General features: G+C 37.7%; 2 protein-coding genes across 2 annotated transcripts; one reads left to right on the forward strand and one right to left on the reverse strand.

The window, feature by feature from the left end:
* Positions 1–22,993: 22,993 nt before the first annotated feature.
* LOC150080115 (PIH1 domain-containing protein 2-like) lies at positions 22,994–57,123 on the forward strand. The gene is made up of 4 exons (XM_090381679.1): positions 22,994–23,205; positions 38,990–39,128; positions 47,214–47,719; positions 56,989–57,123. The coding sequence occupies exons 1-4, from the start codon at positions 23,038–23,040 to the stop codon at positions 57,121–57,123; spliced, it is 948 nt and encodes a 315-aa protein (XP_090237805.1). The 5' UTR covers positions 22,994–23,037.
* A 22-nt stretch (positions 57,124–57,145) lies between these two features.
* Etfb (Electron transfer flavoprotein beta subunit) lies at positions 57,146–115,623 on the reverse strand. The gene is made up of 7 exons (XM_090382124.1): positions 115,505–115,623; positions 103,048–103,206; positions 87,909–88,067; positions 73,591–73,653; positions 71,078–71,236; positions 67,282–67,457; positions 57,146–57,268 (listed from the first exon to the last, which is right to left on the reverse strand). The coding sequence occupies exons 1-6, from the start codon at positions 115,556–115,558 to the stop codon at positions 67,287–67,289; spliced, it is 765 nt and encodes a 254-aa protein (XP_090238250.1). The 5' UTR covers positions 115,559–115,623; the 3' UTR covers positions 57,146–57,268; positions 67,282–67,286.
* Positions 115,624–144,179: the final 28,556 nt, after the last annotated feature.

Genomic DNA, 144,179 nt, shown 5'->3' on the forward strand with positions numbered 1-144,179 from the left:
TTCGGGAGTGAAAATTCCCCTTTGCATGTTGAAATAAACATATCCGTCCGTGATCAGTAAAGGTGGCAAAGTGCAGATTCCACATGTATTTGCAGCATTAGCAGTTCAATTCCACATTCTCTCATCATCGGCAGCAAGTAACAGGTTCATTGAGGCTTTCGTTGAGGCAGCAAAGGATGCCATCATCTCCAGAGTAGCAGATTCCCACGCACATGTATTTGCAGCAGTAGCAGCAGCAGTTCAATTGCACATTCTCTCATCAAATGCAGCAAGTAACAAGTTCATTGAGGCGATTTTTTCAGGTAGTAAAGGATGCCATAATATCCAAAGTAGCAGAATCCCACGGACATGTATTTGCAGCAATAGCAGTAGCAGTTGAATTCCACATTCTCTCATCATATGCAGCAAGTAACAGGTTCATTGAGGCGTTCGTTGAGGTAGCAAAGGATATCATCATCTCCAAAGTAGCAGATTCCCACACACATGTATTTGCAGCAGTAGCAGTTCAATTGCACATTCTCTCATCAAATGCAGCAAGTAAGAGGTTCATTGAGCCTTTCGCTGAGGTAGCAAAGGATGCTATCATCTCCAGAGTAGCAGATTCCCACGCACATATATTTGCAGCAGTAGCAGTTGAATTCCACATTCTCTCATTATATGCAGGAAGTAACAGGTTCATTGAGGCGTTCGTTGAGGTAGCAAAGGATATCATCATCTCCAAAGTAGCAGATTCCCACGCACATATATTTGCAGCAGTAGCAGTTCAAAAACACATTCGCTCATCAAATGCAGCAAGTAATAGGTTCATTGAGGCTTTCGTTGGGATAGCAAAGAATGCCATCATCTCCAGAGTAGCAGATTTCCACGCACATGTATTTGCAGCAGTAGCAGTAGCAGTTCAAATGCATGTTCTGTCATCATCTACCGCAAGTAACAGGTTCATTGAGGCAATCCTTGAGGTAGCAAAGGATGCCATCATCTCCAGAGTAGCAGATTCCCATGCACATGTATTTGCAGCAGTAGCAGAAGCAGTTAAATAGCACATACTCTCATTATCTTCAGCAAGTAACAAGTTCATTGAGGCGTTCTTTGAGGTAGCAAAGAATGCCATCATCTCCAGAGTAGCAGATTCCCAAGCACATATATTTGCAGCAGTATCAGTTCAAACTGCACATTCTCTCATCATCTTCAGCAAGTAACAAGTTCATTGAGGCGATCCTTGAGGTAGCAAAGGATGCCATGAACTCCAGAGTAGCAGATTCCCACGCACATGTATTTGCAGCAGTAGCAGAAGCAGTTAAATAGCACATTCTCTCATCATCTTCAGCAAGTAACAAGTTCCTTGAGGCGTTCGTTGAGGTAGCAAGTAATAGATTGAGGTATTTGTGAAGGTAAATATATTTGATTAGATATGATATAAATAAAAATAAGAACAATAGTCCATTGAATGATTGTTTATCTTGAGAATTTTGAAACAGATATATAGCTCTGCATAAAGAGAATAAAGTTCAGAGCACGCAGGAAAGATGCTCCATTGTATAAACACAATTTTGAGTAGCGTGCTCACAGCCGAAATCCCGAATCTCAAACTACACTAATTGAATATCTTCAGAATTCTCTGAGACATAAATCTTAGCCAGAATTTGGCACCACACTTTTTCTTTTTTTCCTTTATTTTAAGCTGTTGAGTGAAACGTTCTGCAGCTTTATACAGAGTTCGTACAACCCGATGATCCTCGGCTATTTCTTCAAGAAATGTGATGTTTTTATTATCGTATCTGTAATGGAAATTAGCACGATTAAGTTCTTTGAATTTAATAAACAAAAACAAGAAAATACATTAGGGACAGGCACTTAATAATTTATAGTGAAATGCCTCGTCACAAATAGCAAAGGTGGTGCGAACAGCTACTATGTAAGATTTAAAAATCTTACAAGAAAAATATTTTACACACAGGAGAGATTAATTAAAAATAAAGCTTCTGGTATAACAAAATGTGGCGGCGAAACCTTACCAGTCACAAATATTATTTAACATAATGGGTCACTCGCTAGGTATTAAATTAGACAAGGTTACAAGAAGGGAGGAAGGGGTAAAAAACTCTATGAGAGAGGATGGAGTTGAACAAGTAGAGCAGAGGATCAAGGATATATGGACTGAGGCACTTTACGATGAAATGCGGGACTTCTGTCCCGCATTTCATCGACTGTAATCAATTGTGTGATGTTGTCTTGGAATCTGGCTACATAGTTGATCCATTCAACTGGATTGAAGTTGGAAACTGGTTCAGAGTTACGGATATATGGCACTTTCCTTTGTATAGTAAACTTGATAGTCCACACGAAGGACTCTTCGTGGACTAATGTTATTAGTGGAGTCCCACAGGGTTCGGTGTTAGGTCCACTGTTGTTTTGTATATTTATCAATGAATTGATGAAGGTATATCAGGCTTAATGTCGAAATTTTTGCAGATGATACAAAGGTTGGCAAGGTTGTTAATGACAGTAATGGCAGTGTGCTACTACAACAGGATCCATATAATTTGGGCAGATGGGCTAAGATGTGGCAACTGAAGTTTAACCTTGACAAATGCAAAGTACCGCATATGGGTAGAAGTAACCTCAGAGAAATGTACCAACTGTGTGGTACTACACTTAAGGTGGTAGAAAATGAAAAAGACCTGGGAGTAATTGTGCAGTCAGATATGAAGTTCTCTGAGCAATGCAGACAGGCTGCCAGGGCAGGTCATGGGGTTTTGTCAATGATATATAGGAATTTTGCTAGCAGGGAAAAGGAGGTGATTGTCCCTCTGTATAAGGCAATGGTCAGGCCACGCCTTGAGTACTGCGTACAGGTCTGGAGGCCTCATTTTAGGAAGGATGTGGATTTACTTGAGCGTGTACAGAGAAGGGCAACAAGATTGGTGAGGGGAATGAAGGGATCTCTTACCAAGAGAGGCTTAAGTTCTGCCAATTGCAGTGGCTGGAGACTAGGCACCTGCGCGGTGATCTGATTGAGGTATATAAGGCCTTGAATGGGTTGAGCACGCTGAATTGAGATGGGATCCTTCCACTTGTTCAGATTACGAACCTAAGGGGGCATAAATTCAAATTAAGAAAAGACAGATGTAGAATAGATGTGCAGGAATTTGCCTTTAGCCAGCGGGTGGTTAATTGCTGGAACAAACTTCCATCTGTCGTTGTGGAAGTTTATAGGTTGAATAAATTTAAGGAGGAACTGGACAGGCATTTGGAGGGAATGGTGTGTTTTTTTTTTTTTTTTTTGGCTGATACTGCATAAGCTCATACATTTGCTTTCTTGCATCACATGCCACTACTACTACTACTTTATCGATGCCAGCGGTGCATGACGGACGCAGCGAGTTGATGGCTTGAAGGAGCTGCTGTTGATCGATTTGAATGGAAAACAGCTCATCATCTGGACCAGAAATGGGGTCTGGTTGGTAATCAGTTGTGTGATGTTGTCTTTGGAATCTGGCTACATAGTTGATCCATTCAACTGGATTAAAGTTGGAACCTCGTTCAGAGTTACGGGTATATAGCACTTTTCCTTTGTATAGTAAACTTGATAGAAGGTGGGGAGTTCCTTCTTTTGGGATCTGCATACATTGTAGGCTGTGCATGCGGGATATTGGCGAAGTCTTCTATTTGATTTGATATAGTGGAGACACTGCGATGGTTGGACTTATCCTTCGCGTCCGTTAAGTTAGAGAAGCAAGAGTCTTCATCATCATGGTCAACCAAACAGGTTGAGATGTTAGTGATATCACAATGGGAAATAAGCTGTTCCACGGATCAGGCACTTATATCTGGGAAGCATTCATTTGGATAAAATGTATCAGCAGCTGAGGTGATGGAAGTGGTTGATGTATCATTATCATCTGTTAATGGAAATGCGATCGCTTCACCAAGTCAGTAAGTTAAGAAGGGTTAGATGAGTTTCATGATGAAAGAGAACAGTCGAGTAGTTGGTCATATGGTTGGTGATAGAAGAAATATAGTAGAGACAAATAAGCCTAGTCCATCGTTGGAAGGCAGCGGTAGTGGCCGTGTGCAAACGAGTGAAATGTAAGGAGAAATAAGTCTAGTCCGTCATCAGAAGGTAGTGAAAGTGGCCAGCTTGCAAATAAGTGTTGTGTAAGGAGAGAAATAACACTAATCCATCATCTGGAGGCAGTGATAAAGGCCAATGTGCAGATAAGTGAGCTGAGAAGGTAAAGTTGTAATCCCGAGCCTGCCAGAATAGCTGAACCGTAGGCTAAGTGGCAGTATCGAAGACCAGCCCATAAATTCCTAAGAGACTCAGTGATGCTGTGGGAGGGAGAAAAAAGATACAGAGAAAAGTCTTTACTTTTATTATTATTTTTTAATTTATTATTAAATATCTTTGTTTTGTTGTTCCCTATTATTTATATATAGATATATAGACCTCTTTTCTTATACCCCCACTTACACATGTGACTTTGGATTCACAGGAGAATTCCAGATTCAAGGGAACTTCTCAGTTATGTATAATTCCCTTCGGGAAGGCTGAGTGTTCAAGAATGACAAAAACACACATTAGTTTATAACTTAACATATATATATATATATATATATATATATATATATATATATATATATAACTATACAACATGATAAAATGATCAAAACTCAGGCACATACTAATATTATTTAAATTTGCCGATGTAGTATCAGATATATATGCAATTAAGTACATTGGTTTTACACTAGAAGGGTTATTTCTTTCAACACTACATAATCAATAAACTTCACAGGGCATCTCTTTTCTCACCAACTCCAACAAATATCTCAACTTTGTCACTTTCTAACTCATATTAAAAAACACCTACAAAAACCTAAACTCTGTCTTGTTTTCCTAACTCATCTTTACAAAAACACTAGCAAAACTCAACTATGTGTCCTTCCTAACTCATTTTTTCTAACACAGCAAAAAACCTCAAATTCGTGTGTTACTAACTCATTTTCTCACTAACACCATCAAAAACTCAACTCTGTGTTTACTAACTGATATTTTTTCATTAATACCGTCAAAAAGTCAACTCTGTGTCCTCCAAACTCATATTTCCTAACAAGACAAAAACCTCAACTTCGTGTGTTGCTAACTCATATTTTTTAACACGACAAGAACCTCAACTTCGTGTGTCTCCCAACTCTTTCACTCTCTTTTTTCATCTAAATTACGTACTATATTGAGACCTGCCCTTGAAGTTTGCCGCCATTTCCGCCACTCTTGTTTATTTTTAACAGCTTTACTTTAAAAGATCCACAAAACTTGCCAGACGCCAGTCTTAATTCTAATCGGAGCATTTGTCAAGTATTTACTACCCGTCTCGTTTCCAGGTGTTACCGATCAAAGGAATGCCCTGACAAACTCAGTCCTCTGCCGTATTATTCTTTCAGAGCCATAATTATTCACACGTACTCACAAACAGCCCCTGCTACCTGTTCCCGTTGTTTTTCTTTACTCCCGTGTGCTCGGAGCTGAAGTGCACCCCATCTACTGCTAGTCTTTCTTTGTTTACCCCTCCCTTCTTGTAACCTTGTCTAATTTAATTCATAGTGAGTGACCGATTATCTTAAATAATATTTGTGACTGGTAAGGTTTCGCTGCCCCATATGTTATACCAGAAGCTTTACTTTTAATTAATCTCTCTTTTGTATAAAATATTTTACTTGTAAGATTTTATATCTTACAACGCCCTATCCAGTCGTAGGCTACAGCCTCTTGAGAAACGAAAAGCCCTAAGATGAATGCCCTTGGCAAAAGATGATGACAGTCCCAAACAAGGAGGGGAAGGCCCCAAGACAGAGAAGTTCGGTTCGTAAAAATTAAGTTAGTGACTGGTTATATAATATTCTACCCCCCCCCCCACAAGTAAAGGACTGTAGGAAACCTAGCATCCAATTAAGTAGAATGTTTAGAAAGATACTGTGAGAAATATATATATATATATATATACAAAATATATACTTAACGCATAGATAATTTAGATAATAGTAGTTTGACTGATGTATAACTACATAAATTGAGAAAGGAACTAAAGGAGAGGAAACGGGTGGTTAATGATAGTTATGGTTTTGATTAATGTATAATTAGACATATGTAGAAAGGTAGAGGAGTGAAATTGGCTATTTGTTATCAGTTATTGTCTAACTTATATGTATGATATATTTTGGAAGGGATATTTAGTCCAGAAATTGATGTTAAATGTACGATTTATCTTGTTTAGAGAAAGTTAGTGAAATTATATTCCCTAAGGCAAAAAGGGACTCTAAATAAATCAGAAGTTAAGAGTGAAATTCATAAATCAATTTTTAAAGTAAGAATTTGACTTACATAGGAGAAATGGTGTTAACTAAACCTCTTAAGTATTTATTGATCATGTGTGAAGAAAGAGGAAATTATAGCAGTTTTGTGTAAGGATATTTATTGATTATGTTGTGTAGAAATAAATAACCCTTCTAGTGTAAAACCAATGCACTTAATTGCATGTATATATCTACATAGGCAAAAGATGCTACATAGGCAAATTTGAATAATATTAGTATGTGCCTGAGTTTTGATCACTTTATCATGTTGTATATATATATATGTAAATAAACTATGTTATTTATTAATTACTGAGTTTGATATTCTTGAACACTCAGCCTTTTTGAAGAGAATTTATACATAATTGAGAAGTTCCCTTGAATGTGGAATTCTCCTGTGACTCCAAGGTCAGATGTGTAAGTGGGGGGGGGGAGTATAAGACAAGAGGTCTATATATCTATTAGGGAACAAAATAAAGAATATCTAATATTAATATTAAATAAATTCACAAAAAAGAAGTAAAGACTTCCATTTCCTCCTCCCCACAACCAACACCAATTCTATTCCTTCTTTCTTTTCATTTCTGTTATCTTCTCCCTGTATATGTAATGCCCATGTGTGCTGACTTGTTTGATACGTCTTTGAGCACAGGCGAATCTTAATGTAATTTGCACACAGTATCTTGAATTGAGAAATATTTTTAATCTCGAATTAAAAAAATAAATGCAAAGCATTGTTTTTTTTTTTTTTTTTGAAAAGATTCGCCCATATGCACGATGTGCAATATTCGCCATAATATTTTTTTGGGAATTCTTTTTCCATCTAAAGGTAGAATAATGGATGGTTCTTCGCTAATTTCCTGATACATAAGGCTTTATGACGTTATCCAACTTATTAATGCAGACTATCTCTTCAGTACTATCTACATACTACGCTAATAAAGAGAACCCCCAGTTAAAAGTTCTCTTCTGACGGTCCACCGCGTCTGAATCATGCAGTGTATTTTTTAAGGATTCATTCCTGTACGTGAGTGCAGTTGTGAGGGCAAGGAACAAAATTTATTCTGAAATCTTTAAGCAAGATCCTTAGCAATGCAAATCGCACAGGGCAAACCTCCTGATTTTAGTTGGCAGTGGAAATAAACGCAAACGTACCACGAAGTTATTTGATTCTGAAATTCGTACAGCAGTTGCTTTCAGTGAAATACTGCAGTTGTTAGAGCGGCAGCCTAATTACTACTGCAGCTGAACAACTCTTGCTCTTATCCCCCCCTCTAAAAACCGCACTACACATTTCATTCCATTTCCGTTTATTTGTACACACAATTATTTAAAAATTATATCTTATTTAATCTTATTTTATCTTAAATATCTTATTTATACAATTTTATAAAAATTAGCATTCTCATTATACATATATAAAATACTAAATTATATATGAACACTGTGTGTGTGTGTGTGTGTGTGTGTGTGTGTGTGTGTGTGTGTGTGTGTGTGTGTGTGTGTGTGTGTGTGTGTGTGTGTGTGTGTGTCAATGGTGGATCCTGGTGTAAGGAGATTTATTTAAAGTAAAGCTTATGAAATAGCAATATGGGACAGCAAAACATTACCAATCACTAATATTACTAAGGCACTCGCTAGGGATTAAAATTAGACAAGGTTAAATTATAGAAAGGGGAGCGGTAGGCTTGACAAAGCCAATAAATTGTGAGCTCCCAGGGTAACACCAAAACAGCGGGAACGGTAGCAGAGACTACTGGCGAGTATGTGCGAATAATTAAGGCTCTGAAAGAACAAAGGGCAGTAGGCTGAATATTGTGGGACATTTCTTTGATCGTGATACCTGGAGATGGGACAGGTAGTAAATACAGGTCAAATGCACGGATTAGAACTAAGACTGGCATGGCGTCTGGCTGTCAGCGATGGCAAGTTTGGTAGATTGTGTGAAATCCACTAAGTTTAACCAGGGGTGGCGAAGATGACGGCGCACTTCAAAGGTACAGACGACCTGGGAAAATTACGATTTATTATAATAAGAGGTTGAATCGTACATTGTAGATACAGCTTGAGAAAAGTTAAGGGACGAATAGGACAGAATGAAAGTTTGGTAAAAAGGAGAAGATTGGGTAAACTCGGAACAGAGGCGCGCCTGAATTATGAGGGGCGTTGCTGAATTTAGAGAAACAAAAAGAGAGTGCGCGCAGTCAAGAGGACACACAGTTGAGAATTTGGGAGTGTTTTGCGAAGATGAGTTAGTAACATGGACAGTTGAGGGTTCTGTTGTGGTAGGAAATATGTGTCAGTTAACAGTTGAGTGTTTGGTCGTGGTGGGAAAAGAGAAGGGTACCGCCCTGGGAAGTTTTCTTCTTGAAAGAGTTCTTAATAAGTGGAGCGGGAAAGCGAGGGTAGCACCCTATGAGTTTTTCCTTGTGAAAGGTTTTAATAAGGTGGAGAGAAAGGGAGCGAAATCCGCAGAATCAGTAGCTCGAGAGAAAGGAGTGAAAACTCGGAATTAGTAGCTCGATAAAGTGGCGAATGGAAGTAGCCCGTGTAAGTTAGAGAAAGGCCGCAAAAGGAAGATAGCAGTCCCCGAAACGACAGAATATGATCGTACCGCTAAGTGCCAGTCCAGTCCAGATAGAACAGTAAGTTCAGCAGAATACCAGAATTGTGGCCAGCACGAAAATTCCGCTAGAAGTCCGGAGATGAATGCCCTTGACATATGATGATGCCAGTCCCAACAAGGAGCTGAAGCCCCCTAAACAGAGGAGCTCGATTCGAAGAATTAAGTAAGTGACTAGCATATAGTATTCGCATTTACCCTTAAAGGACTGTAGGAACCCTAACAGTAGATTAGTGGAAGTTTAGAAAGATACTGTGAGGTGTATACATATATATATGTACAACTTATACACATAAGGTAAAGATAAGTTAGATAATAATTGTAATTTGACAGATATAACTAAGTAAATTGAGAAAATACGGGTGTTTAATGATAGTAATGACTTTGATTATTGTATAATTAGACATATGTAGGAAGGCAAAGAAGAGAAAATTGGATATTTGGTATTAAGTTATTGTCTGAAATATATGTATGATATATTTTGGAAGGGAAGGGTAAAGAGACACAGAGTAAGAGATAGCCTTCTAAATGTAGCTGGGACAAGCATTAGTCCAGAAATTTATATCAAATGTATGATTTATCCTAATTAGAGAAGTTTGTGATATTATAATCCCCGAAACAAAAAGGGGCACTAAAGAAGTCAGAAGAGCGAAATTCCTAAATCAATTACAGGGTAAGAATTTGATTTACATAGGTTGTATAAAAGAGATGTTAACTAAACCTCTTAAGTATTTATGGATCATGTGTAAAGAAGAAAAAACTGTAGCAATTTTCTGTAATGATATTGATTGTATTGTATAAAAGGAGATAACCTTGCTAAAGTAAACCAATGTACGTAATTGCATATATATAACTGATACTACATAGGAAAAATTGAATAATAATAGTATGTGCCTGAGAGTTGATAATTTTCATGTTGTATATATAAGTGTAAATAAACTATGTTATGTTATATATTAATGTGTGTGTTGTTTGTCATTCTTGAACACTCAGCCTTTCCGAAGGGAATTATAAATAATTGAGAAGTTCCCTTGATTCTGGAATTCTCCTGTGAAGAAATGTCAGATGCGTAAGTGGGGAAAATAAGATAAAGTGGACAAACACACTTAAGGGAACAAAACAAAATAAAAACAAGAAAGAAACAAACAAGAATATAATATTAAAAAAAATAAAAAAATCAACCCCCCACACTGGGCCTTAGCCCCTCTCCACCTTGCACATCTGTGTTGGTGCGGAAACTCTGCAAAGCTTTTTATTGATTGTGTACGTCCACCTTGCCACCAGGGCACAGCCAACACCTAGGCAGCCGCTGCCAGCACCCAGGCACAAGCAGCGAAGGATGGGTCTACTATTACCTTTAGTGCCTTGTGCACAAATCCCGGACCCACTGGAGATAGTGCAATACTGGTGGTTGCCACCGTACTACACAGGTAGTCAGGTGTCATGACTGCTGTTGACATCATCCGTTGCTGTGTGCAAATTTGACACTAGAGAAGACAAAGGTCTTTACCTCAGCGAGGTGGAGTAATCTAGAAAGTTTTACGAAGATTTAGAAAGCTATGGATGTTTAGAAGATGTGTAATACACACTCCTTGCTATTTTTAATCTCTATGAAGTAATAATTATAACAGATTCGAAAGAGGTGTTCCTTTTTTTAGTTTTATTCTCTTTGGATTATGATTAAAATATAACTTCTTTAAAGTCTTCTTGCATTTATTTCCTGAATTTGATTTTAAAAGCTCAAAGTAAACGAATTTAGTCAATACTTACCCAATGAGATGCGACCGATCGATGTCATCTCTATTCAGCCTTATAAGTCTGAACTCTGAATCGACAGAAAGAACTTCATCTTGTTCTATCCCAAAGTCCCCGTTGTTAAAATAAATTTCTTCAATAATGCTTGAACTTTCTGTGATTGCAGACTGAGTTTCATAGTCATCTCGGTTGTAACCAGAGGTTCCTGGAATTTCATCCCAAGCTACATCCCCAAAAACAGCTTTATCAGATAACTGAGTCGGATCCTCATCTGACAGAGTGTATGACCCTCCAATACGATGGAAATCGGCATTAACGACGAAAGTAGTTTCAGGTTTAACTGGAAACGTAACGGAGTACTCCACTTTGTCGAACCTACATACACAGTCTTTCCCTTTGCTGTCTCCGTGTTCGTCGAACTCAAACTCTGATTTTTGTAAATCTGCATCTAAGCAGCCACAAGTCCCTGTATAAAACAATGAAGAAATATGTTTGGTAAAGAACAGTTTTGGTAAAGTCGGGCAATTAAAGAACAAACATCGATTATTAAGAAGGGTTAATCAGTAAAACTCCTTGCAATTTAACTGCTAAAAAGTATTCTTGTTAATGAAAGGAAATTCGAGTAAATAAAGTGACAAATCAATTCTGACAAACAGGATTCAATATGAATAGTTACTTTGTACCAAATACTTACTCTGAAATAATTTTCTCGTGATCCCATTTTTCACCGTTTTTTGTTGATCCTCTTGTCTTTGACAAATTTGATTCCTAATTTTTAATTGCTGAAAACTATTCCGTTTTAAACCGCTTCAAATTAAATGTATAAGATTTAATTCGAAGCACACTTCCTCGCAGTGTCTGAGTGACAATCTCAATTTGTCGGCAAAGTAAATAAATGAAAGAATTATTATTATTTAAACCAGAAGGAACGATTCAGTTTATTTTTATTTTCTTTAAAAAAGTAATTTTTGTTTCTTTATTAGAATGAGCCAATCATCTTTGCGTCATAAGAAATTATTGAAGAGAAATATAAGTAAAACGAAAACCATTCAAGGAGTTTCCGCGTAACCCACCTTTTGGGGTTATTCGTTTGTTGTGGAGAGAGAGTGGAGGACAGTATCGAGGACCTTCATCTTGTATCATAATAAGAAGGATTTTGATATGCTCGCGCTAGTCAGAGTTGCTGTAATCTCGGTCCTGCTCCTCCCACCTAAAGTTTGAACCACTTAAATGACGCTAGGAATTCGATTGGTTCTTTTTAGCATTGTAGAAGAGTTCGTTTCTCTCAGGCGATGGTAACATTGGTTTCTTTCTCGAGAAATATCGGGTCCTTCGTTCAGAAAAATACAGTCCACCACAGAACACACGCCATGTGCAGACATATTATATTCGGCGCAATATGGCTCTAAATTGCTTATGCGCGTAGACCCTTCGAAAAATAACCGACAGTAAATTAAATTAATTTTTAAATAAATTAATTATTAAATTCATCAATTATATCATTAACAGACTCAGGTTCGCAATAGTTGGAGGACGATGATTACAAACTTTTGATACACTCAAGGGCGTCAGGATAAAGCGTTGTGTAGTTTGAAATGGGACGATTCCTCCACAAGAAGCGTATAATCCGACTAAGGAAAGATTCAAATGTAAGCTGGGAAAACCGTTTAAGGCACATTTGCAGAAATCCATTCCTAAACTACAGGTTTAATTGGACAGCGAAACACTAAACGCGGATTATTCGGAAGAGTGAATGTGAGAACCCTCTCGCAATTCAACTGCTAAAAAGTATTATTTTAAACGAAAGAAAGAAGATTAACTAAATCAACAATTCATTTTCGGCCACTGAATTGAATATCAATATTTATTCAGAGAAAATACTCACTTTGAAGAAATGCTTTAATTTTACCCATTATCTCCTCTTGTTCTAAAACAGATTTTATTATTTCTGGCACCTTTCACTTCCTAATATTTAATTCTGAAAACTATTCGATCTTCTTCCCGTTTAACTTAAAGTAGTCTTAACACGTTCAGTTTTGCTGTGAGAGTGAGAAAGAGCGATTGTTGGCTGAGATGAACAGATGAATGGATTGAGGAATTGTTGTTATGAAACCCTAAGCAACACTTGTATTCATTTGGTCTGTAGTCGTAATAGTAGGTTACGTCATCATTATTGGAATGGGCCAATCATGTTTGTTTCAGCAGGAGAAAAATAAATAAATAAATAAAAAAAAAAAAGTCAGAGATTTTATGGCTTAAAAATACCTGAAAATAAAATCATTGAGTGATATTCTGCTTAAAACCCCCTGTGGCGTTGATTCCGTTTGTGGGGAAAGGGTTTCCATCGATAGACTTGCTCTTAAATCGCCAATTCACACGATGTGCTAACAGAAACAACAAACGTTTACTGCCCCCTTCATCCATCTCGAGGTGTGTGCAGTTTTCTAAGCTTATTTAATTTTGTATGGGGAGATCCAACGTCCTGATGTCAGCTGCATAAGCGATAATTCGGACCAAACAGGGTGTGGTGTACGGCTATTTTTGAATTTCCCTCTCTCATGAATTCTGTTAAAACGACACCCGTCTTCATTTGTGCATATGGGCAGCTTTCGCTTTACGAGTTCCCGGGTTTACCAGTTTTTTTCCCCCAAGTATCAAGAAAATCGAAAATATGAACGTTAATTGCAAAAAAATGAATGTTAAACATTCATAAATACCGAATTTCAACCCACGTGCGTAGGTACCCATCTTTACGATATTAATCCGTTCCAGAGACACCATCGCATCGTTAAAATATCGGAATGTGAACCCAACAACGCATTGTTTTTTGGTAATTTGTTTCAAGATCTCGGAAGTTGAAATTTTCGCTGTATAACTAAGCTATTTATCTCTCTAAAATGTCATTTTTAAGGTCGTGAGCGTGGTTTCTACATTGTATGTTACCAATTGAAATCATTAAAGTGCACTTTACTTTCGTCATTATCCTATGTTCTGTTATAAGAATCAGTTTTAAAATGCCTTTGTGATATTTTTCAAAAGCACATTTCTGGTGGTCACGACCATAAAACAATAAAAACAATTTGCACTTTCCGGTTTATTAGGCTTTTTCTGTTACTGTAAGCCATTATAAACGAGTAATGAACTCGATCTTCTTGCATTTGAGAAAATACCAATAACTGAAATTATCTGGTTTTTTACGTTATTATGGTGAAATGTGTTTCCCCTTTACTGAAATCTGCAATCATATGATAACATAAATACATTTTCATAATCTTCTCTTTATTCCTTATTTTAATTTTCGTAAACTTGTTACTCCGCGCAATCGTGTTAGTTGCAATTTGTGTGTGTCGTTAAAAAAAGACATGCATTAAATCGTGAAATTTATAATTAAAAGAAAAGATTATCTTAGAAACAAAGGGCTCTCGAAACATTTCTGAAGATGACGACTCCTTGTGCAATAAACCAACGATTGCCGAGCCAATAATGAGTAATCAACCTTTGTGCATTTAGTCGATGATGATGGTGAAGAATAAACATAGCCCGGGGTGCCAAGCGTTATAGTTATCGAGCGATTCCCTGAGTGATTTCTACAGCGTTTTTATCAAAGCTACAGTTATATTCATTTGTAAAAGTTTTCTTACGTTCTCATTAATTATTTGTTAACTTAGTATTACGAATTGTAACTAAGTTACAGGAAGGAAAGCCCCCTTTATATTTTTCTATTACACTAACTTACTAACCTTTACACCGCTTGGTCGCTCTAGCAGTACTGCTCCTGCCTCCCCGTGGCTGGGACGGTAACCTGAGAGAAGAAATCCATTCTTCCCTGGGTTGAAAGGAGCAAAGATGGAAAACAGTTCTTTTCCACCTTTTGAGCCATCGAACTCAAGAGTAGAAAATGACACCGAAAATGACTATTCTCAACCAAAGAGGTTGAAAACAACCCCACAAGAGGAAATACCAGCATTCCTCATACTGCATTCCCTATCAGAGCTGCCTCTGAGTAAACTATCCCCATTCCTTGTCCAAAAATGCATCGAGTCTGCTGCAGGTTCACCAAAAACAGTAAAGCGGCTCCAGTCTGGGGATCTTCTGGTAGGGACCACGAAATCCCGGCATTCCGAAATATTATTAAACCTGCCTACTTTTGGCGGACAACCAATAAAAGTTACTCCCTATGCCACCCTAAACTCCTCGAAGGGAGTAATCGCAGAATGGGACTTGTTAACTGTATCAGAGGAGAAGATAGTTCAAGAATTACGTAAACAAAAACCATACAAGCAAGGAGAATTTTTACACGGAAAGATGTTCCCACTAGGAGCATAATTCTCAATTTCAGTTCTCCCATCCTACCATCATATGTTAAAGCAGGCTATCTCCATTGCCGTGTCCGTCCTTACATCCCGAACCCAATCAGGTGCTACAAGTGGAAAAAATACGGACACTCCCAAACTACATGTCGAGGTGAGTCAGTATGTCCAATTTGTGGATCGAAGGAGCACAGTCAAACTGAATGCATTGCTACGACTTCTGTTTGCCCAAACTTTAAGAGTGATCACCCAGCTTTTTCGAAAAGTTGCCAACTTTGGAAGCAAGGAAAAAAAATCCAGAAATATAAAGTTGAGAATAAAGTGACATATTCAGAGGGGAGAAGGCAAATACTAAAAACAGATCCAAAACGTACATATGCAACGGCTGCTAAACAATTTCAGTCAAGAAGTACACAAACAGATGTTGCCGTTCCCCCAAATATGTCTATCGCTAATTGGGCACGTTCCATGCTCTCTGCGCCCCCAAACAGTATCCTTCGTAACAAAAAACTGAACAAGCCTGTAATACCCCAATTACCATTCCAGCTAATGTAAACCCAACAACAAAACAAAAAGTGACAGAAACCATGGTACTGAAACCACCAAATTCAACCAGAATGGATATTGACCAGCACAATGACTCAGAAGATGCCATATTAGAACTTCATGCAACTGATGAGATGGACGTAACGCGTTTCTACTTTCCAAATAAAGACAAAGGAAAATCGGATCGATGCAAACAAGTCACAACTAAAAAGCAGTCAGAAACAAAAACGACCACCAAAACCGCTTAATGGAAAGACTCCTTCAATGGAATTGTAGAGTGTTTCGCAGTATAAAAATGATTTACGTGATCTCATCCACCGTTATGATCCAGCAGGCATATCCCTACAGGAAACTTATTTAAATTCACAAGTGTGTCCTACTATTAAAGATTACTCTATCTTTAGAAGAGATAGAAATATCGACTCGCCAGGCCGTGGAGGAGTGGCGGTTCTTATAAGAAACAACGTACCATCCAAACATATTGCTCTTCAGACTCCTTTTGAAGTAGTGGCAAATATATATATATATATATTCCTCCTAATTTCTCATTTTCTTCAGATGACCTATAAAATCTAATAGAACAGCTACCGTCTCCTTTCTGCTTACTTGGAGACTTTAATGCTCATCATCCGATGTGGGGATCTCCAACAATTGACAAGAGAGGCAAGTTAATAGAATCCCTTCTGGACTCTTATCAACTTACCCTTTTGAACACTGGTGAATCTACCTATATTCATTTTTCGACAAGATCCATGAGCGCAATATACCTGTCAGTCTGTTCTCCCTCCGTATATAGTATTATGGAGTGGTCTGTTCCTGAAAATCCACTAAACAGTGATCACTTTCCGATTCTCTGCAAGCTGCAAACACGGGTAAACTCTCCTTCACTACGTCGCTCCACTTGGAAATTTTGTAGGGCACACTGGTATGAATATGCATCTCATGTGCAGTTAGACAATAAAATAATCCAATCTCAAACCATAGACAATGTCACAGAACATATAACTAATCAAATATTACAAGCTACTACCTCTGCAATACCAAAATCTTTCCCGGAGAAACAGAAACAGTAATTACTGGTGGAATCCAGATTGCACACACGCCAAACAGTACAAAAATAGAACTTGGAATTTATTTCGTAAATTTCCCACAACTACCAATCTAATTAACTTCAAAAGACTGAAAGCCAAGTTCCTCAAATAAGACAAAAAGCAAAGAAAGATGCCTGAATTAGCTTTTCCTCGAGTATAAACAAGGATACAGACAGCAGTTTCACATCCATGTAACCAGCCATTCACATTAACAGAACTTTTTGGAGCGCTCAATAAAACATGAATTAGCGCTGCTGGTCCAGATGGGATCTACTATATAATGTTAAAACAACTGAACAATAGAGCGAAAAGATCATTATTAAACTATTACAATCGAATATTCTTAGAAAAAATTGCTTACCCAATCTCCTGGTGTCACTCAATAATTTTAGCCTTCCCAAAGCACGGAAAGGATCATACCTTTCCACTATAGGCCAATTTCACTGACCGATTGTTAAGGCAAAGTCCTGGAAAAAATGATTCACAGGCAGTTAATGTGGTTCCTGGAAACTAACAACTTGCTAAATAGTAATCAGTACGGGTTTCGAAAAAACGTTCCACCTTAGACGTAATGATAAAAGCAGAGGCAAGTATACGTAATGCCTTCATAAGGGACGGCATCTGGTCATGATTAATCTCGATATTGAGAAAGCCTTCGATACCACCTGGCGATATGGTGTTCTTCAAGATCTTCATTCTTTCAGCTTGAAAGGTCATCTACCCCAATTTATACAAAGCTTCCTACGCCATAGAACTTTTCAGGTCAGATACATGAATAATTTATCCAAAACATTTGAACAAGAGGAAGGGGTAAGGCAGGGTTCTATTCTCAGTCCAACATTATTTGCAATAAGAATCACCAACATGACAAGGGATGTACCAAATACAGTATAATCGCACATGTTTGCCGATGACCTCATTATCTCTACTCAATACCAGACTATGAACACCATTGAAAGACAACTTCAAATTGCTATAGCTAGAATAGAATCATGGACATTGCGAAATGGTTATTCCATAGCTGAAAAAATTTTTACTGCTATTCATTTCTATAAAAAACGGAAACTACATCCGGATCCAGTTCCTTAGTTACTGCATCGTAGTATCCAATCATTTAAAATTTAAAAAACAGCCTGATTCTTGTCACTAACAATTTCCGTCTGTTGAGGTAACATTTAGATAATAAACTTAATTTTGCTTCCCATATAGCGCACCTCCGGAATACTTGTCTTAAAAAACTGAATATCCGAAATGCTGTCTCTGCTATGTCCTGGGGTGCTGACAGAAACTCTCTCCTACATCTTTATAGAGCTTTAATAAGATCGCGCTTGGATTATGGAGCATCTGTCTACGACTCCGACAGAAAAAGTTCTCTATTACATCTGAACACCATCCAGCATAGTGCCCTCAGAATAGCTGTGGGAACCTTCAGAACATCTCCGGTTCACAGCCTGTATATTGAGGCAAACGAACCTCCTCTGCATCTCAGGAGAAAAATTTTATTGTTTAATTATGCAGCAAAGATTGGAAGTACTCCAGCCCACCCCAGCTGGCAGTATGTGTTTGATCCTCAACACACCCTGCTATATCACAATAAACCTAATGAAAACCGCCCCACAGGGTTTCGACTGCAAGAACTCATGATCTGTTGGAAAATTAACTTTAAGAATATATTCCAAGACCTTGCTACTCCTGAACCTCCCTGAACTGAATTCACATATCTCTGTGACAATTTCCTTTCAAGATGGCAAGATGGAGAAAACCCTCTATGGCAAATACTATAACTTTCAACAGTTACATAAATTGCATTCTTTGAAAAACTCAGAGAAAGTTCACATCTATACCGACGGCTCCAAAACAGATACGGCTGTTGGTGCAGCAGCAGTTTCCGCCACTTTCTTAACAGCTGCCTCTCTTCCCACTGAATTCAGTATCTATAGTGCAGAATTATTTGCAATAAAACTGGCTCTAGATAACATAAACAAATATCATATCAAACAATCTCTGATATATACAGACTCTTTAAATGCAATCAGTGCCTTTCAATCTACCTTTCCTCCCTCTCATCCCGTTCTTAAAGAAATCCGGTCTAAATTATTTTACCATCGAACAGCCAACCACAAGGTTACCTTCTGCTTGATTCCTGGTCATGTCGGCATCCAAGGTAATGATCTTGCGGATGAGGCTGCTAAACATCCCGACTCTGGATCTTACAGTCAACTGAAAGTTCCATACACTGACTACAAATCCATTATTAAAAAAACATGTTGGTAACAATGGTCTCACCTGTGGCAATCTCAAACCAATAATAAACTGTTCCAGATAAAAAAAGAGCCTCAACTGTGGACATCTAGTTTTAGAAGAAACAGGCGACAAGAAGTAATTCTGGCAAGGCTTCGCATCGGTCATTTACATTCAACTCATCTGCATTTGCTTTTGGGAGAGACTCCTTCTCAGTGCTCCTTTTGCCAGTCGCACCTAACAATAAAACATATTCTCATTGAATGTCCCCACCTTTCATCTGTCCGAAATTCCAGCTTAAGCTCCCTCTCCAACTTGTAGGAATCCTTAACCTTATCAAATATTCGTGGTAATGAAGCAAATTTCGAGGAGCTGTTTAAGTATTTAAAACGCATAAATTTATATAATAGCATCTAATCATAACGTGAAATCAGTGATACCTAAACCATCAACAGGCGCAATATGGCCCAAGAGGCCCTTGTGCCAAAAACCTTAAATACAATAACAACAATAACAAGAATAAACATTCTTTAACATTTGTAAGTCGTAAATAATTTCTCTATTATTATAATTTGCTTCATTTTACAGCCTATATTTTCATTTCTTAGGATAAATCAATCAATTTTAAACATAAATTAATTAGCTAACTAATTTAATTGTTGAGAACGTAACCCCCAATTTTAACCTTATGTCTATGGGAAATATATTCCCGCTTTACGAGTGCGCGTTAGGAACGAATTAACTCGTAAAGTCGAGAACTACCTGTACATAAAAACAGAAAGGTAAACATAACATAAAACGTTAGGAGTGGAATAAATTGAATAAGCAGTGGGTGTTCAGATTGCTGGGAGAGCGCGCACATGAAGAGAGTGTTCAATTTTCCTGCTATATCAGATCAGGTGATTGTTGTGGGTACTCTGCGCGAGCTACAGAGAAATAACATAAATCCAGACTCATGCAAGAACCAAGAGGTTTGATCTCTCCGTTAGCATTTTCAAACCTGATTCACACCCTTTGTTGCTAGGCCAACCATGAATTTGACCCTTGCCACTCTCGCCAGCAACGTAAGTTTCTTAGTCTAGTCAGGGAGACTCGCTCTTCAAGAAGGTATTTGCATCCTGCAGACAACGCTAAATTTGTCCTAAATCTTTGCAGCAAACAATTGTCTACTGAGCAGATCGATCTTTTCACCTCCGGTATGAAGTTTCCAGCATTCCCGTCAAGACCGCCCAGCACACAAATTGCCATTGGGGTGTAGGCATCCTTAGCCCACCTTCCTGAAGAGACTGCTAATGACATCCGCTTCAGGACAGCTTCTTTTCTTTAACATGTGCGGCCTGCTAACTCCAAACTCAACCGAGGCCAACACGCTGCTTTTAACTCCATCAGGAAAGACAACAACATTGTCGTCCTTCCTGCTGACAAGGGACACCGCATGGTTGTACTGGATTGTTCAAAATATCTAGGCAACGCTCTGCTTGATCGTAATGTCTACGAAGGTGTACAGAACCCCCCCCCCCCCACCACACCAGGGTCTTTGGACGACTAGAATCAAAAGTGAACAAGTTGGTTTACAATTGGTTCAAATCGGCGAAGATTTCCAGGTCTACAGGTTGACAATTACATGCTACAGGCTGCCAGCTCTCTCAATTTTATGGGTTACCAAAGGTGCATAAACCAGGCGTCCCTCTCAGGCCCATTGTCTCCCGTTACAATTCACCAACTTACGAGCTATCAAAACACGTCGCCCGTCTCCTAACACCACTAGTGGGAATTACGGTCCACACAGTCTCCAACAATATCTGTTGCTATGTTTAACCTGTCTGATTCTCCCCTCTGTAACTGTGGCAGCCCAAAAGGCTGGCAGCATGTTCTTTTCACCTGTCCATATTACTTGGATCTTCGTCAGCCTCTGTCTGCTGTGTGTTAACCATTTTCTCCAGGCAATGAGTCGCTTCTCTTTGACTCCAAAGAAAAATTTCATCTCCTGCAAGATTTTGCACATAAAGCCTTTGCCAGACGTGGACAACACATCAATCGTGCCCCAATTTCAGGAACTACTCCTATTCCAGCTCTACCTCTAGTCCAGACCAGCATCTCCATTGTCGTCATCTCGTGATACCACCACCATCGTCACTACCACTATTTTTTAGCTCAACCATCTTCACCACCACCTTCGGCTTGGATAGTTAGTAATCAAACCTGCACGATGCGGAATGAGATCAAAGTGTCTTCTTGACTTCTATCTCCTGCTGGCCTCAACCCATTCCTAAGACTGGATCATCTGCTGACACAACCTTGCACTGGTGTGGGATTTTTATTCATTTTATTAACTTATTTTTATCTTTATTTTTTCTGAATTTTATTTTATTTACTTATATAGACGGCACAAACATAACACTACACACATTTCTGGCCTTTCTGCAGAGTTTTTGTAACATCGCAATATACCACAGCGGAGTTGAACTAGCGTTTGGGAACCGCCTTACATAAGATATACATAAAAAAAATACATCTCTGATGTGACCGTTTTGGTAATTCTTATATAACCTCTATAAATGTCTCTTATAACTGTCCGAAATTTCACCACCACCACCACCACCACCATACCAAAATTTGTTCCACTTCATTGCAAGCTGCACTAGTTACCTACAAAGGTTGGCAGGGTTGTTAAGGACACTACTGATGCTATGCTGCTGCGACAGAATCTGAAAAGGTAGAGCAGATGGGCTGAGAGATGGCAAGTGAAGTTTAACATTGACAAATGTAAAGTACTACATATGGGAAACAGCAACCCCAGAGTGACATGTAGACTCTGTGGTACTACAATGACAGTGGTAGAGAACGAAAAGGGCCTTGGGGTAATTGTGCAGGCAGATATGAAATTTGCTCAGCAGTGCAGACGGTCTGCAAGAATAGCTCGTGTTGTCTTGTCAATGATATACAGGAATTTTTCTAGCAGGGATAAGGAGTTGATTATTCCCTTGTATAAGGCAATGGTCGGGCCACACCTTGAGTACTGTATACAGGTCTGGAGGCCTCATTTCAAGAAGGATGTAGAGCTACTGGAATGAATACAGAGAAGGGCAACAAGATTATTGAATGGAACAAAGGGTTGCACTTACAAAAAAAGGCTTAAGAATTGCAAATTACAGTGTCTGGAGTCTAGGCACTGGCAAGGTGATCTGATAGAGATGTATTAAGCCTTGAATGGTTTGAGCATGCTCCATGCCGATGGGATTCTTTTTCTTGCTCAGAATCACCTGAGAGGGCATAAATTCAAATTGAGGAAAGATAGATGTGCGGAAATTTGCCTTTAGCCATCGGGTAGTTGGTTGGTGGAACAGACTTCCATCCCTTGTCGTGGAAGTTGATAGCCTAAATAAATTTAAGGCTCAGCTGGACAGGTATTTCGAACGAACGGTGGGATGAAATGGGAGTGATTTTTTTTTTTTTTTTTTTTTGTTTAGCCGATGCTGCATAAGCTTGCTTTCTTGCATCACATGCCTCTACTAATGGTAATGTTTTATGCGTGTTCTATTAATTTTGTCCATCAGTGTACTTCTACTACTACTACTATTACTGCTAATGTTAACAAATAGCTTCTTTTCTGCTCTTCTTTCAACTGATGCATTTTGGTATACCGTTCTTATTTGGGGTTTTCATTAAAAATATTATTTTTATTTTATTTTATTTCACTTTGCTTAAGGTTTTAGTTAATTTTTTTCCCCGAATTTTGTCACTTATACTATTTTATCCCACATTGATAATCATGAAAAGATGTCTGTAAAATTTTGTTCGTCAGTAAATTTTTTTTACATATTGTCGATAAATATTATTTTCAGGGTTTAGAAACCCTTTTACCGCAGAGTAGTAAGATATACTATATTACTATTCTATGTCCTCTCCCCTTGCTAAATTTAATCGAATAATGACTGCCAACGTCTAGATTTAATTTTAAATAAGCTTTAAACTAGCCACGTCCGAGAGAGGGCGAAGTGTTCGTCATATAGTAAGCTGTATTGACAGCGTTTTGCATTCCTGTCTGGTGTTTTTTTTATTCGGTTGTTTATAACTACCTTAGATAAAGTAATAGAGCTCGGTAGAGTAATGCATCATGGATGCAGAAAAGATGAAACTAGCGCAACAGATATGGAATTCTTTAGATGACATTGCAGAAAATAATCCGTCCGAGTATAAAGCTTTTATCGAAAAGCAACTAAAGGAGGGGAACGAGATCTTTACTCCGATTCTCCCCAAATTCGCATTCCGGACGCGGTTTGATGTAAGCAACATTAAACTATATTTCAGTTAGAGTAGTGTTTCCCATTTGCTTTAGGTGATTGATTACTTTTGAATAAATAAAACTGCAGCCGTTTTGTGACCTCAATAATCATAGCAAGCCCAGCGTTTGTTTCTATAAAAAATACTTCGTTTTTAAAATTTTAACTGGTACGTTACGCGATAATCCTACGTGACACTAAAGTGCAGGATTATCTAAATAGGAAACACGGGATCAGCATATAGTTTCTAAATGCTAGGCTGATCTTTAGAGTAGGGTCACGCCTCTAGTCTTAGGGTGTTTATTCTCCCCTTCCTGCTGTTTTAAAATTAGGAAAACGAGTTCCCGATTTATCCCGGTATCAATCGCTGCCCTTTTCCTCTTCTCGCCGCTATTTTGGAAGGGGTACTCTGTTCTAAAATTTTACCGTTGTTCTTCATATTAAAAAAAAAAAAAAAGTAAAAAAGCTTCACAAGCAAAGACACAAATATGAGGTAAATGCGTTCAAAACATTTTGCTACTGGGGTTCGATTCCCGCCTCGGGCTTGGATCAAAGTACTGCAAAACCCCTTGGGAGGTGCATTATGGCCACAGAAGCCTATGCGCCAACAACTACAAAAAAAAAAAAAAAAAAAAAAAAAAAAGCTACTGGGGTATTAAAAAAAAAGTGGTTTTCAGTTATGTTTTTCCATATAAAGTCCTTGCACATCATGGCATGTGTGCCATTTTTTCCTGCATTTTTTTCTAATATAGTTTAAATAAAATTCTGAAGCTTGCTTCTCCAAGTAGTCATTAAAAGTTGACAACACCATCTGAAAATGTTTTTTTTTTTTTTTTTTTTTCATGAAGGTTAGATATAAAATTTCTGAAGAAATGATAGTGATTATGGGGCTAAATCTTTTCTCTGTGACAGTATAGTAGTTTTGCCACTTAATAAATAATAAATTTTCTGCTTATACTCCGGGACGACCAAACGGTCAGAGGAGTTCACAAGATATAATACAAGAAACAGCACCGTATTCAGTAGTCACGGGCTTGAACCCCGGTCACTCAAGGCACGTGTACTTATGTACCCGCGCGCCTGACCACTAGGCTACGGCAGCCTTTCACTTGTCACTCATTTGAAGAGGTTTGGATTCAAGTCCTGTTGATGATGAGGAATTTTTAAAGGCTTGTTACATGGAAGCTGTAGTTAGCCAATCTCAGACAGAGGGAGGTAGATTTCCCCTCACTAGTTATTCTGGGATTTCCAGCCCACACAACATGCAGATTGACTTGAGTGCACACTTGTGCAAACATAACACACAATGTGGGCTAAGACACTGATGTGCCTAAACACAACAAGAGACTAACATAAGACTGCAGAGTGAATGGTTTAGCTATTCATAATCATATTCTTTAATGTGCATGAACTATAAATGTTTCTAAATTGTTGTGAATGGGCAAAATACCTTTTTATTAGTTAAGTCTAGATTTGACATAATTTCACGATGCAAATATTAATTTAGCATAGCAAGGAGTGCTCATTGTGGTATCTTTTAGTAAACAATCATAATAATATTCTTTCACCATCCCAAAAGACCATGTCTGTAATTTTACCTGCTGATGATTCACTACAGGAATTTTTAAGAGGAATCTTTGATTAGATTTGTGGCTCAAGGTACCAGTTATGAATTTGAGTTTTATTGTTACCAGTAACAATGCTAGAAATAATCCGGATTGATGTTGAAAACAGACAGAAGTTCAGTGGATGACCCAGTTCAGTGTTGCTTGTATAGTTGTTTTATGGGACCCATCTTTCAACCGCTTTAGACAGATATGGAAACTTGTGGATGATTTTTTTTAATACTACCAGTGAACATATGTGTGCACCTCTGTCATTTTTCGATGAAGTGCCTCAACAATATGATATCAATGCACTTAATAGCAAAATTTGTTTACTTACTGCTATGTGTTATAGACCAAAGTTTTGACTCACTTGTATAATTCTAGTTGGTAGATGACTCTCACTAACTGTTGGAATACCACCACTTTGCTTATTGTAGGCTTGTGACCTATGTTTAGTCTCCAGAGCTAAATTCTGGTGAACCCTTACCCATCTCTTCCATCATGCAGTATGACTGATGTCTTTTGAGGTTATGATGGACATTATGGTGAGATCCAAACTTCCTTACATTTCTAGGGTATAGCTCTAAAACAGTGTTCACAGGCTGGTTGCTAGTTAGTACACCAGACCGAACCTATTTGTAACTCTCTAGGAGGCTTCCGGATCAGCTAGTGTATAATCTTGCTACCTCTATTCTGCCAGATAGTGAATGGAGGGAGTCAGAGTAGTGTATTCAGGGAGCATTGTCAAGGATCTGGGTATATTCTTAACATGTGTACGTCCTATCCAAAAATTTCATTACTTCATACAGCATGTATGAAGTAATGAAATGTCCCCAGAACTTTTTCTTACTATTGAATACATCATGAATTACCAAAGTAATAGAACAAGCTTATCTGCAAAAAGATCTAAACCTCCCAAACACTTCCTAGTTCATTTCAAAATATACGTGGTCTCAGTTCTAATCTTAGTGATGTCCATTTCCACTTGCAGTCTGCCAAACCCCATGTACTTTTTCTGACAGAATCTCAGTTATCGTTTGATTCAACTACTAATCTTAGTTGCCCAAATTATTTCTGTATGATTCCTTTCACTTCAGAGGTGGTACTTGTGCATATATCGATTCCGATATTCAATGTCAGAGGCATGGTAATTTGGAATCTCCTCTTTTCAATCTTCTCTGGCTTAAAATCTTTTTACCTTATTTTGGCGGCGTCTCCGTAGCCAGGTGGGCAGGAGCAGCAGTGCATAGCACATGCTTCTTGATTAGACTAGGGCTCGAGCCCGTGACCACCAAATACGGAGGATGCTAAAAGGTCGGAATGACCACCACATATCCCTGGTGCAATATGGCCTTAGTTGCTAATGCTCCTAAAAACCAAACAACAACAACAACCTTATTCTGTCAAATCCATCTGTTGGTTTCTACCATGCTCCCAATTCCACTAATCACTGGGAGCTCTTTGACTTCCTCTCTTTGCAACTGTACTTTCTTCAATCCAACTTTCCTAACAGTGAGGTAATTTTCATTGGCAATTTTAATGTACACAACTTAGGCTGGCTTCCATTCTCTAGTCACACAGACCCAGCTGGTTGAGATGCTGAAGCTTTCGCAGTTACTAATGACCTTGCAAGGATTGTTCATTTACCTACCAAAATACTGGACAATCCTAACCATACAGCCAACACAATTGATCTTTTTCTCATAAACCAACCTAAGTACATTGTCAAATTGAGTGGTCCTTTAGTCACCTTAGATCACAACTTGGTGATTGTCTCTTCTCCAAAGAAGCCTTTATCTCACAGCTAGTCCCAACCTAGTGTTGTTTGGCATTACAAGAATGCAAAATGGGTGACCTGCGAGATTTCTTTTCCTTGGTTGGATTACTGTTTCAAAACTTCTGATGTCAACATTTGCTCAGATCTTGTCAGTGAAGTTATTCTTGTAGGAATGGAACCTTTTATTCCACACTTCACTTTAAAACCTTGTCCTTTATCTAAACCTTGGTTTTCCAATAAATGTGCTAAGGCTGTTCAAGAGAAGAATGTTGCATATCCTAATTGACTTGTTTCCAATTCTTCAGTTTCATTTTCTGCCTACACCAATGCTTCCAACAATTGTAAAGCAGTTATTAATCAGTCCAAACTAGATTTTGAACAGACAAAGAATAGAAAACTTGCTGGTCAGAAGGATTTTGACGAAACTTGGATGCCAAGAAAGCTGCCGTTCCTGATGGTATTTCTTCACTTGTTCTCAAAACCTGGCCTCCTGAACTTACTCCTTTTCTTTGCTCCCTTTTTTCACTTTTTTATTTTTTATATTTCATATTTTATATGCCAACGAGAAATCTTTGGCAAGGGATGCAAAGAAAAACAGCAAAGAGTTCTTTACTTATGTAAACTAGAAGGAAGGGGATGAATCAGATTGGTCCACTTGATATCGATGGTTCAACTGTTGATGCTCCTGCTCAGATAGCTAACGAACTAAATGAATATTTTGCATCGACATTCACACATGAGGAGTTATTCAGGAAGAGGAATGTCAGAGGTGAACTAAACTCTGGCAGTGAGCTGGATGATTTTGTAATAACTGAGAGGAAAGTGGACGAGAAATTGTTGAGGATAAACATAAAAAGGCACCCAGGGTGAATGGGATCTATCCAGTTATATAAAAGGAGGCAGCAAAGAAAGTAAGCAAACCCTTAGCCATAATTATGAGAGCTTCCTTGGGCTCAGGGGAGGTACCCATAGACTGGAGATGTGCAAATGTGACCCTAATTCACAAAGGAGGATCAAAGTCTGACACAAGTAATTATAGACCTGTGAGTTTAACTTCTGTTCCAGAAAAATTAATGGAGGCACTGGTTAAAGAAGCACTGCAGGATCATCTATACAAGACTTCAGTTATAGCTCAGACACAGCATGGTTTTGTTAAGGAAAGGTCTTGCCTGACCAATTTGAGTGGATACTATGATGCAGTCACAAAAGAACTGGATGCAGGGAATAACTTTGATATTATATATTTGGATCTTAGAAAGGCTTTTGATACTGTTGCACATGGAAGACTGCTGCACAAATTAGAGCAGTGTAGCACTGGACGCAAATTGCTGCTATGGATAAAGGGATGGTTGAGTGGGAGAAGACAGAGAGTGGAAATCAATGGACACTGCTCTTCGTGGACTAATGTTATTAGTGGAGTCCCTCAGGGTTCAGTGTTGGATCCATTATTGTTTTCTGTATTTATAAATGATATTGATGATGGTATATCAAGCTTAATGTCCAAGTTTGCAGATGATACAAAGGTTGGCAGGGTTGTTAAGGACATTACTGACGCTATGCTGCTGCAACAGGATCTGGAAAGGTTGAGCTGATGGGCTGAGAGGTGGCAAATGAAGTTTAACATTGACAAATGTAAAATACCACAAATGGGAAACAGTAACCCCAGAGCAACGTATCAACTCTGTGGTACTACACTAACAGTGGTAGAGAATGAAAACAACCTGGGGGTAATTGTGCAGGCAGATATGAAGTTCTCTGAGTAGTGCAGATGGGCTGCAAGAGTAGCTCATGGTGTCTTGTCAATGATATACAGGAATTTTTCTAGCAGGGATAAAGAGGTGATTATTCCCTTGTATAAGGCAATGGTCGGGCTGCACCTTGAGTACTGTATACAGGTCTGGAGGCCTCATTTCAAGAAGGATGTAGAGCTGCTGGAACGAGTACAGAGAAGGGCAACGAGGTTAGTGAACGGAACGAAGGGGTGCGCTTACGAAGAAAGGCTTAAGTTTTGCAAATTACAGTGTCTGGAGACACGGTACCGGCGAGGTGATCTGATAGAGGTGTATAAAGCCTTGAATGGTTTGTGCATGCCCAATGCTGATGGGATTCTTCCTCTTGCTCAGAACAATCACCGGAGATGGCATAAATTCAAATTGAAGAAAGACAGTTGTAGGATAGATGTGCGGAAATTTGCCTTTAGCCAGCAGGTAGTTGGTTGGTGGAACAGACTTCCAACCCTTGTTGTGGAAGTTGATAGCCTAAATAAATTTAAGGCTCAGCTGGACAGGTATTTTGAACAAACGGAGGGGTGAAATGGGAGGTTTTTTTTTTTTTTTTGGCTGATGCTGCATAAGCTTGCTTTCTTGCATCATATGCCTCTAATAATGCTAATGACTCTCTCTCAGGGTAACATGGGAAATTTTTTTTTTTTTTGGCTGGTGCAGCATAAGCCTCAGGCTTCCTTGCACCATATGGCTAATAATAATTATTATTAAGGTGACACTGTACTAGTTCATAATATAAACAAGTTTTTATAATATATATATATATATTTTTTTTTTCTCTCGTAAAAAACAGTTATTTTCACAGTGAGTTACTTTTATTCCCAGGTTGGGAATAATCTGCTGTGTGTGCAAGGGGTTCAGGATATTGTATACTATTACAGTACGTGTTATATAGATCAATTTAGTTGGCACCTCCGTAGCCAAGTTGGCAGGAGCAGCAGTGCGTAGCACACGCTTCTTGATTAGACTGGAGTTCGAGCCTGTGACCACCAAATATGAAGGATGTGGAAAGTTCACGGAATGACCACCACATATCCCTGGAGCAATTTGGCCTTAGTTGCTAATGCTCCTAAAAACCAAAATGACAACAATAATTTAGTTCACCCTCCTCAGAAAAAGGTTGCTATAATGAACATAGCAGTAAAATAAAAGCTATTTCTCATTAAGAACACTTGTTACCATTTCTTTGTAGTAACATGTTTACTAAGATAATTACAGTTTACTGAGATTATTCTTTCAGAGCTGTAATAATAAGTATAATAACAATGGTATTTTTCTAAAATTTTAACTAGTTGTATAGAATAAGTACACACTGGCTGAGTAGTGCCACTGGTAGTAATGTCATTTCATCAGTGATACCATTTCTTGTATTTTTATCCCATACTATAAGTACAAAAGATCCATGAAAGTCTGTAAACAAAATATGAGAGTTGTGTTTTCCTGATATACAGTTGTTTGTAAATGTGTATAGTAAAAATCTGCTTTTTTGTCCTTACAGTATAGTGATTATGATCATACTCTTCCACACTGTCTGGTTAAGGCCTGGGCTTGATTCCAACAAATTTTTTTTTTTTTTTTCTTTCCTTCCACACTATGACCACATTTCACAGGTGAATTTATAATACTTTCAGTCTACTGTTTTTTAATATATTTGTATGTATACTTTTCCTAGCCATATAGTTTTAAAGGCTTACCAGTATTTCCTAGCATCTATTCCAAAACCACAATTCAGGGTAGTGGTGAACAAAAAAGACCCTCTAAAAACTGCAATTAGCCATTTTTTTTTTTTTTTTTTTTTTTTTTTTGATTTGGTAGTTGTTGGCGCATCGGCTTCTGTGGCCATATTGCACCTCCCAAGGTTTTTGCAGTACTTTGATCCAAGCCCGAGGCGGGAATCGAACCCGCGACCTTTGGGTTGCCGGGCAGGTACTTTACCCACTCGGCTAGCCCGGTCGGCCAATTAGCCATGAAGTTCTCTGAGCAGTGCAGACAAGCTGCTGGAACAGTTCATCAGGTTTTGTCAGTGATATACAAGAATTTTGCCAGAAGGGATAAGAATGCAATAGTTAGGCTCAATCTTAAGTACTGCATACAGGTCTGGAAGCCTCCTATTAGGAAGGATGTGGATATGTTGGAACAGGTGCAGGGAAGATCAACAAGATCAGTGAGGGGAACAGTAAGATACACATTCATTTCTGCAAATTGCAGTGTCTGGAATTTAGTTACCTATAAGATTTGATTGAAGTGTTTAAGGCTTTAATGTAATGAATAGTCTAAGTGCAGATGACATCCTTTACTCTTGCTGAGAAATTGCACAAGGGGGCATAAATTTAAAATGAGGAAGAATGGTTGCAGGATAGATGTGCAAAAATTTATTTTCAACCAGTGGGTAATTGATTGTTGGAACAAACTTCTGTATGATCTGGCATTGTGGAAATGAGTAGTGTGAATACATTTAGCATTAGAAGAGGCACATGATGCAAGAAAGTAAGCTTACACAGCACCAGCCAAAAACAAAAAACTTCCAATTTCACTGATCCATTCATTCTAAATGTTTGTCTAGTTCTACCTTGAATTTATTTAAACTATCAACTTAGCATTAGCATTAGTAGAGGCATATGATGCAAGAAAGCAAGCTTATTCAACATCAGCCAAAAAAAAAAAAAACCCTCTCCCATTTCACCTCTCCGTTCGTTCGAAATACCTGTCCAGTTGAGCTTTAAATTTGTTTAGGCTATCAACTTCAACAACAAGTGATGGAAGTCGGTTCCACCAACCAACCACCCGCTGGCCAAAGGCAAATTTCCGCACATCTATCCGACATCCGTCCTTCCTCAATTTGAATTTATGCCCTCTGAGGTGATTATTCTGAGAAAGATGAAGAATCCCATTGGCATTGAGCATGCTCAAACCATTCAAAGCCTTATACACCTCGCCGGTGCCTAGTCTCCAGACTCTGTAATTTGCAAAACTTAAGCCTTTCTTCGTAAGAGCAACCCTTTGTTCCATTTACTAATCTTGTTGCCCTTCTCTGTACCCGTTCCAGCAGCTCTACATCCTTCTTGAAATGAGGCCTCCAGACCTGTATACAGTACTCAAGATGTGGCCTAACCATTGCCTTATACAAGGGAATAATCACCTCCTTATCCCTGCTAGAAAAATTCCTGTATATCATTGACAAGACACCATGAGCTACTCTTGCAGCTCGTCTGCACTGCTCAGAGAACTTCATATCTGCCTGCACAATTACCCCCAGGTCCTTTTCATTCTCCACCACTGTCAGTGTAGTACCGCAGAGTTGATACATTGCTCTGGAGTTACTGTTACCCATATGTAGTACTTTACATTTGTCAATGTTAAACTTCATTTGCCACCTCTCAGCCCATCTGTTCAACCTTTCCAGATCCTGTTGCAGCAGCATAGCGTCAGTAGTGTCCTTAACGACCCTGCCAACCTTTGTATCATCTGCAAACTTAGACATTAAACTTGATATCCCATCATCAATATCATTCATAAACACTGAAAACAACAATGGACCCAACACTGAACCTTGAGGAACTCCACTAATAACATTAGTCCACGTTGTGCAGTGTCCATTGATTACCACTCTCTGTCTTCTGCCACTCAACCATCCCCTTATCCATAGCAGCAATTTGCCTCCAATGCCACACTGCTCCAATTTGTGCAGCAGTCTTCCATGTGCAACAGTATCAAAAGCCTTTCTAAGATCCAAATATATAATATCAAAGTTATTCCCTGCATCCAGTTCTTTTGTGACTACATCATAGTATCCAATCAAATTGTTCAGGCAAGACCTGCCCTTAACAAAACCATGCTGCGTCTGAGCTATAAGTGAATTCTTGTCTAGATGATCCTGCAGTGCTTCTTTAACCAGTGCCTCCATTAACTTACCTGGAACAGAAGTTAAACTAACAGGTCTATAATTACTTGTGTCAGCCTTTGATCCTCCTTTGTGAATTGGGGTTACATTTGCACATCTCCAGTCTATGGGTACCTCCCCTGAGTCCAAAGAAGCTCTCATAATTATGGCTAGGGGTTTGCTTACCTCCTTTGCTGCCTCCTTTAATATAACTGGATAGATCCCATCCACCCCAGGTGCCTTTTTTATGTTTATCCTCAACAAACTCTCCTCCACTTTCCTCTCAGTTATTACAAAATCATCCAGCTCACTGCCAATGTTTATTTTACCTACATCATTCTCCTTCCTGAATAACTCCTCATGTGTGAATGTAGATGCAAAATACTCGTTTAGATTGTTAGCCACCTGAGCAGGATCCTCAACTGTTGAACCATCAATATCCAGTGGACCAATCTGATTCATCCCTTTCCTTCTCGAATTTAAATATGTAAAGAACTCTTTTCTGTTTTTCTTTGCATCCTTTGCCAAGGATTTTTCGTAGTCTGCCTTTGCCTGCCTTTGTCTGCCTTTTTTTGATATAAGTTGGTCTGACTTGGTTACAGACCAACTTATATCTATCATAGGCTTCCATGTCACCCATTAATTTGTATGTATCCCATGCATTTTTCTTCTCTGCCACATGTCTCATTAGTCCATCTGACAACCATTTAGGCCTAAACCTTGAACAATATTTCTTAGTTGGTATGTAAAGCCTGGTAGCCACCAAGATTAGTTCCTTGAATGCTTCCCATTTTGAGTTTGCTGTTGGTAACATCATCAGTTGGTCCCACTGTATAGAATTTAAATACTGTCTCAGACCATCATAGTCGCCTTTACGAAAACAAAAACCCTTCCCTTTACCTCTGATGGTAGTTACCTCCTTGAGTAAATCCCACTTCAACACACTGTGATCACTGCCACCTAGTGGTTCATTTATCTGCAGGTTCTTAATGCATGAAGAATCACTACTGATAATCAGATCAAGAATATTGCTCCCTCTTGTTGCCTCACGAACATGCTGATGTAGAAAACAATCATCCAATAAATCCACAAAAGCCTTGCTAGTGTGCGAGTGACCAACCCACAAATTCCAGTCAATATCTGGGAAATTAAAATCCCCCATTATAAGACTCTCTGATTTACTGGCCCACTCTATTTCCCTGTACAATATATTATTATACTCATCAGAGTCATTAGGTCTATAGCACACTCCTACTCTCAATTTTGATTTCCCTATGCTTATGTCACACCAAACTGACTCGACACTGCCCTGTCCATCGATGTCAACTGGCTTCACTTCCTTTGACTTTATGTGTTTCTTAATTAATAGCATAACCCCTCCTCCCCTCCTGTCCTGTCTATCCTTTCTATATACATTGTATTCCCCAAATTCCAGTTCCGCATTACTTATATCTGTGTGACACAACGTCTCTGATATCCCAACAATATCTGCCTTTGATGTTTTGAGCAATACCTCAAATTCATCAAATTTATTTACCAAACTCCTAGCATTGGTGTACACGCAGGTATACATGCACCTGTTTCTATTCTTAGCTACCCTAACACAACCCATGTGTTTACTTGTAACGCAATGACTACCAGCAGTCTCTGAAATATCCTGCATCTTGTTTTTCAGACTTCTGCTCATTTGAATAGAAGCAGTGCAAGAATCACTTCCACCTCTGCCAGTGGCTACTGTTAATCTATTAGTCCTTGTATCCCCCCCAACTAGCAGTTTTCCGACCCACCTAACACTGCCTCGACAGCATCAGCAAAAATTCTTGCACCCTTTCTATTTAAGTGTATCCCATCCCTGTAGAAGCAATCTCTCCTGTTAACACAACAACAGATGGAAGTTTGTTCCAGCAATCAACTACCCACTGGCTAAAGGCCAAGTTCTGCACATCTATTCTACAACTGTCTTTCTTCAGTTTGAATCTATGCCCCCTCAGGTTTGTAATCTGAGCAAGAGGAAGAATCCCATCAGCATTAAGCCTGCTCAACCCATTATACATCTCAATCAGCTCGTCTCGCAGGTGCCGTCTCCAGAAGCTGCAATTTCCAGAACTTAAGCCTTTCTTCATAAGAGCATACCTTTATTCCCTTCACCAGTCTTTTTGCCCTTCACTGTACTCATTCTAGCAACTCTACATCCTTCCTAAAATGAGGCTTCCAGACCTGTACGCAGTACTCAAGGTGTGGCCTGACCATTGCCTTATACAAGGGGATAATCACCTCTTTATCCCTGTTTGCAAAATTCCTGTATATCATTGACAAGACCCCATGTCTTCTGATCAGTGCAGACAGGCTGCACTGATCAGAAAACTTCATATCAGACTGCACAATTACCCCAAGGTCTCTTTCATTCTGCACTACCCTGAGTATAACACCACATAGTTGGTACATTTCTCTGGGGTTATTGCTACCTATATGCACTACTTTGCATTTGTCAATGTTAAACTTCAGTTGCCACTTCTCAGCCCATCTACCCAACTTTTCCAGATCCTGTTGCAGCAGCATACTGTCATTATTGTTATTAACAGTCCTGCCAACCTTTGTATCATCTGCAAACCTAGACATTAAGCTTGATATGCCTTCATCAATATCATTGATAAATATACAAAACAACAATGGGTCCAACACCGACCCCTGAGGGACACCACTAATAACATTACTCCACATAGAGCAGTACCCATTGACCACCACTCTCTATCTTCTCCAACTCAACCATCCTTTTATCCATTGTAGCAACTTGCCCTTAATGCCATACTGCTCCAATTTGTACAGTAGTCTTCCATGTGCAACAGTATCAAAAGCTTTCCTGAAATTCAAATATATGATATCAAAATTATTTTTTGCATCCAGTTCCTTTGTGACCACATCATACTATCCAATCAAATTGGTCAGACAAGACTTCCCCTTGACAAACCCATGCAATGTCTGAATTATTGCTGCAATCTTGTCTAAATGATCTTGCAATGCTTCTTTAACCAGTGACTCCATTAGTTTCTCTGGAACAGAAGTCAAACTAACAGGTCTGTAATTACTTGTCACCCTTTGATCCCCTTTGTAAATTGGAGATACATTTGCACATCTCCAGTCCGTGGGGACTTCCTCCGAGTTCAAGGATGCTCTCATAATTATGGTTAAGGGTTTGCTTACTTAGTTATATTAAAGGAGGCAACCTTTTCTGCCTCCTTTATTATAACTGGATAGATCCCATCCATCCCAGGTGCCTTTCTTATGTTTAACTTCAACAATTTCTCCTCCACTTTGCTCTCAGTTATTACAAAATCATTTAACTCCCTGTTAAATTTTGATAAACATCTGGCCCTCCCCTTGAATACCTCCTCATGTGGGAATGTAGATACAAAATACTCATTTAGTTCAGCAGCTGTCTGAGAAAGATCATCTACAGTCAAAACATTGATATCAAGTGGACCAATGTGATCCATCCTCTTCCTTTTAGAGTTTATATATGTAAAGAAGTCTTTGCTGTTTTTCTTTGCATCCTTGCCAAAGATTTTTCATTTTCTGCCTTCGCTTGCCTAACCTCCTTTGTGACTTGATTACAGACTAGCTTGTATCTACCATGGGCTCCTGTGTTGCCTGACAATTTGTGCATCCCATGCATATTTCTTCTCTTCTATGAGTCTCATTAGTTCATCTGACATCCATTTGGGCCTGAACCTAGAGCAGTATTTCTTAGTTGGAACAAAAAGCCTAGTAGTTTCCAAGATTACTTCCTTGAATGCTTCCCATTTAGAATTTGCTGTTGGTAACATCATCAGTTGGTCCCACTGTATAGAACCTAAAAAATCTGAGACCACTGTAGCCACTTTTACGAAAGCAAAAACCCTTCCCTTTACCCCTGATGGTAGTGACATCTTTAAGTAAATCCCACATCGGCACACTGTGATCACTGCCACCTAGTGGCTCCTTTATCTGTAGATTCTTAATGCATGAAGAATCAGTAATGATAATCAGATTAAGAGTATTACTCCCTCTGGTTGCCTCTTGAACATGCTGCTGTAGAAAACAATTATCCAATAAATCCACAAAAGCCTTGCTAATGTGCGAGTGACCAAACCACAAGTTCCAGTCTATATCTGGAAAGTTAAAACCCCCCATTATAAGACACTCTGATTTACTGGCCCACTATTTCTTTGTATAATTGTTCATTGTACTCAGAGTCATTAGGCCTATAACAAATTCCTACCCTCGTTTTTGCTTTCCAAGTGCTTATGTCACCCCAAACTGACTCAGCATTGCACTGTCCATCTATGTCAATTGGGTGCATTTCCTTAGATTTTGTGTGTTTCTTAACTAACAACATAAACCCTTCTCCCTTCCTATCCTGTCTATCCTTTCTGTACACATTGTACTCCCCAAATTCCAATTCTGCATCCCTTATATCCCAACAATATCCACCTTGGATGTCTTAACTAGCACTTCAAATTCATCAAATTTGTTTATTGTACATCTAGCATTGGTGTACATGCAAGTATACATGCACCTGTTCTTACTCTTAGTTACTCTAACACAGCCCATGTATTTATTTGTTTCATGACCCCTAGCAACTGGCTTTCTGGGCTGCTGCTCATTCCAATTGAAGCAGTGCAAGAATCATTTCCATCTCTGCCTGTGGCTACTTTTAGGCTATTGGTTTGCGAATCCCCCCAAGCTAGCAGCTTTCCGACCCACCTAACATTGCCTCGATAGCATCAGCAAATATTCTTTCACCCTTTCTATTTAAGTGTATCCCATCCCTGCAGAAGCAGTCTCTCCTGTTAACAAGCACAGACCACACTGAGAAAAATTCTACCCCATGAGCCCTGCACATTCTCTCCAGGGCTGAATTGATTGATAAAAAAGAACTGAACAAATTTATGAAAGGGATGGATAGCTAATGTGGGAAGTGGGATTTTTTTTTTTGCTGATGCTGTATATGCTTATTTCCTTGCATTTGTTTGCTACTAATAAAACTTGGTGTTAAAATAAGTGTGGGAGGATTAAATATGGACGGCTCTAGGATGAGATGTATAATTCTGATTGTATCTGATTGATCAGATGAATTGCATAGTCCTGATAAACTGTCAAAATTATTAGAGTTGATTGACTAATCTGATTTTTTCCATTTAAATTCTTTTAATCCAGTACCAATTTAAAGAGGGATCTTGAATTATTAATATAGAAATCAAGGAAAAACTTTACTTTAAAATGAAACAGAGTTACAAGTGGATGAATAGATTGATTTTAGTAACAGGATCTTAATAGTCACCATGTTGCATCTGGCCCAGTAATTTTGAAACCACTTTATCATAACTTTCTTTCAATGAAAAAAAAAAAAAAAAGTTAGGTATACATGGCGATATAATTATGAAATATGATATATATAATCAACTTAAACATTTTATTGCTTTGATGAAGTTTCGAGAACTAATTGAACAGCCAGTGTTTGCCTTGTATATTTAGTTATAGCAAGTTGCTTAGGTAATAATTAGAATATTTATTGAGTGAACAATGGTATCTAATAGTGGGCAGTTAACTTTATAGCATTTTTTGAAATTTAAAAAGGAAAAAAAAAAAAATCAGTAGCATATTTTCCAAAACTAGTTCTTTCGTCCTGATTTTTTCTTAGTCATGACCAGATCAGTTGCTTTCAAAAGCATATTTGTGAATTCCAGGGATTGTTTGTCCAGGCTGTGGTTGCTATAGGGTCCAGATTGCTCATTTTATACTGGTTCTGCAGATCTGCTGCTGCTGCTGTAGATTCTGCAAAAGTTTGCCGTCTTTATATTATATCTGTTGATGTCCATGGGGGATTGCCGGCTTGTTTGCAATTGTGTATTTAGGCTAAAGGTAATAGCTCGGTGATCTGCTTTAAAACTTCATCAAAGCAATTAAAAGTTCATTTTGCCTATTTGTATTATTGACTTATATATATCCTTAAATATTATGTCATTGAATAGGGTTTCAAAGTAAAAAAAAAAAAATTCCACTGTGTTCCCTTTAATAAATAAACCTATTTTGTATATTTCCACAAGACTACCTTCTTTATATTTCCTATGATCATGTCATATAATACATGAGTAGATGAAGTTGGATTAATGTGTCTGTATTTAAAGGTGAAGAGAGAAACTGCCCGAAAATTTGTCCTACAACCCAAGTACTAATTTAGGATTTGGGAACAGGATTGTGAAGTTAATGTTAATTAAATCAAAATATACAGAATAGAATGTCTTGTTTGTTTCTCATGAGGACAACTGATACAGAAGCCATTTATAATTTCTGTGTAAGGGGTTAGAAGCAGTTGTTTGCACGTAATTGGTGACTATAATGCATTGTAAAAATAGTTCAGAAATGTGCTTTTAGGTTCTGAAAACAGAAAATGTATCTTACATGAAGATATAGCTTAGGTATGTAGATAAACTTAAAAGACTGAGGATTAAGACTAGATTTCTTATCCTGTTTGGTTCATAGGTGTTCAACAGCAAATGTGATATGATATTGAAAATATACGAGAGCAGCTGTACTCTTAATTATGCTTACATTAAAAGGTGAAGTAATGATACTGATTAAATTTTAAAAATTTCAACTGTGTTTAAAATTTAATTTAATTTAAAATAGTAAGAGAAATGCACATTTCTCTTACTATAAAAATAAAATGGTAATGTTTAATTAGTTTCTACATTTTAGGATGAGCATATTGTCAGTCTTCATAAAGATTTTCCAATATATATTAATGTGTTTGAGTGGGGATATGTTCCACCTCCAAAAGAAGATCAAGACAGAATTCCAGTCATTGGGACTAAGCTGATGAAGTTTAAAAGTTCGGGTAAGTATATACTAATTTAATTTAATATTGAATTTGAAATCTTCCTAATGAAAAAAAAAAAAATTAAATGAGAAAATTTTAAACTACATTTTCCTTAAGTTGAGGCCTATATTGTTGTACAGCATCTGGCATCTCTCATATTGTGAAGTTATACTTCATAACTGGGTTGTCACTATTGCAACACCCAGGGTGCCTGCCTACCTACCTACCCACCCACCTACCGATGAGAGGCAAAACAGCCTTGAAACGGCCATCTGGATGGTGGTATCCATTGAGAATAAGTAAGTCTTCTTTACTGGCAATATCAGGCAACTTGTAAAGGTATTCACAATGAGATATGATAAAAATGATGCCATTTTACCATTTTCGGTAATTCACTACATACAAAATGATGCTAATGCACTACCCTGTTACTTCTAGTGAATTTCCCATACGTTGAGGCTTTAGCCTTAAATGTATTCGGTTTTAAAAAATATATAAATCCTTTTTGAAATGAAAACAAATGTGAAGTATAATCAAAATGTTTGGGGACTGCCCTGAAAGTGAGGCGTCGTAACTCATTACGATGCCTCACTTTGTTACACGTTTACTGCTTCATCTAGACATAGTAATGCATAAATTTTCCATTCATCTGCAGTTAGTCTGAATTAATTCACATAGAATAGGTATTATTTCATATGTTTCACTGCATTTTAAAGTGTGACTTTACTAAGCAGTGAATTTTCAGCAAATTTTGTTTCAAATTAAAAAAAAGTACAACAGAAACTCACAATGTTAAAAACAGCTTTTGGAGGAGGTGCTATTTGTCATACAATGCCTTTTCAGTGGGTCACAAAGTTTAAAGAGGGTTGCTTGTCCACTGACAGTCCTCACTCTGGCCAGCATTCAACTTCAAAAACTAATGATTTGGTTGCTTGTGATGTGATCACAAATGAACAACATTTAACAATCCACAAAATTGCTAGTGAAATTACTATTTCTTATAGTATAGAAGGGTGGCATGCCATTTCCAATGAGAATAGGACCTGTACTTAGTGGAAACAGCAGAATCATATATAATTCAGCGGACATTACTTGTAGGCTGAATAGGTACTTTGTATCAATTTTCACATTAGAAAGTTCCTTTCCAGATGTGGGATATTGTGATATATCCCACCTTTAGATAATGAGTTCAAAGATGAATAAGGCCCCAGATACAGATGATATTTACCATCTTATTGAAGGAGGCTCCAAAGCAATGGACTAACCTTTCAGGTTAATTACGAGGTTGTTGGATTTGGGGGGGAAATCCCCTTGGATTAGAGAAGAGTAATTGTCTTACTAGTTTACAAAGGGAGAGTTAAGGATCAAATGAATAACTATAGACCAGGTCATGGAATCTGTGGTCAAAAATGCATTACAAGAACACCTTGAAAAGTATAATATCCTAAATGGATCACGACATGAATTTGTTAAGGGGAAAATTTTGGGGTTTTTTTTTTATTTATTTTTTTAACGAAAACCCCAAACATGAAAGGTATTAGAACCTATAGTACCATGCATGGGCTGAAAGTTGAGAAGATGAAAGAAGATGCTTGTTGACATTAGACTTGAATTGCTGTAGATTGTAATTTTCAGGAAATACACGTGAAGGAAGGTTATTGCAGAAAACTGAAGTTAAATGGAGAAATGAGGAAGAAGAAAAGTTGGGTCTGTAAGTATGAAGTTGGACAGTAAAAAGATGTTGACTGGTTGTGGCACATGTTCAAACTGCTTTGGAAGAGAGATGTGGAACAGTGCCCATGGAAGAAGTATCTATAGAAAAGGTATGCAGCAGAAACAGAATAAGACAGAGTGGAGAGACTGTTAGAGATGAGTCATTAGCCTAGCTGTCCTTATTTGAATGGAATCTAGAAGCCTGAGAGAGGTTTTGGGGTCACCGCCCCACATATAGAGGTGCCTCCATAGCCAGGTGGGCAGGAGCAGCAGTGCATAGCACACGTTTCTTGATCATACCGGGGTTCGAGCCCATGACCACCAAATACGGAGGATGCAGAAAGGTCAGGGAATGACCACCACATATCCCCAGAGCAATATGGCCTTAGTTGTTAATGCTCCTAAAAACCAAATAACATTTACCCCCCCTTAAAATCTGACAATCTGTTGGTGACATCATTAATAGTTGCTCCCGGCAGACATACCCTGGTTCTACTCCACTTATCCTTATAAAAAAAAATATTCCCCGTTTTCCTGACAATGGAGTCTCCTAATAAAACAATGTCTTTTTTAACCAGAGTAGTTTGCACTTGGTTTTTCTGTTTTGAGGCCCGAATCGGGTGTGCATCACTTGGTAGATTGCTGGAGTCTTGAGTCCCGGACGAGCTCCCAGATGCGTTATTCTCCAGGGCAAGCACCCGTTTTTTCAGGTATTAAAATTGTTCCATCAATGCACCAAATTGTATTTTAAGATCGGTGGACTCCTTACATCGATCACAAAGAAAAGAATCCCCAGGTGAGCTATGATTAGTAACCAAGTCGACCTTGGAAAACATTCAACAGGTTCCGCAATGGATTAAATCATGACTCGCCCATAAATTGCCATCGGCTCTTTCCGTGTGAGTCACGATACCCTGTGACGTGTTTAAGGCAGATCTCATAACTACCATTATAAAATTAGCTAAATATCAATGAAAATTAACTTTAAAAAATTATATCTATAATATTATTAAAATCAAACTTTTACAGGAAAACCTATAACAAAATAATCCAACAATATCTAAATAAATCAAATATTTAAAAGCACTAATCAACAGTAATCCAATCCACTTAACTGAGGAGCCCTGACGAAGTGCGTCCGCTCACCTCGAATGGCGGCCTTCAGTGAGAAGGGAGGGTGTTTTTTTTTTTTTTTTTTTTGGGCTGATGCTATATATAGCATCAGACAAAAAAAAAAATGCTTGCTTTCCAAAAAAAAAAAAAACAGCTTGCTTTCTTGCATCATGTGCCCTTGCTAATGATTTTCTGATTCCTTTGCATCTAGGGAAAAGGAGTTATGGTTCCATTATACAAGTCAGTAGTGAGACCACATTTTCTGTTTTCATGTTTTCTACATTTGGGGAAAGGCTTAAGCTTCTTGAAAGAGACCAAACTCATCTAGTACAGATAGCAAAGAGGCATCTTTATGAGGAGAGATTACAAAGGTGGAGTTAGTTTGGAAACAAGGTGTCTCACAGAAGATCTAATTAAGGTGTATGACACATTGGAGGAGGAGGGGGGCACAAACTGAATGACTGAAATTTTCAACTTAAAATGGGATGCAAACACCAGGCAGCATAAACTGTGAGGGGGAGTAACTAAGCTAAGCATCAGGAAGTTCACATTTGATGTGCATTGTCATCCACTGGAATAAACTGCCTTCATAGGTGGTTTATGCTTAGTCTTATAAAGTTTAAAGGCAACTGGGTAAATACTTAAGTATTTTCTGGGAGTGGGAAGATTATGATAAAAGGGATATAGGTTATATAGATAAAAGTGGGGGGTTTTGCTGATTCAGAGAAAGCTTAGCCTTCTCTGCATCTTATAACCATTATATATAAAGTGTATTCCTCACCTGCTCTTTAGGGGGAGGGAATACATTACCAGAACTAATTTCTGCAGATATTTTTGTTCTGTTATTTCAAAGCATCCCAAAAATTCTCATCTAATACCAATAACATTATTTTTATCATTTCTTTTAGTTAATGAGTTAATTATTGGAATACATTATTCAAAGGTCAGCTGGATCAAGTGGGGAGGAAAACACAGATTATTAATTTTTATAAATTTTTTATTTAGTGTATATTTATTTTTTGTCTGGTGCATGCTGTGCAGCTTGTGGTTTTCTTGCTCTATATGGCTGATGCTAATAATCAAACTGAGGTCCCAACTCTGACTCTTCAAAGGGTCCAAGAATTTTTTTTTTTTTTTTATAAAATGCTTTAGATTTTGAATTATCATTGGAAAGACTCCATATGTCTTTTCCATTTGCTCAGAGACCAATTCCTGTAAATGTGTTCAATCATTTGCTGTTTCTTTGTTAAGAAAGTGAATTTCTGAATGTAGTTCTGGACAGAAAGTTTCAGTTATTATTGAGAATAATTATGTGGGGTCATAAAAAACATTTGGTTGATGAAGATGAACCTTGTCATCTTTGGACCCAAGTTTCCAATGATTATCAGAATACCAGGGCCAGTCCTTAGGGAGGTGCATTAGGCACAACACACCCTGACCCTTGATTGAAAAGAATCCAAATTGAAATAAAAGGGGGAGCTCCTAGAGTCCCAACCTTCTTCTTGCACCCCATCCCTCAAATTCTAGGACTGGCCCTGTAAGGAACTGCAGTAATTCATCACTGAAAAATTGCAGCAAATTAAAAACTGTACTTTTGTATAAAAAAAAAAATCTAAACAACTAGGGAAGCAAAATTGTGTAATGGCAGGAATTGTAAATTGTGTGAATTGTGCAGGAGAATGTGTGCGCACCACACTTTTTTTTTTTTCTAAATCCATCTGGAAAAAAAAAAAACAAAAAAAAGTACCAGCAAAAAAAAAAAATCCTCTCTTCTCATAGGTACTGATTGAATAGGACTTTGATTTTCCGTGAACTGTCAGTTTCAACTGCCCATGGCAAATTATTCCAATGGGCGAAGGTAAAGAAAGCCTGCACGAGAAACGTCGGATAACTTACGCGGAAAATTAGTTTGCCGATATGGCACTCTAGCGCTGCTCACTCGGTAAACAGACGGTAGGTGTTAACGGTCTGGAGCAAAGTCGAGAACGATATACTGATTGACAGGTAGGCGTGGCAAACGACGTGCTGATTGGTGCGCGAACACAACACACGATGCCGACCGGGCTAGCCGAGTGGGTAAAGTACCTGCCCGGCAACCCAAAGGTCGCGGGTTCGATTCCCGCCTCGGGCTTGGATCAAAGTACTGCAAAAACCTTGGGAGGTGCAATATGGCCACAGAAGCCGATGCGCCAACAACTACCAAATCAAAAAAAAAAAAAAAAAAAAAAAAACAACACACGATAACATCGGTTTAGTATCACTGTAGCAGCACTAATGGTAACTTGTCCTAATCGTACATGCCCTAACATTTACTGTAACGGTGAAAAAAGATCAGGTTACCTCGACTTGAATCCCATGGGAGCTTGAACCCCTCCCGAAGTGGAGGGGGTAACCTAACCTTTTTTCTTTAGAATCAGTCATATTTAGAAATACATTCATAAAAAAATAAATTTTTTTATGACCGTATTTTTATTTTCTTGTTCAATAATATGCCCTAATGGTGAAAATAGGTCAGGTTACCTCCACTTGAATCCCATGGGAGCTTGAACCTCTCCCGAAATGGAGGGGGTAACCTAACCTTTTTTCTTTAGAATCATGAGTGGACTAGCACATAAATTGTTTATTAATAAAATATTAATTTTTTTATTAATGTACTTTTATTTTCAAAGACACTCATGCGGATACACACGTATCATAACGTCAATCAGCACCTTAATAGCTATTCAGTATACTGTATATATAAAGAATCTTTCTTTCTTTTTCTATTATTTCCCAACCTAACGTTTAAGTTTAGGTCGCGAAATACAAGGAAACCTTCTCTTTTATTTCCTAACCTACCATTTAAGCTCAGGTTATGAAATACAACGAAAAACAAAGAAACCTTTTCCTTTTTTCGTAACCAAACCTAAATCAATAATACAGTAAAAGCACTCAACTCCAAAAATCTGCTTTTAATATGAGAAAAAAAAAAAAAAAAACACAATGAAGAACATAAAATGAACGGAACGAAACTTTCTCAGAAAAAAAATTCATGAGTACAAATCATACAGTTGGACCTGAATAGCTATTCGCAATTTGAGTAACAATATTGTGAAAAGTATCTTCATGATTTTTCCCATAAATTTGACGACACATATATTCATTAATGTGACCCATCAACATATGTTTACAGCTGCCATTTACTCCTTTAGTTACACTTTTTAGTTTCTTCCACTGGGCTTCGATATTATTCGTATGTGCTCCTGTATGTGGATCTACAAAATGTTCCTTGTGTTTCACCGTTAAATGTTTGTACTTCTTTTTTTCTAAGGCCGTAATACGGCTATATGCACGCCATTCATCTGTTATGATGGTAGTATTTTTCTTCACTACTTTTCTAATAATGCGCAAAAGAGTTTTTGCTTTCCGATTTTTTATCAATTTCATGAAGACGAATTTAGATTCTCTTTCGAACACACCAAACACCCATTTCTTCTTAGCAGTTAAATTTCGTCCTCTGTGATGTTTTGGTTTTACCAGTACAGTTTCGTCTGCTTCTACAATTTTCCCCGATCCACCCAACTTAATGGGTTTTTTTATTAACTGCAATCCGCAAATATCTCTTAGTTTCTTATAAAACTTAATTGCTGTCACTTTCGAAATTTCCAGATGGAATGCTGTCTTAGTTACTGGCGTGCACGTTGACCAAAAGTATATAATGTACATTATCTTTTTCAATGAAACTTTTGTATTTTCCATAAAACTATGTTTCAATAAAGAAACTCGTGAAGAACATTTTTTGCAAAACCACAACTTTCCACATGACTCTGTTCGTGATTCAATTAGTTTAAAATAATCATTGCACTTAAAACAGTACAATTTCGGTCTTATCAATTTAGTTTTCATCAAAAAATCAAGCAACGTTTCATTTTCCTTACAAATTTCTTCCATCTTTAAAAGATTCATCGCTACTATTACCTGTTCACCGTTTATTACAAAACTATTATGCACCGTTCTTTACTGGTAAATACACATCATAATGCCAACCAATGACTACACAGTAGCTTGTCGTCTGTCGCACCCACCACCAATCATTTCATTGTTTGCCACGCCTACCTGTCAATCAGTATATCGTTCTCGACTTTGCTCCAGTCCGATAACACCTACCGTCTGTTTACCGAGTGAGCAGCGCTAGAGTGCCGTATCGGCAAACTAATTTACCGCGTAAGTTATCCGACGTTTGTCGTCGTTCTCGTGCAGGCTTTCTTTACCCAAGCCTTCCAATGATTAACTTGTTAGCTCTTTCCTCTTAGTGCCCCCTGATTCTAGCATCATTCAATACTGTAAAATTTCCTTTTCATTCATTTTACTATCTCCTCTCAAAGTCTTAAACCTTAATTACATTCCCTCTAAGGTACTCAGTTACCAAGCTCTGTAACCCACATATTCAAAATTTTTCCTCTTATGGATGCCTTTTTGTTGACTACATCTGGCACAAGGAATTGTAACCTCCCCCCTGTTTCTTCAACTGTTTGATAAATCCTTGATAGGACGCTGGACCCTTCTTGTCTCCTACCTGTACTGCACAGCTTCATGTCTGTAAAGTGCAGATAAGTGTATCATACACACCAAATCCCTTTCTCCCTTTTGCATTTTGTAGAAAAAACCTTTGCATTTTGTAGAATTACAAAATGCAAAGTTTTATACTTGGAAAGTAAACCCAAAATAATAAAACAGTTGCTACTTATATGACCATTCATGATGCTTAACCAAGTGATACTGCAAGATCACATAACCCCACTTTTAATCGTAGTCTATTCTGGAACATGACCACTGATTTACAACCCCTTGCCTCCTGCTCTGTAGCCATCCTGTAATTCATCTAAGGACCTTACCTATGATCCCAATGTATTTTGGTAATTAAAAACTAATAATATAATTTTTTTACCCCTTATCAGAGTTCAATGTGGTATTTACATTCCATTGTGGTCCCAAAGGGCCAGTCGAGTTTCGAAATTTATCATAACTGCTTTACTTCAGCTGATAAACAAGCATAGCATTTAACAATGGATCATACAAGCCTGAGCTTGCAATAAGTGTATGTCACCCCAGGACCATTGTATCTGAAATTACTTTTTATAATCTATTTTCCTGTAGTAACCATTACATATTTCAATGTCGATGATATGTCATAAACAAGACATTACTTTATTTATTTTTAGCTGAAAAACTGGATAACTTTTCTGAATTAATGTTTATAATTTACTGAATTTTCATTATTATATTTTTCACTTCCAGATAAGAAAATTGAAGATGCCTATGTAACTGCAATAGCTTTCAATCCTAAGTTTTTGGCATCAATGGAAAAAACTAAATATATGAATGAAATCATCAAATTTATTTCTAGTTTCATTGAAGAAGAAAACAGTATTAAAATTTCTAACACTATTAAAAAGATAAAGAACTTTAAAGGAGATATAGAGCTTCAGAAGGTAGCTCTTCTAAATCAGATGGTTCAGAATTCTAGCATACCATCCAATAATCAAATACAGATTACAAAAAGTATGAATTCAGTTTCTGATTTAATGCATAATTTAAGTTGCTCAGAAACAGATAATGAAGTAGTGGTTCCATCAGTAACAACCACTAGCAAAAAAATGCCATTTAATAGATCCATGATTCAAGAAATCCATTCTACTGAAAATCCACATTATGAAATTAAACATTCAAGAAAACTTGGCTGTACCTTTGTAAAGGTGGCTTTACCTGAAGAAGCTGAAGCATGCAAACTAATAGTATCTCAGGTATGTATATTTAAATGAATAATATTAGTGCAATGTGGTCTATTTGTAGTGACCAATTTTATAGAAGGCAACCCAGCTAGTAGCAAACTATAAGGTGGAAAAAAAGTGCCATTATTTTCTTTTGAGATTGGTTTATATTAATTTAGACAATTACATAATTGAAACAGAGCTGAAATTATTTTCTTGATTGATATAGCTTCTATTCATCATCTGAAGTAACAAAAATATCCCTTGTTGCTGTTTGGCCATTAATGCCCCATTGTTATATAAAGGCATCACTAATGATTGTCCATCTTGTTAGAGTACATATACTTAGCTTTCTCCCTCTGTCTTGTTTTCTGCTGGCTACTGGTGTCCATTCTGAAACAAGCTTACGTCATTCTTCACTGTCAATATCCTGCCCATTTCTGCATGACTTTTAGCTCCTCCAATACATATATTCACTACTCCTATCCTCTAATTTTTGCTTTGTCCATCCTTGTGAGGGTTAATATACTTCCTTTTAATAAGACTGGCAGTTCTCCTTTCATGTAGTTGCAAACTGGTGTTCCAGGCTTATTCAGTGAAATTTCTTAAAGTTCTGCCCCTAGGCTAGCACATTTTCGTTATGTTTGAGCTTATTTCTGTCATCTTTGTAATAGTATTAGCATTTATAATGTTTTGTTTTTGATACGTATGTTTGGATCTGTTTTACTGATATTCTTCCAGGTGTGTATAATTAATTCCTCTGTATTAACTGAAAAGAGTGCAGTATCATCAGTAAAAATCAGTTGATCTGATATTCTCTGGGATTGTCTGAAGTGGGGTCTGGCCCAAAATCCTAACAGTATCTACTATATTGTACAAATATATGAATATAACTATATTTTTATTAGTAAGTAAAAAATTAACAAATACCTCTCTCAATTTGAAAATCATGTTTTTTGTTACAGAAACAATTTTAAAATATGATCAGCAAATAAAAATGACATAATTAATTTTACTTTATTATATTGTATTTAATTGGTAATTTTTCAAGTTGAATTTTGGTATTTATATAGGGCATTTGAGCAATAATTATAGGTATAGCATTGAAATGCTAAAGATAAAAAAACTTGAAATAAGAAAACTTTCAGAGTAATGTACTTTGGCAGCTGCATAACATTTGTTATAAATATCATTAGCATAACTAACACTAATTATACAGGTATTTGTCATTAGCTGTACTTTCATGAATTTATTTTACAAGTACATTAGGTACCGGCATCTAATGTACTTGTTAAAGTACATTAGATGCCAGTACTATGCCATCATAGTACTGGCATCATCATCTGCTGGCAGAATATTTTGAAAAGGGTAACGGGAAAAAATATCCCATTTTCTTATTATAATAATAATAAGAAAATGGGATTTCTTGTTAAACATTCTGCAGTGGGAGAGGAAAGAATTCTTCTATTTACAACAAAAATAAATATTCAATGCCTACCATGTGCTCAATATTGGATTATGGATGGTACATTTAAAACTGTGCCCATCAATAATGAAAACTATCGAATTCTTCCCTTAGTGGCAATTAGCATTAGTAGAGGCATACGATGCAAGAAAGCAAGCTTATGTAGCATCAGCCAAAAAAATAAAAAAAATTCTCCCTCCATTCGTTCCAAATGCTTGTCCAGCTCAGCCTTAAATTTATTTAGGCTATCAACTTCCACAACAAAAGATGGAAGTCTGTTCCACCAATCAACCACCTGCTGGCTAAAGGCAAATTTACACACATCTATTCTACAACTGTCTTTCCTCAATTTGAATCTATGCCCCCCTCAGGTTTTTAATCTGAGCAAGAATCCCATCAGCATTCAGCTTGCTCAACCCATTGGAGGCCTTATACACCTCAATCAGATCACCTTGCAGAGGCCTGGTCTCCAGGCACTGCTTTTTGCAGAACTTAAGCCGGTAAGAGCACCTTTTGTTCTCCTCACCAATCTTGTTTCCCTTCTTTGTACTCGTTCTAGCAACCCTACATCCTTCCTAAAATGAGGCTTCCAGACCTGTACACAGTACTCTAGGAGTAGCCTGACCATTACGTTGTACAATGAGATAATCACTTCTTTTTATGTCCCTGCTAGCAAAATTCCTACATATCATTGACAAGACAAGGAGTCTTGTCAATTCCACTTCCTTGAGTGCAGCACCACAGTTGGTACATTTCTCTTGGGTTATTGCTACACATATGCAGTACTTTGCATTTGCAATGTTAAACATCAGTTGCCACTTCTCAGCCCATTTACCCAACTTGTCTAGATCCAGTTGGAGTAGCATACTATCTTTACTATCGTTAATAACCCTGCCAACCTTTGTATCATCTGAAAACTTGGACATTAATCCTGATATACCTTCATCAATATCATTGATGAATACACAAAACAACAATGGGCACGGCAACAAACCCTGGGTTCGTGCATTAAGAATCTGCAGATAAAGGAATCTGCAGATTCTTGCGGTAGATTCTGCAGAATCTACCGCACCCTCAGATGTCTGAGTGGAAAGACCAAATTGACTAGTGACAACATGAAGAATGCTGATGGGACCTTCGTGCGATCACTGTCCGAACGCCTGCAACGGTGGAGTGAATTCTTCAAAGCATTGTATAATCACGACCCACCTCAGGGACCGCCAGAAGCTGCACTATCGATTGATCCCCCTGAAGTCTCCATGGTCGATGTTGAGCCTACAGTAGAAGAAGTGAAAGCAGCCATACAATCCCTAAAGAATGGCAGGGCACCAGGAGTGGACCAAGTCACCACAGAAGCGATCAAAGCCGGGGGAGATGTACTGCTTCGCCGACTACACTCACTCCTCAAAACCATCTGGTGCACTGAACAAATTCCGCTAACACGGAGGAAAGCCATTATTGTACCGATCCACAAGAAAGGAAAGGTCTTTATGAAGATCATCCAGTCAAGGCTGCAAAAACATCGCGAGCAAACCAGTCGAGAAGAACAGGCGGGATTTATACCCGGGCGAGGATGCTATGTTCAAATCTTTGCCATCCGTCAGCTGATGGAGGAGAGGATCCGGTGTGGACAGCGAACCATCATTGTTTTCATTGACTTTAAGTCTGCTTTCGACTGTGTCCATCGGCCTGCCTTATGGAAACTACTAGAGGTCGAACATGCACCTCGAAAAGTCATCACACTCCTCCAAACTGCATACAACAGTTTAACCAGCCAGGTGCGCATCCAGAACGATTTATCTGAGGAATTTACCATCCAAACTGGAGTCCGCCAAGGGGATGTAGCCTCCCTGTTGCTTTTCAACATCGTGGTCGATGCCATTATGAGGCAAGCATTCAGAAACAGACGGGGCATACAATATGACAAGGATCACTATGTGACTGACCTGATGTTTGCCGATGATAGTGCTATCTTTGCTGGTAACGACTCTGAAGCCACGGACATCCTCTGCGACATTGCCCAGCCATACGGTTTGAAGATCAATGCTGATAAGACAAAGGCCCTGACAACAGATGGGTCGCAAGCCACCATCTATCTCGAAGGCGTCCAGATCGAGCAAGTGCAGGACTTTAAATACCTTGGGTCGCTGGTCCAGGAGAAGAAAGTTGCATCCACCATGGAAATCCACAGCAGAATTGGACAGGCGGCCACTGCATTCGCCTCGCTCAAATGGTGTCTGTGGAAGAGGACCAACATTTCCTCAAAGACTAAAATCCGACTCTTCTGGACTTTGATCCTGCCCATTCTCCTTTACAGATCAGAAACATGGATTTGTCTCAGTCTAGATTTAAACAAACTTGAGGTATTCCAAATGCGATGTCTGCGCCAGATTTTGGGCATCTCACTTCGTGGCCGCATCACTAATGATACCATCCGCGCCAGATGCCAACAGCAACCAACCATTGCCGACCAAATCCAGAAGCAAAGGCTTAGATGGTTTGGCCACGTATGTAGGATGGGCACGAACAGAATACCATCCACACTCCTTTGGAGACAACGACCCACCCAATGGAGCATCCAACGGACCGCGCCTAGGAAAACGTGGGCCAAGCAAGTGGAAAATGACTTGAAGAGCCGACGTCTCGACCTTAACCAGGCCAGGACTGACGCCATGGATCGTAAAGTATGGAAGAACATCACAGAGCAAGTCTGAAACCCTGCAGCACCTACAGCAGCATACTGGTTGCGTGGCCAACTGCCTCCCCCAGCTGCCAGCTAAGGACCAAGAAGAAGATAAAGGAATCACTAGGTAGCAGTGATCACAGTGTGCTGAAGTGGGATTTACTCAAAGAGATAACTACCATCAGGGGTAAAGGAAAGGGTTATTGCTTTCGTAAAGGCGACTACGATGGTCTGAGATAGTATTTAAATTCTATAACAGTGGGACCAACTAATGATGTTACCAACGGAAAATTCAAAATGGGAAGCATTCAAAGAACTTATCTTGGAAGCTACTAGGCTTTACATACCAACTAAGAAATGTTCAAGATTTAGGCCTAAATGGATGTCAGATGAACTGATGAGACATATGGCAGAGAAGAAAAATGCATGAGATACATATAAATTAATGGGTGACATGGAAGCCCATGATAGATATAAGCTGGTCTGTAACCAAGTCACAAAGGAGATTAGGCAGGCAAAGGCAGATTATGAGAAATCCTTGGCAAAGGATGCAAAAAAAAAAAAGAAAACAGTTCTTTACCTATGTAAACTCTAGAAGGAAAGGGATGTAGTCCACTGGATATTGATGGTTCAACAGTTGAGGATCCTGCTCAAGTGGCTAAAAAACTAAACAAGTATTTTGTATCTACATTCACACATGAGGAGTTATTCAGGAAGGGGAATGCCAGAGGTGAAGTAAACTCTGTCAGTGAGCTAGATGATTTTGTAATAACTGAGAGGAAAGTGGAGGAGAAATTGTTGAGGATAAACATAAAAAAGGCTCCCGGGGTGGATGGGATCTATCCAGTTATATTAAAGGAGACAGCAAAGGAAATAAGCAAACCCTTAGCCATAATTATGAGAGCTTCTTTGGACTCAGGAGAGGTACCCATAGACTAGAGATGTGCAAATGTGACCCCAATTCACAAAGGAGGATGAAAGGCTGAAACAATAATTATTGACCTGTGAGTTTAACTTCTGTTCCAGGAAACGTAATGGAGGCACTGGTTAAAGAAACACTGCAGGATCATCTAGACAAGACTTCAGTTATAGCTCGGACACAGCATGATTTTGTTAAGGAAAATTCTTGCCTGACCAATTTGATTGGATACTATGATGCAGTCACAAAAGAACTGGATGCAGGGAATAACTTTGATATTATATATTTGGATCTTAGAAAGGCTTTTGATACTGTTGCACATGGAAGACTGCCGCACAAATTGGAGCAGTGTGGCATTGGAGGCAGATTGCTGCTATGGATAAAGGGATGGTTGAGGGGGAGAAGAGAGAGTGGTAATCAATGGACACTGCTCATCGTGGACTAATGTTATTGGTGGAGTCCCTCAGGGTTCAGTCCATTGTTATTTTCTGTATTTATAAATGATGGTATATCAAGCTTAATATTAGTCCAAGTTTGCAGACAGTACAAAGATTGGCAGGGTTGTTAAGGACACTACTGACGCTATGCTGCTGCAACAGGATCTGGAAAGGTTGAGCTGATGGGGTGAGAGGTGGCAAATGAAGTTTAACATTGACAAATGTAAAATACTACATATGGGAAACAGTAACCCCAGAGCAACGTATCAACTCTGTGGTACTATACTAACAGTGGTAGAGAATGAAAACAACCTGGGGGTAATTGTGCAGGCAGATATGAAGTTCTCTGAGTAGTGCAGATGGGCTGCAAGAGTAGCTCATGGTGTCTTGTCAATGATATACAGAAATTTTTCTAGCAGGGATAAAGAGGTGATTATTCCCTTGTATAAGGCAATGGTTGGGCCACACCTTGAGTACTGTATACAGGTCTGGAGGCCTCATTTCAAGAAGGATGTAGAGCTGCTGGAACAAGTACAGAGAAGGGCAACAAGGTTAGTGAACGGAACGAAGGGGTGCTCTTACGAAGAAAGGCTTAAGTTTTGCAAATTACAGTGTCTGGAGACTAGGCACTGGCGAGGTGATCTGATAGAGGTGTACAAAGCTTTGAATGGTTTGAGCATGCTCAATGCTGATGGGATACTGCCTCTTGCTCAGAATAATCACCTGAGATGGCATAAATTCAAATTGAGGAAAGACAGATGTAGGATAGATGTGCAGAAATTTGCCTTTAGTGAGCGGGTAGTTGGTTGGTGGAACAGACTTCCATCCCTTGTTGTGGAAGTTGATAGCCGAAATAAATTTAAGGCTCAGCTGGTCAGGTATTTTGAACGAACAGAGGGGTGAAATGGGAGTGGAGTTTTTTTTTTTTGGCTGATGCTGTATAAGCTTGCTTTCTTGCATCATATGCCTCTACTAATGCTAAAAAGAGCAGTGTCCATTGATTACCACTCTGTCTCCCACTCAACCATCCCTTTATCCAGTGTAGCAACTTACCCTTAATGCCATGGGATATAACGATATAGCAGGAGGTCTTAAAAAGGAGTAAGCTATAATATGGGATGTGTTGGTTGAGAAATAGCAAGCATAGAGAATGAATAACAAGAAGGGTTTATAACCCATAGGTTCTCAGATGAGGAATTTAGCATACTCTCAGACTAAATGATTTGTGCCTAACCTTCAGGTTACATTCCTTTTAACAGGGCATGGTTCCTTCAATGCAAAATTCATTAAACTTAGAGCAGTGGATAGGAGTACTTGGCATTGTTGGGGAAATCTAAACTTGGACCACACCCTGTAACACTACAAAGAATACACATTAGGGATGAACTGATACTGAGAGCTCAGTCTGGCTAATGTGCAGCCTCTACTATGTGGATCAAAAGATTTTTTTTTTGCATTTAGAGAATTTTCTGTGGCAGTTTTTAGAAAATGGATATTGATGGACACCTTGAATGAATAGTCTCTTTGATCTTTCTTGACAGGTGCTCTCCTCTGGACTGTTTTGCTGCAGTATGTGGTGGTCTGGTCTGCTTGAGGGAAATTTTGGGCCCCTAGCAGCATGGAACACAGCAACAGACTGCTATTGCCAGTGGTAAGTCTTTGGGATTGGGCAGGGATGGCCTTTGGCCAATCCAAAAATTTACCACTGTCCAATAAAATTTATTTTTTTGTGCAGCAAAAGCCTGAGCCTTGCACTTTTTTTTTTTTTTTTTTTTTTAAGCAGAGATAAGACTGAAAATGCATTTTTCCACAATCTGGTTTATAATAATTTTCCAGAAAACAAGTGATAAGGTATCAAAAACTTTTTCTGAAAGAAGTTTGACAAGCAGCTTAATTTTAAAGAATGAGATCCTGTAATTAAAGGTGAAATATGGACTACTAAAAACTGCTGACCTTGAATAAAAAAAAAAAAAAAAAAAAAACCAGCTTTGTTGCTTATAAATTTTGAGTTCAGTGAGTGGCAGTATGATTTTTAAGGACAAAGTTTCTTAAGTGGTGGAGTGGACATGGATGAGAGATATTCTGTGAATGTGTAGTTGTGAAGTGGTGGGTGTCCACTTCACAACTACACATTCCTATTGTTGGGTGATATATCCACTGCTGGCTTGGCTCATAGTGTCACTGCTTCAACTGCATATTTCTACATTAAATTGTGATTCTGTGTTCCCTCCCCATGGGTGTAATCTGGTATCTCTCTTCCTATTATGTATTATTGAAACAGCAGTCTCAGTACAGATTTAGTGCTTTGAGAAGCTGAACAATATTGGTCGTCCTTTTTTTTTAAATGAGAGTAAATCTTTAAATTGTAAATAAGTATCAGTATTGTTCTAAATATACTGTGGGGTTTGCCAGGACCACCTAGTACAATAAATTTAAAAAAAAAAAGTAATAAGTGCACATTAAAATGAGACTATTCTTATTGAGAGATAATCAGAGATGGAAGAGTAACAAAATGTGTTGCAATTGGTTGAAAAATTGTACCATTTATATTCCATTTTCTTTAAATATAAAGATTTCCAGATTTTTTCCCCCCTTTATCATTTGTGCCATCTTACTTAACAAGTGCCATTGTATTACATATTTAATCTTTTTCTTCCTAACATGGGTTGCGTCTCCTTTGAACATGTCTTCTCCATTGCTCTTTGTTGTCTGCCATGCAATATAGATCGTTGATTATTCAAAATCACATGATCCTGATTTTGAATGAATTGTGTGAATTGCTAAGAATGTTCATTTCAAAAAAGAGTGAATCACCCTTTTTATGCAGTGCAACATTGCAAATCATGGTTTAATAGATGTTTGTTATTTGGTTTTTAGGAGCATTAGCAACTAAGGCCATATTGCTCTGTGGATATGCGGTGGTCATTCCCTGACCTTTCCGCATTCTCTGTATTTGGTGGTCACGGGCTTGATTAATAAATGTAGATAATACACAAAATATTTCATTTAGACTGCTGCCAGATAAACAAATAAAAACATAGCATTTTTATTTACTCATCTGGGATTAAATTTGTGAATAAACCATGCATCCTTTTTGATTCAGATTTTTTAGAAAAAAAAAAGGCACTGGTTATTTGTACAAAAACAGTAATTAATATATTTAATTAGAATATAATCAGTCCAACAAATTTTCTGAAATCCAAATCTCTTATAACAAAATAAAGAAATAAATAAAATAAAAAAAAACAGGATATTCAGTTCTTAATTGATTAAAAATAATTAATGCCCATGATACTACTGGCAATTCGATTATATTTCAAAGGATACATATGAATTGTTCAGCATTTTTACATCATTTGAAGAGGTTAATGATATTGCTACTTTAGCTTTCATTTCTTATCAATGTCATGCAAAAATGTTTTTGTAAGCCAAGGAACCCTTTTGATTTCCAGCTTTATCAGATCTCTTAAAATATCACTGTTTCATTGTGATCAATAAATCCACCTTAAAAATGCCCTTATCTATTACATAGTGCAGATTTATCTAGATGCAATCACTTATTTTGGCTTCCAGAAATGCTGGGGAGCTCATTCAACACACTAATTTTTGCTATGAAAATCATGGTACATTGAGCAGGAAGTACACCTTGCAATGCACCCCCCATGGACTTGTCTGCAGAATACAGTTTTCATACTACTGCTTTATATGATATTTTTTTGTATATACACAAAATATGCCACAGCCAGCTGTTGTGTGTAATTCATATCTTTAAATTTATTTTATTTTATTTTTTTCCAGGGACAACTCATATTAAATATTGGTCTTGTGCAAGAATTACGGTTGTCAATTCCACCTTCCATCAACAAAGACAAAATTGAAGCAAAACTTTTAAAGAAATCATCAACCCTTTTATTAAGATATCCATTGCAATAAAAATAGTCACTTTTAATAAAAAGATGCTTTATTTTACAGCTTATCCAAAGGATACTCTATACAATTTGTTTACATTTATAAGTATAATCTTTCATTCCTCTCATCTTCACAAGACCATCTTCCATTTGAAGTTATGTACAACAATCTGTTTAAAAGAAATAGTCCACTAAACATGATTACATTTTTTAGCAGATAAAGAGTAATTCAAATAATTTTTTGTACTGACTCAAATGAAGGCTAGTTTCAAAATTATAAGGTTCTTTTACATATGAGGGTGTCCAGGAAGTAAGGTACACTTGGTAATAACAAAACTCAAATATGAGTGACAGAAATCCCATTACATGTGGTTAATGATCTTTGATAAGAACTACCGATATGCCTAGTTACAAGTTGATAATTGTCTTGCTATGTTCACAATGAGTGTTACACATCTTACCCAAATCTTGAATAAGTAGTGAAGATTTTTAAATGCAGAAGAACTTGATATTTATCAAGGAATTGTCTTTGACAACATGGGGCAAAAAATTCAAATAGGCATGCACTACTCTGAGCAGCAAAATACATTTTCTTTACTGACAGATGGCAATATTAATCATACTGAAAATCTTCTTTAAACAGACATGCAAATAAATTCAAGGAATGGCCAATAATTTCAGTGTTCCAAAACAAGTATCTGCAACACTGTTTACAACTAGTTTTTAGAAACTGAAGTGACACACAAGTGGTAATAAAACCATTTACTGATGTTCACAAATCCCAGCCCATAGGGAAGAGGTTTGGAAATGTAGAACTGACAGCAAGTAGTGTAAAGGTGGTTAATGGTACTCTGTGCAAAATTTTATACAGCTGTTATACAAAAGTTTTTTTCACAATGGGATGGTGTCTTAATGTTGTGATCAACATTATGATAAAATTGAGTGATAAATCCACCTTCAAAACGTCCCTCCACATTTCAGAATATACAAAAGAAATGGTTTAAGATATAGTGAATGATTCCATTAAAGTTTTATAAATTTGATAATTTCTTTTTAATCTTATGCTCAAATTTACCTTGCTTTCCATATATCCCTCACAAAATATTTATTAAAAATTTGAACTGTCAGTGATATTTAAAATGGCTGAAGCATATGCAAAAAATTAAGAGAATGGATTCACATATTATTATTATTAGCTACATGGTGCAAGGAAGCCTGAGACTTATGCTGCACCAGCCAAAAAAATTCCCAAGTTACCCTAAGAGAGAGAGAGAGAGAGAGAGAGAGAGAGAGAGAGAGAGAGAGAGAGAGAGAGAGAGAGAGACAAGGGAATCACCAAGAAAGAGAAGAATGATGATATCCAGCTGAGGACCCTGGGTGTGCCAAGCCCACACTCACCAGATGTGAGTCCCTGGGGTAAAATTTCAAACTGTTTTTTTTTTTTTAAATATAAATAAGGTGACATTACCCACTACATCAATATTTAACATATTAAAAGAAGTTCAATCATAAGAAATACACTCATGCCTAAAAGTTTGAAATCGAGTTTCATTTTTCTTAATTTTCAAAGTTTTTATTAAAATAGGACCAACTTTTCACCAATTTTTATTAAAATAAAAAAAAAAAAATTTTTTTTAAAGAAATTTCTAGAATATTCCAGAATGTGGTAGAACACTGTAGATGATTGTAGAAAGCAAGAATAATATAAATTGGAGAGTAAGAGCTGTAACTTATAAAATCAAACACTCATCATTCAGAAACTGTTTGGTGTAAGTTTCGTGATAAACATGGTAAGAAATAAGGAACTGAGCGTTAAAATAAAAGTGCTATTACAACTCTGTATAAAGCAAGTTATTCCATGAGAAGTATTGGAAAAAAAACTAGGTGTTTCATTTAAAGGAATACAAACTACCATTTGATGATTCAAAGAGACTGGCAAGGATAAACCACATTTAGGATGACCACACGTAACAACGAAGCACAAGATAGATAAGACCATAACACTGATTTCTAAACAACTGACAGATTTACTGTACTTCAATGGCACAGTAAATTGAAAGGTACAAGCAGGACTTCATGGTCATGAAACAGTCCAATCTAAAGAAACTGTTGGCTTGAGCTAAGAGTCATCAACATTTGACAATAAAAGAGGACATACTTTGGACGGGTGATTGAAATTTTTGAATCCAAGTGTAGAGTTTGTGAGAAGATTAACTGAAGAAAAAATATTTTCCTTATTTGCCACCTACAGTCAAGCGTGGTAGTGGTGGTTCCAACATGATCTGGGGTTGTTGCTTCTGTTTTTCTGGAGTGGGTGACATTATCAGAATTCAAGAGGAAGCTATAAAAAACATTCTTAAACATAATGCAATATCCTCTGGTTTTGTAGATGTTCTTGCTCAAACTATGCAAATGAAGGGGGCCTAAGTTCAAATTTAGATGTGTGGAAATTTGTCAGCCAGTGGTAGCTGATTGCTGGACCAAACTTCCATCTGATGTTGTAGAAGTAGGTGGTTTGAATAAATTCAAGGAAGAACTAGAACTGTTATAGGGGTTGGATAGGTGATATAGGAAAAGTTTTTTTTTTTTTTTTTTGTTGATGCTGTATTATAAGCTTGCATCATTGCCACTACTAATATTAGATTTTGGCTTTGTTTTATATTGCAGCAAGGCAATGTTGTACAACTCTAAGCTGTGCAGGGACTTTCTAGTAACTAAACAACAAGATATATTGGTGTGGCCACTCCAATCATCTGACTTTTTTTTTTTTTTTTTTTATGAAAACCTCAAACACAAAAGGTATCAAAACCTAATAGTACTTAGTACCGTGCATGGGTTGAAGGAGAAGTAGGGGGATGCCGGAAACTTTGCTCTAGAGACTAAATATGGGTTTCACCACTTCAAGCTTCCAATAAGCAAAGTGGTGGTATTTCACCAGTTGATGAAAGTCATAAACCCAATAGAGCTTTTATGGGATCATATAGACCAGTGGTGTCCAACCTACAGCACGCAAATAATTTTTATAAGGCCCGTGCAGAAAGTGAACTAAAACAGCATCGATCTCCACTGTGTGTACAGGCATGCAAACGTCCAGCTCGACTGTATTAAACATGTATATGTGGTTCAGTGCAGTCATATGTACACTAAATACAGTTATGTATTTTGATATAGCTCGTTCATTGCATTGAATTAATTTGTATTGAATTTAAAAAAAAATCATTCTTAAAAATGTTCCAAAAGGGGAAAATCGATGTGGAGTGTCATGTTTTTGATCCAAGGTGGACTGAAGACTATTTCTTCATTGGTTACCACGAAAAAGCAGTGTGTTTGGTGTGTCAGAAGACTGTGAATTTTTAAAGAATATAACACTGATTCCAATCACAAATCTTATGATCAACATAAATGAGTGCTGCGAAAAGAAAAGTGTTCAAAGTTACAAAATTAATTAAGAAAACAACAAAGATATACTGAAAACATCAGTCCAGAAATTCATCTGTTGTACCTGCCAGTTATCAAGTTGCACATTTGATCGCTTTTGAAAGTAAACCATTCAGTGATGGTGAATTTGTTAAGCGTTGTTTGTTAAAAGTTGTGGAAAAATGTGTACGGAGAAACGAACAATGATATAAGGCATTAGTTTTGTCTCGACAAACAAACAATTATGCGAAGAGTAGAAGATATTGGAAAGAATTTGTTTGAACAACTTTTGGAAAACATAAAACAAATGAAATATTTTAGTGTGGCACTGGATGACAATACTGATGTAAATGACACAGCCCAACTCCTCATCTACATACGTGGAATTAATGATAATTTTGTACCAGTTGAAGATTTAGCTGCTCTATGGAGTTATGCATGGAATAACTACAGGTGAAAATCTTTGCCAATCTATCGAAAAATTAGGATTAAATATTAAAAACCTAGTACGAGTTACAGCTGGCAGTGCAAAAATATGATTGATAAAAACATTGGGCTTAGGGGAAAATAACCAAGAAAATGATAGATATCGGAGCTGAAACTCTGATTGGAATTCACTGCATTGTGCATCAAGAAACTCTTTATGGGAAAGTATTGGATCTCCAGCACATTATGAATGTGGTTATTTCAATTGTAAATTTTACAAGATCACATGGCCTTAATGTGGCTGTTGAAACATCACTGAAAGTTTCAATACAGGAAAAGGAAAACCAATAAAACAACTATCAAATAGTAGTGAAGACAGAGCCATCACCTACTGTGAGCGGTCAGAGAGAAAACTGGATAACCAATTACAAAGAACAGTTGGCAACTTGTTTAGATCTTTATGCCAAACACGATCGAAAGCCTTTGAGATGTCAAGAGTAACTGCTTGTGTTTCACTGAACTTTTCCATTGAATTGGTCCATAAATTGGTAACATAGGCCAGAATATCACCACTGTGGATCGACACTAACGGAATTCATACTGACGATCGTTGATCAGATGGAAGGTTTCTAGGTAGTTTAAGAGTTGGCAGTTAATTGATTTCTCCATTACTTAAAAAAGAGTAGAAGTAATTGCAATGGGACGATAATTGGATGGGAGGGATTTGTCAGCCTTTTTAGGAACTGGCTGAATATGAGCAAATTTCCAAGCAGAAGGAAAAACACTTTTGGAATATGAAAGTGAATAAAGGTGGCATAGAACAGGAGTAAGTTCAGGAGCGCAGGTTTTGAGAACAAGTGGAGAAATACCATCAGGACATAATTTCCAGTATGTATTGAGATTGGTGTCACAAATTTGCAACCAAATTTTGAACAATTATTTAAAACTATCCAGCCTCAATCATCACATTAAATGTTAAGTTTTGTCCAGTAAATGTTATTTTGTATTGTACTTAATAAAATTTTCAAATACAGGCATACCTCGAATAACGAATAGGATGCGTTCCACGAAATTACTTCGTTAAGCGAAACTTCGTTTTCAGAGGTAAAAATACTATGGCCAGAATAGGGATACGTTCTTACGTAAAGAAAATGAAAAGCTTTTTTTTTCGGACAAAGAAAAGTTTTATTAAATAAACAGTCAACTTACATACAAAGTGAAATCACATTTTAAAATACGAGTCAAAAGTTGATTGTTTATGCTCTTTTTCTCTTTCATTTAACAATTGCCTATACGGAGTTATTGCATTTAACACTGATCGCTTAACAATAATACTTCTTCCTAAATCAGGATCATTTTCACTAAAAAAATTTAACGTTTTCAATGTCATTTAAGCACCTTTTTAAATCTTTGGTTGTTAACACTTTCTCGGCAGGAACTTCTTTAACTTCGTCTTCATTGCTAACAAGGTTTTCTAAATCTTCCACTGAAAAACCATTATCTTCTGCATTCAATAAATTTCTAACATCCTCTTCATCGACATTTTCGAAACCTATTGATTGAGCCATCTGGATAACTTCATTTCCAATTTCTTGGATGTTATTTTCTTCTTCTAGTACAACTTCTGGCCATATTTTGCGCCAAACTCCATTTAAGCATTTCTTAGTGACTTCTTTCCAAGAACTATCAATGTTTTCAACTGCGTTTTTAATGGTGTAGTTTTTCCAAAAATTTTAACTGTCATTTCCTCTTTATCCTCTAGTTCAGTTAAACTGCTTAATGTTCGAAGCAGATAATAAGCTTTAAATGATGCTTTTCCTCCCTGATCCAATGGTTGAATCAGGGAAGTTGTGTTTGCTGGAAGAAACACAACTTTGACAGGAATGCATGTGTCCAACATGTTAAGATCAGTAGGATGTCCCGGAGCATTGTCTAACAACAAAAGAGCTTTTTCTTCAAAGTTGTTTTTTTGACAATACCGTTTTACTTCAGGACAAAAGTGGTTAACAAACCAATCAGTAAATAACTCCTTGGTAACCCACGCTTTTATATTTGCTTTCCATATTACAGGTAAATTCATTTTTATGTTACCTTTTAACGCCCTCGGATTTTCTGAATGGTAAACTAATAACAATTTTAATTTATAATCGCCAGAGGCATTTGATCCAAAGAGTAACGTTAAACGGTCTTTGGCTGCTTTGAACCCAGCAGCTGATTTTTCTTCAATAGATATGAAGCTTTTTGTTGGTAGCCGTTTCCAGAACAAACCGCTTTCGTCAACATTGAACACCAAATTTGGAAAATTTTCACGTTCAATTATTTCCTTTAGTTTTTCTGGAAACTTATTTGCAGCTTCTCCTGTTAATTTTACACTATGAATCCTGGCCCGTTTTTTAAATTTCTCGAACCAACCACGAGAAGCCCCAAAGGTTTCCGTAATTTCTTCAGTTTGTTTAGATTTCAGGTGATAAAACTGGAATATATTTTTTTTATGTTAAATGGGGCTTGAAATTGCCGACTTTGTTATATCGAAGCTTCATTATCAGAGGTAACGTTAACCGAGGTATGCCTGTATTTCAATTTTAAGTTTATCATTATATTTATTTATTCACCTTAATACTGAAAAGCTGTGATCCTTTTCAGGTTGTAAATTTTCTAAAATGAGCATTTAAAAGCAAAAGTGAAGTATTTCAAACAGAAACAAAAGTAAAGTATTTAAAAAAAAAAAAAAAAAAAAAAAAAAGTCATTTTTATAATTTTAATAAAATCTAAAAATAAATCACTGACAGATTTGTTGCACATAAAAGTGCTGGGAATTTGAATTTTTTATATATAGCTTGAAAATAAAAAATGGTAACATTAAAATAGAAACTTTCTTTTACGAGTAAAAAGATATGGAAAATGTGACAATTTTTTCTTGAATCACTATGCGGCCCGCAAAAGAAATCTAATTTTGAATAGGGCCCCCGTATGGAAAAAGGTTGACACCACTGTTCTAGACCAGGGGTAGACAAACTTTTTTGGGAAAGGGCCAGATCGTAAAATTTTTAGGCTCAGCAGGCCAGGTAGCAAGCTCGACGAATTCTACTCATAGAGCAACAAAAAAAAACAGGTTCAAAATCTTTTTATTAAGAAGTCATATTTTACGTAATATTTATACACATGCTGACACTTACAAAAAAATGAATAAAATATTCCCATTTATTAATAAACGTATTATAGAACTGGTTAAATTTTGTACTAATGTGATGAATGTAATTGTTTTTTCTGAGATAATATTTCATCATACTGGTGTTCGAAGTTAGTGCTTCCTATCATTAAAGTTGTTTGCAAATGGTCATCCGTTAATGATCTGTATTGCGATTTTACATATTTCATTTTCGAAAATGTCTTTTCACATTGGTAAGTACTCCCAAATACAGATATAAATCCCTGTGCATATGATTTTAATTGACTGTATTTATCTTTCGAAAGATATTTATAGAATTGGGTTAGATCCATTTCTTTAAACCTAACCTTTAGCATATCATCATTTTGCAGATCAATCACTTCCAATTGAAGGTCTGATGGAAGCTCCTCAATTGTACAGCCAAATGGATTTTGAAATATGGAAATGTCTTTTGCACTTGCATCAAGATCCAAAAAACGCTGTTGTAACTAGTTTAAGTTCAGAAAATATATCCACTATGAATTTTTTTGGGAATGGGGTTTCGCTAATATTTGAAATTTTTTACAGCATGGAAAATGGTCAAACTCGGTTAATGTGATTTGTGTTTCAAACAATGCAAATTTTTGACGATATGACTTTACGATAGAATACATTTCATATATGAGCACTGTTTTCCCCTGTAATTTTAAGTTAAATTCGTTAAGATATCCCACGATGGCTGTATAGCAAATGCTAATTTCCATAGCCATTCTTTGTTAGATAATAGTGGTTGTGGGCAGTTTTTCTCATTTAGAAAAATTTCTATTGCTTCTCTGAGTTCAAAAAATCTCAATAAAACTTTTCCATTGCTGAACCATCGAACTGCTGTATGGTAGGGCAAATCAGGATATTCGGCTTCAATCTCTAATAAAAACATCACGAATCTGACGATGGTTAAGTCCACGAGAACGAATAAAGTTAACCGCTCACACAACTGGTTCACAATAACATATGATAGATTGAGGTGTTTCCCACAAAGAGCCTGCTGATGAATAATACAATGAATTACCAGAGGTTTGAACATTTATCTTCTTCACAAGCCTTAAAAATTTGTCCAACTAATCCTTTCCCCGTTCCACACACATTTTTACCACCATCAGTTGTGACACATTTTAACTGATTCCATTGCAAATTGTACAGTGTTAGCGTTTTCTCGACTTCCTTGAAGATATCTTCGCCTCTAGTTGTTCCATGCAGACTATTCGTAGAAGCTAATTCTTCAGTAACCTCAAACTCAGTATTGACTCCTCGAATAAAGAGCAACAATTGGGCAGTATCAGTAACGTCTGTAGACTCATCAAGAACCAACGAAAACCACTTGAAATTTTTTGCCTTATCTTTTAATTGACTCTTGATGTGGCTCCCGATGTCCTCAACTCTTCTAACAGTTGTTCTCACCAAAAGACTGACAGATCGAAACAAATCCATTTTCTCTGGACACATTTCTTCGGCTGCCACAAGTAAACATGATTTAATTAATTTAACGAATAAATTGCGTTGTTTTTTTTTTTTTTTTTTTTTTTATGAAAACCCCAAACACGAAAGGTATGAAAACCTATAGTACTTAGTACTGTGCATGGGTTGAAGGAGAAGTATGAAGGGAGGGGGATGCCGGAAACTTTGCTCTAGAGACTAAACATGGGTTTCACCACTTCAAGCCTCCAATAAGCAAAGTGGTGGTATTTCACCGGTTGATGATGCATTACATTTTAAACTTTCCAATTTTAGCTTCTGTTGATTTTCTGTGAGTTTTGAATATTGTGCTGCATGCTTACTTTGGTAATGACGACGTATATTGTATTCTTTTCACACAGCTATTGTGTCATTACATAATAAACATGATACTTTGTCATTTATTTCTATGACAAAATAATTCGCACTCCATTCAGCTTTAAAAGTATGACATTCGAAGTCCACTTTTCTCTTCATATTTGGTCTTGAGAATCACATGAAAACGGTGGGTAATAAATAAAAAGAAAAAAAAGATCGCAGAGCGCTGTGACAGACAATACCACGTGCGCCACTAAAGCAAAAGAGAGAGAAATGCTGCTGGCAACACTTGTTCTACGGTAGACAACAGAATGCAAATATGCGACACCAGTAGCACCACGTGCGGTCATTATTCTCAACTCTACTATCGGCTAATTGCAGCGCGTAATTTGATTTATTTTTAATTTTTTTCATGTAAAAAGAATATTAACCCGCGGGCCGGATTAAAAAGAGGGGGCGGGGCGGATTTAGCCCGCAGGCCGTAGTTTGCCGACCCCTGATCTAGACCAACTCTGTGAAGTCTGCCCATCTTCACAAAGTTTATGGGGTACCTCACAGATCACTTGGAAAAATCAAGACTATCATAAAATTAATCACCAGAATGCCATGTCTGCATAGACCAATAAAATCTTGGGGAGTATATTCTGATGAAAAATCAGTATAGTTGTTAATCATTTCAATATTTTTTTTTCTGTAAATTTTTCAATGCTTAATAAAAAAAATCTTAAAACACTTTGTTGTGTTTTTTTTTTTTATATTAAACCTTACATTGTCATAACTAATTTCAAAAAAAATTGACTGTTGTCACATGCTGTGATTCCAAACTTTTGTGTGTGTGTGAGGTAGGATTACCTGGTAGCTTGGCAATTGCTAAATGAAGCAGTTAGGTGAAGAATCCCTGTGTTGCAGTCTGCTATTTATACTTGTGATCAAGTGAGCTGTGTTATATTGCTATGTTACGGCAATGTACAAAGCTGTACTGCTATCCATCAATGACAAAAGTGATATTATTGCAAAACTGAAGAAAGGTGTTAATGGTACCACTCTTGAAGAAATTACTACTTTCAAAAATGGAACATCAGTTTTAAAATTGATTCCTTGTTTTTATCTAAACAAATTGATTATCCAAGCTGGTCAATTCCCAGTTAGCTCAGATAATCTATAGCTCACTAGATAAAATAGCTAGTAAATTAAAAACATTTTTGTGTCAGTTATCAAGCCAATTCCTCCTGCATTATAAAAAACATTCAGAGGTTGGCAATATGCAATTAAACTTAACTGCAACAAAAATCAAACATTTAAAAAGTGTGAACTCTAATATATTTACAAAGTACACATGAAATCTAGAGAAAAATTAATTACCATTATCAGATCCTCCCCATTTCTTTCAGTTTACTCAAAAGTTGATCTACTGATTCTACTTTAGTACCCCCTTCTCTAGTTGGTGGCTCTTCTACACTAATAATTTCAATACGAGGAGTCATTTCAACTCCTAATTCTGATGGACTTTTCTTGACTAATGGCTTCTTCTTGGCTTTCTGTAACAAAAAATTATAATTAAAACACTGAAACAGTCTTAGTTTCATGTATGACTTTTACTTTTTTTTTTGTTAGTTTATTTGGAAAATTTCAAAGTTTGATAAGCAGCTTAATTTTTAAAAAGGAGATTCTACACTGAGTATCCACTTTATTATACTCTGCGCACTCTACCTTTAATCTTGACATAAGCAAATATAAATCATCAGGTAAAGTTTTCAATGATCAGCTGCAGAAACTGACCAATGAGAGCTTTCCTGGATATTTGTTTATGTTAGGATCAGAGTTAGTGAACAGCATATAGGTATATCTACCCTTTACGAGAGATGTAACACGTTCTGTAACAGCGTCACATGTTCATACTGTGCAACAAAGCAGGTGAGCAGATACACAGTGTTGCTGTATGCACACAATTCACTACAAGAATGGGCAAGATAAAATATAAATTAAGATAAATTTAAGTGTTGTTGCATGGTAGCAATGCTAGACATGCTGGTATGGGTATCTCAGAAACTGGAACCCTGCTGGAGTATCCATGCACATTGTGTCTAAGCCGTATTGAGATTGGTCCAATAGCAAATTACATCCAGCCAACAGCAATCCACGATGCAAGAGGTAACAGGCGCTAACAAGACTCGTGCAGTGCCCACATGAAGAAATTGAGGCTACAGAGCTTGATTACTGGGCTACCTGTGTGTTTTATTTATATTTTTGGCTTGTAGCCTGAGACTTGCTTGCACTGTTTTTTTTTTTTTTTTTTTTTTTTAAGCAGAGAGGTAAGACTGAAAATGCCTTTTTCCACAGTCTGGTTTGTCTTTATCTAAAATAAGTATAAATCAGTCTGTAATAATTTTCCAGAAAACAAGTGACAAGGTATTGTTTGAAAACATTTTCTGAAATAAGTTTGACAAGCAGCTTAATTTTAAAGAATGAGATCCTGTAATTAAAGGTGAAAGATAGACTACTAAAAACTGCTGACCTTGAATTAAAAAAAAAAGGAAGAACCAGCTTTGTTGCTTATCAATCTGATTACCAAGTTCCCTAAAGTTCCTTGTAATTTAGAGCAAAAGCTACAAGTTTTAATTTCAAAAAAATGTTAAAAAAAAAAAAAAAGAGAAATACCAAATTTTTTTACAAAGGAATACCAAATTTTTTTACAGAGGAATACCAGATTTTTTAAAAGGCTGACATTTTTTCATGACCTGTTTCTTTAAGGAAAATCAGTAGTACAAACCACTCATGAGTGCTATCACCTACAAATGGGACATGATTTCTGAAAAAAGGAATGAAAATAGCAGTAAGAGGAGGAGAAAATATACTTTCATGAAGTAAACCTATTAACGTTTTAAGTTTGTTTGTTTGTTTATAGGAGCATTAGCAACTAAGGCCATATTGCTCCGAGATATGCAGCGGTCATTCCCTGACCTTTCCGCATCCTCCATATTTGGTGGTGACGGGCTCAAACCCCGGTCTAATCAAGAAGCGTGTGCACGCACTGCTGCTCCTTCCCACCTCGCTACGGAGGCACCTATTAACGTTTTAAGAGAAGTATAACTTATTGCATATGTGTAGCAAACTATGCTGAAGAATAACTTTCAAGAATAATGATCTGGAATATGAAAAAAAGTTTCAAATTAAAGACAAAGTTGAGACTATCAAATAAATTCAGTGAAGATGTATAAGAAAATCATATCTAGTTGAGAGCCAGATTACTAAATACAATAAATAAATTAAACCCAGTTTGGGAGTTACTGTGGATTCTTCTGTTGATGTTGCATGGTGGAGAGAGAGAGTAGGAGTCTGCCTGATGTTGATTTGTAGGATTACTGAGGAAACAATGCATTTTTTTACACACTTTAGAAAATTTGAGATTACTGGGATAGGAGTAAACTGAACAAGCATTTTAAAGCGAAAGTAGACTTCTTTGTAGCAATGGTGCTTAGGATTCTTCTGTCTTACCTGAAGGGAGGCATTGAATGAAATGTGTGATATGGAAGAAGATTTATCAACATTGTTAATGCAAAAGTTAGAGCAAAATGTAAAGTACTAAAAAGACAGATATATGTAAGACCCTGAAGGGAATCAGCAAAATGAACAAGGGAGGTTTATTTTCACTGGCAAAAGAGAGAAGAACCAGAGGGCTGAAATACAATATTTTGGGGAGTAATATAAGGCTGGATCTTATGAAGTTTAGTGTTGGGTAGCATGCTGTAGATAAATGTAGTGAACCATCTGCAGCAATGGTCAATGTGGGTAGTTTGGTAAAGTTCAAAGAGGAATTGGACAGGCACTTTTTGGCGGCAGGGAAGGTATAAATGATGGGGTTTTTTTGCAAATGCAGAAAAACTCCACTTCCTTGCATCATTATAATACTAATAGATATAATTAGTATTATAATCTGTTATAATAATAATACTTAAAATAAAAAACAAATGAAAGTTTTCATACATGACATCAATTTTATGATCTCACACTGTGAATCCTGTTCATGCACCTCAAATATTCACATTTATTATCAGATGAGTACCAGCATCCAGATGGCATCACAGAGATTGCTGTCTACTCATCAAGAATAATTTCAGTGACACAATCTGAGCAAATATCAAAACCAGAATATGTAAAACTATTCCAACCAAACAAAATAAGAACAAATGTCAACCCAATACTGTAATTCCAAATGGGCTGTGATGGAAAAGAGGCCATTACTAAGTTGTGATCTGAGGTACCTGAAGGATAATTACACATCATTTAGCCATTCTAATACTAAAAGGAACCATCAGATAACATGAACTTTCTTTACTATACGACCCTTTCTGGCCTGTAGCCATTCAGGGCATGTAAGTGATAATATCCTACATATGTGTTGTCCTTAGAATAGAGTTAAGTGTGTTTATATAGACTAGTCTTGTGAAAAAACTTGCCTGGATAGTTATTCTTTATGGTAATTGTCTAAGATCTGGCTAGAAGAGGCTTGAAGATGGGAAAGGCTCCTAATTGGCTAAGACTAGTCTTCAGAAGATGGAATTCTTGGGTGGCTAGTTACTTCTGCTGGGTGTTGAGGAGAATTGGCAAGTATCAGATGGTGCTAACTGATTAAAAGCTGTTCATATTTGTTGAATATTAGGTCTTTAGCCATAGTCAAAGTACTCCCTCTTTCACCTTCATCTTGTTTTTGCCTTTGATCCTATTACTATTCCTTTTGCTTCAAATATCCCCCTACCTTTCCTAGGACCTGGCAGTTCTCCCAGATGCCTAAAAAAGGAAACTAGGAACTCCATCTTCATAATAACAGTACTAGTCAATTAGATATCCCCACATCTTAGACAACTAATATACAAACCATCCAATCAAGTTAGCTCCTTCACAAGACTGCAATATATTTAAATGCGCCCAGACTAGTTAGTTCTACCATTTCACTTGTTAGCTGCAATCCAACAAATGTAAGTTTTATTTTTTATTAATTTATAAATTTTATAATTTGTCTGAATAGTGTAAAAGTCTTCAAATTTACATTCCTGCATTTAATGTGTCCTTCAGAAAATTTATTTTAAATCGTTAATCATATCAACTGCTTTACTATTCAAATAAAAATGGGGCAAATATAAAATACAGTATTTCTTACCATGATATTTGGTAGAGTTGCATAACGGGGCTCATTAAGACGAAGATCTGCACTAACTACAGCTGGCAGTTTTACAGTTATATCCTCTAATCCACCATCGACTTCTCGCTTAACTTTGAGCACTCCATCAGTTTTCTCAATTTTTGATGCAAAGGTAGCCTGTGTATAAAATTACAGAATAGTTCAAAGTAGTTCAATTATCCCAAAAATGAACAGTGTATAAATATCTTCATTACAATAAAGAAACGTTCAGCCCCCACTATGAATACAACAGGTATCAACCCATCTGGCACTACATAAACATAGTCCCACCTCCCCCCAAATTCAGAAGTCTATTAGGCTCTCTAAGAGAAGAGGAAGATGGGGAATGCTCCAGAGGTCACCAGCATTACCTTTCATACTCCAATTAGGTGCCTCAGGACATTCAAAATTCACACTTTACTGCATGCAGTACAATCAAGTGTGCCTTAATTGTCTATTTACAACGACAACTATGCTGTATTCAGGTCACATTAAAAGAAATAGGTTATTGAATGCAAAATAATTATTATGTGAATCATCCCTGTAATAAACCTAAAATTTAAATCTTGCATAGTCATTTATTGAGTGTTTCAAACATTTATTGAAGCATTCAGTAAATAGTCCTCAAATTCACAGTTCTATCTATACCTTAAAAAGTGGTTAGTGGTACTAAAAGTAATGCATTAAATTTTATCAAATTTTAATAAAAATCTATGAATCATGCAAATCTTTTAAGTGTAATTATATAGGATATCATGTAGTCTTGCAGAGCCATTTTTAATCTGCATGAGCCCTTCTAAGTTTGACTCCCCCACTTCCACCTTGAAAAGATGCAAGAAATATTAAAACTGCACGTTTCATTATACAGTAAGCCCCCGCTATTCACGGGGGTTACGTTCCTGAGAAATGCCGCGAATACTGAGTTATGGCTCCCATAGTAATAAAGGGGTTCTGTTCCAAAGTATGAAACACAGTATATAAGAAAAAGTAGTCTAAAATTGTGTCTCTGTATGTATTATTGTTATTTGTTATTTGGTTTTTAGGAGCATTAGCAACTAAGGCTATATTTCTCCGGGGATATGCGGTGGTCATTCCCTGACCTTTCCGCATCCTCTGTATTCGGTGGTCACGGGCTCGAACCCCGGTCTAATCAAGAAACGTGTGCTATGCACTGCCGCTCCTGCCCACCTGGCTACGGAGGCGCCTGTATGTATTATATGTACCTTCAAAATATGACTATGTACATAGACAGTACATAGTGAAATGCAAGCATATGGCATCGAAATGAAAATAAGAAACAATTTAATATTAAATGTAATATTTATTAGAAATTTCAAACAAATCTTTCAAACCAGCGCCTTAGCTAGCTAAAAAAACTTATCCCGCCAGAGCTATCACAAGTTTCGCTGAAGTGTTGATAAAGGAGTCTTGCCTTTTCACAAATGATGAGTGAACTTAACCGAATTTTATTTTGAGTTCGGTCTTCTATCCACAGATTTAAAGCCTTTTCCATTTTTTCTAATTTAACATCACAAGTTACAGAGCAAATTTTTGAAGCAATTAGCGTGTTTTCACAGACACTACAGTGGATTTTTTCTTCCGATTTTTTGATTGATCGTATCGTTGACTCATTGATTTTATAATGTTTTGCCACTGAGGAGACACTTTCACCATTAGAAATTTTGTCTAATAACTCAATTTTATTCACTAATGTCATCACCTTCTTTGATCTTTTCACATTTCCCTTGTTATTCATAGCCATATTTTTGTACGGGTTAGAAAGAACTTGTCCACAATAAAGTCACTTTCTTCCGTTAACACACTCGAAAAAGTCTGTTTTACACTGCAAAACGGTAGATTTATCACTTTTGTAAGCATATCAATTTATAAATTGATAAATTTATTCAATTTATAAGCATATAAATTAAAAGCAAACGACGGAACCTTCAATGACAAGCGCATAACACACACTGAACAAGGATTAGCGAGATAAATCCATGCCGGGATTTTGTCACCCCTCTCGCCCCACCCACTGAGCGCTGTTTTGACCAGGAAAGATAATTTTAGCCACGCCCATGTTTTTTTGTGGCGGAAAATGTTCACGGCGCCTTAAAATTCACATTTTTTTAGGTTTCATTTTATATTAAATCAGCAACCACGAATACAGATATCGCGAAAAGCGGGTGTTAACTGTAATCCATACATCACCATCAGTGTATATGCAATAAAAACAAAATAATAAATGTCCATTTATATTCTGGACAGCTGAGGCCAGAAGATCTTATAATTTCATTTTAACTTTTGTGGCAGCTTACAAGCTCAATCTCACAATGTGTGAATTTGTGCCCACACACAAATTATCCCAGGACCATAGTCAGCCCAACACTGATGAATCTGTGATACACCCCATTAGTTGACCTTGTGTGAAATGACCCACCCACATTCTGTCTAACTACTCAACTGCAAATTAGCAAGAAAAACTATTTATTTACCTGTGGCCAGTCTAAAATTGCTGCTGTCATTTGGGCAGTCTGATTCGCATCATCATCAATTGCCTATAAAAACAGAATGTTTAGTTACTATTAAAATTTATATTTATGTATATAATAAAACTAAATATAGCCCTACTGGTGATAATTAAAAATTCATTCATTCACTGCCACACAAAATTATATATCTTCAAGCTCTTTCAGTAATTAAATAAGAATATAAACCAAAAATTATATCTAAGTGTATAGTAGCTAGCATGTGTAAGTTATCAGCGGCATTAGTATTTTTCTTCCTTGAAGAAGCATGTTTGCTAATGACAGTCAAATTCACATGATATTCCTGCATGTTTTAATCATAATCAAACTCTGCAATGTCTCTCAGTGCTTACTCCTAATCATGACTGACAGCTACCAATCAAACATAAATACAGGTGGTCCATGATTGTGAACTCAGTATGTCCCTGAGATTTGTTCATAGGTCAAAAAGTTTATAAGTTGAATTTCACTCTTATAGGCACTGAACAAGTGTAATGTACTTTATTTTATAATTAGCATTAGTAAAAGCATATGATGCAAGAAAGCACACTTATGCAGTATCAGCAAAAAAAAAAAAAAAAAAAACCCTCTCATTCCACACCTCCATTCAATCCAAATGCCTGTCCAGCTCAGTCTTAAATTTATTTAGGCTATCAACTTCCACAACAGAAGATGAAAGTCTGTTCCACCAATCAACTACCTGCTGGTTAAAGGCAAATTTCCACATATCTATTCTACAACTGTCTTTCCTCAATTTAAATCTCTGCCACCCTCAGGTTCTTAATCTGAGCAAGAGAAAGAATCGCTTCAGCATTCAGTTTTCTCAACCCATTCAAGGCCTTATATACCTCAATCAGATCACCTCGCATGTGCCTACTCTCTCCAGGCACTGCAAATTGCAGAACTTAAGCCTTTCTTGGTAAGAGCACCCCTTTGTTCCCCTTCTTTGTACTCATTCTAGCAACTCTACATCCTTCTTAAAATGAGGCCTCCAGATCTGTACACAGTACTACTCAAGGTGTGGCCTGACCATTGCCTTGTACAGTGTGTAGAGGGTGTTTAGTGTCAAAGAGCACCAGGGGTTTCCCCAATCCGCATTGCCTTATACAACGAGATAATCACCTCCCTGTCTCTGCTAGCAAAATTCCTATATACCATTGACAAAACTCCATGACCTGCCCTGGCAGCCCATCTGCACTGCTCAGCGAACTTCATATCTGACTGAACAATTACCCTCAGGTCTTTTGTCTTTTTCACTTTCCACTTCCATGAGTGTAGTACCACACAGTTGGTACGTTTCACTTGGGTTATTGCTACCCATTACTTTGCATTTGTCAATGTTAAACTTCAGTTGCCACTTCTCAGCCCATTTACCAAACTTACGTAGATCCAGCTGGAGTAGCATACCGTCTTTACTGTCATTAACAACCCTGCCAACCTTTGCATCATCTGCAAACTTCAACATTAAGCCTGATATACCTTCATCAATATCATTAACGAATACACAAAACAACAATGGGCCCAGCACCAAACCCTGGGGAACTCCACTAATAACATTCGTCCACGAAGAGTAGTGTCCACTGATTACCATTCTCTGTCGTCTCCCACTCAATCACCATCCCTTTATCCATTGTAGCAATTTGCCCTTAATGCCATACCATTCCAATTTGTACAGCAGTTTTCCTGAAATCCAAGTATATGATATCAAAATTATTTTTTGCATAATCATAAAAATAATCAAAATTATTTTTTGCATCCAGTTCCTTTGTGACCACATCTAGTATCCAATCAAATTGGTCAGACAAGACCTCCCTTTAACAAACTCATGCTGTGTCTTAACTATTACTGCAGTCTTGTCTAGATGATCCTGCAATGCTTCTTTAACCAGTGACTCCATTATTTTCCTCAGAACAAGTTAAACTAACAGGTCTACAGTTACTTGTGTCACCTTTTGAAGCCCCTGCTTGAAAATGAGCAATTTGGAAATGGAAGGTGGAGGTAATAGTCGGATTCATCAGAGTCTGAGGAAACTGTTTCTGGCCTGCTAGTGCCAGAAACGGTTTATTGGGTTTTGTTGGCATATCAGCAACAGAAGCTCTAAAGGTGCCAAAGCTGGGTTTCTGGGAATGACTTTAAAAGTAGTAGAACCACCTGATGCAACTACTACTTTCTTGAATATGTCAAGAGATGTCTGAACAGTTATCTCCTCGTATATGATCCTGTAGTAGGCAAACATGAATAACTGCAAGAACTTTGAACAACATTCAACATTGGTGTCTTGTTTTTTAAATACAGCCAAAGCTATTTCAGAGAGACTAAAACTTTTAGCAAACTTGCCACTGAACTCTTTGGGTTATTTAGTAACCTCTTCCATCTGACTTCATCTTTTTTTGCTATTCTGACAGCAGTTCCATTAGTTTTTAGTTGGTGAACTCCTTTATGTGGTTTCAATCAATTCCTGAACAACATCTTTATTCTTCAAACAGGCCTCTGAGGTTGGGTATATTCATATTGTAGATTTAAATGTTTTTCTCCAACCTTGTGTAGAAATAAAACACAACGAAAACGAAAACTGAGATCTTGATAACTATGTGTATTTATAATAAATTATAATTGCCTGTATTTACAATAAATATATTTAACTTTACAACTCAAATATGTGAAATATACATTAAAATTTACTGGGTTAACAACAATAAAATACATTAAAATATACTAAATTAAAAGCGGTAAAACCATAGCTTTCGAAGGCTCCTGCCTTCTTCTTCAGCGGTATTTTCTTTGCTCTGCTGTGCGTCTTTAAATACCAGCAGGTTCACGGTACTCATCATGTGTTTCATTCCCACGTGTTCCGTTCTCTTGTGTTATGGAACAGGAAGTGGCTCGAGAGGGGGTCATACGGAACCCTTCATCCCTTCTGAGGATAGTGGCCTCAAAGAGGGGATGGATCCGCGTTCCTCTATCTCTATTAATGTTCACTGTGGAACAGATCCGCAAACTCTCGAGCCACTTGCGGTCCCAGAACTTATGCGCCCGATCGGTGATGATAGCATCGTCCGGGGAGATCTGGTGCTGCTTCTCCCAAAAATGCTCGGCCACGGCGGACTTACCATATTCCGCATTTCTTATTGCCTTAGTGTGCTCCCCCAGACGATCTTTGAGACGGCGTTTTGTTTCCCCTACATAACACTCCCCACAATCCGGGCATCTAATATTATATACGACCCCACTTGCATTCTCTTTTTGAATGGGGTCCTTTACTTGTGACACGATTGTGTGCAGCCTCCGCCCCGGAAGCCGCACACAACGTGTCTGATAATTTCTTAGTATTCTAGTTATATGATCGGTTAAACCCGGATAGTAGGGAATGTATGCAGTGGATACTGGCGTAAAAGATTCGCCTCTCCTCTGATTTCCTTTAACATATCTTTTTATAATCCTCTGGGGGTAGCCACATTTTGTAAGATCCATCGTGACGCGTTCATACTCTACCTTCCTATCCTCGGAGGTACTACAGTGTGATTTTGCCCTGTCAACTAATGTTCTAACCACACTGTTCCTATGATGGTTGGTCTGAGCTGAATTGTAGTGCGAATATTGACCTTTACACATCGATTTCCTATAGACCTTAGTCTTTAGCTGTTGGTCTTCTCTACAGACCAACACATCTAGGAACGGCAAGATTCCTCCTTCTTCTGCCTCCGAGGTAAATTGTATGAATGGGGAGAAGCCATTTAAAATATTCAGCACCTGATCTTCACTCCCCTTTCGAATAATTGAAAACGTATCATCTACGTATCTTTTCTAGGGGCGCATAGGGAGAACACTAGCATTAAATATTCTAGCCTCGAGCTCCTCCATAGCTAAATTAGCTATAATTGCGCTAATGGGGGAGCCCATGGCTGTACCGTTAACCTGCTTATACATAGTATTATCAAACACCATAGTGGTGCTTGAGAGGCATAATTCTATACCTTTCTCAATATCCTCTAAATTTAATTGTGTTCTAGTATTTAGGGTGGTATCTCTCCGTAAGGCCATGTGTGCACAACGCACTCCATGGTCAATCGGAATACATGTAAATAGAGATTTCACGTCGAAAGATATCATAATTTCATTCTCTTCTATGCGTTGGCTTTAATAAAATGCACAAAGTCTTTGCTGTCCTTAATACTAAATTCAGAAAGTCCTACTAATGGAGATAATAGTTTGGCTAAGAAACCAGATAGAGCATATGTCGGACTGCCTATAAATGAGACTATGGGTCTAAGTGGTACACCCATTTTATGAATTTTGGGCAAGCCATAAAATCTTGGTATTTGGCTCCCTGTAGCATGCAGTACCCAATATTGTTCTTTGGAAATTTTGCTAGACTTAAGCCAACTCTGTATCATTCTATTCACTTGTCGTTCCAAGCTAAGCAGTGGACTTTTCTGAATAACCTTATAGGTTGTTTGATCGTTCAATAAATCCAACGCTTTATTTCGATATGCTTCCTTATCAAGAACCACCGTTGCCCTACCTTTGTCTGCGGGTAAGACCACAATGCTATCATCTTGTGTGAGGCTTTTTTAGTGCTACTTTTTGCTTCACATTGAGATTAGAGGGGGCATTTTTAGCTTGACTGAGGATGGCTGCTGTTTTAACTCGAATTACATTAGCCATATCTTCGGGAAGTTTATTTATAGCTCTTTCCACGCCCATTGCTATTTCTGCAACGGGTATTCTGGATGGAATCATGGCAAATTTTGGTCCTAAATTTAGAACCTCCAACTGATCTTTAGTTAGTTGTTTACTGCTCATATTCACTATAAAATCCTTGGCAGTACTATCACTATTGCCTCTAAACCTAGTTTGTTCTATAAGTCTGTCAAACTTCCCCATTTGTCTTCGTCTATAGATGTCAGAAATTTGTTTTGTTTTAGTTGCCACCACACTAATCACTTCTGACAAGTGCACCGGAGTCATCTTGTCACTTATCTTACTAAAGCACTGTCTTTTGTCCCTCCTAATGTGGTATAAATTCCTATGTAATTTCTCAATCCATATATTTAGGATCTTCTTTTGATACCACTTGGAAACGTTAAATAGTCGTTCATCTTCAAAAGGTAGCTTTGTTTGAAAGCCTCGAGGTATGAGATTGTGTGTCTTACATCGATGGGCAAACCTCAAATGTTGCTCATGTTTATTGTAAATACAGGCAATTATAATTTATTATAAATACACATAGTTATCAAGATCTCAGTTTTCGTTTTCGTTGTGTTTTATTTCTACACAAGGTTGGAGAAAAACATTTAAATCTACAATATGAATATACCCAACCTCAGAGGCCTGTTTGAAGAATTGTTTAGATGCTATGGCCATCCAGTTGTGCGGTACGTCAGAGAATTCCAGAGGCATAGTGTTAGGGAGGCTAAACATGAGCAACATTTGAGGTTTGCCCATCGATGTAAGACACACAATCTCATACCTCGAGGCTTTCAAACAAAGCTACCTTTTGAAGATGAACGACTATTTAACGTTTCCAAGTGGTATCAAAAGAAGATCCTAAATATATGGATTGAGAAATTACATAGGAATTTATACCACATTAGGAGGGACAAAAGACAGTGCTTTAGTAAGATAAGTGACAAGATGACTCCGGTGCACTTGTCAGAAGTGATTAGTGTGGTGGCAACTAAAACAAAACAAATTTCTGACATCTATAGACGAAGACAAATGGGGAAGTTTGACAGACTTATAGAACAAACTAGGTTTAGAGGCAATAGTGATAGTACTGCCAAGGATTTTATAGTGAATATGAGCAGTAAACAACTAACTAAAGATCAGTTGGAGGTTCTAAATTTAGGACCAAAATTTGCCATGATTCCGTCCAGAATACCCGTTGCAGAAATAGCAATGGGCGTGGAAAGAGCTATAAATAAACTTCCCGAAGATATGGCTAATGTAATTCGAGTTAAAACAGCAGCCATCCTCAGTCAAGCTAAAAATGCCCCCTCTAATCTCAATGTGAAGCAAAAAGTAGCACTAAAAAAGCCTCACACAAGATGATAGCATTGTGGTCTTACCCGCAGACAAAGGTAGGGCAACGGTGGTTCTTGATAAGGAAGCATATCGAAATAAAGCGTTGGATTTATTGAACGATCAAACAACCTATAAGGTTATTCAGAAAAGTCCACTGCTTAGCTTGGAACGACAAGTGAATAGAATGATACAGAGTTGGCTTAAGTCTAGCAAAATTTCCAAAGAACAATATTGGGTACTGCATGCTACAGGGAGCCAAATACCAAGATTTTATGGCTTGCCCAAAATTCATAAAATGGGTGTACCACTTAGACCCATAGTCTCATTTATAGGCAGTCCGACATATGCTCTATCTGGTTTCTTAGCCAAACTATTATCTCCATTAGTAGGACTTTCTGAATTTAGTATTAAGGACAGCAAAGACTTTGTGCATTTTATTAAAGCCAACGCATAGAAGAGAATGAAATTATGATATCTTTCGACGTGAAATCTCTATTTACATGTATTCCGATTGACCATGGAGTGCGTTGTGCACACATGGCCTTACGGAGAGATACCACCCTAAATACTAGAACACAATTAAATTTAGAGGATATTGAGAAAGGTATAGAATTATGCCTCTCAAGCACCACTATGGTGTTTGATAATACTATGTATAAGCAGGTTAACGGTACAGCCATGGGCTCCCCCATTAGCGCAATTATAGCTAATTTAGCTATGGAGGAGCTCGAGGCTAGAATATTTAATGCTAGTGTTCTCCCTATGCGCCCCTAGAAAAGATACGTAGATGATACGTTTTCAATTATTCGAAAGGGGAGTGAAGATCAGGTGCTGAATATTTTAAATGGCTTCTCCCCATTCATACAATTTACCTCGGAGGCAGAAGAAGGAGGAATCTTGCCGTTCCTAGATGTGTTGGTCTGTAGAGAAGACCAACAGCTAAAGACTAAGGTCTATAGGAAATCGATGTGTAAAGGTCAATATTCGCACTACAATTCAGCTCAGACCAACCATCATAGGAACAGTGTGGTTAGAACATTAGTTGACAGGGCAAAATCACACTGTAGTACCTCCGAGGATAGGAAGGTAGAGTATGAACGCGTCACGATGGATCTTACAAAATGTGGCTACCCCCAGAGGATTATAAAAAGATATGTTAAAGGAAATCAGAGGAGAGGCAAATCTTTTACGCCAGTATCCACTGCATACATTCCCTACTATCCGGGTTTAACCGATCATATAACTAGAATACTAAGAAATTATCAGACACGTTGTGTGCGGCTTCCGGGGCGGAGGCTGCACACAATCGTGTCACAAGTAAAGGACCCCATTCAAAAAGAGAATGCAAGTGGGGTCGTATATAATATTAGATGCCCGGATTGTGGGGAGTGTTATGTAGGGGAAACAAAACGCCGTCTCAAAGATCGTCTGGGGGAGCACACTAAGGCAATAAGAAATGCGGAATATGGTAAGTCCGCCGTGGCCGAGCATTTTTGGGAGAAGCAGCACCAGATCTCCCCGGACGATGCTATCATCACCGATCGGGCGCATAAGTTCTGGGACCGCAAGTGGCTTGAGAGTTTGCGGATCTGTTCCACAGTGAACATTAATAGAGATAGAGGAACGCGGATCCATCCCCTCTTTGAGGCCACTATCCTCAGAAGGGATGAAGGGTTCCGTATGACCCCCTCTCGAGCCACTTCCTGTTCCATAACACAAGAGAACGGAACACGTGGGAATGAAACACATGATGAGTACCGTGAACCTGCTGGTATTTAAAGACCAGCAGGTATTTAATGATGCCCTATTGCTGGTATTTAATGATGCCCTAGTCCGTAGGCAGAGCAAAGAAAATACCGCTGAAGAAGAAGGCAGGAGCCTTCGAAAGCTATGGTTTTACCGCTTTTAATTTAGTATATTTTAATGTATTTTATTGTTGTTAACCCAGTAAATTTTAATGTATATTTCACATATTTGAGTTGTAAAGTTAAATATATTTATTGTAAATACAGGCAATTATAATTTATTATAAATACACATAGTTATCAAGATCTCAGTTTTCGTTTTCGTTGTGTTTTATTTCTACACAAGGTTGGAGAAAAACATTTAAATCTACAATAACATCTTTATTCATTTCCAAATCCAGTTTCCCACCAATCCTCAGCAGGATGCTGGTTACTATCTCCACACTTTAAATCCCTTTAATCAGTTAGGTATAAATATGGACACAATTTCTTCTTCTGAGCCAGCACACCTTAAATATTGTCAATGATGCCCTAGTCCGTAGGCTGGATAAGGGACTTTATGTTAGACAAAAAAAAAAAGTTAGGATAAAATCAACGAGGGGGGGAATGGAGGAATATGCCCAGGAGCATTACTGATCATCAACAAAACTGCTGTTACAGTATATATCTACCTCTGAAGCAAATTATTTGCAAAATCAGTTCTTAAAAGCTGACTGAGCTGTCCAGCTTTTAGTATTACACTTCTAACATACTGTGGAATATATCATTTCACAGATTCCAAAATCAAAGCTAATAATGAGTGGATTAAAGTTTATAAATTATCAGAATTCTACCTCACCCCAGATAATAGTATTAAAATATTAAGATTAAAGATCAAGGATTAAAATAAAAGCTTGTTCTTACATAATTATTTTTGTATATAATTTCCAATAATAAGTTTTTAAAAAATGGTTTAAGTCTGTAGTCACCAGCTGCATTTCAATCTAGCAGGGGTGTCAGCTTGTCTTTAGATACCTTGAAAGCATACTCATCTCTTTGGCAATGTTGTTTCAAACATCCTTTTTCAATATAGATCCATTTCATCTATATTTAAAATTCAGTGTGAATTAAAAGCACCCTCACAAATCATCACTGCCAATGGTTCAGGAAAGTTTTGCTGCAATATCACCTGCACTGGCAGACTCATGACTCACCTTAATATTATTAAGACGAGTAGGGAGTCTGCCAGTGAAGATTAAATTATTTCTTATTATTAAGGTTATTTCTACCCTTAACCTCATTAACCAATCATAACAAGTAATAAATACTCCCTCACTAGAACTTTCACCAAGTTTAGCCTTAAAATCATAATTTATTCTTTTTCCTTAATAATTTTTAGATAGTTGAATGATTCACACCAAAACTACAAGCAACTTCCACTATTCTTTCTCCATTATCACAGCATTTCATTATATCTGGTGCCTCCGTAGCCAGGTGGGAAGGAGCAGCAGTGCGTAGCACACGCTTCTTGATTAGACCCGGGCTCGAGCCCGTCACCACCAAATACGGAGGATGCGGAAAAGGCAGGGAATGACCACCGCATATCCTCGGAGCAATATATAAAAAAAAAAACCATCATATCCATTTTTTCCACCATTTTTTTTTTTTTTTTTAGTAAGAACTTAAGAACCATATGCAACATTTTGATTTAGAGGAAATTTAGGAACAGAAAGCTACAAGTGAATGCATACACAGCAAAGATGTTGGGGAAAAAAAAAAAAAAAAAAAACTGAAAATAGCTGTAAGTCATTATTAAGAACAATCAAGAGAAGACATCCAGGAATTTGATTATGAAAAACCCAGCCTGATGTGCCAAGTGAGAGTAGTGTCTTCTTTTAACTGGAATAGATTATCCTAACATAGAAACCATATACAACAGTTTCATTACATTGTTAGTTTTGGTAAATTTAGGAACAGAAATCTCCAATTGAGAAATGAACACACAACAAAGATGCTAAAAAAAAGTAAATAAATAAAAAAAAAAAAAAAAAAAAAAAAAGAAAGAAAGTGGAGTTAATTTAATATCTATAAGATGCATAATTTGACTGACTATAGCTGTCAGTGCAGTCCAGGGGGAAAAAAAAAAAAAAAAAAAAAAATCAAGGAATCTGATTATGAACAAACCAGCCAAAAATATTACAACACGATTTTGGTCATAGCGTGATTGATACTGGCAAACACTACTTCAAGGAGAAAAATTTGTTGTCAATAACTTACATATGCTGTTCAGCAAATTAACTCTCCTTATGTTCTTCTTCCAACCTTCACATCATAAAACATGCAGAGTATTAGACCAAAAATGCAGGATCCAACGATTTTAAACATGCACAGATTTTACACATAGTACAATGCACACAAACACAATAAACCTAAATGATAAGTAAATGTGTCTCTCTATGGTTTAAAATGATTCTAAGCTTTTAATCTGAGATGTTTAAGTTAGTTAAACTTAATTTTTTTTTTTTTTTTTTTTTGGTAAATACAAAATTATCTAATACAGTAAAAGTTATACAGAATTTAAATTTAAAAAACATCAAGTTTAACCAATTATCAAGAAATATTTATCACTAATTAAGAACACTAAACTCATGAACCAATACATAAAAATGGGTGGGAGGGACTGCCATTTGTCTCCACAGGGAAAAAGAAAAAAAGTCTGTTTTTTTATTATGATAAAAGAAGGGAAAATTTGGTTGTAAGTTTTTCAATATATAATGTATCAGGATAGTATTTTTTTTTTTTCCAAAATACAGTGGCATATTTGAGCGTATATTTAAAATAATGATTTCAGCTACAGGAATATTTATTGTTAATTTATGTTAAAAATTTCAAAATATTGTTGAATAAAATGACATTTTTTTCTGGTTTGCATATTTGAAGTTAATGAAGACCCAATTACAGTGAATGCTTAATTGCATATTTTTAATTCAACAGTTGCTTATTTTCCTATCATTCAATTCTGAATAAAAGTAATAAAGTAATGATAGTGCCCATTCCCCCCCCCCCCCCCCGGCACAACAAAGCATTTCCAAAATATAAGATCAACAAGATTATTTTGTATCATATTTGTGCAGGTATCTGCCATTCTTGTATGACAGCTGCATCCAGATTTTGAAAAATATATAATGTTTTTTACTCTAATAAAAGTTATATAATCATTTTGTTAATTAGCATTAGCAGAGGCATATGATACAAGAAAGCAAGCTTATGCAATCAACTTCCACAACAACTATGGAAGTTTATTCCAGCAATCAACTACGTGCTGGCTAAAGGCAAATTTGCACACATCTATTCTACAACTGTCTTTCTTCAATTTGAGTTTCTGTCCCTCGGGTTTGTAATTTAAGCAAGAAGAAGAATCCCGTTAGCATTGAGCTTGCTCAAACCATTCAAGGCCTTATATACCTCAATTAGATCGCCTCACAGGTGCCTAGTCTCCAGACGCTGCAATTTGCAGAACTCAAGCCTTTCTTGGTAAGAGAACCCCTTCGTTCCCCTGACCAATCTTGTTGCCCATCTCTGTACTCATCCTAGCAATGCTACATACTTCCTAAAATGAGGCCTCCAGACATGTATGCAGTACTCAAGGTGTGGCCTGACCATTGCCTTATACAAAGGGATAATCACCTCTTTATCCTTACTAGCAAAATTCCTGTATATCATTGACAAGATCCATGATCTGCTCTGGCAGCCTGTCTGCACTGCTCAGAAAATTAATTCCCGATTCATGCATTATAAGTAAATGAAGATGAAATATCAGTCGTAAAAAGATCGTACCCATAAATGCACATTATGTAATAGTTATTTCTTTAACAAAATTTTAAAATACAACTCTCAAAACATTTATAAGAGGAACATGTGAGAATATTTTTCATTCTATTTTGATTTAAGAAGGGCAATATGTGGTAATACTATTAAGTTAGTTTTAAGAAACTACACTTTTCCACGTGATAAATTTTGAAAAATTTTAACCCCAATCAGTCCCAATATCTAAATTAAATTAGCAATATGCTCTGTGAAAGGCATCATAGAAAATAATAATTAAATTGCAAAAGATAAAAAAAATACAGACTCCATATATATTTGAAAATTAATAGCCTTGACTGTTTAACCAAAGGCAGACAAGATTTCCTACACAGGGGTACACAAATTAACTAAACAGAATTGCAATTGATTAACATTTTGGATCTGCTCCTAGATCCCAACAGCAGAGATTGTTACCAACAGATTAAATGAACTCTGCATGCTCAGTTAGCAGCTTCAGTTCATCAGTCAAACAGTACAAAACAAACATAGCACAGATTTTTTTGTTTGCCCAAATCGATCAGAACTGTATGAACTGTTCATTGTGAAGCTGTTCTTCCATCATTTAAACAGTTATTCAACAAGCAGACACAATCAATGTGCAAACTGTGTTGATCATTTCTGAGATTCAAAGCATTGTTGGACATCCAGTGCTCACCATCTTCCAGATCCTTGTGACCATCATAAATATTTAAACACAAGTGGGATAGAGCATCATTACCACACACTTGTTTTTCCAATTTGCAGATTTCACTTACACTTTTCTCCAACCCGAAACAAAATTTAGCGTTCACTCTTTGTTTCGTCACTTAACAATGACAATGCCTAGAACAACAAAACTGTATTAACATGACAAACTAAAAGATTTATGACATGCAAATGACCTTGTAGAAGAAAGTATTTATTCATATAGCTTAGTTGCCAGAGGTGCCTAATCGTGATCCTATGTGATTTGACATGCATGCAATGTACTCAGTTAATTATCAAACAATACATTTTATCTGCTTCTTCCAAATATTTCTCCAATCACTCTTTAAATCTACGTTCTTTGCCTCTAAGGCTAGGTGGTAACATGTTCCAATAAATGATTACACTGTGATTAAAAGCAAATTTCATTACAACTACTCTGCAATTATCTTTCTCTAATATGAATTTATGCCTCTTTATGTCATCCTAGAAGGAGAAAATATACCTCCATCAGTAAGTGTGTGCAATCTTTTTATAACCTTAACCATCTCAATGTCTCCAGACAGATGCCCAGCTCCCAAACTTTACAAACCACAGAACTGAAGTTTCTTTTGAGTATCTCTTTGCATCCATGACTAGTCTTGTTGTTCTCCTGTGTGTCCCCCATGACATATATATATATATATATATATAGTGGTTTTGCCATTTGTTACTGATATGGAGAGGGCTGGATTCAAATCTTGTCACAGATGAATAATTTCTAAAGGCTTCTTTAGTCAGGACTGTAGTTAGCTGACCTCAGGCTGAGAGAGTAAGATTCTTCCATATGAGTTATTTCGGATTTGGATTTTTTTTTTTTTTTTTAGGAGCATTAGCAACTAAGGCCATATTGCTCCGGGATATGCGGTGGTCATTCCCTGACCTTTCCGCATCCTCCGTATTTGGTGGTGACGGGCTTGAACCCCGGTCTAATCAAGAAGCGTGTGCTACGCACTGCTGCTCCTTCCCACCTGGCTACGGAGGCGCCTGAGTTATTCCGGATTTTTCTGACTGCACAATATACAAATCAATACAAATACAAATCAATCCATGAACAGACACAATCACAATGGTGCAATATAGTATGTCACTGATACACCTAAAAACACAACAGCTCCTCCACCTTTGTCCCCCCAGGCACAAAAGAGGAGTTGTTAAACTTTCAAAACATATTACTTTCAAACAAATCAATTTCTTTCCTAAAATGAAGGCCCCAAACTTGTATAAAGTATTTACGGATGACTCTGATTACAGGCAAAAATTCTATATATCCCTGACAGTACCCCATGCAACATCCTTGCAGCCTTACTATACTGCTGAGAGAACTTCATATCAGATATCTCACTTTATTTCAAGTGACATGTTTCATTGTATAAATGATCAAAGTTTTTATTTTAAAATATATATATATTTTTTAAAGTGGTACATTACTTTCTGCAAATACTAAATCTCTTGTTTATTTTAATCTGTTACTAGTAATAAACAGCTTGCATCATTTACATTTTTTAAACTGCAATCCTTGAAAAAATGGGGATTGGTTGTTTTTTAAATTTCAATTGCATGAGTCTGTTAAGCTGAAAAGGTACATGCAATATATTTATAGCATATTACAAAACTTCCTGCATACCAACATCTCCATTTTCAGAAGTGAAACCACCAAAAATATAGCAATTACAGCTTCAATGCTTTCCCAGAAACATGATCTAAGACTTGGTTAAGTTTCAAATATAACCTATATTTGAAACTTAACAGCTAATTTATACATATTGAAATGAAAAGTTTCATTTATAAATATAATATTAAGAAATGGGTTTCTGGCTAAAGTGCAATGCTAAGCATAAAAAAAAAAAAAAAAAAAAAAATGTATGGACTAAACATGAAAGAAAATTACTTTTAGAAATATGATAAATTATTTAAATATATATTTTTTTATTTAAGAACACATACCTGTTTACCTAATAGTATAAGATCAACTTTTTCTTCCTGTGCTAATTTGCCAAGAATTTTTGATATATGTATGGGTTGAACTGTCTGATAATCCTTCTCATCTATTTCTACGTGAATGGCACGATCTGCTCCCATGGCAAGTGCTGTTCTTAAGGATTCCTTTTGTATAACAGAAAATTGTATATTAATTTATTAATACCATTAATTATATCTAAATCACCTAAGAATGTTTATCTACAATTAATAAATTAATCAATTTATATATATATATATATATTATTAATTAATAAATTAATAATTGGCTCATAAAGTAATAGCCCATCCAACAATGGGCTGAATAGTCACAGTATAAAAAGCCAAACAGCTTTGTATGCTAGATAGAGCAGTGATAATTTGCATTTGGTTGTGCAAGTCAAAGTGATAAAGTAGCAGTTATGGAATGTAGTAAAAATATCACGGAGTTTCAAAAGGGCATGATCGTGAGAGCTCACGCATCAGTTGCTTCTATGCTGGAAACAGCACATCTTATCAGTTGCTCACAGCCCACTTGTGGTGTGCAAAGAATAGTGTCTATCAGGTCAAACCACCTCCCGCTGACAACCATAAAGGATTATGCAAGGTAGATATCTGTGGTGAGCGAAGGGTGTAGCACGTTGCACAGGCTCAACAGCAGCTCACTGTGCAACAGTTTACATCACAATAAAACATTGGGAATGCAAGAACAATATCCCAAATGACCATGCGCCACACACTCAGATGTATGGGGTTTCACAGCAGATGTCCAAAGAGACACCTCCTTACTGCTAATCACTGCCAATGGCAAATCTGTGGCACCAACAACACGCTGGTTGGACCTGGAGGACTGGAAACAAGTGTGGTGGTTAGATGAGTCCAAATACCTGATGCGACATGCCAACAGATGCGTGTGTGTGTGATTTGGTTTTTAGGAGCATTAGCAACTAAGGCCATATTGCTCCGGGAAATGTGGTGGTCATTCCCTGACCTTTCCACATCCTCCGTATTTGGTGGTGACGGGCTCGAACCCCAGTCTAATCAAGAAGCGTGTGCTACGCACTGCTGCTCCTTCCCACCTGGCTACGGAGGCGCCCGCCAACAGATGCCTTCATGTGTGATGCAAGCAATGTGAGTCCAAGAACCCATTGTGCATGGTGCCCACTATCCAGTCAGATGGCAGTGGTTGCTTAATGTGGGGAATGTTTTGCTGGCAAGAACTAGGAACCCTGGTGTATATGGGCTAACATTTCAATGGAAGTCTAAGCAGTTCTTAGGCAACTATGTGCACCTTACCATGTTGTGTTTTTTCCTGTACAGAAACAAGATCTTCCAAGATGATAATGTGCCATGCCATCAGCCTGCACTATGCTTGTTTGTTTGTTTGTTTGTTATTTGGTTTTTAGGAGCATTAGCAACTAAGGCCATATTGCTCCGGGATATGTGGTGGTCATTCCCTGACCTTTCCACATCCTCCGTATTTGGTGGTGACGGGCTCGAACCCCAGTCTAATCAAGAAGCGTGTGCTACGCACTGCTGCCCCTTCCCACCTGGCTACGGAGGCGCCCGCCAACAGATGCCTTCATGTGTGATGCAAGCAATGTGAGTCCACGAACCCATTGTGCCCACTATCCAGTCAGATGGCAGTGGTTGCTTAATGTGGGGAATGTTTTGCTGGCAAGAACTAGGAACCCTGGTGTATATGGGCTAACATTTCAATGGAAGTCTAAGCAGTTCTTAGGCAACTATGTGCACCTTACCATGTTGTGTTTTTTCCTGGACAGAAACAAGATCTTCCAAGATGATAATGTGCCATGCCATCCAGCCTGCACTATGCTTGTTTGTTTGTTTGTTTGTTATTTGGTTTTTAGGAGCATTAGCAACTAAGGCCATATTGCTCCGGGATATGTGGTGGTCATTCCCTGACCTTTCCGCATCCTCCGTATTTGGTGGTGACGGGCTCGAACCCCGATCTAATCAAGAAGCATGTGCTACGCACTGCTGCTCCTTCCCACCTGGCTACGGAGGCACCTCGCCTGCACTATGCACGAGTGGTTCAAGGAACACAGTGAAGATATCACCAACCTTGATTGGCATCTAATCGCCTGAACCCAATCCAATTGAACACCTGTGGGATGTTTTGGAAGGGAAATAAGGAGTTTATATATGCAACCATAATCTATTCTGATACTGTGGAAAGCCTTGCAGGCAGCATGGCTGCAGAACCCCATGGACATCTTCAGACATCTAGTGGAGTCAATGCCTAGACAAATAGCAGCTGTTATCCATGTGAACAGTGGCCCAACACAGTATTGGGTAGGTGGTTATAATTCAGTGATCATTCAGCATATGTATGTATGCTATTCTTATAATTTAAAAATAACTTAGATTTAAATAATAAGTGCTGTTTAAAAAATGCTGAAACTTGGCAGAGGCTTTATATGAACTTAATGAACTTATTTTTAAACTCTTCACAGGAACCTATTAACATGTTGACTGCCAAGGCTTATTTGGGTATACGGGTCTCTGATGCCATTTTGAGTTAGGCATGTTAAATTATTCAAAACCCAAATTATAATATATATTCATCACCAAAACTCGTAAAAAAAGCTTTGCAAATTATCTTGTAGTTGCTGTATGTAATAGAAAATTCTTCGCAGCAACCAACTATGAGTTAACTCTTAACTCAAACGTGTTGTAACTTGCAGAATTTGCTGTGCGTAAATCCTCAGTAGTGACACAGACTGTTGTGTATGTTGTATTTAGTACTTTGTTATGCGTTTTTTTTTTTTTTTTTTTTTTTAATGAACCTAAAACAAGGATAAGAAGAGACCGCTATCACTGACTGAAGAAGAGCTTGAGCCCTATGCTAATATGAGTGACTCGGAATTTGAAGAGCTTGACGAGCCATATGGTTCTGGTTCCGACAGTGACAATTATGAACCTTCTGACGATTCAAGTGAGGATAGCAAAGATAAAGCCAGCTCCCAGCCTGAAGATAATCCTAAATCTCTGCAGACAAGTAAGTCAAATAATGACAATATTTGTGAAATGAAATGGCACAAGGTCCTCCAAAATTCATTTTTGAAGAGAACATTGGTTTGTAAATGGACACAACAGAATTCAGTATACAAAAATTGGTAGACCTATATTTTTCAGAAGAGTTTCTTACAAAATTAGTCGAACAAACTAATTTATATGCTTTGTATGAAATTGAAAAATGTGGACAATCACGAAAATCCGCCAGGTCATCAAGATAGAAGGACACTGACATCTCAGAAATGAGTGTTTCTTGGACTTTTGTTACAAATGGGTCCTTGTTCTTTTCTTTCAATAGAGCATTACTGGAGTACAAGTGCATTCTACAATGTAATGTTTTGGCAATCATGAGTCAAAATAGATTCCAGTTGATATTACGATATTTTCACTTCGCAGATAATTCATTATAACATACTGCCAGGCCATACAAAGTAAGACCGATTCTGAATCAGTTCAATAATGTTATACACAATAATTACACACCGAATAAAAACATCTGTATTGATGAGTTGACATGGGAGACTGAATTTCTGCCAGTACTTAAAAATTAAAAAAGCACAAATACGGAATCAAACTTTACGAAATGTGCGAGACCAATGGCCTTGTTTTGAAAATAAAATTTACTCAGGTAAATCAGAAGAAACTGAACAAAATATAGGTCATGCTGCTGAAGTTGTGCTATATTTGCTCGAGGACTACTTAGACAAGGGATATGTATTGTATATGGACAATTTTTAGAATTCCATTGCTCTGATGAAACCGTTGTCTGCTCGAAAAACTTATGTGGAACATTTCGCACCAACAGAAAAGAGAATCCAAAAGATTTGGTGATGCAAAAATTGAAGAAAGGAGAAGGTACATGACAACATTATTATTTGTTATTTGGTTTTTTTTAGGAGCATTAGCAACTAAGGCCATATTGCTCCGGGATATGCGGTGGTCATTCCCTGACCTTTCCGCATCCTCCGTATTTGGTGGTGATGGGCTCGAACCCCGGTCTAATCAAGCGGGTGCTACGCACTGCTGCTCCTTCCCACCTGGCTACGGAGGCACCTTCATGACAACAAAATGTCCTTATTGTAGTATGCAAGTGGAGGGATAAAAGAGAAGTTCTCACTATTTTTAACAAACACATTGAAATGGTCGAGGTATGCAACCATAATGGAAAAATTTTGATAAAACCAACCATAATTCGAGATTACAATAGAGGAATGTCTGGCATAGATTGATCGGATCAAATGCTCTCATATTATTCAGCGCTAAGAAAAACCATCAGATGGCTGGGAAAAAAAAAAATTGCATTATATATTATAGAAATATATATACATAAGCCGAACAGGCTAGCCAGGTGGGTAAAGTGCCTGCCGGGCAACCCAAAGGTCGCGGGTTCGAATCCCGCCTCATTGCAACTGGAGATTTACAGCAAATCAGTGAATTTGCAGGACATTTTGCACCCCTTAAATTTTGCCGCACTGCTTGATTGCCCCTGAAGCTGGACCTGTACCTTTACATACAATTAAAATTTGAATATTTTTGCATCCAATTTTGATCATGATGCCTTGTATTCATTTCATTTTGTTAAATTTTGAATAACTTATTTCTTTTCTTTTTTGTCTCTGAGATTTGATCAGAATTGTAAATATGGAATGTATTTAGTAACAGTATTGGCAAACAATTCAAGAAAAAACTTATAAAGCATCAGCAAAAATTAAGTAATTTTTTTTTTTTTAGTTTTTTTTAGATTTTGCCTGACCTTTCTTTAAATTTATTCAACCTACCCACTTCGACACCACTAGGGCGAAAGCACATTTTCACATCTATCCTGCAACCATCCTTCAATTTAAGTTTATGTTTCCTTATACACCAATGAGCCAAAACATTATGACCACATAACTAATATGATGTTGGTCCTCCACGTGCAGCCAAAACAGCTTGTACCCAGCGAGGCATGGCCGCTACAAGGTTTATAAATGTGTCTTGTGGTATCTGGTACCAACACGTAACCAGCAGATCTTTTAACTCCTGCAAGGTCCATGGTTGAGATGCCGCAGATTGGAGTTGCTGTTCCAACACAAACCACAGATGCTCAATGGGATTAATGTCTGGGGAATTTGGAGGCTAGGGCAATACCTGGAAGTCTTCCTCATGTTCCGCAAATCAGTCTTGAACAATCTGGGTGGTGTAGCATAGTGCATTATCCTGCTGAAAAATTGCACCACCAGAGGGGAAGACTGTTGCCGTGAAGGGTTTACCTGGTCAGCAATGATGTTTAGATAGGTGGTAGACATCAGAGTGCCCAGCATATGGATGACTGGACCCAGGGTAGCCTAGCAGAACATCGCAAAAAGCATGACACTGCCGCCACCGGCTTGTTTTCATTCCATGGTGCATCCAAGCGCCATTACTTCCCCAGGTAAACGATGCACAAGTACCCAGCCGTCCACATTGTGCAACAGAAAACATGATTCATCTGACCAGACGACCTTCTTCCAATCACTCAAGGTCCAGTTTCGATGCTCGCATGCCAATTGTAGGCACTGTCGCCAGTGAACCGTGGTTAGCATGGGCACTCTGAGTGACCTGCGGCTACTCAGCTCCATTTTCAGCAGGGTTCGATGTACTGTGTGTGTTGTGACACATTACTCCCATCACCAGCAATCCAATTACCGGCAAGTTGCGCCACAGTCGCCCTTCTGTTGCCATGTACCACCTGGGAGAGCCTTCGCTCATCTCGAGCATCGATGACCATGGTAATCCAACACATTGGCTAGCGGTTCGTGGCTTTTCCCTCCTTGGACCACTTTCAGTAGGTACTAACCACAGCTGACCGTGAGCATCCCACTAGCCGTGCTGTTTTAGATATGCTCTGACCCAGTCGTCTGGCCATTACAATTTGGCCTTGTCACACTCGCTTAAGTTCGCTGTCTTTCCCATCTGAAGAAAAAGAGTAACACTGATTAACAGAGCTCAGTATCAGGCATTTTTTATATGGTGTCCCGACCCGTGCACGTGCCGTAGTTCACCTGCAGTTGCTTCAATTTGCATAAAAACTCACTGTTCATAATATTTTGGCTCATCGGTGTATGTATTTGTCTGAAAAAAAAAAGTAAGGATACCATTAGCATTTACTTTACTCAAATAATTTAAAGCCTTAAACATCTCAATCAGCTTTCCTTGCAGATTCCTAGTTTCCAAGTGCTACAATTTACAGAACTAAACTCTTTTATAGTAAAAATACTCTTCTGTGTCCTTGGATAATCTTGGTTCTCTTCTCTGCCTCCAACAAACAGTTCCCCACCCTTTTTAAAATAAGGCTTTCAGACTTGTATGCAGTACTCAAGGCACAGCCTAACCACTGCTTTATATAATTGGATAATCACCTTTTCTCTTGCGAGAAAAATTCCCATTTTCATTTGACAGAACCCCATGAACTGGCCTAGCAGCTTGTCTACACTGCTCAGAGAATTTCACATTAACTGTACAATTACCCCAAGGTCTCTTTTGTTCTCCACCACCTTGAAGTACATTAAATAATGAAATACTCCTAGCCTACATTGTAAATGGATCTCCAGTCAAGTAGGAACTAAACAAAACCTACACAAAAATACCAATAAACAGCAGATTCTTTGTGGAGCTCTTTTTTTAACTCTTGTTGATGTAATGCTCTACATACAGTATACACACACTGCTGTTGTACATTCCCAAAACTCTATTATGATCATCAGCAATTTTGGGCACAATTTTCCCAGATAACATCAACTCTTCAGAGCTCTCTGGCTGTCAAAACAGCCTCTCTTGTCAACATTCAGCTATGGCATGTCCAATTGCCTTCCACTTAACTAGTGTTCTAGACAGGTTTTCAAACGCCCCAAACTCCACTATACACTGAGACTTTATTACATCTACTCCTACCATGCTGCATACAATCACAACTTGTTTTTATACGGCATGTCAACTGTAAATGTAACTTGTCTTCTGCAGTTTCTGCACTTTTATCTGGGGTGATTTGGTAAGCTTTATAAATTGGTATAACCAACTAATTTGCATAAGATGTGTTTTTTCATTAGTGTCCCAATTCTCACAGTAAAAGTGCATATATTTCTGCTAGGATTATGAAATGAATTGTTAATTATGGAGTGTGCGTGTGCACGCGCACACGCACACACACACACAACATTCTTAACACCACACATTGTAATAACTAGTCACTATGTACTTGTAAAGTGCCTAAAAACATATACAAAGAACTTGAGATTAAAGAAAGATTGAAGCTTAAAGAATACAGCACAAAACCTGCAAACATGTTACAAAGTTTATTACAATCAATAAATGAATATTTGAAGAAGCAGAGCTAATTCTTGCTTCAGAGTATATATAAAAGACTGTGCAATGATATACAGCTGTATTCTCATAAGCTAAAAGAGCTACAAGCTGTATAAAAAAATTACCAGAAAATCTGCTAGAAATTAATATCTTTATACAACACAGAGATAAACTTTTCAATGGGCTACACTGGGAAAATCTTATCCAGCCAATGGTCACAAAAGTACTATAAAATATGGATACATACTGACCATAAAATCTATTCCTATATTAAAATTGTAAACATTGAAGACTTTTCGCACATACCTACTTTGCACAATGTAAACTCTCGTTTAACAAAAATTCTCTAAACAATCTCAAAGAGAACTTTTGTTAAAAACGCATTTCTTTTTAAGAATACTAGATATGGTTTTTTTTTTTTTTTTTTTTTTTGATTTGGTAGTTGTTGGCGCATCGGCTTCTGTGACCATATTGCACCTCCCAAAGTTTTTGCAGTACTTTGATCCAAGCCCGAGGCGGGAATCGAACCCGCGACCTTTGGGTCGCCGGGCAGGTACTTTACCCACTCGGCTAGCCCGGTCGGCTACTAGATATGGCAAACTGCAAAAGGTCAGATTGATCTTTAAAAAAAAAAATTAGGATAATTATATTATAAAATTCATGTCCTGTTTATTTAAACCAGTCTACCACACCAGCAGCTTATTTAGTACCTTAATGCAACTTCTATGAAACAGAAATCTTTGGGGCAGGAGAGCTACAATAAATTAACTAAATTTAGTGGATGGCTCATTTATTTCTACATCCCTATTTTCAGAACTGCCATTTTTATCTTTCAAAAGTTTCAAACTTGCTTTTCGTAAAAACAGTAGAAATGAAGGTTGAGTCATATGTCACTTTACTAAGAAATCATTTTTACAACTTAAATCTTGAAGTCCAATTTCATGCCCATATTACTATTAATATTATATTATACAAGGTTATGACATTTAAGCTCAAATTGTTGAAACAGTTCCCAATAATTTACTTCTCGGTAAATTGCATCACCATCACTTCTCCATAAACTTGCATATGGCTCACCTTGTGCATTCTTTGTTACATTTAGATATATCCTGTGCATTGTAACACATTGTCTGCCTGGATAAACTGCCCAGGTTGCATTCCTGCATTCACTTACTGTTTGAAACTACTTCACTGGGTATTGTTGCCATTGTTAGTCATAGCTCTTTCACAGTAAGTGGGAAGGGGAGGCAGGGGAAGATAGCAAAAAGCAAGTTCTTATAATCTGTGGTGAATTTTATGAGTTTTATAAACAGCCATTTGAAGTAAGCCTGAAAAAAATAACTAAATAACCAAGTTCAAGCTAAAATGATCAATAATGCAAATAATAACATAAGTCATGCAGAAAAATGAAAATTATCAATTCACAAGAATGCATTCAACACTAGAAGATAAACAGGAAAGTCTTGGTGAAGTACAGAACAATGTGTTTTCAGAGGTCCAAAATACAATAAATCCAAAATTAATAAGAACCTTACAGAATGTTAGAAAAATGCACAATGAAAGTTGTACAATATCTTGCAATATACTTCAAATAATGTTATACTTTCTGGAATCTGTTATGGTCTTCTTTACTTCATTTGAAGTAAAGAAGAGCATAACAGATTCCAAAATCAAAGCTAACAATGAGTGGATTAAAGTTTATACATGTGTATAAATTATCAGAATTCTACCTCGCCCTAGATAGGATTAAATTATTAAAAGGATTAAAATAAAAGCTTGTTCTTGCATAATTATTTTTTTTTGTAAATCAACAGGGATTACCTTTATTTTAGATATAGGATGCTTCTTTTCCAACTCTCCTAGTCCAACTCGCTAATAATTCTTGAGGATGGCGATATCTATTTTGTAAAGCAGGTGGGACATCCCCACTGTCAGAACTGTAGTGTTCAGATCGTTCTGACAGTGGGGAAGATGTCCCACCTGCTTTACAAAATAGATATCGCCATCCTCAAGAATTATTAGCGAGTTGGACTAGGAGAGTTGGAAAAGAAGCGTCCTATATCTAAAATAAAGGTAATCCCTGTTGATTTATAATATAATAGAATATAGGAATTATTGGGCACTTAATAGCTCTCAATTATCAAATAATTATTTTTGTATATAATTTCCAATAATAAGTTTTTAAAAAATCATATGACAATGTCATATCCCACTGCAACTTTTTGGTAAAGGGTAGGAAAGGGGGAAAAATTCAAGAACTATTTTATGATATATAATACTGATATATATATATATATATATATATATATATATATATATATATATATATATATATATATATATATTTTTTTTTTTTTTTTTTTACAACTGATACAGTAGAACCTCAAAAATTCAGAACTCTCATGGTTCTGTTGTCACATCCACTCTTAAATTATATACAGTTATAAGAACTTGGTTGTATATAATTTGGCTACTATCAAACTGCTTCCCCAAACAATGTTTCCCAATCTAAGCCTTAAATTAAAAAAGTTTCATTAAAATATTTATGTGACACAGTTTGACTGACTGACTGACATTAGCTGTTAACCACTGTTCTTGGCTGACAGATAACAGTCAGTCTTTCATGGCAACCAATGAATGACATACCCCAAAAAATTTGATTACGAACATGACACATGAGTCCTCACAGCACAAGTTTGATTGATATTGGCAAGCACACTGATATAGGAGACAAACTTAATGATAAGTTACATATGCTGTCATCATTTGGCAACTTCAATGTAAATGCATTGTGGATTGTGGGCTCATCATTTCCAAATTTCTCTAACTTGTCAATGCAATGAAATTATTGCTACACTGAGGTAAAGATAATTTGCTAAGGTATTATGGATAGATAAAATTACAGCTAGGCTGAAGAAGATACACTTACTTGCTTGGAAGTGTAATGTTCAATTAAAAAAAAAATCTGTACCAGGTACATAATGTGTCCTGCTGCTAGCATATTTAATGTGTTTTACATTTAAAAGTCACCAGCAGACATTAAAAACGTTTTAATTTTCAGATATTAATAAAATTCATGGATAATAATATAACAATGTTTATATTTTATTAATAATAATTACATATCGGTTACTGAGAGTACTGTTCTGTGATGACTAAAGTAGGATATATAATTTTTACATTAAAGAGATTTTAGTTCACGACTAAATACACCATCTATAGTTGTTGCATTACGTGTAGTATTTATCGAAAGATCTGATGACATGTCCAAGTTGAAGAATATTTTCATAAATGTGCAGAACTCTTTTCCAACCTCAGAGTTTAATTGTAAAAAAAAAAATTACATTCAATCTGAAAACACCAGGTGACATGAAACCAGATGCGTTTTCGAATTAACGCATTTCCCAGTTTCCGAAAGTTTTTTTGTATCTTAAAACCTTAATATTTGTTTCTAAATTCCTTAGCTTTCCAACGATATGCTATATGTCCACATTATCCCGTTTATCACTTGAGAAAATTTCCTTGATCACATGTTCATATTTTCCACTATCCTGGAAAAACTACTGCAATTTTCAGAGATTTGAAAGTTTTTCCTTTAGTATAGAGCTAAGATGAAGCTCCGAGAAAAATTTCATTACATTTGGTCCAGTAGAAAATAAAATTACTGTTGCCATCATAGTATGATTGCAACAATACAAGTTACAATAATTCGCTTCTGGCAAAAGCTGAAGATGACGTCACTTCCGTAATGCTTTTCGCATGACGGTTTTTCATTACAAAATTTTTGGAATGCCAGTAAAAACAAAGAACCTTATTTAGTTTGTCTTATATCTATTTTCTTTTGTGGTTGGTTTATTGTGTCATTTTAGTGATATTTCACATTTTTTTTTGGCCTCAGCATTATATTTCAAATTGGCACCGGTCTAAATTTATTTTTTATTGGCTTATAATTTTGGGTAATTTGCCCTATACTTAATATTTTTCTAAAATATATTTCGACCACATATCTTCCATTTCCACTTTTATTTTTGTTTTATTTGTTTCTTCACCCATTTTCTGCTTTATATATATATATATATATATATATATATATATATATATATATATATATATATTGGTATTAGGCGAAGGATTGTTTATGAATTTTGATGTTGTAGATTGTTTACTGAGATCAGCACCGATTAATGCCATCTAAGTGTAAGATTGTGCATCACATTGGTCTGTATTGATAAGTACTAAATATGATGGAAAAAATATCAGTTTAGTAAGGAGTTTGAATGATAGTTTGAATTAGCAGTTTGAATTATATACGGTGCAATATGTGGACGCCATGTGCATCAAGCACCCAAGTAACATGCATAGGCCAACGCTGGCACTGTGGCAAAACATAGAAATACAATATGTAATATATAATACCATATATGTAATACCATATATATAATACAATATATAATAAAAGGTGAGAGTAAAACAAAAGATAAAACGTAGAGCAGAAAGATGAAAGCAGTAATGGAAGTAATATATGATAGAGCAAACTATAAGACAGAGAAAAATATATAAAATAATGAGGCAAAATTGTATAACAATACAGAGGCAAAATTATAAAGCAATGAGGTAAATTTTAAAAAAGGGGTCAATTATGGGTATGTAGATACATTAAAAGGGACTTTGTCAAGGGCTAACCCTCTCAATGTATCAGCCCATAATTAACGTAGCTATCTGTTTTTGTAGTCAACTGCCAGAAATACTAGGTGAGAATATACGTAGGATGGTAAAAAGGTAATAATATAGCACAGGCGTAGGTCCGTTGATATATCCGCAGCTATATATATATATATATATACATATGCTATGTGTTGTTGGATTCACGGTCACTTTATAATTTTTCCTTTCCTTTTTTCTTCTTTCTCCTAACATTATTTTTACAATTTTATATATACATTTTTGTATATAATGTCTACTGAATAAAAAATTATTTCAGTCTTTTATTTTTTGTAGATTTTCTTAACCATCCAGCAAATACAGTAGACTCTCGATTTTCAGGGATAGAGGGTAAAAAACAAATCCCAGATAATCGATTTCCCGGTTAATCCAAAAATACAGACGTCCCCGACACACGTAAGAGATAGGTTCCAGGACTTCTTACTTTGCAGAGTTTTACGTAACTCGGGAATGACTAGTAACATATTGCTACTATATTATTATTGACAAATCTGAATTCAGCGTGATACTTGTTAATGTTTGACCATTTTCATACATCTTTATTATTTTAATTTTCTGATCCAAATTGATCGCTTTCCTTTTGTTGGTAGATTTACTAGTAGCACTGTCACTTATTCTCTTAGTGGGCACCATGATAACAGTCAAAATGAAACTTTCTGTAAAGAACTTCACAGGGTTAAGGCAAAAACTCACTATTATCATCCCGTGCAAGCCCACATTTTATTAATGCACATTTCTGGAGGTCAACAATTTGCACTTTCTGTTTTATTGGGCGTTTCTGTTAGTGCAATCTATTATAAACAGGTAGTAAACTCGATCTTATTGCATTTGCGATAATACCAATAGCTGGAATTCTGTGGGTTTTTACGTTACTATGGTGAAGTGTCTGTCCCCTTCACTGAAATCTTCAGTCATATAAAAAAAACTCATAAATAATTGTACGAATCTTCTCTTTATTTCCTATTTTTTTTGTTTGTTACTCCGAACTCACTTGTGCGTGTTGTGATCATTGTTATTGATTGCTTATTATTTTTTCTTTTGTTTTAAATTTTACAATCCTAAAAAAAAAATAATTTATGTAAATCCGTAGTTGCGCAAGTCAGGGACTTACTGTATTGAAAAATGTTCAGCAACCTACGTAAAAAATATGGCTATAGATAAAAAACCATGTACTACTCGTGTCTCCAATACGATGCTTCCCTTTATTTTTTACAATGTCTCGTATGGTTTGGCCACCAACAACATTATAATGGTTCATTAGAGATTTAACAGAGGTCCCGTTTTCAAACTTTTGAATAATTTCCAGTCTTTGTTTAAATGAAAGCGCAACTCTTTTGCGTTCACCCATCATTTTTGTGATTTCTAAACAAAAAAAAAATATATATATATATTATATTAAAAAAATTTTACATCCCTGACATAAATAACGAAACAAAACTTGTCCTTTTGCGGTGCGACGGAACACAACAATCAACGTAACGCACTAAAACAAACTAAACATTTGGTTGTTTTTTGTTTTTTTTTTTGAGTGGGTGTTGCAAGATAATAAGGCACATTAATCTTCCAATGATACCTTAGAATGCCACTTCTTGTCGCTTATTTACGACTTGCAAAATATCTGTTTATACATATTCTAGGTATTACTTGAATTTTATGATTTCTGGTTGTTTTTTTTTTTTTTTTTTTATTAATTTGGAGTCTTGAAGTGCCCCAGTTAATCCGCTTCCTGGTTAATCCGATCCCGGTAAATCGAGAGTTTGCTGTATGTCAAAATAAATTAAAAATGTCCATTAGAGAGATGTTAATATGAATTATATTTGTTCAGTACATGATTGCCTTTCAATCTGCATAACTGGAAAATATGACCATTAAAAATATATATATTCTGCACAGCATGCACAGAATGCATGCCCACAAGAAGATCAAAAAAATAAAAAAAAAAAAACATTTGTTTTAAAAATGCTAAATGACAAATACTCTATAATTTTTAGTGTTTCTCACCAACCATTGAAGTAAAAACGAAAACCAAAATCTTAAAAAGTTTATAATTAAGAGTTACTTTTTAAGTTACTTTTTAAGAGTTACTTTTTAAAAAAGTTTAAAAAGTAACTCTTACAAATTTTTAACACAATTTTCATTTATTCTTGCCTTTATTCAAAAAATACAGGATGTCCATAAATTATTGACCACAACACAAATTATTATATAATAGGAACTACATCAGATATCTGCAAACAGTTTTTTTTTTCAATGAAAAAAAAACTCCAAGTTAATAAGTTACCACATGGGCACCATTTGTATCATGTAGGTTGTTGCTGTTATTTGGTTTTTAGGAGCATTAGCAACTAAGGCCATATTGCTCCGGGAATATGCAGTGGTCATTCCCTGACCTTTCCGCACCTCCGTATTTGGTAGTGACGGACTCGAACCCCGGTCTAATCAAGAAGCGTGTGCTACGCGCTGCTGCTCCTTCCCACCTGGCTACGGAGGTGGCGTATCATGTAGGATTTCCAAACAGTTTACAATTTCATGCCAAGTGTTCTCCTAGCATTTCAGGTGCCATGGAGGCAATTGCATCAGTGATTCACTTACTAAGTTCATCCAGATTTGCAGCGGGCATACCCTTGCTAGCAGGAATAAGGAAGTGAAATTCCCCTTGTATAAGGCAGTGGCCACATGGGCCATTTTGACACCTACACGATGCTATAAAACACTCTCTGAGCAGCTCTTTCAATTGACATAAACAATATTCACATATCAGTTCTAATCTGCACTTAATCATTTGTAACATGGTCAATAATTTATGGACACCCTGTATATAGAGCCTCATGCTGAGTATACCACAACCTTCTTCCAAACAATGACTACAGTTTTTGTTATAATGTTAAAATAAATATCACAAGATGCACAATTTTTTTAAACTATTTATTGCCTTTAAATATGTTCCATTCAAAATAATGAATGGAGCACGAAGTACACCACATGCCTGTTCATGTGCATGCCTGCTGGCAAGTCACTGAGCACTTCACAATACTGCACTTACCTGACAAGAAGGTGGCCCACAAGAGACTGCAATTATTTCATTCACTATTTTTTTCTCTTTAAGCCGCACTGCTTCTTCAACTGCAATTTCATCAAAAGGGTTTAAACTATGCTTAACACCCTCCGTTACAACACCTGTTTTATCTGGTTTAACTCTAATCTGAAAGAAAAATCTCACATTTAATTTTTGGAATTGAAAGCAAATTACTAAATAAATGCTCAAGGATGCATATTTTATACCACATGTATAAAATATGCATTCTCAAATACTAATATACAGGGCATTCGGAAATGAGAAATTCATCAAAAGATAATAAGGTATAACAAAGCAACAATGCATAGAGTCTTTTCCTAGACCTTCATGATTTGGTATACACATGCATTGGTTGGCTGAAGTGTGATGAAACGTCACCTCTGGTGTGATGACACCAGAGGGACGTATCTAAAATGTTTGTGATCTGATAGAGGTGTATAAAGCCTTGAATGGTTTGAGCATGCTCAATGCTGATGGGATTCTGCCTCTTGCTCAGAATAATCACCTGAGAGGGCATAAATTCAAATTGAGGAAAGACAGATGTAGGATAGATGTGTGGAAATTTGCCTTTAGCCAGCGGGTAGTTGGTTGGTGGGACAGACTTTCATCCCTTGTTGTGGAAGTTGATAGCGTAAATAAATTTAAGGCTCAGCTGGACAGGTATTTCGAACGAACAGAGGGAAAAAGTGGAAGTTTTTTTTTTTTTTTTGGCTGATGCTGCATAAGCTTGCTTTCTTGCATCATATGCCTCTACTAATGCTATGCAACCAAGGAGTAATGAGTAACAGCAGAAATTTTATTGTTGTAATACTCACTAGTTGCATTACACATCAGATGTGCTGAAATATATGAAATTTTAACTGATTATCCAGACAGTAAAAATTCAGTCATATATATAAGGAATTAACTTTCTGGTAGCACATACTACTAAAATGTGTGCAACCAATTAATGGTGGGTGATAAAGTGGAAATATAATGGTTAACAAGATTCCGAAATCTACGATAACGTTGAATACATTTTAAAACATTAATTTTTCTACAGTCCTAAAAATAATTTATGTACAAAGTCAACACCTGAAAGGTCTGCAAACTGAAATTAGTATAAATAACATCACAGGAAAGTACACATTAATGTGACTATGTGACGAATGTTGATTTTTTTTTAACTAGGTTTTCAAAAATTCCATGCTGATTTAAGAGTGAAAAATTGGTTTTGAGTGGAGTCAAAAACAAAGCAAAAAAAGGGGATGAAAATTATCCCATGAGACTAATTACACATTAAGGTCATTAAACTATCCAAATCCCCCAGATCAAGCATTAAGTAACGTCTTCCAGAATATGTTAGAACAGAGAATTTTCATAATTTGGAGGAGGAAAACTGGACACTATTTTCCAACTGTAATCTGTTTTGGCCTAAGATGACGCCACTGAAAAAGGCACAGGGTCTCTGCACCCAATAAATGGTACAATGTATTAATATGAATTATCTCCGTACATAGCATATCAGCTTGATTTTGTTTTTTTTGCCAGTATAACCAAAATATAAATTTAAAATATGTATTTATATATATTCTAAAGAAAAAAAATTCCAAGTTATCACTTGGAATTTTTGATCAGTACAAAATAAAAAAAAATAAACTTAGTGATTTTAGCTGCCTTCTAAAAATTTTGTTGGTTTTAATTGGCAATGGGACTGATGCTCTCATTGGGCATTTCTCCTCCAAGTTTTGAATATGCATTCATATTTTGCCTAACTCTTCAACTACTTTTCAACAGTTTTCCAGGTCTATTTCTGAAAACAGACCTCTTAAACTGCAATGTTGACAGTGAACTGGACACACTTTATTCTGCCAAGGTAAAAATGAAATAAATGATCATGACAGTAATGTCACTTTTACATATGGATGGATATATAAGGCGCCTCAGTAGCTAGGTTGGCAGGAGCAGCAGTGCATAGCACACACTTCTTGATTAGACCGTGGTTCGAGCCCGTGACAACCAAATACAGAGGATGCGGAAAGGTCAGGGAATGACCACTGCATATCCCTGGAGCAATATGGCCTTAGTTGCTAATGCTCCTAAAAACCAAATAACAACAACATGGATATATAAATAAAATTTAGGAGGGAAAAAGCTTAATGCTAATTGTGTGAGTTCTTCCAAAAAAATGTATAGATTCAGATCTATATAACATTAAATGCTATTAATACCACTGAATTATTTTTTGTATTTATTGAATTATTTTATGTCAGAATATATTTCAAACTCCAAGAAGGAGATAAATGATCACAGAGAAATGTGGAAGAAGAATGGAAGTCAAACATAAAAAAGGCATCCGGGGTGGATGAGATCTATCCAATCATATTAACAGAGGCAGCAAAGGAAGTAAGCAAGCCTTTAGCCATAATTATGAGAGCATCCTTGGATTCAGGGGACATCCCTACAGACTGGAGATGTGCAAATGTATCCCCAACTCATAAAGGGGGATCAAAAGTGCCATGAGTAATTACAGAGCTGTTAGCTTAACATCTGTTCCCAGGAAAATAATGGACTCACTGGTTAAAGAAGTGATGCAGAACCATCTGAACAAAAATTCAATTATACTGCAGTCACAACATGGATTTGTTAAGGGGCAGTTTTGTCTAACCAATTCGACAAGTTACTATGATGCAGTGAACAAGGAGCTGGATGCAAAAAATAATACTGATATCATATACTTCGATTTCAGGAAGGCTTTTGATACTGTTACACATTAGCATTAGTAAAGGCACATGATGCAAGAAACCAAGCTTATAGAGCATCACCAAAAAAAAATCAAATTTCACCCATCCACTTGATCCAAATGTTTGTCTAATTCTGCCTTGAATTTATTTAAGCTATCAACTTCTACAACGACAGATGGAAGTTTGTTCCAGCAATCAACCACACGCTGGTTAAAGGCAAACTTCTGCACATCTATCCTACAACTGTCTTTCCTCACTTGGAATTTATGCCCTCTCAGGCAATTATTCTGAGGAAGAGGAAGAATCCCATCAGCATTGAGCATGCTCAAACCATTCAAGGTTTTGTACCCTTCAATCAGATCACCTCGCAGATGCCTAGTCTCGAGATACTGTAATTTGCAAAATTTAAGCCTTTCTTCGTAAGAGCAACCCTTTGTTCCATTCACTAATATTGTTGCCCTTCTCTGCACTTGTTCCAGCAGCTCTACATTCTTCCTAAAATGAGGCCTCCGACCTGTATACAGTACTCAAGGTGTGGTCTGACCATCACCTTATACAAGGGGATAATCACCTCGTTATCCCTGCTACAAAAATTCCTGTATATCATTGACAAGACACAATGAGCTACTCTTGCAGACTGTCTGCACTACTCAGAAAACTTCATATCTGCCTGCACAGTTACATCCCAGGTCCTTTTCATTTTCTACCACTGTAAATGTAGTACCACAGAGTTGATACATTACTCTGGGGTTACTGCTTCCCATATACAGTACTTTACATTTGTCACTGTTAAACTTCAGTTTCCACATCTCAGCCCATCTGCTCAACTTTTCTAAAAAAATTCAGGTGGTAGATGACTTTAATCAACCGGTGAAATACCACCACTTTGCTTATTGGAGGCCTGAAGTGGTGAAACCCATGTTTAGTATCTAGAGCAAAGTTTCCGGCAGCCCCCTCCCCCCCCATACTTCTCCTTCAACCCATGCACGGTACTAAGTACTATAGGTTTTGATACCTTTCGTGTTTGGGATTTTCATAAAAAAAAAAAAAAAATCCTGTTGCAGCAGTGTACTATCATTAGTGTCATTAACAACCCTTCCAACTTTCATATCGTTTGCAAACTTGGACATTAAGCCTGATATACCATCATCAATAGATACAGAAAACAACAATGGACCCAACAATGAACCCTGAGCAACTCCACTAATAACATTAGTCCACAAAGAGCAGTGTCCATTGATTACCACTCTGTCTTCTCCCACTCAACCATCCCTTTATCCATAGCAGCAATTTGCTTCCAATTCCACGATTTGTGTAGCAGTCTTCCGTGTGCAACAGTATCAAAAGCCTTTCTAAGCGCCAAACAAAACCATGCTGTGTCCAAGCTATAACTGAAGTCTTGTCTAGATGATCCTGCAGTGCTTCTTTAACCACTGCCTCCATTAATTTCCCTGGAACAGAAGTTAAACTAACAGATCTGTAATTACTTGTGTCGCCCTTTGATCCTCCTTTGTGAATTGGGGTAACATTTACACATCTCCAATCCATGGGTACCTCCCCTACTCCAAGGAAGCTCTCATAATTATGGCTAAGGGTTTGCTTACTTCCTTTGCTGCCTCCTTTAATTAATATATAAATGGACGGATCCCATCCACCCCAAGATGCTTTTCTCATGTTTATCTTCAACAATTTCTCCTCCACTTCACTCTCAATTATTACAAATCATCTAGCTCACTGCCAGAGTTTAATTCACCTCTGTCATTCCCCTCTCTGAATAACTCCTCATGTGTGAATGTAGATGCAAAATACTCATTTTAGTTTGTTAGCTACCTGAGCAGAATCATCAAAAGTTGAACCATCGATATCCAGTGGACCAATCTGATTCATCCCCTTCCTTCTAGAGTTTACATAAGTAAAGAACTCCGCTATTTTTCTTTGCATCCTTTACCAAAGATTTCTTGTAATCTGCCTTTGCCTGCCTAACCTCCTTTGTAACTTGGTTACAGACCAGCTTATCTATCATAGGCTTCCGTGTCACTCATTAATTTATATGTATCCCATGCATTTTTCTTCTCTGCCACATGTCACATTAGTTCATATGACATCCATTTAGGTCTAAATCTTGAACAATATTTCTTAGTTGGTATGAAAAGCCTAGTAGCTTCCAAGATTAATTATTTGAATGTTCCCATTTTGAATACGCTGTTGGTAACATCATCAGTTGGTCCCACCTTATAGACCTCAGTAGTCGCCTTTACGAAAGCAAAAACCCTTCCCTTTACCCCTGATGGTAGTCACCTCTTTGAGTAAATCCCACTTCGACACACTGTGATCACTGCCACCTAGTGGTTCCTTTATCTGCAAATTCTTAATGCATAAAGAATCACTACTGATAATCAGATCAAGAATATTACTCCCTTTAGTTGCCTTCCGAACATGCTGCTGTAGAAAACAATCTTCCAATAAATCCACAAAAGCCTTGCTAGAGTGTGAGTGACCAACCCACAAATTCCAGTCAATATCTCGGAAATTAAAATCCCCCATTATAAGACTGTTTTACTGGCCCACTCTCTTTCCATGTAGTGTTTATTTTACTCATCATAGTCATTAGGCCTATAACACACTGCTACTCCTACATAAAAGACTGCTGTACAAAGTGAAGCAATGTGGTATTAAGCACAAGCTACTGCTATGCATAAAGGGATGGTTAAGTGGAAGAAGACAAGAGTGGCTCTCAATGGACACTGCTCTTCCTGGAATAATGTTATTGGTAGAGTTCCCCAGGGTTCAGTGCTGGGTCCATTGTTGTTTTCAATATTTATCAATGATATTAAGCCTGATGAAAGTACAAAGGGTACTAGGAAAGTTTTGCAATACAGCTTTGTTTATTTAATTTTTTCAAAGTAATTTCCTCTACATTCAATACACCTCTCCATCCTCTGAAACCAATCTTTAAAACAGTTCTGCCAAGTTTCACTAGGGAGTAAAGCACACTCGTTGTCCCAAGCCCGTAGAAGGTCCTCATCACTGGAAAACCGCCTCCCTTTTAGCTTCATTTTCACATGCGGGAACAGTGCAAAGTCGCAGGGAGCAAGGTCTGGCCTGTAGGGAGGGTGCTCGAGAAGTTTCAGTCCTGTCGTGGTCAAATATTCGGTGCAGGCTTTGGCGCGGTGAGCTGGAGCATTATCGTGATGGAGGTACCAGGTGTCCATTCTTGACTTTAGCCGCAGGTTCTTCATAGATCCAATGACTTTAGGCAGGCATTGTTCAGTATACCACTTAGCTGTGACTGTCTTCTGCGTGTCCAAAACGACACGTTCCACAATTCCACTCGATTTGAAAAATACAGCTATCATTTTCTTCTTTACAGATCGGGATTTTCTGACAATTACGGGTGTGTCGTCATCATCAAAGACCCAAACTTTGTTTTGAGCCTTGGTCGGCAGATCGTAATAGTACAGCCAAGTCTCGTCACCTGTCACGATGTTGTTCACATACCGAGATTGTCCCTTATCAAACTTTTTTAACATCTCCCGGCACCAAGTCACACGTCGTGTCATCTGCTCTTCAGTCAGTTGATGCGGCACCCAGAGAGAACAAAGTTTCTTCACGTGCAAATGATCTTGCAGAATCGAACGAATTGCTGGTGCATTTAGGCCCAAAGTATCCTCTATCTGTTGGTAGGTCACTCGCCTGTTTTCGTCAAGCATTTTCCTCACAGCAGTAACGTTTTCCTCCGTAACTGACGTTCGTGGCCTTCCCGGCCTCTCAGAATCCTCCAGAGTGAAATTTCCCCTTTGGAATTCTCTATACCACCTGAATATCGTTGTACGATGTGGACAATCATTATCTAGTGCAAGAGTCATTTCTTCTAAGCACTGGTCTATGGTTAAACCACGCACAAAATTATACCGCAAAACTGTCCTTATCTCATTTCGTGACCACGATGCCATCGCAAGCACTTTACACTCTCACTACTAATGAATAACTGAGCCCATCGACTTGGCGTGGCGGCTACTATGCACGTATGAACATGTCTCAACATGCAGCAACAAGCAGCTTCCTGTGATTCATTGTTGCGTCATATTGCAAAACTTTCCTAGTACCCTTTGTATCTTAACCAGAGAAGCTTGCCTCGCTAGGGAAGAGTGAGGCAGAGATCTCAAAATACAAAAACTTTCTGCTTGACCTGTTCATTTTCAAGTTGTAATGCAATGAAAATAGCTTAAAACAACAAAGTTTTTTTTTTAATTTTAATTTTCTAACCATGTATTTCACAATTACAGTTTTGAAACTAGAATAACAGAAATCAGGTGGCAGTACAAAATTAGAAGGTGACTGCACAAGGTGAATCCCAAACCCAGTTTTACATCCATCCAATGCGCACAGCCAGCCTTCAGCTTATTTTTACAATGCCTAAATGATGCTGTTATTTGTTATTTTGGATTTTAGGAGCATTAGCAACTAAAGCCACATTGCTCCGGGGACATGCGATGGTCATTCCCTGACCTTTCCGCATCCTCCGTATTTGATGGATCACGGGCTCGAACCCCAGTCTAATCAAAAAGCGTGTGCTACGCACTGCTGCTCCTGCCCACGGAGGCGCCCCTAAATGATGCAAGGGGGCAGACTTTTCTGTATCAGCCAAATAATAATAATAAAATAAAACAAAATATTCATATATTCCCAATTCCCACAAAATAACCATCCAATTCTGGTTTGAATATAGCTACATTTACCATCTCTGGCACACTGGGAGGCAACTTATTCCAGTATTCAACAATCTGCTGCTCACAGGATGAACTTCACAAAATCTAGCCATCTGTTAATCGTCAAAGTTTTATTTGTGTTCCTGACCCAGTCTCTAATCTCACCTACAAGGGAGAACAGAACTTTATCATTCATTTTACTCGATATCTTTAGTGCTCTAAACACCTCAATCAGATCTCTCCCTAGATGTCTAGTTGTCAAACACCTTCTGAGCCATTCTTCATATGTGCATCAATTTGCACTCATCACTAATCTGGGGTCCTCTTCTTTGAATCCTCTCCAGTAGCTCTGTTTTTTTTTTTTTAAGGTATGGTCTGCAGATCTGAATACAATAATCCAAATACAATCTAACCATTGTCTTGTATAGAGAGATAATGACATCCTTCCCCCTACTAGCAAAGCTCCTAAAAGTCAGCATTTCCCAACCTGCAGTCAACATAACTTATGAAAGTAGGTTCTGAGGAGACTTCACAACAAAAACACTTTTTTGCAATAGGCAACAATCTTATTAACAGTGATGGGAAATACAGGTATGCCTATAACAACCAAGCATCTACTGTACTGCATATGTTATATACAAGTACATATCATTATATTTAAAAATATTCATTAATATATTTGCATGTATAATTTAATATTTTTTGTGGTCTATGGCTTCATTTCAAATATAAAAGTGGTTCATGATTTCTAATATCAAATATAAAATTGGTTGATATCTGAGAAAAAGTTGGGAAACACTGCTACAAATCATGGACAAGGACACCATATACTTTCCTAGTTACCTATTTACACACTGCATGAAAAATGTCAAACCAAACTGCCATCTGTCCTTTGTCTTCAATCACTTTTAGCTCCTTTCCCCTTAGCTTATATATTCCTAATGATCTGATGACTAACAGACACTTCTCTGTGATCACTATATCACTTATTTCACAGTAATCTGACTTATCATCACTCTTTTCTTCTGAATCAAATTGTTTCAGCAGCAAACTTGTGGCAAAGTACCTATTGAACTCCTTGCCACTTCAACTAAATTATGATTCCACCATTTTGATCTTGTAAGGGGCCTAATGATTTATTTTCTTTTTTTCTTGCATTTACATAAGTATTTTATATTTCATATTAATTATTTATATTTCACTCCTCCACTTTTAGCTCTGTCGGTGATTTGCCAGCTTTCCCTGTATTACTCCATCAATGGTAAAAAACAGGCATTAACACTTGATCTGGGGTGAAATAAATAATTTTACATACTTATATTAAAATAAACAATAAGTTAATAATTGTAAAAAATATAAAAATGCTGTTCTTTCATATAAAGTCTTGTTAGAAGTAATCCATACATTTATGCATTATCATAAACTAATTATAAGCCTCCGGGTCTCTTTTAAAACGTTGCCTTCAGATATTCAGAATAATCCTGATCGATCCATTCCTCAAAGAATAATAGAGAGCTCAAGTGATGTTTTCAGCTCACATGCCATTCTCTTATAAACTGTCCTTAAATGATCCCTGTATTTAATAGAGTTAATATCAGAACTATGCTAACCAGAGAAGAATCTTGATAATAATACATCTGAACTACCCAGGAACAAGGGTAACAATGCATAATAGGGCAATATCTTGTTCATACTGTTCACCAAGTTATAAAAAATTTTCATTCAGATTTTACCATTAAAATTGGCAAATGACAATGTCAGGGAATGTCAAAACACTTCTACAATACTTAAGATAAAAGAATAAAACATTCTTATTTATGTGACTGGTTAATTATAAAATCAAAGTTACTAAACAATTAAATGAGATAAAACAGTTTCCTTTGCACCCAAAGAATATACAGGCTACATCGAATGTACCCATTCTGTTACTCCTAATGAACTGAAATATATATTAGTATAGTATAAGCTTCAGGCTTCCTTGCTTTTTTTTTTTTTTTTTTGTTAGTTGTTGGTGCATCAGCTTCTGTGGCCATATTGCACCTCCCAAGGTTTTTGCATTTTCTACTCTGATTCAAGCCCGAGGCAGGATTCGAACCCGCAACCTTTGAGTTGCCAGGCAGGCACTTTACCCACCCGACTAGCCCGGTCGGCAGGCTTCCTTGTACCATATGGCTAATAATAATAACTGGAATAAGATAGTTGAGAGGGAGAAGACAGTGGTTATTTAATATATACTGCTTGTCATGAATAATGTTATTAGTGGAGCCACCTAAGTTCGGTGCTGGACCCATTGTTTTCTTCTATAATTATTAATGATATTAGGTAAGATAAAGATATATCAGGCTTAATGTTTAGGTTTGCAGATGTTGCAAGCTTAGACATTAAGCCCTAATTCAAGGTAACCTACTGCAACAAGATCTAGAAAAATTAGGCAGACGGGCTGAGAGATAGAGCTGAAGTTTAATATTGACAAATGCAAGGTACTGCATAATGGGTACCCTGCAAGGGGCAGTAATCCCAGAATAATGTACCATGTGATACTACACTCAAGGCAGTGGACCTGGGGGTAATTGTGTAGTCAGATATAAAGATCTCCAAGCAGTGCAGACAAGCTGCCAGGACAGCTCATGGTGTTTTGTCTATGATATATGGGAATTTTTTTTATGAAAACCCCAAACACGAAAAGTATCAAAACCTGTAGTACTTAGTAGCATGCATGGGTTGAAGGAGATGGGGAGGGAGGAAGTGTCAAAAACTTTGCTCTGGTGACTAAGAGATGGGTTTCACCAATTCAAATCTCCAATAAGCAAAGTGGTGGTATTGCACCAGTTGACAAGAGCCATCTACCCCTTTGCTAGCAGGTATACAGAGGTGATTATTCCATTGTACAAGCAATAGTTAGCCAACATCTTGAAACTTCATACAGTTCTGGTAGCCTCATTTTAGCAATGTAGATCTGCTGGAACAGGTGCAAAGAAAGGCAATGCAATCGGTGAAGGGAACAAAAGCCTTGTCATACCCAAGGAAGGTTTCAGTTCTGAAAATTGCAGTAACTAGGTACCTGTGAAGTGATCTGACTGAAGTGTTTAAGGTTCTGAATGGATTAGGCAAGCTCAATATTAAATGGCATTCTTTGTCTCACTCAGACTACACACAAGGCATCATAAATCCAAATTGAGAAACGATGGTTGCACGATTGATGTGTGGAAGTTTCCCTTCAGCCAGGTGGTAGATAACCTTTCCAGTTATCTACTTGTTGTGATGCAACATATCCTGAAATTTTGTTGAATTTCTTTTTTTTTTTTTATGTGATGCACAATCAGTTGACTATATTTATGGAATGAAAAGTTTTTTCACATAAAACACCATACTTCTTTCCATTTATTTTTTATTAGTGATTTCTCACTTTGCATTCCTTCCTTTTTATTTAAACTTACAGTTGTTCTTTCCCATTTCCATATTATAATCATTCTTTTCTTTTTTTTTAGTTCAAGTACCTGATCATTCATCTGAAGTTTGCACGGCATTATGTAATCACAGATAGTATTCTGGGCTTTTCTGCCTAAAACACAAATTAGTCAGTGAAAACAAACTTATAGACAAAATAAACACAGTAAAGAAAACAGAAAAGAACTAAAATACACTTTTCTTTGTCCTCGCCTTTTTCCCATTATATATGAGGTCAGCGTTTTTACTGTTTTCGCATGAAATTTTTTGCAGCTGATGCCCTTCCTGACACCAACCCTCACCCTTTATCCGGGCTGGGGCTATGCGGTAGTCATTCCCTGACCTTCTGCATCCTCCGTATTTGGTGGTCACAGGCTTAAACCCCAGTCTAATCAGGAAGCGTATGCTAAACACTGCTGCTCCTGCCCACCTGGCTATGGAGGTGCCATAAAGAACTAAAATACACTATGAACCAGCTATGACCAAGTAGTGGATACATCAAAAACCTTCAATATTAACAACTTCACCACCTATCAGCTTACTGTCCTGATCTGTTTTCTGCTCTACACTTCTTAAAAAAACGAAATCTTATTATTTCACTTTCAGAGTGAAGCATTTGATGCTAAATAATTGCTTTCACCATCACACACACTACTCAATATTTGACAAACAGCTTTCTTTTAAAATCTTGTGTTTGTGATACAAACCCATAAGTTTCAAAAAGTGTAATATTCACTGTATGTCCCAGTTCACATCTGCTACCACATATGGGAAGTGAATAGGTGGATGCATTGTACATGAAATCTGTACATCAAAGCAAGTCTTTGATGTTTTATTTCACTTAATACATTTAAAAATGATTACATCTCCATAATCAGATCATACTATCATTAGTAAGTACTTGTGCTCTTGTAGTATTCCATCAGAATTTTGCTTGTATTTTTTGATGTCACAATGGCTGAATATAACTGTAAGGCCTCTTTTCTATTACAATATTAATCCAGTAGAGGCAATTTAATTGCTCTCCTGATTATTTTCATATAACTGCCACACAATATGTATGTATGTACACATACCGACTTTTATTTACACAGGGACACCATGTACCAACTTCTTATTATACTTTAACCTTGACAAAAAGCGGTATTCATCCCAATGCATAGACACCAACTGCATTTCCTCTACTAATTGAATACGTGGTGTCTAAAGGCGAACCGCTTATATCAAACCACTTTTAACACACAACATAAGTTCAATCTTAATGTGCATGTATCGTACATTTACTATTATTATTATTTTTTTTAAAATTAGGATATGTAGTTTTGTATGAAGAGGTATAAATTTCGAAATCCATCTTGTGTGAAATTCTGATCCTAAGAGATCATAAGTGCACACCCTAAGTTTGCTTATCTCTAATAGATTCAGTTTTGAAACAAAGTGTTTCAGAGAATTTCAGTCTGCATCTGAATACTTAAATCAACAGGTGAAGCAGCAACTAGCGATGATGAGAAAAAATTACGAGAATCAATGTATAATAATTCTTACTTTTACAGCATAATCAATCACTCTTTTGCATCCGACTAACACACGCATCGCCATTTCAAACTACCAAAGCACTTAAACAAGTTCAACACACTGTGATGCCAGATGTGATCGTGAAAATACATGGGGTAACTCCTGTGAACTCAATAGAGGTCGCGTGCAGTCTACAATTCAAACAATATACAAATGCTTTACAAATGAGATAGCGTTTGTTCGCAAGTAACAAAGGAAAGAGAGTTAAAGCAAATGTTCAGAGAATTAGCTTTAACCATCATCTAGCAGTAAAAAAAAAAAAAAAAAATCCACATTATTTTCATCAAAAGTGGGGGAGGGGAGGTTATAGTCCTGGTTCTCATGTCTCTCATTATATTAATGAGATAGGAGGGAGTATATGATGAGAGCCTTTTTGATCAATTCGGCCCTGGAAAGATTGTGCAAGTCTCAAGAGGTTGAATTTTTTTCAGCCTGATCTGTACAGGAGAGACTGCTTCTACAGGGATGGGATGCACTTAAATAGAAAGGGTGCAAGAATATTTGCTGATGCTATCGAGGCAGTGTTAGGTGGGTCAGAAAACTGCTGGCTTGGGGGATACAAGGACTAATAGATAAACAGTAGCCACTGGCAGAGGTAGTAGTAGTAGTAGCAGTAGTGGCATGTCATGCAAGAAAGCAAGTGTAGGAGCTTATGCAGCATCAGCCAAAAAAAAAAAAAAAAAAAAAATCACACCATTCCCTCCAAATGCCTGTCCAGTTCCTCCTTAAATTTATTCAGCCTATCAACTTCCACAACGACAGATGGAAGTTTGTTCCAGCAATTAACCACCCGCCGGCTAAAGGCAAATTTCCGCACATCTATTCTACGTCTGTCTTTTCTTAATTTGAGTTTATGCCCCCTTAGGTTCGTAATATGAACAGGTAAAAGTGATTCTTGCACTGCTGCTAATAGAATGAGCAGCAGCCTGGAAAACAAGATGCAGGGTATTTCAGAGATTGCTGGGAGTCATTGTGGTACAAGTAAACACATGAGCTTTATTAGGGTAGCTAAGAATAGGAACGGGTGCACGTATACTTGCGTGTACACTAATTCTATGAGATTTGTAAATAAATTTAAGGTATTGCTCAAAAGATCAAAGGCAGTTATTGTTGGGATATCAGAGACGTGGTGTCACACAGATATAAGGAATGCAGAAATGGAATTTGGGGTGGTACAATGTGTTCAGTGAGAATGGACAGGAGAGGAAGGGAGCATTAGCATATTATGCAAGAGAACAATCAGCCAAAAAAAAAAAAAAAAAAAAAAACATTCCCATTTTACCCCTACGATCGTTCCAAGTGCCTGTCAGGCTCAGCCTTAAATTTGTTTAGGCTTTCAACTTCCACAACAAGGGATGTAAGTCTGTTCCACCAACCAACCACCCGCTAGCTAAAGGAAAACTTCTGCACGTCTATCCTACATCTGTCTTTCCTCAATTTCAATTTATGCTCTCTCGAATGATTATTCTGAGCAAGAGGAACAATTCCATCAGCATTGAGCATGCTCACACCATTCAAGGGTTTATACACATTAATCAGATCGCGTCGCAGCTGCCTAGTCTTCGGACACTGTAATTTGCAAAATTTAAGCCTTTCTTCATAACAGCAACCCTCTGTTCCATTCACTAATCTTGTTGCCCTTCTCTGTACTCGTTCCAACAGCTCAACACACTTCTTAAAATGAGGCCTGTATACAGTACTCATGGTGTGGCCTGACTATTGCCTTATAAGGGGATAATCACCTACCTATCCCTGCTAGAAAAATTCCTGTATATCATTGACAAGACATTATGAGCTACTCTTGCAGACCGTCTGCACTGCTCTGAAAATTTCATATCTGCCTGCACAATTACCCCCAGCTCCTTCTCGTTAGCTCTACCACTGTCAGTGTACTATCACAGAGTTCATATGTCACTCTGGGGTTGCTGCTTCCCTTATGTAGTACTTTACATTTGTCAATGTTAAACTTCATTTGCCACCTCTCACCCCATTTGCTCAACTTTTCTAGATCCTGTTGCAGCAGTGTACTGTCAGTAGTGTCCTTAACAAATCCTGCCAACCTTCGCATCGTCTGCAAACTTGACATTAAGCTTGATATACCAACATCAATACCTAAAGAAAGCAACAATAGACCCATTACTAACATTAGTCTACGATGAGCAGTGTCCATTGATTACCACTCTGTCTTCTCCCACTCAACCATCCCTTTATCCATAGCAGAAATTTGCCTCCAATGCCACACTGCTCAAATTTGTGCAGCAGTCTTCCATGTGCAACAGTATCAAAAGTCTTTCTAAGATTCAAATATATGATATCAAAGTTATTCCCTGCATCCAGTTCCTTTGTAACCACATCATAGCATCCAATCATATTGATCAGGCAAGCCTTTTCCTTAACAAAACTATGCTGCATCTGAGCTATAATTGAAGTCTTGTCTAGGTGATCCTGCAGTGCTTCTTCAACCAGTGCCTCCATTAATTTTCCTGGAACATTTGTTAAACTAAGATGTCTATAATTACTTGTGTTGCCCTTTGATCCTCGCTTGTGAATTGGGGTCACATTTGCACATCTCCAGTCCATGGGTACCTCCCCTGAGTCCAATGAAGCTCTCATAATTATGGCTAAGGGTTTGCTTACTTCCTTTGCTGCCTCCTTTAATATAACTCGATAGATCCCATCCACCACGGGTGCCTTTTTTATATTTATCTTCAACAATTTCTCCTCAACTCTCCTCTCAGTTATTACAAAATTATTCAGCTCACTGGCAGAGTTTAACTCACCTCTGGCATTCTCCACCCTGAGTAACTCCTCATGGGCGAATGTAGATGCAAAATACTCATTTAGTTTGTTAGCCACCTGAGCAGGATCATCAACAGTTGAACCATCAATGTCCAGTGCACCAATCTGATTCATCCCTTTCCTTCTAGAATTTACATAGGTAAAAAAACTCTTTTCTGATTTTCTTTGCATCCTTTATTAAGAATTTCTCATAATCTGCCTTTGCCTGCCTAATCTTCTTTTTGACTTGGTTACAGACCAACTTATATCTATCATAGGCTTCCATGACACCAATTAATTTATATGTATCCCTAGCATTTTTCTTCTCTGCCACATGTCTCATTAGTTCATCTGACATCCTTTAGGCCTAAACCTTGAACAATATTTCTTTGTTGGTATGTAGAGTCTAGTAGCTTCCAAGATAAGTTCTTCGAATGCTTCCCATTTTGAATTTGCTGTTGGTAACATCATCAGTTGGTCCCACTGTATAGAATTTAAATACTGTCTCAGACCACCGTAGTCATCTTTAAAAAAAAAAAAAAAAAAAAGTCATCTTTACGAAAGCAAAAATCCTTCACTTTACCCCTCATGGTACCTATCTCTTTCAGTAAATCCCACTTCAGCACACTGTGATCACTCCCACCTATTGGTTCCTTTATCTGCAGATTCTTAATGCATGAAGACTCACTACTGATAATCAGATAAAAGTATTACTTCCTCTAGTTGCCTCCCGAACATGCTGATGTAGAAAATAATCATCCAATGAATCCACAAAAGCCTTGCTAGTGTGTCACTGACCAACCCACAAATTCCCGTCAATGTCTGGAAAATTAAAATCCCCCATTATAAGACTTTCGGATTTACTGTCCCACTATATTTCCCTGTACAGTTCCTTATTATACTCATCAGAGTCATTAGGCCTATAACGCACTCCTACTTTCAATTTTGATCTCCCAATGCTTATATCACACCGAACTGACTCGACACTGCACTTTCCAGCGATGTCAACTGGCTTCACTTCGTTGGATTTTATGTGTTACTGAACTAATAGTATAACCCCACTTCCTTTCCTATCCTGTCCACCCTTCCTGTACACATTGTACTCCCCAAATTCCAGTTCTTCTTTCTTTATATCTGTGTGACACCACATGTCTAATATCCCACCAATATCTGCCTTAGATATTCAGAGCAATACCGCAAATTCATTTACCAAACTCCTAGCATTGGTGTACATGCAAGTATACATGCACCTGTTCCTATTCCTAGCTGCCCTAACACAACCCATGTGTTTACTTGTACTGCAATGACTGCCAGCAGTCTCTGAATTACCCTGCATCTTGTTTTCCAGGCTGCTGCTGATTCCAATAGAAGCAGTGCAAGAATCACTTTCACCTCTGCCAGTGGCTAGTGTTAATCTATTAGTCATTGAATCGCCCCAGCTCGATATCATCAGCAAGTTTTCTTGCACCCTTTCTATTTAAGTGTATCCCATCCCTGTAGAAGCAGTCTCTCCTGTTAACATGTACAGACCAGTCTGTAAAAAATGCTACCCCTTGAGCCTTGCACAATCTTTCCAATGCCGAATTGATCGAAAAAGCGCTCATCATATACTCCCTCCTATCGTGTCTGGGCAGAATTGCAGACACTTTCAATTTCAACCCTAATTCACGGTTTTTTTTTTCAACAGTGACCTGTACTTGTTATGTAATTCTGCCTGTCTCCTACTCTTAATAACATTAGTGCCAACGTGTACAAGAATATCATCCTTTGTGACCTTAAAAGATGCTATCTACTCTACAACGTCATCAACCTTTGTCCGTGACAGACATACCCTGGTCCTGTTCCACTTATCCTTTTTACATAGCATGTTCTCCGTTTCCCTGACAATCGAGTCACCAACATCTATTAGTTCCTGTTGGAGGAGGGGAGGAGGGGTTATGCTATTAGTTAAGAAACACATAAAATCCAAGGAAGTGAAGCCAGTCGACATCGCTGGACAGTGCAGTGTCGAGTCAGTTTGGTGTGATATAAGCATTGGGAGATCAAATTTGAGAGTAGGAGTGTGCTATAGGCCTAATGACTGTGATCAGTATAATCAGAAACTGTACAGGGAAAGAGAGGGGGCCAGTAAATCAGAGAGTCTTATAATGGGGGATTTTAATTTCCCAGATATTGACTGCAATTTGTGGGTTGGTCACCCACACACTAGGAAGGCTTTTGTGGATTTATTGGATGATTGTTTTCTACAGCAGCATGTTCGGGAGGCAACTAGACAGAGTAATACTGTTGACCTGATTATCAGTAGTGATTCTTCGTGCATTAAGAATCTGCAGATAAAGGAACCACTAGGTGGCAGTGATCACAGTGTGCTGAAGTGGGATTTACTCAAAGAGGTAACTACCATTAGGGGTAAAGGGTTATTTGTTTGTTTGTTATTTGGCTTTTAGGAGCATTAGCAACTAAGGCCATATTGCTCCGGGAATATGCAGTGGTCATTCCCTTGACCTTTCCGCATCCTTCGTATTTGGTGGTCACGGGCTCGAACCCCGGTCTAATCAAAAAGCGTGTGCTATGCACTGCTGCTCCTTCCCGCCTGGCTACGGAGGCGACCGTGGAGTAAAGGGAAGGGTTTTTGCTTTCGTAAAGGCAAATACGATGGTCTGAGACTGTATTTAATTTCTATACAGTGGGACCAACTGATGATGTTACCAACATCAAATTCAAAATGGAAGGCATTCAAAAAATTTATCTTGGAAGATACTGGGACATACCAACTAAGAAATATTGTTCAAGATTTAAGTTTAAATGCATATCAGGTGAACTAATGAGACATATGGCATAGAAGAAAAATGCATTGGATACATATAAATTAATGGGTCACATGGAAGCCAATGATAAAAGCTGGTCTGTAACCAAGTCACAAAGGAGATTAGGCAGGCAAAGGCAGATTATGAGAAATCGTTGGCAAAGGATGCAAAGAAAATCAGAAAAGAGTTTTTTACCTATGTAAACTCTAGAAGGAAAGGGATGAATCATATTGTTCCACTGGATATTGATGGTTCAACTGTTGATGATCCTGCTTAGTTGGCTAACAAACTAAATGAATATTTTGCATCTACATTCACACATGAGGAGTTATTCAGGAAGGGGAATGCCAGAGGTGAAGTAAATTCTGGCAGTGAGCTAGATGATTTTGTAATAACTGAGATGAAAGTGGTGGAGAAATTGTTGAGGATAAACATAAAAAAAGGCACCCGGGGTGAATGGGATCTATCCAGTTATATTAAAGGAGGCAGCAAAGGAAGTAAGCAAACCCTTATCCATAATTATGAGAGCTTCCTTGGACTCGGGGGGGGGGGGTACCAAAGACTGGAAATGTGCAAATACGACTCCAATTCACAAAGGAGGATCAAAGGCTGACACAAGTAAATATAGACCTGTGAGTTTAACTTCTGTTCCAGGAAAATTAATGGAGGCACTGGTTCAAGCAGCACTTCAGGATCATCTAGACAACACTTCCATCATCTCTTCTTAACTCTTCTAACGCTCTCCTTTGACTAAAATTAAGATTAGTCAAAGGAGAGCGTTAGAAGAGTTAAGAAGAGATGATGGAATTGTAGTGTTGCCCACGGACAAAGGGAGATCTTCGGTAGTCCTAAACAAATAAGACTATCAGAAAAAAGCATTGGAGCTTTTACAGGATAATAATACTTATAAGTTATTCAAAGCAACCCGTTATTTACCCTGGAGCGACGTGTTAATAAATTGGTGCAGATTTGGTTAAAGGCAGATAAGATTTCCAAGGAGACATATTGGTCTTTGCACTCCCCTGGATGCCAACTCCCCAGGATCTATGGATTGCCAAAAACTCACAAGACGGAAGTCCCTTTTAGACCCATTGTCTCATTTATAGGCAGCCCCACATATGCCTTGTCAGGGTATTTGTCAAAATTGATTTCGCCTGTAGTGGAGCAGTCTGACTACGTCATTAAAGACAGTAAAAGAGTTTGTGTGGTCGTGAAGGATTTGATCATAGATGAAAATGAGGCTATGATTTCATTTGATGTTATGTCATTATTTACGTGCATTCCTATCAAGCATGGAGTTTACTGTGTGAGAAAGGCATTGAGTAACGATATCTCTTTGGTTAACAGATCGCCCTTAAGTATGGAGGACATTTGTTCAGGTGTAGAACTTTGTGTGGCCAGCCCCACAATGGTGTTCAAAGGAGTCGTGTACAAACAGGTTCACGGTACAGCCATGGGTTCTCCCATTAGTGCCATCTTGGCCAATCTGGCCATGGAAGAGTTAGAAAGTAGAGTTTTGATGAGTTCCAGTTTCCCATGAAGAAATGGAAGAGGTACGTTGATGATACTTTCACCGTGGTCCCAAAGGGGAGAGAGGAGGATGCATTTCATTGGTTTAATAGCTTCTCCCAATTTATACGGTTTACCTCAGAGGTGGAGACAGGTGGCATCCTTGCAGTTTTGGACGTATTGATCTCTAGGATAGGCCATAGGCTAAAAACTTCGGTTTTTAAAAAACTTATGTGTAGAGATCAATACACCCACTACAGTAAAGCACAAGCTGGACAACATAAGAATAGTGTGGTAAAAGCTCTAGTAGATAGAGCAATGTCACACTGTACTACTTCTGGGGATAAAGAATGGCTTTATGAAAGAACAGCAGACCTTAGAAAATGCGGATTCCCCCAGAGGATCGTGGACAGATACAGCAAAGGAATAGTATCCAACTGTATGGAACCTTTTGTTCCTGTGGCTACCGCATACATTCCTTACTATCCGGGCCTTACTGAGCGGTTAACCAGAATTTTCCAGTTTCAAAACACGCTGTGTGCAGCTTCCCGGGCGGAGGTTGCACACAGCTGCGTTCCAGGTAAAAGATCCAATCGAAAAGGACCTTAGTAGTGGAGTTGTTTATAGGATAAAATGCCCGGTTTGTGGGGAATGTTATGTAGGCGAAACAAAACGGCGGTTAAAAGATCGTCTGGGGGAGCATTTAAATGCTATAAAAACCGCTGATTATAACAAGTCTGCTGTGGCCGAGCATTAGGAGAGGCAGCATCAAATCTCCCCAGAGGATGCGGTTATTGTGGATCGAGCGCATGGATTCTGGCACCGAAAATGGTTCGAGAGCCTGCGAATCTGTTCATCCGACAAAAATACCATGAATAGGGACAGGGGTATGCGTTTTCATCCCCTATTTGAAACTATTGTCCTAAGTACGGATGAACGGTTTTGCTTTGCGCGCTCCCGAGCTATTTTCGCTTCCAGTTCTGACCATGCGCCGATGGAACCACGTGGTGAAATACCGTAAGCCTGTTATATATAAGGAAATGTTGCCAGAAGATTTATTACTGTTGAGGAAGGAAGTTTATGCTTCCGAAAGCTACAGGTTTTATCGCTTTTAATCCAGTTTATTTTAGGTCATTTTATTACAATGATTTTATTACAGTTTTAATCCTTATATAGTGTATCATAGCAGTTTTATTTTATACATTAAATTTTATGGTAAATATGTTATTTCAATTTGTAAATTCTAGTCACAGTAAAGAGCTATTTAAATTAATGGTTGGTGTATGAGCTTATTTATCGTCAAGACATGAATTTACCCAACTTCAGAGGCCTTTTTTAGGAAAACTTTGATATTATATATTTGTATCTTAGAAAGGCTTTTGATACTGTTGCACAGGGAAGATTGCTGCACAAATTGGAGCAGTGTGGCATTGGAGGCAAATTGCTGCTATGCATAAAGGGATGGTTGAGGGGAGTTGACGGAGAGTGGTAATCAATGGACACCGCTCTTCGTGGACTAATGTTATTAGTGGAGTCCCTCTGTGTTCAGTGTTGAGTCCATTGTTGTTTTCTGTATTTATAAATGATATTGATGATATATCGAGCTTAATGTCCAAGTTTGCGAACGATACAAAGGTTGGCAGGGTTGTTAAGGACACTACTGAGAGTATGCTGCTGCAACAGGATCTGGAAAGGTTGAGCAGATGGGCTGAGAGGTTGCAAATGAAGTTTAACATTGACAAATGTAAAGTACTACATGTGGAAAACAGTAACCCCAGAGCAACGTATCCACTCTGTGGTACTACATTGACAGTGGTAGAGAATGAAAAGGACATGGGGGTATTGTGTTGTGCAGGCAGATATGAAGTTTTCTGAGCAGTCCAGACGGGCTGCAAGAGTAGCTCATGGTGTCTTGTCAATGATATACAGGAATTTTTCTAGCAGGGATATGGAGGTGATTATTCCCTTGTATAAGGCAATGGTCAGGCCACACCTTGAGTACTATATACAGGTCTGGAGGCCTCCTTTCAAGAAGGATGTAGAGCTGCTGGAATGAGTACAGAGAAGGGCAACAAGATTAGTGAATGGAATAAAGGGTTTCTCTTACGAAGAAAGGCTTAAATTTTGCAAATTGCAGTGTCTGTTGACTAGGCATCGGCGAGGTGATCTGATAGAGGCGTATAAAGCCTTGAATAGTTTGAGCTCAGAATAATGCTGCATAAGCTTGCTTTCTTTCGTCATAAACCTCTACTAATGCTAATTAAGGAAGTCTTCTCATGTTGAAGACCATCTTCACCTGAGATCAGCTCCCAGGGAATTCGCATCTGGTAAGTATGGGCTTGGCACACTCAGGGTAATGAGCTGGATATCATCATTCTTCTCTTTCTTGGTGATTCCTCTCTCTCTCTCTCTCTCTCTCTCTCTCTCTCTCTCTCTCTCTCTCTCTCTCTCTCTCTCTCTCTCTCTCTCTCTCCCAGGGTAACAGAGAACTATCCTCATCAAGTATCGATGTGTTGTTGAACACTTTAAAACGGTTCCTTACGGCGAGCAGTAGGAATTTATATCCGTCGTTCCTTTAGTGCAGGCCCTCGTGAGTAGTATAGTTGGTAGAATCGCCGTCTTCCCTACCCAGGGTGGAAAAGACTTGAGTTTGAGTCCCGTCGGTGAAGAGAGGAATTTTTGTGGGCTTTTTCACAGTGCGGTCCAGTTAGTCATCATCAGAAGAGGGAAGCATGATTTTTCTCCCGGAAACTCGGGTTCTTTGTACAGCAAACAGAAAATCGACCACAGGACACACGGAACAATATGGCTTCAATCGCTAATGCTCCTAAAACCCTAATACGACAGCAACCTTCAGTGAATCCACCAGTCCCTCTGCATAATGTGGTTGAGTTATTATTAGCTATATGATTCCCAAGTTACCCTGAGAGAGAGAGAGAGAGAGAGAGAGAGAGAGAGAGAGAGAGAGAGAGAGAGAGAGAGAGAGAGAGAGAAGTAGAAAGGAATCACCAAGAAAGAAAAGAATGATGACATCCAACTCAGGACCCTAGGTGCGCCAAGCCCATACTCACCAGATGTGAGTCCCTGGTAGGATTAGTCGGTCTCAGGCGAGGATAGCATAGTTTTTCTCCAGTAAACTCGGATTTTTCGTCCGGCAAACAAAAAATCTAAAATCAGAGCAGACGCAATTTACAGAAAATATACACGGAGCAACATGGCCTTAGTTGTCGATTCTCCAAAAAAAACCCCAACAACCAGTCCATCATCATCATGAGAGTATAGTGCTATAGTAGTTTCGCCATTTGTTTCTCATTTGGACATGTATGCGTTCGAACTCCATCAGTGGATAGAGAAATACTTTGAAACAGAGATTGGCAACTTTTTTACCATTATTAATGGAAAATTATACAAAGAAGAACGGTTATATACGAACACCAACAAAACAAAAAAACAACTACCTATATCATCTGTTCATTTTCTCTAATCATTTTTATAATAATACTGCCTTGAATTTATTAAAACGATACACGTCTACAACCACAAGGGATGAAAGTTCGTTCTAACAATCAACTGCTCTCTGGCTGAAAGAAAATTTCAGCCTTTTCCTTGTATGAGCCATTTTTATTCATTACGACAATAAAAGTCTTCATGCATGCAACTTGGACAAGTGTATGAACATATTGGTTGAGGAAGATGGCAATTATATCCTCTGTGGTAACTGCGAGGGCCCTACATTAAGAATACGCTTGACATATTCGACAAGTGCGTAGGCCGAGTTTATGCTACACAATTGATCTCGCTGTTAGCTGACCTTCCACATTGTGCAGAAAGATCCGGTTTCGAATCCTGTAAAGATACAGAGCTATGCAGTCTCAGACAAAGACTGCACTTTTTTCCTTTCTTTCTCTTCTTCTTGCTCCTCCCGGAAATATTTTAGATTTTCCAAGAAAGCAGATAAATTTACCACAGAACATTTACTGCTGTGAGGCAGAAAACACAAAAACTGGTGAAAGAAAATCATATTATACAGGTATGCAAATCTAACTCAAAATATCTCGATCCAATATAAGAATGTTCCAAAATTTCAACTATTTCCAGCTTTCAGAGATACAAGGCCCCGAATCCAGGAATTTGTTTTGTAATCACCCTTCAGTTATGGAGACTAGAGGGTAAGATAACACGGTATCGATAAGCATCAATGAAACTATAGAATGCAAGCAAAAATTAATTAATGATTATAAAATATGGAAATTATTACTAGAAAGGAAATAGGGTATTAATTGTTCAAGTGCCAACCATAGTAATCCCGTTGTTTTCATAACTAACCACCTGTAGATGTGCTTATTTCTTTTATTAAAACCAATTCTTTAATGAACAGATAGCCTTTGGTTACTCGATTCAATTCTCTGTCTACACCCACGTGCCGTGTAAACAGAGCCTAGAACAGTGACGAAACTACCATACCGCCGGGTACGCCAGAGCAGAGGATCAGAGAAGGTCGGGGTATGGCGGTTTGGTATGGTAATTTAAGATCAAGTGGGAGATGCATTCATAAGTTTCTTGTGTGTTTACAATTTATAGTTTTTCCGATACCCTAGAAAAAGAAGAGGTAAAAAAACAAAGGAGTATAATACAGTCAATTGTTTATTGACTGTATTATACTTTGAAACAGAGATCAGCAACCCAATTAGTGGTATCAGGCTTAATGTTCAAGTTTGCAGACGATATGAAAGTTGGCAGAACTGCAAATGACAGTAATGGCAGAGCGCTACTGCAGCAGGATCTAAAAAAGTTGAGCAGATGGGGTGAAAGGTGGCAACTGAAGTTTAACATTGACAAATGCAAAATACTGCACATGAGTAGCAGTAACCCCAGAGTAACGTATCATCTGTGCGGTATTACACTCAGGGTAGTGGAGAATGAAAAAGACCTTGAGGTAATTGTGCAGTAAGATATGAAGTTTACAGGGACAGGGCAGACAGGCAGGCTGCAAGAGTGGCACATGGGGGGCTTGTCAATGATCAAACTATGAAATTTTATTAGCAGGGTTAAGGAGGTGGTTATCCCTTTGTATAAGGCAATGATCAGGCCACACCTTCAGTACTGCATACAGGTCTGGAGCCCTCATTTTAGGAAAGTGTAGAGCTGCTGGAACGAGTACAGAGAAGGGCAACGAGATTGGTAAGTAGAACAAAGAATTTCGCTTACCAATAAAGACTTAAATCCTGCAAACTGCAGCGTCTGGAGACTAGGCACTTGCCAGGTATTCTGATTGAGGTATATAAGACCTTGAATGGTTTTAGCAAGTTCAACGCTGATGGGACTCTTCCTCTTGCTCAGATTCCGCACCTGAGGGGGCATAAATTGAAATTGAGGAAAGACAATTGTAGAACAGATGTGCAGAAATTTGCCTTTAGCCAGAGGATGGTTGATTGCTGGAACAAACTTCCATCTGTCGTGTGGAAGTTGACAGCTTAAATAAATTCAAGGCAGAACCAGACAAACTTTTTGGAGTGAATGGATGGGTGAAATAGAAGGGATTTTTTTGTTTACTTGTTTTCTTGCATTATATGCCTCTACTAATGCTAATGCACTACTAATGCACAATCCCTCCAGGGCCGAATTGAGCCTTATCGATCAATTCGGCCCTGGAGGGATTGTGCAAGGCTCAAGGGGTAGAATTTTTTTCAGCCTGGACTGTACTTGTTAACAGGAGAGATTGCTTGTACAGGGATGGGATACACTTAAATAGAAAGGGTGCAAGAATTTTTGCTGATGCTGTCGAGGCAGTGTTAGGTGGGTCAGAAAACTACTAGTTGGGGGGGATACAAGGATTAATAGATTAACAGTAGCCACTGGCAGAAGTGGAAGTGATTCTTGCACGGCTTCTATTCAAATGAGCAGAAGCCTGAAAAACAAGATGCAGGATATTTCAGAGACTGCTGGGAGTCATTGCGGTACACGTAAACACATGGGTTGTGTTAGGGTAGCTAAGAATAGAAACAGGTGCATGTATACCTGCGTGTACACCAATGCTAGGAGTTTGGTAAATAAATTTGATGAATTTGAGGTATTGCTCAAAACATCAAAGGCAGATATTGTTGGGATATCAGAGACGTGGTGTCACACAGATATAAGTAATGCGGAACTGGAATTTGGGGAATACAATGTGTATAGAAAGGATAGACAGGACAGGAGGGGAGGAGGGGTTATGCTATTAATTAAGAAACACATAAAAACCAAGGAAGTGAAGCCAGTCGACATCGCTGGACAGTGCAGTGTTGAGGCAGTTTGGTGTGACATAAGCATAGGGAAATCAAAATTGAGAGTAGGAGTGTGCTATAGGCCTAATGACTCTGATGAGTATAATAAGATATTGTACAGGGAAATAGAGTGGGCCAGTAAATCAGAGAGTCTTATAATGGGGGATTTTAATTTCCCAGATATTGACTGGAATTTGTGGGTTGGTCACTCGCACACTAGCAAGGCTTTTGTGGATTTATTGGATGATTGTTTTCTACATCAGCATGTTCGTGAGGCAACAAGAGGGAGCAATACTCTTGATCTGATTATCAGTAGTGATTCTTCATGCATTAAGAATCTGCAGATAAATGAACCACTAGGTGGCAGTGATCACAGTGTGTTGAAGTGGGATTTACTCAAGGAGGTAACTACCATCAGAGGTAAAGGGAAGGATTTTTGTTTTCATAAAGGCGACTATGATGGTCTGAGACAGTATTTAAATTCTATACAGTGGGACCAACTGATGATGTTACCAACATCAAACTCAAAATGGGAAGCATTCAAGGAACTAATCTTGGAGGCTACCAGGCTTTACATACCAACTAAGAAATATTGTTCAAGGTTTAGGCCTAAATGGTTGTCAGATGAACTAATGAGACATGTGGCAGAGAAGAAAAATGCATGGGATACATACAAATTAATGGGTGACATGGAAGCCTATGATAGATATAAGTTGGTCTGTAACCAAGTCACAAAGGAGATTAGGCAGGCAAAGGCAGACTACGAAAAATCCTTGGCAAAGGATGCAAAGAAAAACAGAAAAGAGTTCTTTACATATTTAAACTCAAGAAGGAAAGGGATGAATCAGATTGGTCCACTGGATATTGATGGTTCAACAGTTGAGGATCCTGCTCAGGTGGCTAACAATCTAAACGCGTATTTTGCATCTACATTCACGCATGAGGAGTTATTCAGGAAGGAGAATGATGTAGGTAAAGTAAACATTGGCAGTGAGCTGGATGATTTTGTAATAACTGAGAGGAAAGTGGAGGAGAAACTGTTGAGGATAAACACAAGAAAGGCACCTGGGGTGGATGGGATCTATCCAGTTATATTAAAGGAGGCAGCAAAGGAAGTAAGCAAACCCCTAGCCATAATTATGAGAGCTTCTTTGGACTCAGGGGAGGTACCCATAGACTGGAGATGTGCAAATGTAACCCCAATTCACAAAGGAGGATCAAAGGCTGACACAAGTAATTATAGACCTGTTAGTTTAACATCTGTTCCAGGAAAATTAATGGAGGCATTGGTTAAAGAAGCACTGCAGGATCATCTAGACAAGAATTCAGTTATAGCTCAGACGCAGCATGGTTTTGTTAAGGGTAGGTCTTGGCTGACCAATTTGATTGGATACTATGATGTAGTCACAAAAGAACTGGATGCAGGGAATAACTTTGATATTATATATTTGGATCTTAGAAACTTTTGATACTGTTGCACATGGAAGACTGCTGCACAAATTGGAGCAGTGTGGCATTGGAGGCAAATTGCTGCTTTGGATAAGGGGATGGTTGAGTGGCAGAAGACAGAGAGTGGTAATCAATGGACACTGCTCAACGTGGACTAATGTTATTAGTGGAGTTCCTCAGGGTTCAGTGTTGGGTCCGTTGTTGTTTTCGGTGTTTATGAATGATATTGATGATGGGATATCAAGTTTAATGTCCAAGTTTGCAGATGATACAAAGGTTGGCAGGGTTGTTAAGGACACTACTGACGCTATGCTGCTGCAACAGGATCTGGAAAGGTTGAACAGATGGGCTGAGAGGTGGCAAATGAAGTTTAACATTGACAAATGTAAAGTACTACATATGGGAAACAGTAACCCCAGAGCAACGTATCAACTCTGCGGTACTACACTGACAGTGGTGTTGAATGAAAAGGACCTGGGGGTAATTGTGCAAGCAGATATGAAGTTCTCTGAGCAGTGCAGACCAGCTGCAAGAGTAGCTCATGGTGTCTTGTCAATGATAGATAGGAATTTTTTTAGCAGGGATAAGGAGGTGATTATTCCCTTGTATAAGGCAATGGTTAGGCCACATCTTGAGTACTGTATACAGGTCTGGAGGCCTCATTTCAAGAAGGATGTAGAGCTGCTGGAACGGGTACAGAGAAGGGCAACAAGATTAGTGAATGGAACAAAGGGTTGCTCTTACGAAGAAAGGCTTAAGTTTTGCAAATTACAGAGTCTGGAGACCAGGCACCGGCGAGGTGATCTGATAGAGGTGTATAAGGCTTTGAATGGTTTGAGCATGCTCAATGCCAATGGGATTCTTCATCTTGCTCAGAATAATCACCTCAGAGGGCATAAATTCAAATTGACGAAGGACGGATGTCGGATAGATGTGCGGAAATTTGCCTTTGGCCAGCGGGTGGTTGGTTGGTGGAACCGACTTCCATCACTTGTTGTTGAAGTTGATAGCCTAAACAAATTTAAAGCTCAACTGGACAGGTATTTCGAACAAACGGAGGGGTGAAATGGGAGTGGTGTGTGTGTTTTTTTTTTTTGGCTGATGCTGAATAAGCTTGCTTTCTTGCATCATATGCCTCTACTAATGCTAATGCTAATGGTAATGATGAGGGTATTTTTATGGGCCTTTTTTTCAAAACGAGGCTGAATTAGCTCGCCTCAGACAAGTATTTCATGGTTTTTCCCCCGAAAAACTCAGGCTTTTCGTCCAGCAAACAGGCAAATCGACCATAGAATACATGCAGTTTATAGAATACAATATATCGCCTCATAGCGTTTGTTGCTTTGGCTCTTAACACACACTCTTACATGCCAGCTCTTCAGCAGATTGAAAAAAAGAGGGAAAAAAATAAATATACAGGGTAAAGGTAGACAGTCTAAAGATAGTTATTACAATTGGGGATCCAGCTAATGGCTTACTCGAGATAGCATAAAAGCAAATATAATAATAAAGTATTAAAGTCCTACAGGCAGTCTCCACACCCACAATTGACCATTTTGATCTGAAGACTTTGAATATTACTCCAAAGAACTTGTTACCAAGTTCAAGGGTCTGTGTTAAACTAGACACCACTGAAAATGACAGCTATCATTCATTGGTATGATGTGGGGCTCGTCAGCACCAGTTCTATAATGAAACTCAATACTGTGTGGTTCCTTGTGGACCGTAACTTAAAACATACCCCTGTAGATATCCTGAGCTCCAACACAACTTTTTCCAAAGACGTCACTCCGTTCGACCTCACTGCTTTCTTCAGCAATTGGTAATCCTATCAGTCAGTTATTTTAAGACTTGCCTGACCGATCGCGTATCACTCTCGTTCTGCCATCTTTTTATTTCGGTGCATGTTTATTGCCAAAGCAACTAGGGCTATGGGGGCTAGTTTTGGGGCTAATATATTGTGTTGTCTGTAAATTACGTCTGTTCTGCAGTGGATTGTCTGTTTTGCTGGATAAAAATCCGAGCTTCCGGGAGATAAGGCCATGCAACCCTTGCCTGAGACCAACTAACTCAGCCACGTTATGAGAAAAGCCCATAAACATTCTGCGTCATTGACAGAATTCGGACCCAAGCCTTTCCACCAGTGCGGGTATAGTGGTCATTATCCACTTTATTACACACGAGGACTGCCATATTTTCACAATATCAACTACGGTTAGCTTCGTAAGGTGTAAACATGTGGCTTTCTCACGAAATGACACTGTTGATATGGCATTTAATATGAGAAGTAGAGTGTCATATTAGCGCCACCTGAGAATTAACTCACCTGCCCATGTATAATATGTCCATATATTGCGTGGATTCTCTGGTCGGTTTCGCCTTCGTAGGCAGTACAGTTGGTATAATCACCATCCTTTCCACACCGGATGGAAAAGATTTGACTTCAAATCCTGACAATGACACAAGGAATTTTTATTAGTCTTTTTCACAACGTTGCTTAGTTAGTCGGTTTCAGGGGAGGGTGCGTGGTTTCTTTTCTCTCGGAAACTCGGGTTTTTCGTCTATCAAAAACAGCAAATAATCTACAGAATATACGCAATTTACAGAAAAACAGTAAATAATCCACAGAACATATTATATACGGTGCAACATGGCCTAAGTTGGTGGTGTGCCTAAACTCCCCCCCCCCCCTCCCACAACAACAACTGGTCGGTTTGCCTATTTTGCTGCACGAAAAGTAGGTCATGGGTCTTGTCAAAGATATACAGGAATTGCGAGCAGGGATAAGGAGGTGATTTGTCATTGGCTATTCTCATTAAGTTGCAGAAGTCCTCTTTGGTCATCAAGTTTTCGCGTTTCTTTGAAACTGCGTTGAGTCGGTTGAGCGTGGCGAGCTTTATATCTCATTCATCTCGCTGTTTGGATGATTGTAAAAGTTTCAAAAGGGGTCTTCTTCTCGCAGTCGCGTTACAAGGCTATGCGGGTCATTACCACATGCTTCGTCAGGGTCACCGTCGTCGTTGTCTTGACATATCGTCTTACATATTTCAATCGTTTAGCGAATGTCCAAGTCCGATTCATACAATTTACGCTGTTCAAGTATGAGCTCTTCATTGTTGTCGTAGATCTTGACATATTTCATCTGTGACAGTTCTCTCTGTTTTCTCATTGCGAAATAGAATGTGCAGCGTTACCATCTCACGCTTGTACTCATTGAGATCCTGAGCCAAGTCATAGTTTCGACAGCGTGTTATGCATGGATACTGTCGTTTCTTGCAGATCTCGTTAGCGCTGTGTAATTTGCAACAAAGCAGGACAGAGTACCATGATCCAACATGATAGTATGATTGTAACAATACAAATACTTGTATTGTTACAATCATACAAACTGTATTGTAACAATACAAATACTTGTATTGTTACAATCATACAAATTGTATTGTAACAATACAAATACTTGTATTGTTACAATCATACAATCATACAAATTATTCAACAAATGGCTACAATCAAATGGATAATTAGAGTATTGGTCTAACCTCTTCCAAACGTTGATTCGGTAGAGTAAGTAGCGGGCGTAGCATAACTTACATCGTGTTTTTTTTTTTTGATCAGTGCTCCTATCTAGAAACTTATCTCATAAAAACGATAACTTGAAACTCAACTAGAGGTCGACATTTTTCAAAGAACATATTTTTAACAATAATTTTCGAATTATTTAAAAATCAACTGATATTTTATGGATGGTTTTCTTTATTTAAAAATTACTTTTAATTTGATACTACGATAGACTATTTACATATCATGCGTTCTCCTTAACTAAGTTTCATAATTTTGAGTGCACAGTGGAGTGGAGAATAAATCAACTTTAGCTGTTTAACTTATACTTCTCTACCAAAGATAATCGGACACGCCTTCCTATAAAGAGAAATAAACGAGACGCGCAACTAAGGCTATGAGGCGTTAACATTGTGTCTATATCGACTAGTGGCGTATCCAGGTGTTATCGTTACGGGGGCATGGCGACCATGTACAGATGTCATCGTAAGGGGGAGGGGGCATGGCGACCAGTGAGTTTTTTAGAACGCAGGAGGTGTTCTAAAATTATTTTTAATTATTTTTATTTTTATTTATTTTTTGCCATTTTCCATAGCCACGTTTTTAAAATTCAAACAATCTTCAAACACTTTTTAAAATTCAAATTGCACTCCATCCATCAAAATCAGACACATTTTATATGAACTGTTTTCAGGTGCTGAATGGTCCTGACTGTTTTGACATTTTTGTGTTCATTCTGTGTGCGTGAAATACACGAAGTTGACCTCTTTTGATTAATTATTTTATGGGTTTGTTATGAAAACGAGTTTATTACCTTATTTGATATTCCCTTATGAACTCATTAAATACAACTGCGTCAGGCATTTACAGCTCTGTTTCCCAAAATGAGAAGAAATCATTCATATATAAGATAATTCAAGAAGCATGGATCGGGGATGTTTTAATTAGTTTTAAGGCAGTGTAGGATAATAAGATCACCGGAGTGTGTCTATTAAAATAAAATAAAAGAGAAAAAAAAGAAACTGTTATATTAGGGATACCTGAGAACAATCTCATTTAACAAGGTGTGTTGTGTCTATAAATTGCATGTTTTCTCTAGTCGGTTTGCCTATTTTGCTAAACGAAAAACCACTGACCCCAGTGACAGTCCTCGCGAATAGCATAGTAGTTATATCAAAAAACTTTTGTAGGCATTTTTCGCTCAGTGGCTGAGTTAGTCGGTCTCAGGGAAAAAAAACAAGTTTTTTTTTTCTTGGAAACTAAGATATTTCGTCCAGCAAAAACAACAAACCGACCAGAGAACAGAAGCAATTTAAGGACGTAACACACGTAGATGGATGAGGTTGTTCTTGAATAACCCTAATATTACGGTTTTATTTTATATTATTTCGGGGACAATGATGGGCGTACACTTTATTAATGTGTTCATTAAAACCGCTTTTTCAACCTGTTGGCATCATCATACTTTTGGAATGGTAGTGTATAATGTGATTTATATCTTTTAAAGTAAAAACTCCTTCGTATTAATTTATAATGATTTTTTTTGCATTGCTTCTTCCTATTTATAAATCTTAAACATATAGTTTTCATCGCGTTACTCTTTTTTTTTAAATTAATGTTTTTCAACAGTTTTATTTATAAGTGCCTCCTTGTCACAAACTTTCATACATCACCAGGTAACGTTCTTTTCTAATCATGCAAGAACAGCATTGTTCTTTTTATTGACTTGGCTATTTTCATTTTAGGTTATCGTTTTAAGAAACTGATAGTAAAAAGATCATCCCAAAAACCTTGTGAAAATGAGATAAAACTGTGTTTTCAATAAACAGTAACCTAGTTGAAGTTTACTGCTGTATAAACTTCGATTTTTATCAACTTTTAAATTTATTTTAAGAACTTGTCTCTAATTTAGGAGTTCAGAAATTAAATTTTATTTCTGATGATTATAAAAGAATTACTTTCATGGAATTTCAAAAATTTGAATTAACTAGCTTGGAAATAACAAATTACAATATTCTTCCTTAATGATAAAAATTATCAGACAATTTAATGTTATTTGTTCCATGACGACCTTCTTGGTATCGTTCCAGTTTTAGTAAATGTTTCTGTTCTTTTAGTTTAGTTTCTGTTCTTTTGGTATCCTTTTGTAACTTCAGCCGAACTCTTTGAACATGCAGTCTTTTAGACAAAGAACCAAATTCTGCATCTGTAAACAGACCTAAATCCGGTCCTGCTGTTTACCATAGTCTTTTGTTCATCATAATACTGGTCACTTTGAGATCTAATCCAAATGATATGTCCTAAACAAAAGGACCAACTTTAAGCATATTCAAAGAGTTAATTCATTAATATTATTAATTTAATTTGTTAAAATTATTCAGGGATAATAGAAATTTTTATTTATATACTGTAGAAACTGTTACAATACTATCATATAATCATGTATTGATATTAGGGTTGCTGCCTAGAAAGATGGTTCCCACTTTTCGAACTAGTAACCAGTAAGGCTGGACTTGGTAAAAGATCGTGAATTTAGATTTCTTGTCTCATACAGTAAAGTTGGTTGGTTGGTATAGGATTCATCATCAGCAACTTAGATTACATTGTGCCGTATATAATGTCTGTAAATTGCGTGTGTATTGTGATCGTGCTGTTTGCTGGACTAAAGATCCGAGTTCCTGAAAGCAAAAACCATGTTGCCTTCGCCTGAGAACTGACCAACTCAGCCACAATATGAAAAAGATCCATAAAGATTCCTGGCGTCATTGACAGGTTTCGAACTCAGGTCTTTTCCCATTGGTGTTGGGAGGACTGTGATTATACTGCTGTAACTATGTCACCCACGAGGGCATACAGTAAAGTATCCTAGATAATGTTACCGTATTATGCATTTGCTCTTGCATGGTCCTTGAATTATATACTGGTGCTCAAAGTCCTGGGGAGTAGAGAGTGGTTATAACCACCGTCTTCCTCACACCAGGTGGAAAGGTCAGGGTTCGAATCCTCTCAATGACGAGATGGACTTTTATAGACTTTTTCCACGCTGTGGCTGAGTTAGTTAATCTCAGGCGAGGACAGCAAGTTTTCTCTCCCGAAAACTCAGGTTTTTCCTGCAAAACAGGCAAACTGAAACTACGCAGAAATAATTACCTTTTTACCAATTAATTTACTAATTAATTAACTAATAATATAGTAACAGAAATTATCCTCCAGAAGTACAGTAAAAGAAAATATCCTCCAGGAGTTATCCTGGACTTCTGGAATGGAATTTTTGACAAATAATAGTTTCTAAGTGATACCCTGAGGTGTGTGGCAAAGGACTGGTGTGGATTCAATGTCACCTGATTTAAGTCCATGTGATCTTTATCACTAGACTTAGTTCAAAGACAGAAAGTTTCCGAAGAATTCACGAACCATTCCTGCAGTGAAGAAAAGCGACTGAATATGAAATTTTTTCTGTGTCGGGGAAAATATTGCAGCACGTTATTTGCAACTTCAGATTTCGACTGTGACATATGATTGATAAACGTGGAGGATATATTGAACATGTTGCATGAATTTCTCAACACTTCTAAATATACACTGTCAATCCAAAACATTATAACCGCATACTTAATCGTGGGTATGTCCTCCTTTTGCCGCATGTACCACTGTCACACAGTGAATTAATGGCTCTATAAAGCCTCTGAACGTCTCAAGAGGTATGTTGTACCATTTCGCCAGGATTTGCGTCCCATGGATCTACCGTAGTTAGAAGTCGAGGATCCAAACGCTGCATCTATCGATACATGAAATCTCAGAATTTTCTATGGGACTTATATCCGGCGAATTACGCGGCCAAGGTAGCATCTGAAAGTCAATAAATAAATAATCAATTTTTCCCATCACAGTATGTTGCGGAATTTACACATTTTCGTGTTTAGCGAAACCACTCTCGAACAACATCGGCTATGTGGCATGGCACATCATCCTGCTGGAAAACACCTGTGACATTTTTGAACATACCCGTTAGTCATAACGAACCGATGTACCTGATCAGCCACCATGGATAAGTATTTAGCATTCAGAGTGAGATCTAGGGATACGACAACTCCAAGATATTCACAGGAAAACATCCCCCGTACTAAAACACTGCCAACACCTGACTATTTCTGTTGGACCACGATATTGGAGGTGATTCCTCTCCATAGTTTGTCGCCGTACCCTTCATCTAAGGTCGACACGGCATAGCAGAGCAGCAAATGCGATTCATCGGAAAGGCAACTATTTTCTAATCGTCAATGACCAATGACGTTTAGATGCAAACTTTAGGCCTTATTGGCGATGAGTGGCACGGGTAATTTGACCGGGCGCCTACTGGGGTGGTGGACCATATGGAGGAGGTTCGTTGGATTGTCTTGGAAACACTACTGCTTGTCCGTGGTTAAAGTCCATGGTGACGTGTAGACATGTATATTATCTTATGTATGGTGGATCCGGAACGTTAGTTAAACTCCCTCGTTGTACACTTTGATACAGAACTCTTTTTACATGTTATGTTTTTGCGGAATGTGTGTGTGTGTGTGTGTGTGTGTTGTTATGTTGTTTACAGATAACAAACAATATAACAACACGCACAAACTTGTCACTTGGCCACCCATTAGGAAAGCCTGCCCAATGTCCTTCTACACCATTGGTAGGCGGGCCACAAATAAAGTGAATTGTGACGTACCTCGACAATTTCGTAATTAATGCCCAAAGCCAGTTTGAGATAATTCAAAAATGAAAAAGAATATATATACACAGTGGTTATAAAATAAGCTTCCCTATTCAGGAGACCCTAGTGTCAAAACGGTTAGAGTTAGTGCTGTGAAAATCATTGGGTAATGTCATTTAGGGTATGGGAAAGCGATTTGCGAAGAAAAAAAAATTGTTCAAATTTTTTCCAATACTAGGGGAAAAACGGTGCTGCACATACATAAAAGTTGTCATTTACTTCAAGACACGCTGCTTACGCAAATGACATCCTGTTAGATAAAAGCAGAAAGGCCAACGCCGCCGTCCATAACCATTATGGCTCTTACAAAAAAGAAAAGTTTTACTAAAAGAGATTTGCTATTTTAGTAAAACTAGTCTACCAGAATAATAGTAACCCCAATGCAGCACTACGCGAATATCGAAACTTAAAAGTTTGCGTAAAGGACCTTTGATTTTGTCAGTGGGGCTTCGAAAACTAATAAAATGTAATAACTGAGAGGAAAGTGGAGGAGAAATTGTTGAAGATAAACATAAAAAAGGCACCAAGGGTAGATGAGATCTATCCAGTTATATTAAAGGAGGCAGCAAAGGAAGTTAGCAAACCCTTAGCCATAATTATGAGAGCTTCTTTGGATTCAGGGGAGGTACCTATGGACTGGAGATGAGGATCAAAGAGCACCTCAAGTAATTATAGACCTCTTAGTTTAACTTCTGTTCCAGGAAAATTAATGGAAGCATTGGTTAAAGAAGCACTGCAGGATCATCTAGACAAGACTTCAGTTATAGCTCTGACACAGCATGGTTTTGTTAAGGGAAAGTCTTTCCTCACAAATTTGATTGGATACTATGATGTGGTCACAAAGGAACTGGATGCAGGGAATAACTTTGATATCATATATCTGGATCTTAGAAAGGCTTTTGATACTGTTGCACATGGAAGACTGCTGAACAAATTGGAGCAGTGTGGCATTGGAGGCATATTGCTGCTATGGATAAAGGGATGGTTGAGTGGGAGAAGAAGACAGAGAGTGGTAATCAATTGGTCACTGCTCATCGTGGACTAATGTTATTAGTGGAGTCCCTCAGGTTTCAGTGTTGGGTCCATTGTTGTTTTCTGTATTTATAAATGATATTGATGATAGTACATCAAACTTAATGTCCAAGTTTGCAGACGATACGAAGTTTGGCAGGGTTGTTAAGGACACGCTGCTGCAACAGGATCTAGAAAAGTTGAGCAGTTGGGCTTAGAGGTGGCAAATGAAGTTTAACATTGACAAATTTAAAGTACTACATATGGGAAGCAGTAACCCCAGAGTAACATATCAACTCTTTGGTACTACACTGACAGTGGTAGAGAACGAAAAAGACCTGGGGGTAATTGTGCAGGCAGATATGAAGTTTTACGAGAAATGCAGACAGTTTTCAAGAGTAGTTCACTGTGTCTTGTCAATGATATACAGGTATTTTTCTAGCAGGGTGTAAGGAGGTAATTATTCCCTTGTATAAGCAATGGTCAGGCCACACCTTGAATACTATATACAGGTCTGGAGGCCTCATTTTAAAAAGGATGTAGAGTTCTTGGAACGAATACAGAGAAGGGAACAAGATTAGTGAATGGAACAAAGGGTTGCTCTTACGAAGAAAGGCTTAAATTTTGCAAATTGCAGTATCTGGAGACTAGGCACCTGCGAGCAGAGGCGGATTTAACGGCGGGCGCACAGGGCGCGCGCCCCGGGCCCCGACTTCCGAAGAGCCCCACACAAAACCCCAACAAATTAATTGAACATATTAAAACTTTGTGATTATTATTATGCTATTATTAATTATATTATATTCAAATTTTATTGGAAAAAAACATTAATAGTACATAATATTTTTTATTTATTTAAAAAAACGGTTAACATGTATTTTTATTTTCCCTGTCTCTCTTTTTTTTAAGGGGCCCAATATTTTCTTCTGCGTCCGGGGCCTCAACCGACCTTAATCCGCTCCTGCCTGCGAGGTGATCTGATAGAGGTGTATAAAGCCTTGAATGGTTTGAGCATGCTCAATGCTGATGGGATTCTTCCTCTTGCTTAGAATAATCACCTGATAAGGCATAAATTCAAATTGAGTTAAGACAGATATAGGGTAGGTGTGCGGAAGTTTGCCTTTAGCCAGCGGGTAGTTGGTTGGTGAAACAGACTTCCATCCTTTGTTGTGGAAGTTGATAGCCGAAATAAATTTATGGCTGGGTTGGACAAGTATTTGGAACGAACGGAGGGGTGAAATGGGAAAGTTTTTCTTTTTTTTTTTTTTTTTGGCTGATACTGCATAGCTTGCTTTCTTGCACCATGTGCCTCTACTAATGCTAAAAGAATTTGAAGCAAACGGCGAGTTAGGTGTAATTTTTTTACATACAAATTATTTTACATACAAATTAACACGTGACACGGACGCCTATGATAGATACAAGTTCATCTGTAACCAAGTTACAAAGGAGGTTAGGCAGGCGAAGGCAGATTACGAGAGATCCTTGGCAAGGGATGCGAAGAAAAACAGCAAAGAGTTCTTTACTTATGTAAACTCTAGAAGGAAGGGGATGAATCAGATTGGTCCACTTGAGATCGATGGGTCAACTGTTGATGACCCTGCTCGGGTAGCTAACAAACTAAATGAATATTTTGCATCGACATTCACACATGAGGAGTTATTCAGCGAGGGGAATGCCAGAGGTGTATTCAATTCTAGCAGTAAGCTAGAGAATCTTGTAATAACTGAGAGCAAAGTGGAGGAGAAATTGTTGAAGATAAACACAAGAAAGGCACCTGGGGTGGATGGGATCTATCCAGTTATATTAAAGGAGGCAGCAAAGGAGGTAAGCAAACCCTTAGCCATAATTATGAGAGCTTCCTTGGACTCAGGGGAGGTACCCATTGACTGGAGATGTGCAAATGTGACCCCAATTCACAAAGGGGGATCAAAGGCTGACACAAGTAATTATAGACCTGTGAGTTTAACTTCTGTTCCCGGAAAATTAATGGAGGCACTGGTGAAAGAAGCACTGCAGGATCATCTAGACAAGACTTCAGTTATAGCTAGGACACAGCATGGTTTTGTTAAGGGGAAGTCTTGCCTGACCAATTTGATTGGATACTATGATGCAGTCACAAAAGAACTGGATGCAGGGAATAACTTTGATATTATATACTTGGATCTTAGAAAGGCTTTTGATACTGTTGCACATGGAAGACTGCTGCACAAATTGGAGCAGTGTGGCATTGGAGGCAAGTTGCTGCTATGGATAAAGGGGTGGTTGAGGGGGAGAAGACAGAGAGTGGTAATCAATGGACACTGCTCATCGTGGACTAATGTTATTAGTGGAGTCCCTCAGGGTTCAGTATTGGGGCCTTTATTGTTTTCTGTATTTATAAATGATATTGGTGATGGTATATCAGGCTTAATGTCCAAGTTTGCAGACGATACGAAGGTTGGCAGGGTTGTCAAGGACACTACTGACACTATGCTGCTGCAACAGGATTTGGAAAGGTTGAGCAGATGGGCTTCGAGGTGGCAAATGAAGTTTAACATTGACAAATGTAAAGTACTACATATGGGAAACAGCAACCCCAGAGCAGCGTATCAACTCTGTGGTACTACACTGACAGTGGTAGAGAATGAAAGGGACCTGGGGGTGGTGGTGCAGGCAGATATGAAGTTCTCTGAGCAGTGCAGACGAGCTGCAAGAGTAGCTCATGGTGTATTGTCAATGATATATAGGAATTTTTCTAGCAGGGATAAGGAGGTGATTATTCCCTTGTATAAGGCAATGGTCAGGCCACACCTAGAGTACTGTATACAGGCCTGGAGGCCTCATTTCAGGAAGGATGTAGAGCTGCTGGAACGAGTACAGAGAAGGGCAACTAGATTGGTGAATGGGACAAAGGGGTTCTCTTACGAAGAAAGGCTTAAGTTTTGCAAATTACAGTGTCTGGAAACTAGGCACCAGCGGGGTGATCTGATAGAGGTGTACAAAGCCTTGAATGGTTTGAGCATGCTCAATGCTTGTGGGATTCTTCCTCTAGCTCAGAAAAATCACCTGAGAGGGCATAAATTCAAATTGAGGAAAGACAGATGTAGGATAGATGTGCGGAAATTTGCCTTTAGCCAGCGGGTGGTTGGTGGGTGGAACAGACTTCCATCCCTTGTCGTGGAAGTTGATAGCCTAAATAAGTTTAAGGCTCAGCTGGACAGGTATTTCGAACGAACAGAGGGGTGAAGTGGAAGTGGTTATTTTATTTATTTATGTTACTTTTTTTTTTTTTTTTTGGCTGATGCTGCATAAGCTTGCTTTCTTGCATCAAATGCCTCTACTAATGCTAATGCTAATGCTAATTCCTGGCAGGGGATCACGTATCGGAACGGGGGTAATGGCAGTTGCAATGGTCAGAATGAGAAACACTACCAGTCAGTAGTGCTTGCCAGAGGTATGTCAAGAGACTTGAACCTTTCTTGGTCTACTGTACGTAAAGTGCTTCCAATAATTTTACGCTGGTTCCCATACAAGATTCACGTAATGCAAGAACTAGTGTTGTGATCAGCAACAACGAATACTCTTTGCTCTACGATTTCTGGCTCGTATGGAACTTGACGAAACAGGGGCTCGAATGATCTTGTGGTCTGATGAGGCACATTTCACTCTTCATGGGGTTGTAAATGCAAAAACTGCCGAATATGGGGAACTTCTCGTCCATCTGCTGTGCATGAAAGACAAACTCCATACGTTACAGTATAGTGTGGATTCACAGCAGAGTTTATAATCGGACCATTTTTCTTTGAAGAGTGTACACCTCATGGTGCACGGTACTGCGCTCTTCTAAGGGATCACATTATTCCCTCTCTGCAAGAAAGGCAATGCTTGGAGACCGTAGTGTTCATGAAAGATGGTGCCCCTCCCCACTTTGGTCGACAAGTGAAGGAACTGCTACGTTCAACATTCAGAAATGATCGCATCATTTCTAGAGACTTTCCGAAGTTCTGGCCAGCCCGATCAGCAGATCTCAAACCCTGTGATTTCTGGCTATGGGGATACCTGAAAAGCAAAGTTTATCGTAGTGGCATACAGACGCTTGTCGATTTGAAAGCAAGCATTAAACAGCATGTAGCCAACATCTCCAATGAGATGCTACACGAAACTGTGTCGCACGCAGTCCTCCGTTTTTAGAATGTCATCTCAAGTGAAGGAAAGCACACAGAACAATATCTATAGATTTCTAAGTTCTGATATTAACATCTAAACCTAAGTTAAGTATTCCATCTCATGTTTATAGTGCCAATTTCCCTCTAGTGGCAGAAATTTTAACTAACGTTTTTTTTTCTTCTACAAATCGCTTCCCCATTCCCTAAATGACATACCCACCGATTTTCACAACACTATCTCTAACCGTTTTGACACTAAGGGCTGCTGAATAGGGAAACTTAATTTATAACCACCCGGTATAATAAGTTTTCTGTTTATACTCCGGAATGACCACATAAGTATCAGTGGAGTTCACAGGATAGAGA

Source organism: Mastigoproctus giganteus, chromosome 9, assembly GCF_048544385.1.
Source record: "Mastigoproctus giganteus isolate SK-2022 chromosome 9, ASM4854438v1, whole genome shotgun sequence".
In the NCBI taxonomy this organism is placed as follows: Eukaryota; Metazoa; Arthropoda; class Arachnida; order Uropygi; family Thelyphonidae; genus Mastigoproctus; species Mastigoproctus giganteus.

Coding starts and splice junctions, on each gene's coding strand:
- Etfb (XM_090382124.1), bottom strand. CDS start 115,558: ATGGCGATGCGTGTGTTAGTCGGATGCAAAAGAGTGATTGATTATGCT. Junction 103,207..115,504: donor TGATTGATTATGCTGTAAAA/GTAAGAATTATT, acceptor TTTTTCTTTCAG/ATTAGAGTTAAACCAGATAA. Junction 88,068..103,047: donor GTGGGCCACCTTCTTGTCAG/GTAAGTGCAGTA, acceptor GTTATACAAAAG/GAATCCTTAAGAACAGCACT.
- LOC150080115 (XM_090381679.1), top strand. CDS start 23,038: ATGGATGCAGAAAAGATGAAACTAGCGCAACAGATATGGAATTCTTTA. Junction 23,206..38,989: donor CATTCCGGACGCGGTTTGAT/GTAAGCAACATT, acceptor TCTACATTTTAG/GATGAGCATATTGTCAGTCT. Junction 39,129..47,213: donor GATGAAGTTTAAAAGTTCGG/GTAAGTATATAC, acceptor TTTCACTTCCAG/ATAAGAAAATTGAAGATGCC.